Source organism: Homo sapiens, chromosome 6 (assembly GCF_000001405.40).
Source record: "Homo sapiens chromosome 6, GRCh38.p14 Primary Assembly".
Lineage (NCBI taxonomy): Eukaryota > Metazoa > Chordata > Mammalia > Primates > Hominidae > Homo > Homo sapiens.
In genome coordinates, this window is record NC_000006.12 from 81,432,632 (window position 1) to 81,576,810 (window position 144,179).

General features: G+C 35.6%; 1 long non-coding RNA gene across 9 annotated transcripts, besides 1 other annotated feature; it reads right to left on the reverse strand.

The window, feature by feature from the left end:
- Positions 1 to 12,610: 12,610 nt before the first annotated feature.
- On the reverse strand, positions 12,611 to 117,613 carry LOC105377871 (uncharacterized). Of its 9 annotated transcripts, none has more exons than XR_007059660.1 (6): positions 117,363 to 117,613; positions 110,670 to 110,766; positions 82,147 to 102,280; positions 81,098 to 81,198; positions 62,403 to 62,482; positions 56,847 to 59,050 (listed from the first exon to the last, which is right to left on the reverse strand). It is a non-coding gene; the product is annotated as an uncharacterized LOC105377871 (long non-coding RNA). The 9 variants fall into 9 exon arrangements; XR_007059663.1 differs by lacking the exons at positions 110,670 to 110,766; positions 117,363 to 117,613 and having other exon boundaries at positions 82,147 to 94,914; positions 101,943 to 102,013; positions 102,216 to 105,007; XR_007059658.1 differs by lacking the exons at positions 110,670 to 110,766; positions 117,363 to 117,613 and adding an exon at positions 12,611 to 13,429 and having other exon boundaries at positions 58,860 to 59,050; positions 82,147 to 105,007.
- Positions 18,734 to 19,933: an enhancer, noted in NCBI's record as "P300/CBP strongly-dependent group 1 enhancer chr6:82161082-82162281 (GRCh37/hg19 assembly coordinates)". NCBI's record gives its function as "activates an origin of replication core promoter dependent on BRD2, BRD4, P300/CBP, MED14 and CDK7 cofactors, with strong dependence on P300/CBP, by STARR-seq in HCT116 cells {active_cell/tissue: HCT116}" and the evidence as "EXISTENCE:reporter gene assay evidence [ECO:0000049][PMID:35650434]".
- Positions 117,614 to 144,179: the final 26,566 nt, after the last annotated feature.

Sequence of the window (144,179 nt, forward strand, 5' to 3'; positions counted from 1 at the left end):
ATGATTTGGCTCTCTGTTTGTCTGTTATTGGAGTATAAGAATGCTTGTGATTTTTGTACATTGATTTTGTATCCTGAGACTTTGCTGAAGTTGCTTATCAGCTTAAGGAGATTTTGGGGTGAGACAGTGGGGTTTTCTAAATATACAATCATGTCATGTGCAAACAGGGACAATTTGACTTCCTCTTTTCCTAATTGAATACCCTTTATTTCCTTCTCCTGCCTGATTGCCCTGGCCAGAACTTCCAACTCTATGTTGAATAGGAGTGGTGAGAGAGGGCATCTCTGTCTTGTGCCAGTTTTCAAAGGGAATACTTCCAGTTTTTGCCCATTCAGTATGATATTGGCTGTGGGTTTGTCATAGATAGCTCTTATTATTTTGAGATACATCCCATCAATACCTAATTTATTGAGAATTTTTAGCATGAAGCCTTGTTGAATTTTGTCAAAGGCCTTTTCTGCATCTATTGAGATAATCATGTGGTTTTTGTCTTTGGTTCTGTTTATATGCTGGATTACATTTATTGATTTGCGTATATTGAACCAGCCTTGCACCCCAGAGATGAAGCCCACTTGATCACGGTGGATAAGCTTTTTCATGTGCTGCTGGATTCGGTTTGCCAGTATTTTATTGAGGATTTTTGCATCAATGTTCATCAAGGATATTGGTCTAAAGTTATCTTTTCTGGTTGTGTCTCTGCCCGGCTTTGGTATCAGGATGATGGCCACCAAGATGGCCAAATAGGAACAGCTCCAGTCTACAGCTCCCAGCGTGAGCAACACAGAAGATGGGTGATTTCTGCATTTCCATCTGAGGTACCGGGTTCATCTCACTAGGGAGTGCCAGACAGTGGGCGCAGGACAGTCAGTGTAGCGCACCATGCGTGAGCCGAAGCAGGGCGAGGCATTGCCTCACTTGGGAAGTGCAAGGGGTCAGGGAGTTCCCTTTCCTAGTCAAAGAAAGGGGTGACAGAGGGCACCTGGAAAATCGGGTCACTCCCACCCTAATACTGCGCTTTTCCGATGGGCTTAAAAAACGGTGCACCAGGAGATTATATCCTGCACCTGGCTCGGAGGGTCCTATGCCCATGGAGTCTTGCTGATTGCTAGCACAGCACTCTGAGATCAAACTGCAAGGCGGCAACGAGGCTGGGGGAGGGGTGCCCGCCATTGCCCAGGCTTGCTTAAGTAAACAAAGCAGCCAGGAAGCTCGAACTGGATGGAGCCCACCACAGCTCAAGGAGGCCTGCCTGCCTCTGTAGGCTCCACCTCTGAGGGCAGGGCACAGACAAACAAAAAGACAGCAGTAACCTCTGCAGACTTAAGTGTCCCTGTCTGACAGCTTTGAAGAGAGCAGTGGTTCTCCCAGCATGCAGCTGGAGATCTGAGAACGGGCAGACTGCCTCCTCAAGTGGGTCCCTGACCCCTGACCCCCAAGCAGCCTAACTGGGAGGCATCCCCCAGTAGGGGCAGACTGACACCTCACACGCCCTGGCACTCCTCTGAGACAAAACTTCCAGAGGAACGATCAGACAGCAGCATTCACGGTTCACAAAAATCTGCTGTTCTGCAGCCACTGCGGCTGATACCCAGGCAAAAAGGGTCTGGAGTGGACCTCTTGCAAACTCCAACAGACCTGCAGCTAAGGGTCCTGTCTGTTAGAAGGAAAACTAACAAACAGAAAGGACATCCACACCAAAAACCCATCTGTACATCACCATCATCAAAGACCAAAAGTAGATAAAACCACAAAGATGGGGAAAAAACAGCAGAAAAACTGGCAACTCTAAAAAAGCAGAGTTCCTCTCCTGCTCCAAAGGAATGCTGTTCCTCACCAGCAATGGAACAAAGCTGGACGGAGAATGACTTTGACAAGTTGAGAGAAGAAGGCTTCAGACGATCAAACTACTCTGAGCTCCAGGAGGAAATTTAAACCAAGGCAAAGAAGTTAAAAACTTTGAAAAAAAATTTAAATGAATGTATAACTAGAATAATCAATACAGAGAAGTGCTTAAAGGAGCTGATGGAGCTGAAAGCCAAGGCTCGAGAACTACATGAAGAATGCAGAAGCCTCAGGAGCCAATGCAATCAACTGGAAGAAAGGGTACCAGTGATGGAAGATGAAATGAATGAAATGAAGTGAGAAGGGAAGTTTAGAGCAAAAAGAATAAAAAGAAATGAACAAAGCCTCCAAGAAATATGGGACTATGTGAAAAGACCAAATCTATGTCGGATTGTTGTACCTGAAAGTGACGGGGAGAATGGAACCAAGTTGGAAAACACTCTGCAGGATATTATCCAGGAGAACTTCCCCAATCTAGCAAGGCAGGCCAACATTCAGATTCAGGAAATACAGAGAACGCCACAAAGATACTCCTCGAGAAGAGCAACTCCAAGACACATAATTGTCAGATTCACCAAAGTTGAAATGAAGGAAAAAATGTTAAGGGCAGCCAGAGAGAAAGGTCGGGTTACCCACAAAGGGAAGCCCATCACACTAACAAGCAGGACTCTCGGCAGAAACTCTAAAAGCCAGAAGAGAGTGGGGGCCAATATTCAACATTCTTAAAGAAAAGAATTTTCAACCCAGAATTTCATATCCAGCCAAACTAAGCTTCATAAGTGAAGGAGAAATAAAATACTTTACACATAAGCAAATGCTGAGAGATTTTGTCACCACCAGGCCTGCCCTAAAAGAGCTCCTGAAGGAAGCACTAAACATGGAAAGGAACAACCAGTACCAGCCACTGCAAAATCATGCCAAACTGTAAAGACCACAGAGGCTAGGAAGAAACTGCATCAACTAACAAGCAAAATAACCAGTTAACATTATAATGACATGATAAAATTCACACATAACAATATTAACTTTAAATGTAAATGGACTAAATGCTCCAATTAAAAGACACAGACTGGCAAATTGGATAAAGAGTCAAGACCCATCAGTGTGCTGTATTCAGGAAACCCATCTCACGTGCAGAGACACACATAGGCTCAAAATAAAAGGATGGAGGAAGATCTACCAAGCAAATGGAAAACAAAAAAAGGCAGGGGTTGCAATCCTAGTCTCTGATAAAACAGACTTTAAACCAACAAAGATCAAAAGAAACAAAGAAGGCCATTACATAATGGTAAAGTGATCAATTCAACAAGAAGAGCTAACTATCCTAAATATATATGCACCCAATACAGGAGCACCCAGATTCATAAAGCAAGTCCTGAGTGACCTACAAAGAGACTTAGACTCCCACACAATAACAATGGGAGACTTTAACACCCCACAGTCAATATTAGACAGATCAACGAGACAGAAAGTTAACAAGGATACCCAGGAATTGAACTCAGCTCTGCACCAAGCGGACCTAATAGACATCTACAGAACTCTCCACCCCAAATCAACAGAATATACATTTTTTTTCAGCACCACACCACACCTATTCCAAAATTGACCACATAGTTGGAAGTAAAGCTCTCCTCAGCAAATGTAAAAGAACAGAAATTATAACAAACTGTCTCTCAGACCACAGTGCAATCAAACTAGAACTCAGGATTAAGAAACTCACTCAAAACTGCTCAACTACATGGAAACTGAACAACCTGCTCCTGAATGACTACTGGGTACATAACGAAATGAAGGCAGAAATAAAGATGTTCTTTGAAACCAACGAGACCAAAGACACAACATACCAGAGTCTCTGGGACACATTCAAAGCAGTGTGTAGAGGGAAATTTATAGCACTAAATGCCCACAAGAGAAAGCAGGAAAGATAAAAAATTGACACCCTAACATCACAATTAAAAGAACTAGAAAAGCAAGAGCAAACACATTCAAAAGCTGCTAGAAGGCAAGAAATAACTAAAATCAGAGCAGAACTGAAGGAAATAGAGACACAAAAAACCCTTCAAAAAATTAATGAATCCAGGAGCTGGTTTTTTGAAAGGATCACCAAAATTGATAGACTGCTAGCAAGACTAATCAAGAAGAAAAGAGAGAAGAATCAAATAGACGAAATAGAAAATGATAAAGGGGATATCACCACCGATCCCACAGAAATACAAACTACCATCAGAGAATACTACAAACACCTCTATGCAAATAAACTAGAAAATCTAGAAGAAATGGATAAATTCCTCGACACATACACCCTCCCAAGACTAAGCCAGGAAGAAGTTGAATCTCTGAATAGACCAATAACAGGCTCTGAAATTGTGGCAATAATCAATAGCTTACCAACCAAAAAGAGTCCAGGACCAGATGGATTCACAGCCGAATTCTACCAGAGGTACAAGGAGGAACTGGTACCATTGCTTTTGAAACTATTCCAATCAATAGAAAAAGAGGGAATCCTCCCTAACTCATTTTATGAGAAAATACTTTATAAATTGACTTAAAATTTGTTGAGATACTTTTTTTGTGTCCTAATATATGGTCTATCCTACAGAATCCCATGTGCTGATGAGGAAAAAATGTGTATTCTGTAGCTGTTGAATTAAATCTCCTGTAAATGTCTGTTATCTCCAACGGTCTAACATGCAGCTTATTTATTTATTTATTTATTTATTTATTTATTTATTTATGTATTTGTATAAATTTAAGGGGTACTAGTACAATGTGGTTACATGGATATATTGCACACTGGTGAAGTCTGGGTTCTTAGTGTGTCTATTATCTGAATAATGTACATTGTACCCATAAAGTAATTTATTATCACCAACCCCTCCCACCATTCCATCCCTCCTTGTCTCCAGTGTTTATTATTCTACACCCTATCTCCACTTGTACACATTATTTAGCTCCCAGTTACAGTTGAGAACATGTTGTATTTGACTTTTTGTTTTGAGTTCTTTCACTTAAGGTAATGGCTTCCAGTTATATACATGTTGCTGCAAAAGACATTTTCCCTTTATTATGGCTGAATATTATCCCATTGTGTATATATACCATATTTTCTTTAGCCAACCACCCATTAATCAACACTTATCTTTTCTATTGTAAGTGATTCCCTATCTTTTCTATTGTAAATAGTGCTGTGATAAACATACAAGTGAAGATATATTTTTGATATAATGATTTGTTTTCCTTTGGGTAGATACTCAATAATAGGATTGCTGGGTTGAATGGTAGTTCTGTCTGTAGTCCTTTGAGAAATCTCCATACTGTTTCCATACTGTTGTACAAAGTCACATTCCCCTAGTGTGTAAGTATTCCCTTTTCTCTGCATCCTTGCCAGCATATGTTAATTTTAACTTTTTAATAATAGTCATTCTGACTGGTATAAGATGGTATCTCTTTATGGTCTTAATTTGCATTTCTCTGATGATTAGTGATGTTGAGTGTTTTTTCATATGTTCACTGATGATTTGCATGTCTTCTCTTTAGAAAGTTTTATTCATATTATTTGACTTCCTTTTATTATTTGTTGGGGGTTATTTGCTGTTTTTTTGTGGTTGAGTTGTTTGAGTTCCTCATAAATTCTGGATATTAGTTTCTTGTCAGCTTTATAGTTCGAATATAATCTCTTCCATTCTGCAGTTTGTCTGTTCACTCTATTGATTATTTCTTTTGCCATGCAGAAGATTTTTAGTTTAAGTAACTCTATTTTTAGTTTGTATATTTTGGGGTTTTTTGCATGTGCTTTTGAAGTCTTAATTATGAATTCTTTGCTTAGGCCAATGTCCAGAAGAGTCTTCCCTAGATTTTCTTCTAGTATGTTTGTAATTTCAGATCTTACATTTAAGTCTTTTATCTATCTTGAATCGATTTATGTTTATAGTGACAGATAGGGGTTCTCTTTCATTCTTCTGCATATGGCATTCCAATTTTCCCAGCACTATATATTGAAAGGTATACCATTTTCCCAATGTATGTTTTTGTCATTTTTGTTAAAGATTAGTTGGAAGCAGATATGTCACTTTATTTCTGGATTCTCTATTCTGTTCCATTTGTCTAGGTGTCTATTTTTATACTTGTACCATGCTGTTTTGCCTGCTCCAGCCTTGTATTATAATTTGAAATCAGATAATGTTATGCCTCCAGCTCTGTTCTATTTGCTTAGGATTACTTCATTATCTGGACTTATTTGAGGTTCCATATGAATTTTAGAATTATTTTTTCTTCTGTGAAAAATGACACTGAGATACTGATAAGGATTGCATTGAATAAATTCAATGTTTCTTTATTAATTTTGTATCCAACTGATCTGTCTAATGCTGACAGTGTTAAAGTCCACAGCTATGATTGTATTGAAGTGTATCTCTCCTGTCACATTAATAATATTTTATTTATATATCTAGATGCTCTGGTGTCAGGTATATTTAGAACTGTTATATCCTCTTGCTGAAGTGATCACTTTATCATTATATATCATTATACATAAACGTTTTTGTCTCTTTTGCTGTTTTTGATTTAAAAGTCTCTTTTATCTGATATAAATATAGCTACTCCTGCTTTTTTCTTGTTCCATTTACATGGAATATCTGTTTCCATCCCTTTACTTTCAGTTTGTGTCTTTACGGATAAGATGAGCTTCTTATTCATACACAGTGTATAATTGGGTCATTTTTTAATCCTTTCTGTCAATCTATATTCTTTACATGGAAAATTTAATCAATTTATATTCAAGGTAATTATTGATGTGTGAGGGTTTATTTCTGTCATTTTATTAGTTAGCTTCTGGTTGTTTTGTATATTATTTGTTCCTTTCTTTCTTTTTGTTTTCCATTGTGAGTTGGTTGTTTCCTGTAGTGGTAATCTTTGAGTCTTTTATCTTTCTTTATGTGTTCATTCTACCAGTGGTTTTTATTTTTGTGTGTTTTAATGATGATAGACACTGTCCTTTCACTTTCAGGTATAGGATTGGCACATATTTTTAGGACTGGTTCAGTGATAATGAATTCCCTCAGCTGCTGCTTATCGGAAAAAGACTTTATTTATCTTTCATTTATGAAGGATAACGTTTCTGGGTATAGTATTCTTGGCTGACAGTTTTTTTTTTTCTTTCAGCATTTTGAAAATATAATTCCATTCTCTCTTGGTCTGTAAGGTTCTGCCTAGAAATCCACTGTTAGTCTGATAGGGGTTCCCTTATAAGTGACTAGATGCTTTTCTCTTGCTGTTTTTAGAATTTTTTTCCCTGTTTGTGACTTTTGATAGTTTTACTATAATGTGCCATGCAGAAGACCTTTTTATATTGCATTTATTTGGGAATCTATGAGCCTCCTGTATCTGGATGTCTAACTCTCTTGCTAGATTCAGGAAGTTTTTATCTATTATTTTGTTAAATAGAATTTCTAACTCTTTCATTTCTCATTGCCTTCTGGGACACTGCAAATGTGAATATTTGATAACTTTCTGGTTTCCTGTATGTCATCTAGGTTTTGCTCACTCTTTTTTAATCTTTATGTTCATCTGATTTAGTTATTTCAAAAGTCCTGTTGTCAAGTTCTGATATTCTTTTGTCTGCTTGATGTAGTCTATTGTTGAATCTTTTGAATGTATTTTGTATTTTATTCAATGAATACTTCAGTTCCAGAATTTCTGTTAGCTTCTCTTTATGATGTCTTTCTCTTTGGTAGTTTCTTATTTTTATCGTGAATTGTTTTTCTAATTTATTATATTATTAGTATTCTCTTCTATCTCACTGAGCTTCTTAAATATCAGTAATTTTTTTTTTCTGGATTTCAAACATTTCTTTTTAACTGGGCTCTGTGGCTGAAGATTATTGTATTTTTTTGTTAAGTGTCATATTTCCTTTCTTTTTCATCTTTCCTTTGCCCTTACATTAATATCTCCTTATCTGGGTTTAACAGTTGCTTCTTCTAATTTGTTGAATTTGCTTTCATAGGGAAAACATTTTCATGAAGATGTATCTAAGGTGTTGGTTGAGTAGGGCACTTTGGCTTTTATTCTGAGTACATGCAGTAGTATAGTCTGTATGATTTCTTCAGTTGTAAATAGTATCATTGGTGTCTTTGATTTCCTTGGTGGTTTAACATGATTGTTAGTGAAGGCTATGGTCAAACTTTGCTGAGGATTGTGACATCAGGTATGCTATTCTTTGGGTCTCATTGGTGGTAGTGGTCGGCTGAGTGAGCATTTCCTTAAGCCCCAGTGTAGGCAGACGCCCTGAAACTATTGCTACAGAATAAAAGATGAAATGCTCCTGATTATTGTAAATATAAAGTTGCATACCGGATTGTTTAAAGATAATGCCAGGTTGGACTGCCAGAATGAGCCAACAGCACGTGATGTGCTTCCCCCTGCAGAGAGCCTATGAATGGATGTGCAGTCAGGGAAGTTTCACATCACCAAGATTCCTATCCCAGAAAAGCAGATATTTATAGCTCTGGGAGTGGAATGCAACCTTTGTGGAGAGCCTATAAACGGACACATGGGGGGCGCCTGTCCATATGGATAAGATAGGGCTATAAACGTCCTCATCTTGTCACGGCTCTTCTAGACCTCTTTAGGGTTAAGGCATACTCCCTTCTGAGAATTTCTGGTCTAACCGGTTGTCTAGCTTCATGTCTTGTTTCTATGGATTGTTTGTAACCAGCTTTTGCTGCAACTGTTACTGCTGATTAATATCTTGCTAATTGTAGGTTATGGAAAGACTGTGTTTCTATTTTAAGGCTCTGTTAGAAATTACTGATGCCCACACTATATTGTAAATTCTTATCCCTGTATACTGTACTTCTGCATACAGATGTTATGTTAAAGAATTACTTCATCCCCTTGTGAGCATCTCACCTCATAATCAAATGACCCTAAATCCCTCACTAACCTACCCCCGCCCTCACTAAACTTAATAATAAATGCTGGTATATCCAGTGCATGGTTGGCACCATGGGACCAGAAGGCAGTGACCTCCCTGGACCCAGTTTTCACTATCTTGTGTGTGTCTATTATTTCTCGACTTGATGATCCACCTGAGAACAAAGAGAGAGCCCCGTTGCATTGCGGGCTGCTGGCCAGATCCCGCAATACCCCAGGGCAGCGTATACTTGTACCAGTGTTGGTGGGTCTAGGCAGAAAAATTATTAGGTCTCCAGGTGGCTTGCTCAGACATCAGGAATGGCAGTGGTGGGCCAGTGGGTAGGTAAATTCTTGAGCCCCTGGGCAGTAGGTGTGGCATGGTCACTAGCAGTAGTGTGGCAGGCCAGGTCTCACTAACTCAGGCCTCCATTACAACTGTCCCAGCACTTACTAAGTAGCTAGGTTAAACATTAAAAGCTGATTGAACCAGTGTCTTTATATAAAGGCTGGAATGTAACAAAAGACCATAGAAAGTTGTGCCTAGGCATTTCCTGGGCCTTAAAGCATGACAAAATAACAAAGGAGTTCTTAACAGGACTCATTTAGGATTAAACAAGTTTTATTAGGGGTCTGAAGAAACTCCCCAGGCCCCCACAAACAAGTTTATTGGAGATCTGAAGGAACTCCCCAAACCTCCATGATTTAGCAGGAGTCAAGATAAGGGTAATCACCCCAGCACCTGGATGCATTTAAATTAAGTAAACTTACTGAGGATCCAGAAGAAGGTCTTCAGGGCTCTGGCCTTAGTTATAGATTAAAAGAAGTTAATCACTTATGTCTTTAGACAAATGCACACTTACACATAGATGTATAACTTAGAAGGTATATGAGCTCTGGAGAACTTTGTAATTTTGAGTTGGTCTGGTGATAATTTCCAGGCCTTTTCCCTGTAACTGGTTACAGAAATAAAAACTGTCTTCCTTCCCAGTTCATCTGCATCTCATTATTGGGCCATAAGAAATAGCAGCCCGACCCTCAGTTTGGTCCGGGAACAGTAGCAGTGGTAGGATAATCCTCTGAGGCCCAAGCAGTCTGCTGTGGTGTTGTCAGTGGCTGCGATAGGCTGTGTGGGCCAGTCCCAATTCTGTGGGTGGCATGTGTGTGTGGGTGTCAGCTGTGGATACACACAGGTTGCATGAATCTGATTTCAGATCTTGGGATGAGTTCTCAGGTGCCAATCGTAGTGGACTTGGCTGGGCCATCCTCAGGGCCCTGGATAGCATGTTCTGCTATTGGGGGGTGCAGAGCCAGGCCAGGTAGACCTGCCTTCAGGATTCCAGGTGGTACCTGCAGTCAGGCACTAGCTGTGATAGGCAGGAGTGAAGTGATCCTCAGGCTTCTGGTGGAAGCAGCAGTGCCTGTGCTGTGGCCCTGCTGCTAGTGCTACTAGGGAGGGCAGGGTTTTCTTAAGTGGGAGCAGCCATGGGCAGGCAGCTATAGGGCCTGCACTTCACTTGCACCTCAGCCCCACAGAATCTTGAATTTTTTCCTCAGGGCATGTAAAAATACATGACTGTCCCTCTGTTGAGCGGGGTGGGGTCACTGCCAATGGCTCCTGCCTCAGCCCCGTTGCAGTAGCTGTGGGTGGAGAATGTTCATGGGGATCCAGGGATGTGGAGATTCAGGACAGGTTGGGACCCAGGGTAGGAGGCAGTTTGATGAAAGCTGGGCTCTTACAATGGTGCTGCGCTGCAGCTGCTCAAGACTCTGGGATTTGTGGGACTCAACCTGAGCTCCCTCTCTGGAGCAATGCCATTGCACTATCTTCAGGCAGCTGCCTATGATAGTCTTAGGGCCTACAAGGGTTGGGGGGATCTCCCCTGGCTAAAATCATGGGAATCTGCAGTGAGAATGTAGATCACTACCCTCTTCTTACATTAGGGATCCTTTCCAGGCTCTCAGCTGATCCTGGTCCAACAAGTTGCCTTACTTCCCTCTCCTTCCTTGTAGGCCTTATATCTTTAAGGTGCAGTTTCTTATGAAACAAAGAGTATTATGAGATTTCTCTAGGATAAAACATGAAGTGTTTGCTCTTTGCTGAGTTAATTGTAAAGGGGAATGCAGAATGCTGGTACCTACTGGATATACCATGTCTCTTTATGTATAAAAGATAAGGGAACAGCTGGACTAGTCTCTCTACCTCAATTTACTTCACAAAAATATGGTTTTCAGCTTTTGAGAAAGCCTATTTTCCTTTAGTACACATTGTCCTGTACAAATTTAAGAATAAGAAGATATTGCCATTTGTACCTTAGAATCAGTTATATCTACACACTGGCTTTAATATATTGAAAAATGTATTTTTTATATTGTGAGCATTCACAGTAAACAGCTGAAGTAAAGAGCTATGGTGACTTCAGAACATGTCGCCTTCTTAAACTTTGTGATTTGATCTTATGCCATCTTGGCAATATTTTCTGCATTATGTTGTTAATTTTTGTGACAATAGGCATATTTCACATTAACATATTTCACGTAAACTGGAATTGGATTAAATGATTAAAACACCATTAACACTGTCATCTACTGACTAGCCAGTTAGCAAGTTACCAGCAACACATTCAGAAGATTAGGTCTAGGAAATCAAATAGCTATTACTAGGCATAACAGAACCAAAGGCAAACATTCACATTTCTTTATATAACCAGGTCATAGGTTGTTTCTGTCAACTGAAATGTTTTTCCTGCTAAGCCCATGGCTATTGTCTTTGCTTCCAGGTCTCATCTTTGTTACCTCCCCTGTAGCACCTTCCTCAACCATACTAGCTAAGTTAGCCTCACATCCCTGTTATTCTCAATCATGGCACCTTTATTGCTTGTTTCTTTTATATTAGTATCACAAGTAGTAATACTAAATATATGTTTGTTTAGTTTTTGTTCATCTGTGTTTCCAACTTGCAAACTTTGTTAATGGAAAAACACTTTCAATTAACAGAGTAGATATCTAGCATGGTAGTATCTGCTTCATAATAGACAAACAATAAATATTTAATAAGTGAGTGGACAAATACATGTGTATATGTTCTTCAAAAAACCTGTAAGAATAGACAATAATCTCTATTTGTGGAGTTTTAATTCATTTTCATTTTTATCTTTATGGATTTCTGCATTTTTTTAGATTTTCTATATAAAAATATATTTATCATAATAAAATTTTCAGGCTTTAAAAATAGGAAAAGCAGATAAATAAAAATGAATACAATTAATAAATTAAAAATAAAATAAAATCAATAAAATATATAAATAAAATAAAAAATACATAAATAAAATTAATCTCCAAAAGAAAAAACAAAATTTAAAGAAATTATAGTATTTTGAAAGCAATTATTATATAGCAGTGATCATAAATTATATATTTCCTGACTAAAAGATTAAATCCATTATTAAGCTGAACCAAGTTTCATAGTAGAGTGATCCCTCTCTGTACATTTTCTGTATTGCCTTTTTTTGGCTCCTAGAAATAAGATAATTCTTCCCAAATAGTCCTTGATATCACTGAAAATTTGACAATTTATTATTAAAGCACAAAAGCTAATACTCTGCTGATGTTGTGTCAAGAAAATCAACACAATGAATAATTCCAGCTCTAAAATGGTATTATATCCTGCTAGTATGTGATAAGGCTAAAGACCTAGAAGAATCTAGGACAAATTGCAACTAAATCCCCACCCAACCACTTTCCTCCACCCATTTCCCATAAAACCTGCCCCAGGAACACTTGTCCATTTTTCTTCAAATCATTTGTCAGATTCCCCCAGTGAACTCCTGAGTATTTGAATACTCAAACATGAGAAAGATTAAGCAAATGTGGTTTTAATATTGGCTTGGCAAATCACATATGAAGAAAAATAGAAAGGGTCATTCTGAAAATTAATCACAGATTATTGGGTAGCAAACAGTACAATGCCACACTTAACTTTAGTTGAGCCAGACAGAGCACAAATATTTGACTTTTTAAATCGACAGTGATACAGAGTCTAGAGACATATGGAAGAAAAATTGCTCAGTTTTCGGTCCTCTTTTTTTTGCCTACTATTGCTGTCAGGGTAGACACTGGTGATTTATTTTAAGCTGAATTTCACTCAATCAGCAAGAAGCCATAAATTAATGTTAAGATAATACACATTATGCTGAGCAAATTACTTTCAAATCAATGAGATCAATGAGTATGTTGTAACTGATATGTCTTAATTATCAATATTTCTGTTCATGTCACTTTCAGTTTTCCATTACATACCACATATCCTATTTCAAACCAAATGCATCTTAAATCAAGCTAAAAATATTTAAACATTTTAGGATAGATGTTCTCCACTGACTTTTATTAATAAGTTACAGGCACTGAAAACCAAAAGAAGCAAGTCCATGTGTACTATGTCTACATGTTTGATATAGTTTATGGCAAAAACTAAATATTTTCTGATTAGGCCATTTTTTTTTATTTTCAAGTTTCTTTATATCCTAAGCCAGCTCTTCCAAGATGTGGAATATTTCCAAAGTTACTATAGGCATGCTCTTCTGTGAAAGTATTTCTTTCCTATAAAATGAGCCAATAGTGATTCTTCAGTCTTTCATGATGAAAGCAGCACTGAGAACCATTCTTTACAACCTGTCTCCTACAAGAGAAGAGAGAAAAGATAAGAGACAAAACTATTAGAGTCCTGTAAACCAAATATTCTTTTATGATGTGTTCTATTCAGCATCAGTTAAGCGAAACTCACACTGAAGACTACCAAGGGGAAAAGAAAGCATTCTTCTTGCCTGGAAATTAAGCTATCTTATGCCAGATATATGAGGAATGTATTCTCTACCAGGAGAAGAACAAACTCAGAAATTCACAAGTCATTATTGTTACCTAACTTTACAATGGATTTCAATTCTTCCTAAGAAGGATGTGTTCTTTGTATCCTCACATATTCAGTCAGATTTATTCCCACTGGGTCTGTAGTAGCCAAATCTTGCCTTTTGAACTTCTAAAATAGTTTCTTATAAGTATTTTTCAACTTCCTTAACTGCAGAATTTCCTTTTCAAATGCTAGAATGTTCCCATTTTAGGATTGCGTGCTACTCTATCTTCACTGATAGTAGTTCAAAATAAAAACTTGTTATTTGTCTAAAGTCTTTGACTAAAGAAGAAGAAATATCGAGAAAAGAGTATTTGCATCTGACATCACCAAATTACTAAAGGCCAACATTTGTATCTGTTAGATAACTCATTTATCTTTCACTTACATATTACTGTAAGCAAAATATATCAACACATGTTTGATCAGGAGATTGAGAAATATTTACTTTACTGGGATAAGTCAGGGTAAATACTCTTTGACTAAAATATTGGCTCAAAAACATGTATCTTGGAATAGTTCCAGATTTTGGAGAAAATTAATTTATCAGAGAATATCCATGCTTTCTCAGGTACAGATTTTCATTAGGAGGAATTTAATATATTCCAAGAGCTTTTGTCCCCTATTAAGAGTTACATGTTAGCATCAGGTTTCATGGGCCCTCCTCAACATACACAAAAAGGCAGTTAGTATCACTTAGTAGTTACCCAATGAGGTTAGAGCTGATTATTCTCTTCCTCAAAGAGGAGATTAAACTCTTTCATAGATAAAAAGCCACAATGACAAAAAAAAATCTATATATGAGCAATGTTACACAGTCTTAGAGCTCTTTACAACAGTAAGCTTTAATGCCAATCCCCTTCAAAAAAAAGGGAGTGGGTTAGATTTCTTACCTGCTCAGTTCACTTTGTTTAATGCTAAATTCCCACCATTTAATCCAAAATAATATAGTTGCAGTCCTTTTTATTTAGTGAAAAACCTTAAATGGTTCCCATTAGAAATTTATATATGTGTATGTATTAACACCTAAACTACAATTTTCCTGTATTGTTTCCAAACTACTTCCTTACTTGTGACATAATTCCTCCTGCTTCCTTTTGGTATGAATAAGAAGACACTGGTAGCAAGGCCCTAGGCCAGTGCCTCATGTTTCTGAATGGACTCAGCCCTGAGCATTGTGGGAGACATAATCTGACAGGGTACCAAATACCTTGGGAAAAGTTGTTAACTATGGACAGGGAACAAGGACTACTTAGGTTTCACACAGGCATCCAGTAAATCATTATTAAAACCCGCTGGTACAAAGAACTTAAAATTTTTAATTTATGTCCTAGTTTGACCTTATTAGTTTATAAATATTGGCATGTCACCTGTCTCCATTCTTCTGTTTTTTCATTTTTCAATTACAAAGACATGTGTTCTGCCTGCGCCCCGTAGACATTCGGCACACCTGGGCCCCTGTTGCAACCTCTGGGCTGTTGTTAACATATAAGGAGATCATGTTCCCAAAAGTATTAGGAAAATAATTAAGTGCTATACCAGTGCAAGTGGGATTTTTTCCCACAAGTCACTGTGCTAGGTGCTATGATAGATACAAGGAATTCACAACCTAGCAAGGAAGATAATGCAGGTATTGAGGGGGTGATACAAAATAATTAGCAGTACATGGGAACCAACCAGTCATAGAGTGCCAGGGAATACCACCTAAATATCAGTCCTAAATGTCATATCAAAACAATGTATTATAAAGCACAAAGAGAAAGATCTTGATTCTTATTATGTTCATACTGTTTGTGATCTACTCTTTCATAAGTTATATATTGTCACTTCTATATTATAATGGCTGAATTCAAGCTTGCAGACAAAGGGTAAAGAACTAGTCTTTCTAGCTAACACCTGCTAGTCAATGGTCCAATTCAGCAGTATTCCATCTCTGTTTGTATAGCAATGTCTATTTGTGTAGTTAATAAAATATTCAACTGCATTTTGACTTACTGTTTTATACAAGTGGTAAAATATATAAAAAGAAACTAAAATTAGGAAGCATTGGGCCAGGCATGGTGGCTCACGCCTGTAATCCCAGCACTTTGGGAGGCCGAAGCGGAAAGATCACGAGGTCAGGAGATTGAGACCATCCTGGCTAACATGGTGAAATCCCGTCTCTACTACAAATACAAAAAAATTAGTTGGGTGTGGTGGTGGGCACCTGTAGTCCCAGCTACTCAGGAGGCTGAGGCAGGAGAATGGTGTGAACCCCAGAGGCAGAGCTTTCAGTGAGCCGAGATCGCGCCACTGCACTCCAGCCTGGGTGACAGAGCGAGACTCCGTCTCAAAATAAATAAATAAATAAATAAAAATAAAAGAAGTATTGGTCTCACATTCAATAAAATTTATGAAAATACATTATCACATGTGCAAAAATTTTAAATTATAGTTTAGACATCTATAAAATAAACTGTCTTAGAAAATTAAGACAATAAACCAGATACTCAACTGTTAAATAAGAGAATAACATGCTTGGAAAATATTATCAAGATCATCATGTACTAATTAACTATATTATAAATTTTATTTATAATATACTTATAATAACCATATAGTTATTATAATATGAAACTATATTATAAATAGTAAAATTTATAATATAGTTGGCACATTGGGAATGAAACATTTAATCCTGTTTTTTGACTTCTAGTACCATTGATTTTTTAACATGTTTTCAATAATGCATTGTGTGTAAAAGTAGGAGAAAACTGATAGAAAAGTGTTGTGACAATTGGCAACAGAAATACATTTATAGATGGGAGGATAAAAGCTAAGTCTCAGAAAAGAACTAGAATTCGAACTTATGAAAATGAGGAGGACATTCTGGGTGGAGAGAGCTACTTAATCAAAAGTTTTAAGGTGGAAAAATACAGGGCATATATGAGGAACAGTCAGTCCCTGTTCCTGACAAGAGAAGGTGATGCTTTCTGGAACAAATCAAAAATAGAAAATTATAGTTAAGAAGTTAGAAATAGCTGCAAAATAGCAAATAAGATTTCAAAAACTCATCCTATCTTTTGTAACCATTCTTTTCGTTCCTGCCTACATATGTATCTTTTCCTGCAGCAAAAGACATTGACCGTCAAAACACATGCTCAGATGTTCACTTTCAGCTTAGAAATATGATACTTAATTTGAGCAGGAGAAATTTAGGGGACTCAAGTCCAAAACACTGGGACCAGCATCAAGTTACTCTGGGTATTAATGCATAAACACTTGCCATTTGTAAAATAAGTAAATTGTGAATCTTAATTTTGGCCTTCTGAACTGGCTCCTGCAAGTTGGGTCTCAATGGTAACATGAACCTGTCTTATTCCATGGTCAGAGTCACTTTTTTGATTACTTTCCTACTATAACCTGACTAGTGCTCCAAACCACTGGAACAGAGTTAGAATAGAGTTGTGTTTTTCCCTTTGTGCAGCTCAGCAATTTAGATCCTGTTACATGAATCACGGTTTTTATAGTACCAACTGCCTTTCTGTACCCAAGGATCTCTGACTATCACAGACTCTTAGATTCCCATAGCTTTTCTTTGCAAATTTGTTGACCCCCAGTTGTTCTCACTTGCTTGGTCATTGTGACCATTGCCTGGTCCTGAATCTACCATATTCTTTCTGTTCTGGCCTTTTTTCTGGGGACGATCACCGTTAATTCAGTCCAGTACTATGTCTTACTGCCCTAAACTGCTACAATTAATAGGGGTCATTTTCAGCCATGAACTAACAGATGATATATGTCTTCCTCCCTTTTTCTAACTTTTTGTATTTTAAAAAAATATAGTGAACACATTGTACCTTTTTTTTGAAGTTTCCTTGATAAACTACTAACCTCTTGCTATTTTTAGGAAAGACACTAAAATTACACTTACCCTTTAAAAAAAGGTTGTTGAGATGTGAACAAATGTATATCATTCAAACAAATGTATATCAATAAAAGAATCAGAAGCTGGGTTTTCAGATCACTGCCACTGGATGGCACATTGCTCTGTCAGTGACAGGACAGTTTCTGCACTTGTGTTTCCGGGGACAGTCCTTACTCAGAGTGCAGAGGTGGACATAATTGATTGCATGTGTTTTACAAGTACATGATCATACTGCAGGGAGGGAGGGTGAGTCAGTTGCTTGACCAAATTACTGAACCTACTCTAGCTGAAGGACAGAGAGTAGGCACTAAGAGCGCAGCAAAGAGAGTAAGACATACTGCCTCCTTCCACAAACATTCAAGAGTTGTGACTGGCAATCCTGGCTGAGGATCAAGGTTAGCTTGGAAGCTTTTAAAAGCAACAGATGCCCAGGCTATAACCCGAGAGTCTTGGAGTAAGGGTAGAAATTGTGACAATAAGTCAGAGTTGAGATTCATTGCTTTATGGTCAAATTGGGGAGTAAGCAAAGATTTATGTAATCAACATTCAAAGACAGGTTAATATGCACACCAGCCTGCAATGTTTGGTTTGAACAAAAACAAAACATGTGGGAGTTTAGGGAATTCTACTGTATAGATTGCCATTTGTTGTTCTTCATATCAGTTCAGAATTATCCAAACATTGTATAAATTAATAAATTCCAAAAAAATAAAATAAAATTTTAAAAACCTCAATTTTTTAAAATTACACATTTCAGAGCCCTACCATGGCCCCACTGCACCACAGTTTTCAAGAAAAGACCCTGGGAAACTGAATTTTCACAAGTGTCCCGAGGATTCTTATCATCAAGGAAGACTGGAAAACACTGATCTGGATACTGAAGATGCGGGACTTTGAATGGTCTGTTATATGGGGCTTGTGTGCAGGTGACAAGCACATCATGACCCATAAAATCGTGAGTGGCATACCTGAGCATGAAGTTCTTCCATCACTTGTACTGCAGTCACTCAGACCCCTCACACTCCGTCGACTATTCCAATCCCATTCCTACTTCAGGGACTTTGCACTTGCTCTTGCCTAGTCAGCAAACTCTTTTCCTAACTCTTCAAGTGATTAAATTCTATTCATCTTTTGCTACATTCTCAAAATAGTCTTCCCAGCTCTGCTCAGTTAAACCAGGTTTCCTGTTAAAGTCTCCTTGCGCTTTTTACTTTTCTTTATAATAATCATTGCTTTCGTGGTTATCATAATCTTGTGATAATGTTTTGGTATCTGTCTCCTGCACTAAACAGTAAGTTCCTTTGTGGTAGGGCATTATTCAGATGTTCACAACAGTATCCCCAGTTTATTGCCACAGCCAGTCTCATTAAAGACCTTATAAGAATGTGTTGAGTATATGAATAAACAAATGCGTACATCAACAAATGAATACATGAATGAATAAAAGTACTCAGTGGACGCATGTAAAGATAGAGCAAGGTAGCAGGGTGAGATTTACTGAAATGATGGAGACGAATATGTGCAGAGGTGAAAAGCCACTCATGGAGTGACAAAGATTGTGCTGGGCCCCAAAGCAAACAGCAAGGAGACTGGCACAGCAGAGAGGAGCAGAAACATGCCAGGTGGGCAGCAGTCTCTGCAGATACCCTGGAGAAGTGAGACAGAATATGTGTGCCTGAACAAGGAGCCAGCCAGCTTGAATTAAGCAGAGAGAACAATCAGGCTATGATGAAAGTGGAGGACACTTAGATAACGAGTGACTCATATCAGTTTTGATTTGACGTAAGCAGAAACTCAGAGATCCTGCAGGGTTCAGAGAGGGAGAGAGATGATCAAAACAGTGCTTACAGAGGATGACTCATACCCTTTGTGTAGAACTGAATGAAGGGACAGGACTAAGATATGTGAAACCAGCTAAGTGGCTATAGCCATCAAGTTGCAGTGCAATTGGGAATCAAAATGTGTGCTCTGTTTTATTTGGATACATCCTGCCTAGTGTCATGAGTTTGACGCACCGGGTAGAAACATGATAATAGTTGTAGACTAGAGGAAGAGCAGGGGTCTAATGAAAGAATCAGTTAGATTTGGACTGACTTTCATAGAGGAAGAGGGAAGTGAATTAATGAAGATATTAATTTGTACACCCAAAAGTCTGCATGTTGCGGAACTACATGAAGAATTACAAACTCAGAGAAGTCTGAGAGTGGGAGAAAATAATGAATTTTGTTCTTAGCATGAAGTCACAGTATGACATTTAAGGAAGCTTATCCTCTGTTCCATGAGAATTACAGGACATTAAAAGGGCTGAGAATAAGAAAACTTCAGTTACCCAATGACTACAACCTCTGAAACGTGAAGAGATACCCACAGCTATGGGGTGCCAGAGGGGATAGGAATGAATCTCCTAACTGGTCTCCCTACTCCTAATCTCCTGCCTTTCCATTTCATATTCATCTAGCAGGCAAAGTGCTCTTTTGTCATTCAGATATTAACTATGTCTGTCTCATGCCTAAAATCTTTAAGCAATTCCTTACAACATTTTGGATGAAGGGCCGGTAGATTCACTAGTACAAAAGGTCTTTGAGAATGTATCTCCTGTACTTCTCTTCTTCGTCTCTCTCGATGGGCAACTTGTACTTTTCACTCCAGTCACACCAGTAATTTTTTTATTTCCCTGAATGAGACATGTTCTTTTATGCCCTTCTACCTTTGTAAGTGGTGTTCCTTCTAGCTGTCCTATCTTTATCTGCCTTTTGTTGCCTGGTGACTTTTATACTGTCTTCAAAACTTCAATCATCATCCCCTCTACAAAGTCTTCCCTGGATTCCCTCTGCATCTGCCTTATGTGATCCAACAGCTTACTCTAGCCTGTCCCCAGCAGAGAACCCAAATTTGTGTGCTTGATTTTTTTTTCATTCTAACTAAAATATTATCTTCTTGTAGGCAAGGGTGGAATCTGGCACACTTCTATTTTCTATGCTTAGTACAATGCCTGACACATTGTGGAAACTGATATACTCTTTGAAGAAGGAAAGAAGGAAGGGAAAGAGAAAGGAACGGAAAGTAAAGAAGTTGAAAGGAAGAGAGCAAGAGATGAAGGAATGAAACAAGGTAGAGAGAATGGAAGGGATAGCTTCCTCTCCCTCCAAAAAACAGTTCTTCCAAAATACTGGGAAAAACGAAGGAGAGAGATAACAAACCCAAGCCAACTGGTATAACCCAAATTGAAGAAGATTTAGTGAATTAAATCAGTTGGGCATCTCACAAACAGCATAAAATATTTTTTGTAATTCCTCATCATTTCAATAATTACGTGTGGAGCCCTGCATTGATGCCAGGTATTGTGCTGGTGAAGGGAGGTGGTACAAAAAAGGACACATTGAGACACATTGAGACACATCGAGGACACATTGAGACAAACATTGCATCAATGCCTGACCAAGACACAATGCATTACAGAGGAGAGAGCAGCCAAACATACATTAGGAGTGCAGTTTATGGAAGTTTCCTAAAGGATGTGACTCAAAAATGAGTAGGAATGTGCTAGGTGTGAAAAGAGGGATAGATCATTCCAGAGAAAGAACCAAGTATCTTTGGGCAATAGCAGACAGTTTTGAATGACTGAACTCAACCAAATACTTTTTATTGTTATTTTTCATGGTTTGGCAGTAGAAAGAGATTAACAGATTAAGATTAATTTTACCTCCTTCCTCACATATCCTCAGACATGTCAGTTCTGCCACCTTCTCCACCTTTTGCAATGACACCTGCTGCCCTACTCTATGTTTTCCCCACATTGTGGTCATCCATTGGGTTGAGCAATTCTACCTCTTAATTATTCCTGATTCTCCTCACTGCAGTAAAGGCCTTGCACTTAATTATTCTTCTACCTCTTGAAGACAGTTCATAACTACTATGAACTTAATTACTTAATTACTCTGCTACCTCTAGAAGACAGTTCAATCTACTCCTATTGGAACATGTATGAGAAATGTGGCAGTAGTCTCACTATTCTTTAAACCAAGCTTGTCCAACCCACAGCCAGTGGGCTGCATGTGGCCCAGAATGCCTTTGAATGTGACCCAACACAAATTTGTAAACATTCTTCATTTTTTTCCCACAATGTCTTTTTGCAATCTTTTTTTTTTTTTTTTTTTTTTTGGCTTATCAGCTATCGTTAGTGTTAGTGTATTTTATGTGTGGCCCAAGACAATTGTTCTTCCAATGTGGGTGAGGGAAGCCAAAAGATTGGACACCACTGCTTTAAACCCTTCTTGTACACTGAACCTGAGGAGCATTCTGGTAAATGTTTTTTTCTGTTATGTTGTTACATAATTCATCATAATTTCTCATCGGTACTAAAGGACTCTTCTGATCATTCTAAAAAGAAAAATGCATGCCAATTTAACTGCTGGGACAACCTGGTCAGATGCTATTAATATTTTTCTACCTTTTACCATCTAAATGGGATGTTTGGAAAGGGAGAAAATAATGCTGTGGCACATCCCTAGAAATGTTACCTCTTATGACCCTGAGCTTCTCTTGGGCACACTGAGTCTTGGGCAGGTCAATGGTCAGAAACAGCCTCTGGCTGCTCATGTTGGAAGGCCCTAGAGACCATTTTGTGGGGGACTGCATGGACCTAACATTGGCTGAGCAACTAAAATGCACCAAGCTCTGTGCCCAATATCCTTATTATTATACTTATTCCCGTAGCAGATACAAACGGTTTTATCTCTTTAGAAAAGTGGCCCTCCAACTAGTCACATATTCTTACACCGTTCACATTTTTCATCTTGTCTCTCTCAGATTAGTCATATAATTATGAGCTGCTTATGTGGCAACACAAAATTGCCAATTGTTACTCCTACCTTAAAGTAGCATTTTAGTCTCTTCTTTTCAGAAGCCATTTATTCAGACATACTAACTTTGTGCTTGAGAATAATTGCTTTAGCAATCTAACTACTCCTGTTTACTTCTTTGCCCTTTTCTTTTATTATGGAAGATGTGTATGAAGAAAAAAAAGAAGTGGTAGATTACAACATTTCTATTTACTAGAGTGATTTTTTTCATCTGACAATTCCAGAAGCCTTTCTTTAATAACAATGAGGGTTTGACACACATGGTGCTGCAAGTTAAATGCTCACACATGGACATGCTTATTTCATTCTCATAACAACCTTGTAAGTTTGGTGCTGTTAATACCTTCATAACACAGATGAGAAAATCCAAGCTTCATATAGGCAAAGTGATTTGTCCCCAAATCACAAAATTAACCAATGAATGGTGTCAAGATTTGAACCTGGAAAGTCTGTCTCCAATCTTTGTAAGTAGCACATTGTACTGTCTTCCTCTCGTTACCATATATTTCCTATTCTGTTTCTCACTAAAACACTTACTACCTAGCACACAATGTGGCCACAAACAGCACAGGAGACTGCTACTAGGACAGAAAGACTTGAATTATTAAGTCATTCAGAGTCACTTGAAGTCACAGCCCAGCTATACAGCCTCCCTATTACCCACTGTGTAGAGATCATGCTCTGTAGCCAAAGCATAAGTAAATCTGCCTCATGGGGCCCTTTTGGTCCTTTGGCAACCAAATCCCCTTCTAGGTCCAAGAAAGGCAGGATGTACACATATCTCTGTCCCTCTTAGATTTGATGCTCTCTTTTCATTGCACACTCTGGACTAGCCCTGTTCATGACTGGGTTTTTAGGTGCTTTTTCCTGGCTTGATTAAAGCGTGCTTCTGGCTTAATTCCAGGGCTGCATTCTGAGATTCTGCTTTGCCCTCATATTTTACACTAGATCTGTAGCTTTTCTCATAGCAGCCATTGCAGCAGGGATTGTTCTGAATAACACTTCCAGATTAGGTCTGTAGCTCATTTGTCTGTAAGATTGGTTCCATTTCTAAACATCTGTAAGACCATAACAGACAATAATCTAAGCTGATATGGTTATATTTTGATATCATAGTGGAGCTAACCAAGAATTTTTATTATCCTACACTAATGCTATTTTATCCTTAATAATTTTTCAATATTAAAAGTTAAAAATAACATTTTAACACCTCAACTTCAGACAAATATGAGAATAGGTTCAAAAATATTAGATTGTAATAATACATGGTTTAGATTGCAGTAATACAAATTATAATTAGGGTAAAATTGGCTACTATTGGTACAACAAGCAACAAGATAATTTATTATGTATATGTAATATTAATAACCCAAATTCAAAATATTAGTTTTTCTGATCTGTACATTTGTCTAGTTTTTAACACCAAAACTTCCACATTCCACTCTCTAGGCAGTGAATTACAGGGTCGAATAGTTATTCCATCTCTACGAAAAATCCCCTAAACCTTAGGAAACTCAAAATTCCTAGCATGTTTCATTTGTTGGAGGAAGTTTTCATTCATAGATTGCTTTACTGTGGCAAGGCTCCATGAAGGAAAATACACTGTATTTCATAATTGGGAATGCAAGTTAACTCCATCCTCTCTAAGTGTTCACTGTATGAGTGTGGCCTTGTCTGCTCCCAGTGATTTAGGCTCCCATCCAGCCATCTATAGACAATGGATTCTAAATGAACTCCATTAATAACCAACCCTTAATAGTAGCTACCATCCTAATTATCAGTTAACACCTTAAAGGAATACCATAGGAGAACTCCTGTAAAGCTTGTTTACAACTCCTATGACTCCAAAAGAAGGAGCTGCCATTATCAAAAGCAGCAGAAAATCAAAGACTAATTCACCTACTTTATAAACTTGCCTGTGGCTTCCCTATCTGTGGAGCTCCATGTCATCTCCAGCATGAATGACTTACATTTCCAACCACCTGACTTTACATAAAGAAGCAGAGAATGGCATCAGACTTATGCCATCTGGTATTATTGTTCCTTTTTTTGTGAAGACTAAGAATAAAATTAAAATGTAGGGAGGAAAACAATAAAAATCGTAGTTGGGGGAAAATGAAAAACACATTTTGATGTTTATTCCACTGGTCTCACGAGGCTAACTTTGTAACAAACAAAGGGATGCAGTAGATTAAACACTAGCATTAAAATAAAGAAATAGAGAAAGGAATCAAGTATTTAGACATGGAAATATACAGATCTTCAACTTTAGTTTGTACAGCTGTTTGCTTTTAAAGCATAGAACTGTTCACTAAAATAAAGTTATGAACCAAAATTGCCTTAGAAACCCATGAAATTCTTCTTTTAAAATGGCTCCGTTTTCTTAGTCAAGGCTAAAATTATTCTGATCACAACTGTTTGTCTTGGATAATATTGGTTCAGTTGGATTATCTAATTATTTTTGCCATCTCACAGAATTTATTTTGTAATTTTATCACAATTTAGAAGAATTTTTTAATGCCCATAGTATTGCTTATAAAGATAAAGGTCAAGAACATTTTTACAATTGCTCAAAACAAAGATTATCTTTTCTTGGAAAGAGCTATGGATTCTAATCCTGGCAAATCTACAGAAAATTTCTGGTAATCCAAGAGGATCCTTTGACCTTTCCCTATCTTCCTAAAATGTTGTTAATAAACAAAGAAGACAGGTTGGCACTTGACCTTCCTATGGTCTGAATGTGTGTGTTCCCTCAAAATTCATATGTTGAAATCCTAATTCCCAAGGTGATGGAATTAGAAGGTGGGGCCTTTGGGGGTGATTAAATCATGAGGGCAGAGCCCTCAAGAGTGGGATTACTGCCCTTATAAAAGAGGCTCGAAGGAGCTTGTTCTCCTCTTTGGTCATGTGAGGATACAATGATAAGATGTCTTGTTTGAAGCAGAAAGTGAAGTCTCACCAAACACCAATTTTGCCTGTGCCTTGATCTTGGACTTCCCAGGCTCCAGAGCTATAAAAAATAAATGTCTGTTGTTTATAAGCCACCAAGTTTATGGTATTTTGTTATAACAGCTGAAATGGACTAAAACCTATGAAAGAACAAATAACACATTTAAAAGAATAAAACCTGAACAACACAGTACTCAATTAAGTTCCATGGGGTTTTGTAGAACCTGATAGAAATTTAAAGAGAGGGCTTCAGAAAGAAGGTAAAAATGACATTTCTCTGCACACTTCTAAACAATTATTTGTTTACTTATCATTTATTTATAATGAAGAAGAAGGATAATACCTTCTTCTCAACAGTTTTAGAGAACAAAATAAAACACCTTGTGAGGCTGGGTTGACAAAGTCTCAGATTAGGGCAAAAAAAAACAGTGTCAAAGTAGTTAATTGCATTCCTTGCTGATTTTAAAGAGAATCAGAGTGGTTTATGAAGGCCCTTTAGGAAGTGAAAGTAAAACTCTTCATTTGATTTAACACTGGTGTATATATATATGTGTGTGTGTGTACATATATATATATATAAAACTTTTGCAAAGATTGGCCCAAATCAAAAAGTTATTTGAAAACAAGGACTTAAAAAAAAAAAAGTGGAGGCCAGGCGTGGTGGCTCACGCCTGTAATCCTGGCACTTTGGGAGGCTGAGGCGGGAAGATCATGAGGTCAGGAGATCGAGACCATCCTGGCTAACACAGTGAAACCCCGTCTCTACTAAAAATACAAAAAATTAGCTGGGCGTGGTGGCGGGTGCCTGTAGTCCCAGCTACTCGGGAGGCTGAGGCAGGAGAATGGTGTGAACCCCGGAGGCGGAGCTTGCAGTAAGCAGAGATCACGCCACTGCACTCCAGCCTGGGAGACAGAGCGAGACTCCGTCTCAAAAAAAAAAAAAAAAGTGGAAAATATTATTGTTGTTTTTATCATTGACCACAGACCTCTGGGGGGTGGAACAGAAGAATATTCTGCATTAAAATCTTATTAGTGATTTATAAGGCTCATCCTTGTGAAGAAAGTACATACATCCAATCTACATTAGGGGCTCTTTAATTAGTAATAATTTTTGAATTTCCTTGCAAGTTTTTAAAAGGTTCAATTAGTTACTTGAAAAAAGACTAAATATAGCATTTCATGGATCTAGAACCTAAAATAAAGGGAGGTGGAAGGTAAGATACTCATTTTTATGATAATCCAAGAAGAAATGTATACTATCAACATAGTTTGTTAATAAAGATATCCTAAATGTATGAAACTATGGAAAAGAGGAAGGTCACAGGTTGAATATATATTTTGTTATTTGAAAAAAAAAAGTCAACAAATGCTATTCAAGCATGAGATTAGTTTGTGGATTACAGTTTGCAATTGAGTAATTAAGTAAATAAAATAAGGTATTGATAATTGTGAGTAAAATTAAACGATATCATATTGATAATAGTATTGAGATTAATACATTAAATTCTTCTCAATCTTGCTATAGCTAAAAAGCAAACATATTTTTCTATTAAAAGGAACATGACAACACTTTAAGTATTTTGCACAGCCTTAATGTGAGCAGAGGCCAAAGAAAACATAAATTGAGGGAATTGCCAACACCGAAGTTTCAAATCCTATTAAAAAGAAAACAATGGTGTTGAAAATTTCATGGCTTGAGACACAATGATGCATCCAATTGCTTTATTTCATAATGTGTAATTAAATTGGAATTACCAAGATATATTTTGGCTTCCAAATAATCTGATAAATACTAAAGACCTTGAAATGTCAATCATTTCAAGTAAAATTAGTTATGTAGAAGTTATTTCCAGAAAAAAGACAACATTCATGCGATTGTATTTCTTACACTCAACCTACTTCGGAAAAGCTGCCTTAAATGGCAACAGTCCCTTCAACCTGATTGCCTTTCACTTATAAAACAAAGCACATATGCAATCATTTGATTGTTTGGGCTTTTAAACTAGGCCTTGAGTCCTTTGGAATATGATAGCTTTATGGGAAATTCAGTTAAAGTAATTCCTTCAATCTCCAAACACTCACCAGATAAACCACATTCCCTCCCTTCACTTCCTTTCTGTGCAGCTCCACAAATTTTGTTCTGATGGCATTGAATGTTACAGATTTTAGCAGCTTGACAAGAAAGAATCATTTGTCATCTATTTTCTTCACTTTGTTCATCTACAACAATGATTATCAACCTTGGCTGATCATTAGAATCACCTGGGGAGCTTTTTAAAAAGTTTCCCTTTCTCAAAAGATTGTGATTTAAAAGGTCTGAATGTGAGCCCAAACCTCAGTGTGTTTTTTTTTTTAACTTTCCAGGTAATTTTAATGTATAAACAAAATTGAGAAATACTTGTTTACAAAGAGCTAGAATGTAAAGCTGAAGTAGGACTAGAAGTGTGGCTGGGAGTGGCTTCCTGACAACTAATCAGGAAACTGAGAGTCCCCTTGGCGAGCCAATCATGCTTGCCTGAACGTAATAGATTGTAAGATGGATCTCCAACTTGAATATGCACAGGAATCACTGGGCCATCTTATTAAAATATAGATTCTGATTCAGTGGGTCTGCACTGGGCCTGAGATTCTTTATCACAAACTATTTCTAAAATTTCATTTCAAAAGTTTTTGGGGAACAGGTGGTTTTTGGTTACATAGATAAGTTCATTAGTGGTGATATCTGAGATTTAGGTGCACATGTCACCTGAGCAGTGTACACTGTAACCAATGTGTACCCTTTTATCTCTCATCCCCTCATTCCACCCTGCCCTGCAAGTCCCCAAAGTCCATTATATCATTCTTATGATTTGCATCCTCATTAACTGAGCTCCCATTTATAAGTAAGAGTATACAGTATTTGGTTTTTAATTCCTAAGTTACTTCACTTAGAATAATAGTCTTCAACTCCATGCACGGTGTTGCAAATGCTGTGATTTCATTCCTTTTTATGGTTGAGTAGTATTCCATGGTATACATATATTATATATATATCACAAATTCCTTATTCACTCATCGGTTGATAGGCATTTAGGTTGATTCTATAATTTTTTAATTGTGAACTGTGCTGCTACAAACATGAGTGTGCAAGTGTCTTTCTTGTATAACTTTTTTTCCTTTAGGTAGTTACCCAGTAGTGGGATTGCTGATCAAATGGTAGTTCTTTTAGTTCTTTAAGGAATCTCCACACTGTTATCCATAGTGGTTATACTAGTTTACATTCCCACCAGCTGTATAAAAGTGTTTCCGTTTCACTACATCCATGCCAATATCTTTTTTAAAAGAATTTTTTAATTGTGGCCATTCTTGTAGGAATAAGCTGGTATTGCATTGTGGCTTTAATTTGCATTTCCCTGATAATTAGTGATGTTAGGCATTTTTTTTCATACGTTTGTTGGCCATTTGTACATCTTTTAAGAGCTGTCTATTCACATCCTTTGCCCACTTTTTGATGGAATTATTTGTTTTCTTTTTTGCTGATTTGTTTGAGTTCCTTGTAGATTCTGGATATTAGTCCTTTTTCAGATGCATACTTTGTGAATATTTACTCCCAATCTGTGGGTTGTCTGTTTACTTTGATGATTATTTCTTTTGCTGTGCTTAAGCTTTTTAGTTTCATTAGGTCCATCTCTTCATCATTGTTTTTGTTGCATTTGCTTCTAGTTTCTTGGTTACGAATTATTTGCCTAAGATAATGATTAGAAGAGGTTTTCCAATGTTATCTTCTACAGTTTGGATGGTTTCAGGTCATAGATTTAAGTCTTTGATCCACCTTGAGTTGATTTTTGTACAAGGTGAGAGATGCAAATCCAGTTTCATTCTTCTACATGTAGCTTGTCAATTATTAAAACACCATTTGTTGAATAGGGTGTCCTTTCCTCACTTTATATTTTTGTATGCTTTGTGAAAGATCAGTTGGCTATAAGTATTTGGCTCTATATATGGTTTCTCTATTCTGTTCCATTGGATTACATGCTTATTTTTATTTCAGTACCATGCTGTTTTGGTAACTATAGCCTTGTAGTATAGTTTGAAGTCATGTAATGTGATGCCTCCATATTTGTTCTTTTTGCTTAGTATTGCTTTGGCTATGTAGGCTCTATTTTGGTTCTGTATGAATTTTTTTATTTTTTTTCTGTTTTTGCGAAGAATGATGATGGTATTTTGGTGAGGACTGCATTGAATCTGTATATTGCTTTTGGCAGTATGGTCATTTTCACAATATTGATTCTACCCATCCATGAACATGGGATGGGATACAGCAAAAGTGGTGCTAAGAGGAAAGTTCATAGCTTTAAATGCCTACATCAAAAAGTCTGAAAGAGCACAAATAGACATCTTAGGTCACACCTCAAGGAACTGGAGAAACAAGAACAAACCAAACCCAAACCCAGCAGAAAAGAAGAAATAACAAAGATCAGAGCAGAACTAAATGAAATGGAAACAAACAAAAAAAAAGATAAATGAAACAAAAAGTGCGTTGTTTGAAAAGATAAAGAAGATTGATAGACCATTAGTGAGATTAACCAAGAAAAGAAGAGAGAAGATCCAAATAAACTCAATTAAAAATGAAACAAGAGATATTATAACCAATACCACAGAAATACAAAAGATCATTCAAGGCTACTATGAACATCTTTATACACACAAACTAGAAAATCTAGAGGAGTTGGATAAATTTTTGGTAATATATAACCTTATAGATTAAATCAGGAAAAATTGGAAACTCTTTACTGGCTAATAACAAGTAGCAAGATTGAAATAATAATAAAAAAATTGCCAACAAAAAAAGTCCAGGACCAGATGGATTCACAGCTGAATTCTATCAGACATTTAAAGAAGAATTGGTATACTTCCTACTGAAATTATTCCAAAAGATAGAGAAAGGAAATCCTCTCTAAATCATTCTATGAAGCCAGTATCACCCTAATACCAAAACCAGGAAAGGACATAACAAAAAAAGAAAACTACAGACCAATATCCCTGATGACCATAGATACAAAAATCCTCAACAAAGTACTAGCTAACCAAATCCAACAGCATATCCAAAAGATAATACATCATTATCAAGTGAGTTTCATACCAGGAATATAGGGATGGTTTAACATACACAAATTAATAAATGTGATACATCATATAAACAGAATTAAAAACAAAAATTGCATGATCATCTCAACAGATGCAGAAAAAGCATTTCATAAAATCCAGCACCCATTTACGATAACCCTCAGAAAAATTGGCATAGAAGGGACATACCTCAAAGTAATAAAAGCCATCTAAGACAAACCCAGAGCCAACATCAAACTGAACTGGAAAAAGGTGAAAGCATTCCCCCTGATAATTGGAACAAGCCAAGGATGTCCACTTTCACCACTTCTATTCAACACAGTACTAGAAGTCCTAGCCAGAGCAATCAGAGAGAAGCAAAAAATACAGGGCATGCAAATCAGAAAGGAGAAAGTTAAACTGTTGCTTCTAGCCAATATGATCATATACCTAGAAAACCCTAAAGACTCATCCAGGAAGCTCCCAGATCTGATAAATGAATTCAGTAAAGTTTCAGCATACAAAATAGTGTACACAAATTAGTAGCACTGTTATATACCAACAATGACCGAGCTGAGAATCAAATTAAGAATTCAATCCCTTTTACAAAAGCTACAAAAAAATAAAATAAAATACTTAGGAATATATTTAGCCAAGGAGGTGAAAAATCTCTGCAAGTAAAACTATAAAACACTGGTGAAAGAAATCATAGAGTCCATATTCCTTACTGGCTTCCAAGGAATGCTGTAGCTATTTTCTACAGACCATACTTTCAGTAGCAAATACATAAATATGGTCTCATGATTAAAATGTGGTCAGGTTTCTTTCAAAAGTTATATAAAAGGTAATACTGATATAGAGGTATTCAACACACAGTCATTTATAATAGTGAAAACCTAGAAATATTCTAAATGCCTAACAACAGAGCTAATTTGAAGGGATAATATTTGATATAACAGTATATTTTCAGAGTTTTAAATTTCATGGAAAAATCACTAAAATATACAAAGAAAAACTATGTTATGAAATTATACACAAACTATACAGGAATACCCCAATTACATTAAGATGGATAAAAATAGACTAAATGTGATGCAGAATGTTTACTGTGATTATGACAGATTTTGTGATTTTGAGCAAATTTAATTTCTTTATAGATTTTTGTATTTTTTATTTTATATATTTAATACTTTTGCCTTTATAATAAGATAAAATTTACTAAGCAAAATAATGTGTTGTATCTGATCACATATGCCTTTCTAATATTTGTGTCAGGGCACACTACAAGATTTAATCCCCATTAGTTTAAACTTGAAATTCCTTAGTTTATCAAAAAAAATTTTAATAAAGATTTATATGTGTATTTCCCACATCTTATGATGAATTTCATGTCCTCATTGCTCCTTATGTATATGCAGAGTAGTACCTTCTTTAATTTGTCCAAAAAGCAACATAGCTCTGTCTCTCTCTCTATATATATATATATATGTATACATATGTATATATAAAATACATATCACACACATATGTATATATAAAATCATGTATAATGATGAAGCTGTACTTATCCTAGAGATGCAGGTTGGTTTAGTATTTTTAAAAACATAATAAAATGATGTGATTCTCCATGAGATAGGGTCTAACAAGTCAAATTCCCTAACACCATGACAAATTACTTGTAATTTTTAAGTAAAAGCCTTCACTCCTCCCCTCCACTAATCCGTGTTAAAATCGCCTCAAAATCCTTCTCCTTATCCACTAAGGATTCATTCAATAAAATAGAACACATGTTCCCTAGGAAATTAAACTTATAGAGAATAAACTGACAACGTCCACTTTGAGTCTTAAATCCATGTGAAAGTTGTACGCAAAAATATGTGAATGGATGAGTTGTCAGCTGGCTCATTAGAAAACGGATCTTTCTAAAGACATTTGGAATGGAACGAAGGATTTATCCTCTCAAGAGTGTGCTACCAGGTGTGGTAAAGATCTATCCAAGGCAAAGAACAACTTTAATTAAGATAAATCCTTTCTAGAGCAGAAAACACTAGGGATCTCCCTGTTGGGATACCAAAAACTTCAACCAAACTTGTTTTTTTGTGTGTATTTGTCTGGAGAACTGCTTAGCTCAATCATACTCAGTCTTTTGACACCACCAAAGAATTTTAGTCTGATGCTTTTACTCTGATGCCCACAAGTACTCCATCCAATGCTGTGACAAACTAATACTCAATCCTGACTACGTATAAAAATTACCTGCTGAACTTTAAAAAAATATTTGATGTTTGGCACTATTTAGAAAAACTGAATTAAGTCTCTGAACATGGATTCAGGACATAGTCATTTTTATAAATAGTGGCCAGAGAATTCAAACCTGTAGCGAGGGTTGAATTTCACTGTAATAACCCACCAACTTGGCTCACCATTGCCTTGAACAAATTCGAGCACCTTAAGGTACTGACATTTTAATAATGATCAAAAATTTAAGCCAAGTTAATAGGATTTCAGGCACCAGTTATAGCCCAAAGAGAAAGAAGGGGAATAGAAGGAAGGGTAAAACATAATTTTGAAAAAAGTAGTAACTCCTGCCTATAAACATAGGCAAAATACATGGTCCTCTTCTTATCTATTTATAATGGTGATTCTCTCTTATTTTAGAGTTCTAGAACTGTAAAATCCATTTGGTCCAAACTCAATAAGTATATGACTTTCTATTCTATCTGAATTTTTCAGACAGACTGGGACTATGCTATGCTGACCAGAAAGTCTAAGACTACAGTTAGAGGGGTATATGTTTGTGACATACATTGTCCCAAATTTCCAAGAAAAAGTATCAAGTTGACAGCATAAGCATTTTAATCCTGTCAGGTATTTTCCCCTGTTCTGTCAAATCTAACCCAGATGCCCTACAACCTTCAATTTTCCACCCACAGACAATCATCTTTTTAGCTTGCCCTCTGGTGGCCACTATTTCCTTCCCAAAGCTACACTTTTTTTTCCCCTCCATTCAACTTCATTTCACTAGAGGATTTACCAATAAAATTCAAGATTTCCAGTTAAATTTGATTTTCAGATAAAGAACAAATAATTTTGGACATACTTTCATTTAAACATTATTTATTGCTTATCTGATATTCAAATTTAATATGGGCATCTTGTTTTGTTTTTGTTTTTGTTTTGTGTTGTGCTGCTGAATCTGGCAATCATATAGCAAATATATGCTGAAATGCAGTGAAACATTTGAAAAATTTGCTTGGCATTGGAACTATGGCAGTATTATCAGACCTCAAATTAAATTTACAATCAAACCAAGAAAAGAAGACTCCCAATTTTTAAATTTTTAATTATGAGGGAAAAATGGATAATCAAGCAATCTTGATGAAAATCTCTCTTAGCATTTAGAAGATCAATTAAAGAAAAAAATGGATTTGCAAACATTATTATCAATATGACTTTTTTATTCAATGTTCTTGTAAATTACTTTTTCGTTCAGTAAAAATTTTGTGGATTAAATGCAAAAGTTACAGGTTAATCAGTGATATTTACTTTTAAAGTTAAAATACAGGGAAAAGAAGACTATAAAAATGACATTTTATTTTACATCACCTTGTTGTCTACATGGACATAGAATTTTCAGAAGTTTTATCTGTAGTCATTTTGAGCCCACAGGTTTTAATTATTTTATTAAATAACTTACCTAATAATTAGGAGTTTAGGCCGTTAGCTTTTTTCAGTTTTACTATTTTTTTCTATAATTTCAGGTCTGTCTTTTAGTGAGAGATAGGAATTCCTAATAAGATGTTAAGTTACATGATGGTGTAAAGTTGTCATTCACTTCCTCCATCTCCAGCCCCCATAGTACTGGAAACCTCCTGCCTACCCAAGAAGTACTATAGTGGATTGCATAGAAGGTGTGGGACTTTTAAAAATGGTAAAGAGAAATTTCAACATTTCTTTATAATTAGATAAAAAGTGAGAGACATCATGCTAAGATTAGTCAGTCTTGGGCACCCAGTGAGCTAGGCAAAGACACACTTGTCATCTAAAACCAAAACCCCTAGAAGACAAGCATGTATAGTAAGATAGTTGTACAAAAATATTTATAGCAATGCTGTAACTGGAGAATAAACAGAACAAACCAAAACTGCAAATGCTAATAATCATTATCAGTATGATATATAAATAATTGTCATATAGTCATATACTGAAATACTATAAAACAATTAAAATGTACCACTGTGGCAAAGAGTGATAAGCAAGGAGGATATGCATGTGTAGTGGAAAGCAGTATATGAAAAATATCTGTACCTTCCTCAACTTTGCCATAAATCTAAAACTGCTCTAAATCATAAAGTGTATTAAACAGAAATAAATAGTAATAAATGAATGTTTATACACATAATAACACAGGCATAATATTGACTAAAGATAAGCAAGACACATAGCATAAGATATTGTTCACCTTCACAAATAATTTAGTAAAACTACATGGAGACAAGGAATGAAAAATACAAAATCCAGATGGCAACTACTTCTTAGGAAAAAAAAACAAACAACAAGACGTAACTGTAGAAGGAAACACATCAAGTTTTAATTTAGTGGTAATAGTCTCTTTATTAATGTGGGTATTGGTGGTCACTCTATCATGATTTTTCATACCATCCATATACTTTAAAAATACTTTTATTATCACATCAATGTACATTTTAAAAAAGAATAAGCAAACTTCCTCATCTCAGATTATTTTTTGCTATTTGAACATATATATATAAAACATATATAATATATATATGTTATATATAACATAACATATATTATATATAACATATATTATATTTAATATATATATTATATATGTTATATTATATATGTTATATTATATATGTTATATTATATATGTTCTATATATTATGTATGTTCTATATATTATATATGTTATATATATAACATATTATAATTTATTATATATGTTCTATATATGATATATCATATATAATATATATGATATATAATATATAATATATGATATATAATATATGATATATAATATATAATATATGATATATAATATATATAATATATATGATATATAATATATATGATATATAATATATCATATATGCTATATAAATATATATAACATAACATATATGTTACATATAATATAACATATCATATATGTTACATATAATATAACATATCATATATGTTACATATAATATAACATATCATATATGTTACATATAATATAACATATCATATATGTTACATATAATATATATCATATATGTTACATATAATATATATCATATATGTTACATATAATATATATCATATATGTTACATATAATATAACATATCATATATGTTACATATAATATAACATATCATGTGTTACATGTAATATATATCATATATGTTACATATAATATATATCATATATGTTACATATAATATATATCATATATGTTACATATAATATATATCATATATGTTACATATACTATATATCATATATGTTACATATAATATATATCATATATGTTACATATAATATATATCATATATGTTACATATAATATATATCATATATATAAAATTTCAAGTTGGGTTATTTAAGTTTATTTTAGGAAATATGTTTAAATCACAGATTCTATAGCTCTATTTAGACTGTTTTCAATCACAACTTGAAAAATCCCAAAAATATATATTAAAATGTCAAGGATAAGTTAAAATTGTGTGAAAGACTGAAAAATAAATCTGCGGTTCTGCAGACACTGCTGCTGATACACAGACAAACAGGGTCTGGAGTGGACCTCTAGCAAATTCCAACAGACCTGCAGCTAAGGGTCCTGTCTGTTAGAAGAAAAACTAACAAACAGAAAGGACATCCACACCAAAAACCCATCTGTACATCACCATCATCAAAGACCAAAAGTAGATAAAACCACAAAGATGGGGAAAAATCAGAGCAGAAAAACTGGCAACTCTAAAAAGCAGAGTGCCTCTCCACCTCCAAAGGAAAGCAGTTCCTCACCAGCAATGGAACAAAGCTGGACAGAGAATGACTTTGACGAGTTGAGAGAAGAAGGCTTCAGATGATCTAACTACTCCGAGCTACAGGAGGAAATTCAAACCAAAGGCAAAGAAGTTGAAAACTGAAAAAAATTTAGACGAATGTATAACTAGAATAACGAATACAGAGAAGTGCTTAAAGGAGCTGATGGAGCTGAAAGCCAAGGCTTGAGAACCACGTGAAGAATGCAGAAGCCTCAGGAGCCGATGCGATCAACTGGAAGAAAGGGTAAAAGTGATGGAAGATGAAATGAATGAAATGAAGCGAGAAGGGAAGTTTAGAGAAAAAAGAATAAAAAGAAACGAACAAAGCCTCCAAGAAATATGGCACTATGTGAAAAGACCAAATCTGCCTCTGATTGGTGTACCTGAAAGTGATGGGGAGAATGGAACCAAGTTGCAAAACACTCTGTACGATATTATCCAGGAGAACTTTCCCAATCTAGCAAGGCAGGCCAACATTCAGATTCAGGAAATACAGAGAATGCCACAAAGATACTCCTCGAGAAGAGCAACTCCAAGCCACATAATTGTCAGATTCACCAAAGCTGAAATGAAGGAAAAAATGTTAAGGGCAGCCAGAGAGAAAGGTCGGGTTACCCACAAAGGGAAGCCCATCAGACTAACAGCGGATCCCTCGGCAGAAACTCTACAGGCAAGAAGAGAGTGGGGGCCAATATTCAACATTCTTGAAGTAAAGAATTTTCAACCCAGAATTTCATATCCAGCCAAACTAAGCTTCATAAGTGAAGGAGAAATAAAATACTTTACAGACAAGCAAATGCTGAGAGATTTTGTCACCACCAGGCCTGTCCTAAAAGACCTCCTGAAGGAAGCACTAAACATGGAAAGGCACAACCAGTACCAGCTGCTGCAAAATCATGCCAAAATGTAAAGACCATCGAGATTACGAAGAAACTGCATCAACTAATGAGCAAAATAACCAGCTAACATCATAATGACAGGATCAAATTCACACATAACAATATTAACTTTAAATGTAAATGGACTAAAGGCTCCAATCAAAACACACAGACTGGCAAATTGGATAAAGAGTCAAGACCCATCAGTGTGCTGTATTCAGGAAACCCACCTCACGTGCAGTGACACACATAGGCTCAAAATAAAGGGATGGAGGAAGATCTACCAAGCAAATGGAAAACAAAAAAAGGCAGGGGTTGCAATCCTAGTCTCTGATAAAACAGACTTTAAACCAACAAAGATCAAAAGAGACTAAGAAGGCCATTACATAATGGTAAAGGGATCAATTCAACAAGAAGAGCTAACTATCCTAAATATATATGCACCCAATACAGGAGCACTCAGATTCATAAAGCAAATCCTGAGTGACCTAAAAGAGACTTAGACTCCTACGCAATAATAATGGGAGACTTTAACACCCCACTGTCAACATTAGACAGATCCACGAGACAGAAAGTTAACAAGGATACCCAGGAATTGAACTCAGCTCTGCACCAAGTGGACCTAATAGACATCTACAGAACTCTCCACCCCAAATCAACAGAATATACATTTTTTTCAGCACCACACCACACCTATTCCAAAATTGACCACATAGTTGGAAGTAAAGCTCTCCTCAGCAAATGTAAAAGAACAGAAATTAGAACAAACTGTCTGTCAGACCACAGTGCAATCAAACTAGAACTCAGGATTAAGAAACTCACTCAAAACTGCTCAACTACATGGAAACTGAACAACCTGCTCCTGAGTGACCACTGGCTACATAACGAAATGAAGGCAGAAATAAAGATGTTCTTTGAAACCAACGAGAACAAAGACACCACATACCGGAATCTCTGGGACACATTCAAAGCACTGTGTAGAGGGAAATTTATAGCACTAAATGCCCACAAGAGAAAGCAGGAAAGATAAAAAATTGACACCCTAACATCACAATTAAAAGAACTAGAAAAGCAAGAGCAAACACATTCAAAAGCTAGCAGAAGGCAAGAAATAACTAAAATCAGAGCAGAACTGAAGGAAATAGAGACACAAAAAACCCTTCAAAAAATTAATGAATCCAGGAGCTGGTTTTTTGAAAGGATCAACAAAATTGATAGACTGCTAGCAAGACTAATCAAGAAGAAAAGAGAGAAGAATCAAATAGACGAAATAGAAAATGATAAAGGGGATATCACCACTGATCCCACAGAAATACAAACTACCATCAGAGAATACTACAAACACCTCTACACAAATAAACTAGAAAATCTAGAAGAAATGGATAAATTCCTCGACACATACACTCTCCCAAGACTAAACCAGGAAGAAGTTGAATCTCTGAATAGACCAATAACAGGAGCTGAAATTGTGGCAATAATCAATAGCTTACCAACCAAAAAGAGTCCAGGACCAGATGGATTCATAGCCGAATTCTACCAGAGGTACAAGGAGGAGCTGGTACCATTCCTTCTGAAACTTTTCCAATCAATAGAAAAAGAGGGAATCCTCCCTAACTCATTTTATGAGGCCAGCATCATCCTGATACCAAAGCCGGGCAGAGACACAACCAAAAAAGAGAATTTTAGACCAATATCCTTGATGAACATTGATGCAAAAATCCTCAATAAAATACTGGCAAACCGAATCCAGCAGCACATCAAAAAGCTTATCCACCATGATCAAGTGGGCTTCATCCCTGGGATGCAAGGCTGGTTCAATACACGAAAATCAATAAACGTAATCGAGCATATAAACAGAAACAAAGACAAAAACCACAGGATTATCTCAACAGATGCAGAAAAGTCCTTTGACAAAATTCAACAACCCTTCATGCTAAAAACTCTCAATAAATTAGGTATTGATGGGATGTATCTCAAAATAATAAGAGCTATCTATGACAAACCCACAGCCAATATCATACTGAATGGGCAAAAACTGGAAGCATTCCCTTTGAAAACTGGCACAAGACAGGGATGCCCGCTCTCACCACTCCTATTCAACATAGTGTTGGAAGTTCTGGCCAGGGCAATTAGGCAGGAGAAGGAAATAAAGGGTATTCAATTAGGAAAAGAGGAAGTCAAATTGTCCCTGTTTGCAGATGACATGATTGTATATCTAGAAAACCTAGATATACAATTGTCTCAGCCTAAAATCTCCTTAAGCTGATAAGCAACTTCAGCAAAGTCTCAGGATACAAAATCAATGTACAAAAATCACAAGCATTCTTATACTCCAATAACAGACAAACAGAGAGCCAAATCATGAGTGAACTCCCATTCACAATTGCTTCACAGAGAATAAAATACCTAGGAATCCTACTTACAAGGGACGTGAAAGACCTCTTCAAGGAGAACTACAAACCACTGCTCAAGGAAATAAAAGAGGATACAAACAAATGGAAGAACATTCCATGCTCATGGGTAGGAAGAATCAATATCGTGAAAATGGCCATACTGCCCAAGGTAATTTCTAGATTCAATGCCATCCCCATCAAGCTACCAATGACTTTCTTCACAGAATTGGAAAAAACTATAAAGTTCATATGGAACCAAAAAAGAGCCTGCATCACCAAGTCAATCCTAAGCCAAAAGAACAAAGCTGGAGGCATCATGCTACCTGACTTCAAACTATTACTACAAGGCTACAGTAACCAAAACAGCATGGTACTGGTACCAAAACAGAGATATAGATCAATGGAACAGAACACAGCCCTCAGAAATAATGCCGCATGTCTACAACTATCTGATCTTTGACAAACCTGAGAAAAACAAGCAATGAGGAAAGGATTCCCTATTTAATACATGGTGCTGGGAAAACTGGCTAGCCATATGTAGAAAGCTGTAACTGGATCCCTTCCTTACACCTTATACAAAAATTAATTCAAGATGGATTAAAGACTTAAACTTTAGACCTAAAACCATAAAAACCCTAGAAGAAAACCTAGGCATTACCATTCAGGACATAGGCATGGGCAAGGACTTCATGTCTAAAACACCAAAAGCAATGGCAACAAAAGCCAAAATTGACAAATGGGATCTAATTAAACTAAAGAGCTTCTTCACAGCAAAAGAAACTACCATCAGAGTGAACAGACAACCTACAAAATGGGAGAAAATTTTCGCAACCTACTCATCTGACAAAAGGCTAATATCCACAATCTAGAATGAACTCAAACAAATTTTCAAGAGAAAAACAAACAACCCCATCAAAAAGTTGGCAAAGTATATGAACAGACATTTCTCAAAAGAAGACATTTATGCAGCCAAAAGACATGAAAAAATGCTCATCATCACTGGCCATCAGAGAAATGCAAATCAAAACCACAATGAGATACCATCTCACACCAGTTAGAATGGCAATCATTAAAAAGTCAGGAAACAACAGGTGCTGGAGAGGATGTGGAGAAATAGGAACACTTTTACACTGTTGGTGGGACTGTAAACTAGTTCAACCATTGTGGAAGTCAGTGTGGCGATTCCTCAGGGATCTAGAACTAGAAATACCATTTGACCCAGCCATCCCATTACTGGGTATATACCCAAAGGATTATAAATCATGCTGCTATAAAGACACATGCACACATGTTTATTGCGGCACTATTCACAATAGCAAAGACTTGGAACCAACCCAAATGTCCAACAATGATAGACTGGATTAAGTAAATGTGGCACATATACACCATGGAATACTATGCAGCCATAAAAAATGATGAGTTCATGTCCTTTGTAGGGAAATGGATGAAATTGGAAATCATCATTCTCAGCAAACTATCGCGAGGACAAAAAACCAAACACCGCACGTTCTCACTCATAGATGGGAATTGAACAATGAGAACACATGGACACAGGAAGGGGACCATCACACTCTGGGGACTGTTGTGGGGTGGGGGGTTGGGGGAGGGATAGTATTAGGAGATATACTTAATGCTACATGACGAGTTAATGGGTGCAGCACACTAACATGGCACATGTATACATATGTAACTAACCGGTACATTGTGCACATGTACCCTAAAACTTAAAGTACAATAATACTTAAAAAAAAAAAAAAGAATGATTGGATGGTAGCTAGAAGAGCCATAGGGTTTAAGGGGGAATTTTTTTCTTAACCTATGAGAGAAACTTGATCATTTTCCCAGGCTGAGCATAAGTAAGCAGTTAGAAGAGAGGCGTTGAGTTGAAGAAGGGATGGCTGATAAAGTCTCTAAAAGATAATGAATTAGTCTAGAACAAACTATAAAAAGGAGGGGATGGTAGGGATAGGTTTGTAGAAAGTGAGGTAGGAAGCTTAGAGGGAGAGTAGCAAGCAAGGTGGACCACTGAAAATAAAAGTTGAGAATTGTAAAGCTTTGCCAGAGTTGATGAAAGAAATAATAAAGAGATATGCCAAATAAAAATAGAAAGATTAAGAAGTGATTTTGATGACCCAAGTTATTATAATGAATTACAATAACACCATTCTCAAAATTGTAGTATTTTTGCCCAGAAGTTTAGTAAAAGAGAGGAAAAAATTTTAGCAATGGTCCAGGGTTATATAATGATGAGAATATCTATGAGGGAAGGTATCTGAAGGTCAGATTATCAATCATTTTATATATATATAAAATATATATAACTGCACTATACTATAACTGTACTGTACTGTATATATACAGTATATATACCACATACAGTACTGTACTGTATATATATACACATATATACAGCATATATACACACATAAACTGTATATATATATACAGTATACATATATACAATACAGTATTCAGGAAAAAAGTCATTAAGAAAGTCTTTAAGAAAGGAAAAAAAGAGTTTCATTGAATAAAAAAATTTAAGGATATATATGAAGTCAAAGACCAGGCATAGTGGAGTAAGCTACTGAAAGAATAATATGGCATCAGACATCATGCTCAGAGAATAAGACATTTTTGCATTCAGTGATAGAACAACTTGAGCTTATTACAAAGTTTGTAGAGTGGCCTGTGGAGTGGATGGCTGAAGTCAATTGGCAGGTAAATTCACTGGCATTAATGAAGGCAAAGAATTGTGAAGCAAATGTTACTCACTGATAGTTGGAGTAGTTCTTTAGGGTTCTCCCAAATGGAGACAAGAGAGCAGGACATTGTGCCCCGCATTAACTAGTCATTAGATATGGGCCACCCACAGAGAGGTAACATAACCTCATGAAAGCAGATCTTATAGCCAAAGAAAATTCCTAGAAGTTCATTAATCTGGGAGCAATCAGCTTAGCAAATGAATGCTTTAGTGTGAAACTAGGGTATACCAGTGCACTCAGTACATCACGCCCCTTAAGCCACTCAGATTCACTTCCTTCATATACTTAGATGACCACACCTGAGGGCAGCCTCTCCAAGCTTCTTCCTGGTTTGTGTTTCTGGAGGAATTTAAAAGAGGATGGTTAGTGGAATGCACCATAAATCTTGTCACTGCAGGTAGACTCTGGCTATAGCTGATACTCATTATCTTCTTCTTTTACTACCCATTCCAGATAACCCTCACACTTGGCTAGCATTTTTGTGAGTCCAGGCATCTTACCTGGTAGGGTAAACCAGACCCTCATCTCTAAAAAATCTATGTCCTCATATCATCATGCTGTTCTTAGGCTGCCCATTTACCATAAAAGTTGGCCAGGAAGAGATTTGGTAGTGAATCACTGGTCATGATGGGTACATCTGATTATCCGGGCCAGGGCCAGTTACCCTTGCCAAAGAGATGACTACTCTTCTAGCCTGCTTGTCTTTTAAAGCCTGAAGTATTGAGGTCATAACCATAGCTATAAATTTAATGGGACTCTTACTTTATCCTTTGGTTGGAGCATTACTCTATGAGAATCAAGACATCTAGATCACAGAAGTACAAGTTTCCTAAAGGGATCATTAGAAATTGTGGAAAGCGGGGCTTGGTTCCCGGTTTCTTACACTCATGTATTTTACCAACTGGGCACATAGCACCATGACTAATAATGGCCATGACATAGGATGTATACTGCTTCCTGGAGAAGAGTACCTTATGATCTCAAGGTATTATCTTTACATTGTCACAGAAGTTACGCCTTTAAAAAAACTGTTTCATCTTTCCAGCATGCCAACAGCTTTTAGAAAATGTGACATGTGATAAGACCAGATGAACCTATGGTCATGCACTCACTTTCACACCTTCTTTGCTGTAAAGCAAGTCTGTCTGAGGTGATATTATAAATATACCTAGTTGGTAGTTCAAACACTACATAAGCCCTTATATAGTGGTGCTGACTGAGTTCCCAAAAACAGGAAAGGAAAATCCATACCTATCACGTGTTGATTCCAGATAAACTAAATTTCTTCCCCTTCCAGAATGATTTCATCAAGGGATAGTAGCACAACCGGGGACTCAGCATTGGTCTGTATTTCTAGCAGTTTGGATGTTCGGCATCATGGTAGCTAAATCAGTCTTGGTTGATGTTATGGATTGAATGTATACTCTCCAAAATTTATCTTGAAACTTAATCCCCAATGCCACAGTATTAAGAGGTGGGGCTTTTGAAGGTAATTGAGCCATGAGGGCTTTGCCTTCATGAATAAAATTTGTAACCTTATAAAAAGGCAAGATGTAGCTAGCTAGTCACTTTTTGCCTTCTGCCTCCACCAGGTGGTTACACAGCATTCAAGGTGGCCATCTTTAGAAGCAGACAACAAGCCCTTACCAGACATTAAACCTGACAGGACCTTGACTTTGAACTTCCCACTACTAAAACTATGAAGAATAAATTCATATTCTTTATAAATTACCCAGTCAGAGGTATTTTAGTATAGCAGCACAGACAAAAACAGATGAATTGGACATAATTGGGCATATGAACAGCCCCTATGCCTGCCACCACAGCTAATGTGTCCAAGAGCTCATGGAGTCAGCACTGAGTTGAACAAAGATTATTTTGGCTGGGCATCATCAGATAGCTGAGTCATTCTGTCTCCTTGGTTGCTTCATGCCTCTTTTTTTTCAGGGAATGCTCTCTTCTTGGCATGTGATACAAAGATAGTCATACTTCATGCAGGTCCCCATAACTCCATCCTGTTTGTCTTAGTGATTTTGGACTATTATAACAAAATACTATAAACTAGGTGGCTTATAAACAATGTATTTCTCAAAGTTCTGAAGGCTGAGACATTCAAGATGAAGGATTCAGAAGATTTGGTGTATGGTGAGGACATGCTTCTTGGTCCATAGGCAGCAACCTTCTTGCTATATAATCACCTGGTGGAGGAGTTAGGGAGTTCTCAAGGGTCTCTTTTATATGGGCACTAACCCCATTCATGAGGGCTCCATCTTTATGACATAATCACCCACCAAAGGCACTATCTCCTAATACCATTAGATTGGGGGAAAGGATTTCAGCATTTGAATTTGTGGGGGATACAAACAGTCTATAGCACTATTTTAAACTATAACTTTATTGTTATTCAGATATGGTGAGACCAACATATCAATGAATGATTACCACTGAAAACATGTTGTATTCACAAATTTCAACAGAAGGGGCCATGCCATGCCATGGGAGGCTACAAAAGGAAGTACTGGGGTTAGTCAGGTGGTAGAAGGAGGAGAGAAACTGGCAAGAGCTTTTATTGTGCTTTCCTTGTGAAGGAACATGTGAGACAGTATAAGCAGGTATAGAATAGTCTGTTTTGAATAATTTCAGTGGGCTCAGGGATGTAGGAGCTGTCCCTTTTTGTTTGATAGATGGCCCTGGAATAATTAGGGCAAAGGAATAGTGGCCCAGAGTGTAGGAGTATAAGATCTTGATAAAAGAGCTGACTGAATTATGGATTCTGAATTAGTTGATTTTCATTTGAAAGGTGCACTCTCAGGTGAGTTTTTGCTATCTCTTGGAATTAGCTAAGCGTAAGAGGGGCAGTCCCTCCTGGGTCAGCATGCCCCCAAGATGTTGAAACATCTTGTCAAAACAAAATGTGAGTCTTTGTCAAAACATCTTCATCAAAATAAAAAATATGAATAATAAAACATGATAAATACACATCCATATGCCTCTTCCCCATACCTCCTGGTCCATGATTTTCCAAACTTTATCCTTCCAGGACCCTAGAAAAAACAGCCAAGCTATTTACCACTGCCAATGAATGGACATATATTTTTACTTCAAGCCACTTCTCTCCACAGAGAGTGGATGACCAGGTCAAAACACAGGGCGTAAATTCTCATAGGGTTCTCTTTGTTAAGATTCATACTTGCCGCCACTTGCTCTTCTGATTAACTTGATGCCATCAATATAATGAATATCTGTGAAATGTCCAGACGACTCAGACCTTTTCCAACTATCTCATGACAAAGAGTAGGAGAGTTAACATCTCCCTGGAGCAAAAGCATAAATGCACATTCTTATCTGTCCTACATTAATTCAAATGGCTTCTGTTCTTTTTTCTTGCTGTGAAAAGAATAGATTCACTAGATCAATCTACCTAAGGCTGTACTGATCTACTTTAGAAGACATATCACATCTAATACAGCAGCTGCAATGAAATTTAAAATTTGCCTGTGTGTAGCCCATGTCCATGTCACTGATATTTACCAGGATCTATCTATTTCTTAAGGACCAGACTAATGAATTAAATAAACATATGGAGACAGCATCCCTGAATCTATTGACATTCTTAAGGGTGGTACTCTTCTCTGAACTTTGTTTTAATGTATTATCTTGGCTGGGGTAGGAAAAGGAGGTGGAAAGTGGGAGTGGAGTCAGTTGCAGAGCTTCCATTTGGCTTTCCTACTATCTTAGTTCTCACCACTCAGAAAAACAGTGCAGATGTTCTGCCAACTACTAAATGTGCTCATTCTAATTGTATAATGAGGGGCTCAGGAAATAACTACCAGATAGATTTGTGGACCCAGCGAGCTGAACCTGGGCCAGGATTCTAATTTTTAACCTAATACACATGTGTCTTCTTCTCTAACAGAGGTGTTTGGCGGTTATTTTGGATCCCAGGTTATCAACCTTAACCTAAGCCCTGTGTCCAACAGTCTTCAAAATATCTGCATCTTCCTCTTACTTGTGTGAATGGCCATAGGTTTCTGAAGGGGGGATTATTACATATACCTGCCATGGTATTACAAGATACCTACTCACGAGGATACAGCCTTTCCTCAATCAGCAATTCAGAATGTAAAAATATTGTGAGATCTGTAAGTTAAACAAGGGATCACAATGCTTTAATGAGGGGACCTTCCAATAAATCTGTGAGTTTTTTTTTTTGTTGTATGAATCTTATGAATTGAGCAGAACTCATTGGCTGTCCATTTATCTTGCTCCTAGGAATACCATGTTTTATATATCCATAGCTCTCTGTAGGCCAGTTCCCCTGGGCTTCCCTTTTGACTTTGCTACCAGTTATAATCACTGCATCTCTATTACTTTTGATGCTTAAATTTCCTGTCACCTGACCTTTCTTATTCTGGAGCCCATCATCCCCACTGCTATCAGAAACCTCCTTAGTGTAACATCATCCCCTATGTTACTCCTGTCCTATAAAAAAACATGCATTGCTGAGTTACTCAGACATACTGATGCCCCCTCATTAGAGCATCTCTTAACAGTTTACAGGTAGTTTATTCCAGATTCCCCAACAGTGTGCAGGGGTTTTCAAGCCTTACATGGTGCACCTCCACCAGCATGCTCACCTCTCTCAACCTCTTGATTCCTTCTTTTACTGCCTGCTATAGATAAGTTCCAGTGGCTCCAGTTTATTTATTGAGGACTGTCATTTTGTTCAAGCTTCCAAGAATGGTGCCATGTTATCACTGCTTCCTAAGGTCTTCAATAGGGTAATAAATCTTGTATTATGAGATAGTGCTCCCATATTGATAAACTCTCTCTTATCTAATATTATGCTCCACCTTCCCACCTTGATTCAGCACCCTCAGAATCAAATCACTCCCTGGTGCATGTTGGCTGGTCCTACATCTCTTCCATTTAGTCTCAGCATTTCTTGGGCAGGGCAGTGTTGTGACTTTATACTAGTTATTTTTCTGATGGCCATAAGGGGAAGTGGGGATAGATCTTGAAAGCCTGTGCATTATCTTGTGAGGTAGAAGCCTCTGCATTGCCTTAGAGCAGTGGAGGAATACTAAGCTATAACAGAAAAGAGTAGGCTGTTTCTACTGGCCTGTGTCCAAGGGAATCTGGAGATTCAAGATTTTCAAGTACATTGACTCAGATGTCTCATCACACATCTGAAGCTAAAATACCTTTGCAATCTAGACCCTGAGCATAGTAGTTTTGCCAGGGTTAAGGACCCAACATTCTTTGGAGCTTTTCTGCCTTTATAAGTAGGTCATGTGCCTAATCCCCAGCTATTCTTTGCCCTGTACCTGCTAGAAATAAAACTTTCTTTATATGCTTCCTAAGAGACCCTCCACTTTCTCCTATCACCTTAAATTAGTGATTAATCAACTTCGGCCTTTCATTGCTTTTTTTCCCCCCAGTAGTACCCAGCAAGGACCAGGAGATTACCTACTCCTTATACTATTACTTTATTCAAACTTCTTCAAATTTTCTAATTTCAAAAAAATACTCTTTTATAATATGTATTTAAATAGATACTTAACTTCGACAATAATATTAAAACTAATGTGGTTTTCACTCTTCCTCCTTATAAATAACTCTGATGAGCTCAATTGCACATCTTCCTTTTTTCCCATCTACTTATTTGAGTTAAACTCAAAGAGAAATTCTGTGGCACAGTGGTTTATCAGTCTTGAAAGCATTTGGTATATATTGTCAAATATGTTCCAGAAATGTTAGACCAGTTTACACTCCCACTAGCAATGAATAAGAGCAACTGTGTCCCTAGATATTTCAACTTTAGTAATATTCATTGTAAGTTTTGCTAATATGGTAAGACAAAAAGATATTTTCTATTTTATTTTAAATATTTTGAGTTGAGTTTTAAATATATTAACTAACAGCTTTTTTTTGCAATTTGCCCATCTAGATAAATTTTTTGAAAAGGTCAACAATAATGTTCAGAAGAACAAGTAAAGACCTCTGGTGCAGTGTTTCGCAAACTGTTCTCTGAATATTCCTATGCTTTGATACTGAGAAAATTAGGAGTTGGAGGAAGGGAGTCATTTTGGGGAAGCAGCCATGCTGTGGAGAATGGAAAGATAGCTAGCACTATTGGCGCGTGCACACACACACACACACACACACACATTTGAAACACCTTGTTTCAAAAAGAGTATATTTATTTCTGCTTTACATAGCTGTGTTCTCCTTGAGATTTTATTTGAAGTAAAGGGTCAAATAAAGCAACTTCGAAAACCATTAATTACTGTCCAACCCTACAATGTTTTAGATGAGGAGGAAACTGAATCTCAGAAAAGCTCAGGGTCTCAGGCAGCCAAGTGAAGATCAGCACCCAGGCTGGTACCATCAAAGGAGGTGCTCATCTCCACTCTGCTGTTTCAAGACATCTTTTTTTTTTTTTTTGAGTACTCAGCCAGAAAATAGTTCAAGTTTATTCCAGTGTGAAAAGTTCAAGAAACTTCCCCTTAACACCAATTACTTCCCTTGAGGGAGGGATACAACTCCTTCAATAAACCCCTGGCCATCTCCAGCAGTTGGCATTCATGTTCTGAGCTCTCCAGATGCAAAGCAGTTTATCATACAGATTTCTATATAAACACACTATTTTAAATAGAAGATCAAAGGTTAAATGTACTGTTTCAGCTTTCTAGGTATTTTATACTGAGATTCACATTTTCCCTAGCTCTCCCATGTATTAGATTGATAATGTTTTCTAAACAGTGGTTAGTACATATTTACCAAATCATAATTTATTGATTCACCGTGAATTTGAAAAACATCGTCTTAGTTGTTCAGTCCCTGGACATTACCAAGAATGAAAATACATTTCTGTTTCAAGTTTTACATATTATAGCAATTGTTTTCAGTTCATTTACTTTTGCCCTAGAGCAGTTTTGGGAGAGTACAGTTTTAAACATCAAAAACAGAGTAACTAGAAATACTTAACCTGAAATTTAAACTTTAGGACAACCAAAAAGGTTTGCACTCTAAAAATAACCTTAATTATTTCTAGTTTTTCAACTTCTTCTATTATTAACTATTTATCTTCTTAGTCAATATTTTATATTCTATAATTTATACCTACCATTTATTGTGTAGCTTCTGTGTGCTAAGAAACTTATCTTCATCACTTTATTTAATTCTCACAGTAACAAATATTTAGGTAGGTTAGTGACTGTTATTACTTCCATTTAACTGATAAAGAAATGGAGCTTTTAAGAGGTTAAGTTTCAAATTAGGCTTTAAATCACAGTTTATCTGTTTCTAGAGTTCAAGATTTTATCCAGTATATTTATGCTTACCATAATATAAAACAAAATTTTACTGTCATTTGGATAGTTCTTTGGTTGAGCATTAATTTCTAAGTCCTGTCCAAGAACTCTAAGTTAAAATTTAAGACATTTAAATTTAAAATTTAAATATATAAATTACATAAATTTTATTAGATAGTAAGATATGCTTTCAACTCATGGCTGAATCTTTCAAGTCTCAGAATACTGAATACATTATATTACAGATTCAAGTAGTCATTTGTCACAAGTCTCTTCAATAATCAGGAATTTCCTTGTGCATTTAAGTAAAAATGAAGAATCATAATAGTTTCATTTATAAAATTCTAAGCTTCTTGAAGGCAGAACTTTATCTAGCCAATATTATACATATTTATTTCTAAAATGTGGGCCTTCATCTTTGAATTCAGAAAGATCAAGGACAAGTTTGCTAGATTTGTCTCTTTTCAGAAACTATATTCTAACTTTGCTCATTTATAGATCTGGAATTAATCTAGTAAATCTTTATTAGTATATGCATTATATTAGTGCTAAAAATAATTCTGAATAATTATTATGTGATGAAGATTCATTTGGGCCCAATATGTTTTGGGCCCAATATGTTTTGATTATATTTTAGGCTTAACAAGGGGAAGTGAAGGGTGTTGACAAGATTGCTACCATCACTCGTAGAGAATAGCATTTATCTAGACTTTAGTTTCACATGTTATATCTGATAACACTAGGACATAAAATAGTGAAGTATTCTATTTGCACTACATTTTCACATGATTGGGAAAGAATTTGAACTCATCTTCCAATATATCCTACTAACAAAATTTTTTTGAGATGATGAATAGATTTGTTCTTATAACCAGTGTGGAAAGTTAACTCTATGGGGCTAAACAAATTCTCTTAACGTCAACACACAACACAGGACAGGAGACAAAAAGTAATGTGAGATTATATTTTAGTATGCCATTAAAAATTTTGTTAGCCCCACTGTTGTGTTAAATACTCTTTTCAGTATTGGTTTGCATCTGCTTGTTTCTATCCAGCTATTGACTAGCATGGTTTATGCTGAACTGATGCATTAGTTTAAATGTTTTGAGAGATGGATCTAATTGACACAGCTCACTTTTTGATGCCACGGTTATAACTCTCCACCAAGCGTGACTTGTGCTGACATCATAGCAAGTGGGCAAAAGAGTTACTGACAGTTCCATGAAGAATGGAGGCCCATGAACTTCTCCTGTGGCTACCAGAACAGTCCTGAATCCAGCTATCTTACGGCTTAGTGTCTGCTTCTTTTTAGACGTTTTTCAGATTTCACTTTAAATTTACAGTAAATCTCAGATTTTATTATTTGAGCTAGTTTGAGTAGCTTCTGTTCTTCATAAACAAAGAGCATGTTCCAGAACAGGGTGTAACACTCTTGTCAGAAATTTTGACTTCCACTTTTTTAATCTTAAAATATGTAGTGTAACTAATAGACATTTTTATAGCCTTAAAAAATTATTGTTTTGGAGAAAGTTAGAAATTAAAATATGGCCCACTTTCATGAAAACAGGCAGTAACATCAGCATACAGAAAATGAACAAATGAGCGTACCAATTAGAATTAGGAAATAGAAAAAAAAGAAGAAGAAAGAGAATAAAGGAGAACAACTTTTGCCTTTGTTTTGTTTTCCCAGAGATTTAAGTGTTTGGCAGGAAAGTTGCTTTAAATTTAAATATGATAGTAGGTCGTCGCAAAAGTAATTGTGGTTTTTATTGCCATTCAAAGTTAATGCTGTTAACTTTTTTGCCATTACTTTTAATGGCAAAAAAATGCAATTACTTTTGCACCAACATAATACTATATGGTAGCTGAGTATCTTTGTAGCTAGACTGTTGTGATTTAAATTATAGCTTGCTAAATTTAGCTGGATGACTTAGGAACAACTGTTTGGAAAAACCCAGGAACAACTGTACCTCTCTGTGACTTAATTTCTTATCCCTTAAATCAGTAGACTAATAAAGTTTTAACTAATAATCTTAGGTTCTATAAAAATAGATTAAAATCCTTTTGTGTATTCCTAGTAATTAGACAAATATTTGACATTTATTATATCCTTCTATTGGACAAAGAGAGGATGATAAACCTAAATAACTTTGTGATCTGGCTAGGATATTGGAGGACAAGAAGACTGAAGCTTCTTGCTCAGTTGCCCAAGACAGTATGGATGCTTCACATCAGACTGTGGGAAACACAGTAGTCCCAGACTATAACACAGGTGTTATTCTTCCATCAGAAAAATCTTACAGTGTGAAACTCTTTATCTCTTTATTATCTTTCCAACGAGGAACAGCTACTAAAGTGTTCAATACGCTCTGGGATTGAATAGCACCTTGGCAAAAAGTATGTGCAATGATTCATGATAGGTAGTAATTTGATCTTGGTACCAAGATCTCCTTATGGTTGGTGCTACAAATCTATAATCAAAAATTGTCTACTCCCTTACCCTGGCTTGATGGCTTATAGGGTTCTAAGCTCTGAATCCTTGCCTGTGGAACTACCTCACCATCTTTATGGGTAAATAAGTGACTCATGGTTCTTTCTTCGCTGCCTAGTTTCAATCTTATTACTTTGATAATGTAAGGGAGGTACGTGGTGTACTCCAAATCAAGACTGGTTTGAAACATCCTGAGTTTGCTGTCTATATTTCAGCTATTCCTCTGTCAGATTAGCTTTGTTGCCTAACCTTTTGGTAAGATTTGGTCCTGGGCTCTTGGATCCTGCCACCCAGAGTCTTGGCATTATTGTACCCAACACTTGCCTCTTTGAGAACAGCAGAATAGGTGGATATCATGACAGGAATAAAAACTACTATATGCAGAGTGAATACAATGTTTCAGAAGTATACTAGACACTTCAAATGTGTGTGTGTGTGTGTGTGTGTGTGTGTGTTTAATCCTTATGAAAAACTAGATTAGGATTATTAGCCCATCTTACAAATAAAAAACCTGAGACTCAGAAATTACATATAACTTACCAGAAACAAAACCACATAATCAGCACACAGTGAAATTTCTGGCCCCTCCTCATTACTGAACAGAGCAGAATCACATCTGTGACAGCATGGTTAGTAATTAGATGCTGCCTTCATCTTTGGCTTGCTTTCTTTCACTTCTTTGTGGGGAGAACTGCTTATGTGATTTATTTGTTTGTTGTTGTTTCTAAATACATCTCAGCTATTAAAATTAATCAGAGTTTCCTGGAATCAGCCACTCACTGTGACCCATGTTATACACAGACACACACACACACACACACACACACACAGATATATTATATATTAATAATTATATATTTATATATATATATATTAATTTCTTGACTTTCAGTTTAACCTGGAGATGAACAGTATAATGGTCAATACACAGTTTTTGCAGCTGGGCAAAAGTAGATTTAAGTTCTGGCACCAGCACCAACTGGTGTGTAACTTGGGTCTAATTACTTAATGTCTGATATGGTTAGTCTTTGTGTTCCCTAAAATCTCATCTTGAATTATAATCCTCATAATCCCCAGGTGTCAAGGGAGAGACCAGGTGGAGTTAATTGAATCATAGGGCCGGTCCCCAGCTCCCCATGCTGTTCTGGTGATAGTGAGTTCTTATGAGATCTGATGGTTTTACAAGGGGCTCTTCCCCCTTCGCTCTGCATTTCTCCTTTCTGCCACCTGTGAAGAAGTTGTCTTATTTCCCCTTCACCTTCTGCCATGATCATAAGTTTCCTGAGGCCTCCCCCCAGCCGTGGTAAACTGTGAGTCAATTAAAGCTCCTTCCTTTATAAGTTACCCAGTCTTGGGCAATTCTTTATAGCAGTGTGAAAACAGACTAATACAATATCTCAATCTGAGACTGTAAATGGAAAGCTCTTAACAGGACTTGTGAATCAATGAAGAGTAAGTGTTCAGTAAACACTTAGTTGTGTTACTATTTCATAATGATCCATTATTATCATGTTCTTCAAATACACCTGCCCAATTCTGTGTTCTGAAATGGGGTCAAGCAGAATGTAGGGCAAATAAAAGTTAAGTAAGTAACATAAAAACCCAAGACTTGAAACAACAGTTCTTTCTTTTCTTTCTGGTCCTAAGAATCCTGTTCTTAACTGCCTTTCAAGAGAAGAAAATACATAGGAATGAAAGGTTTAAAGCTTGAAAAGGTGGGAAACATGGTTGCACTCTAACTCTTCCATGAAAATTCAATTGATCTATTATAGCAAGTAGTCACTTTGTAACTAGGGAAGAGATCATGGTTAATGGGCTTTTAATACAGAGGTTATATGAAACCAGATTAATGAACGACGGGTGACCCAGAATTTACCAATAAAATGCAGAAACTTCTGTCCTGAATCACTGATTCAGGCCTGGCTATATTGTCATAATATTTCATACCATAATAATTTTAACCGTAGTACTGTGGACACTTCGTACATATAATTTTCAGGCAAACATCGGTCCTAAAAATTCTTTTTAAATATTGAGTGTATATTTTCTCAATGGCTAACTGCCAAACTCAGAATAAGCTTCTCAAATTGCTTTAGCCTTATATTTGGTAATCTATAAAATGAATCCCTTTCTTATATTGACTTCCTATAGCTCTACCAGTGAGCATTGCATATAAAAAATGATTAACAATTTTAAGTGTCAATCAGTTGACCTGTGTTCCCATTGTCCTAGTGTTCTATCAGCTGAAGCAGATAGTGTGGTGTCTCTGGCTTCCATTTTTTCATCCAAAAAACAAAAATCTTAATGATATCTGTTGTATGGTTTTACAGTTAACAAACAGCTCTCCCATACATTGCATCATTTCATATAACAGCCTCTTTCTCACCTACCTCCTTTGGTTGCTGTGGATATAATAATAGTTAATCGGTATGAAAAGCTTTTGAAATGTTAAAGAGACAAGTCAAATGCATGTAATAATAGTGGTTTCACAACATAATTAGAAAATACTACAGAGAGAATCCATGTTATCAGTGTTTAATCAGACAATGTTCTTAAACCATTAACACAAACCTCCACTGGAAATTTTAGCTAGGGAGAAATTAATTTGTACTGCTGAATTCATCAGCAAGCAAGCCAGCCAGCTTTCTGTAAGCCAAAGGCAGAGCAGCCAATGGTGGAAAGCCTTGTCAGCTCCATGCCCAGTGCAGCCTCTGATTGGCTTATTCTGAACAAGGACAGTTTGTAGCTGTTACGCCAAGGAACACACACAATGCAGAAATGCTTTTCCTTTTACACTTCCCACTGGTGTAGTAAATAGTAACTTTTGCCAACCATTCATAAAACTCTTTGCCACACACATCTAACATGTTTATTTTGAGATATACTAAAAAATATGTAATCTTTACAACGGTTCAATGTTTTTCAAATCTCGTTTTTCTCTCTAAGCTTATGATTTAAAGGCATTTACATAGTTAAAAAGACATTTGAAAAGCAAAAAATTATGAGCAGTTTCTTTAAAATATGGCATAAAAATAAAATTTGAAAAGTCCTTGACTCAGGAAAGCAGCAATCTATTTTTGCTTTAACTTGAAAACCTGTAAATCTAAAAAAAAAAAATTAAAAAAAAACCACGGTGAAACAGTCTTAAGTTGTCAATGCCATTTTTGACAGGGATTTAATGAGTTACTGGCATACTTTCTATTTATTGTCCGTTTTAATATCTTTTTAAATTAATAAATGCAAATCATTATAATGAAGAAATCTATAGACAAGAATATGAACTAATTTTTCTCTATTTTGAAAATGTATGACTATACAATTAAAATTTAATAATATATGATATAATAATTTTTAAAATATAATTTAGCATTTTACCTAATTAGACAACAGAATCGCACTGTTGAAAACTTAAAAACTATGTCGTCAACTCATAAGAACTCTCAATAGAACGCCTCAGTTGGTGAAAAGGAATTTGTTGAAAAATTTTTAAATGTTTGTTAAAGTCCCTTTGGGACTTTTAATGTAAATGTAATATACAGCTATAGCAGTAAAAATGTGTGAGAAAAGTATTCTCTGTAGATCAAAGCAGGTAAATCCAGCCCTCTGTTTTGCCTCCCCTTCTCCAGCAGGACCAGGCAACATAGGTTTCCATTTCTGAAAGCTTACATATAATGAATGCTAACAGCAGTCAGTTATCTTCATGTGTAGAGACACAGGATCTATTCTACATTTGTAGGAGAAACAGATACATTTAATTCTCAGCATTATGCTAACCTGTATAAAATAAGGGTGCTCTTACAAATGTATAACAGATTTAAGCATTATAAAACTCTTCATTTATTTATTTGTGGCCGAAAATGTTTTGTATTTTTTCTTTCTTAATTTTCAACAGATAAAATAAGAGACTGTTTAAAAGTCTAACAACACAGGTGGGTATAAACGATTGATTTTCTGTTACAGGGAGAATAGTGTGTTTGGAAATGTACTAAGATGAACTCATAGAAAGTAATAAAAGCTGATTTTAACTGCTTAATTGCTATATTCCAAAATGGGGAAGACACAAAGAACATGGATCTTTATTTATAAATTCATGATTCCTTAGGAAAACTTAAACGTTCTCCTCTTATTTCATACACATTTTTCAAGTATTTCAACCAGTACTATAACTTCAACCAACATCTTGCACTCCATTCAAACTATTTTACTCATTTCAAGACTTATCAAACTCTTCCTGTTAGATGTCTCATGATATCTAAAACTCATTATCAATCCATTAAAATCCTCTCACCTCCATAAATGCAACCTCCTCTTACCCAAACCAGAAATCTTGGAGTTAATCCAAACTTTTATCTTTCCATTTCTTGGTATGACCAGTAAAGCCATGTTGATTTAGTATGGTGGTTCCTCAAACAACTAAAAATAGAATTACCACATTATCTAACAATGCCAACTTCTGGGTATACCTTGAAAGAAACTGAAGTCAGTATGTTGAAAAGATATCTGCACTCTGATGTTTATTGCAGCATTATTCACAATAGCCAAGATATGGAAATAAACTAAGTGTCCATCAATAGATAAATGGATTTCTTGAATGTGGTATATATACACAATGAAATACTATTCGTCTTTACAATGAATGCAATTCTATTATTACAAACAACATAGATGAGTCTAGAGGACATAATGCTGCGTGAAATGAACCAGGCACAGAAAGACAAATATCACATAATATCATGTATGTGGAATCTAACACAGCCAAACTCATAGAAGTAGAGAGTAGAATGGTGATTACCAGAGGCTGGGAAAGTGGGGTGGTGTGAGCAGGGAAAGGGGAAATGTTTGCAAAAGGGTACAAAATTTCAGTTAGGAGAAATAAGTTCTGGTGATCTTTAGCACAGCTAGGTAAATATAGTTAATAATCATGTATTGTATATTTCCAAATTGCTAAAAGGGTGGATTTTAAATGTTCTCACCCCCAAGTGATGATAAGTAGGTGAGATGATGAATATGTTAATTAGAACTGATTTGCTCATTCCACAATTTTTATGTGTAGTAAAACATCATGTTGTATCCCATAAATATATACAATTATTTTAAAATATTTGTCAGTATTAAATTAAAATCAAAATTTAAAAAAAGCTTATCGATTTTAGAGATTTAAAACTCAGAAAAAAATGCTTGGCTTTAGACAGAAAGGGGTCATCTCTCTAAAACAGGAGGAGAAAAGGAAGAAATGCAGAGCATAGATTCAGGATAAAAACGAGAAGCTGAAGAAATATCTATCAGATGGCTTCGCTATTCCTTGTGAAATCTTGTGCTCAGTGTGGGGATTGAGGTAAGGGAAGAGAGAGTTTGAAGAAAAGTTTGAAGCTGCTGCTGCGGGAATGGGAGAGGAAGCTGAGCAGGGAATATTAGAAATTTTGCCTCTTGTTACTGTTACCTCATTGAGACTGAGACCATGAATTTTAAAGAGCCAATCTGGGACATTATGTAATTCTAGTAGTACTTTTCAAGGTTAGATTTGGGCAAGAGGAAGATACTCGAGTTTATCTAGAATTGTGATTTTTCCAGGTAGGTGTCACAAAAGGTAAGTGGGGCAAGAATGCTGAAATTAATAATAATAGGAATAGAATAGAGTTTCAGCCCTCAAGGAAGGCACTGGGATGTTGTTGTTGTTGTTGTTGTTGTTTGAGGGAATAAATGAGAAATGGCACAGATGGGGCTTTGAGAGTTAGCATACTAGCTACTGTCCAGTCTTCAACATACATTATTTCATCCATGAGCCACAACAAACCTATATTGTAGACACTAAAATTATTTCTACTTTACAAATTAAAAGTGGAAGACCTCAGAGAAGAGGAGTTATGTATCTATCGTCATACAACTAGGACTCAGTGGATTTAAGACTCAACCAAGATCAAAAGTAAGGTCTAACAGACCCAAAGCCCATTTACTAAACTTATGCTTCAATGAAAGTAATGAGTAACAAGATCCTTCCCCTTTAAAATTCTATCTTCAGAAAATGTACAATTAACTTGAAGATACAAAGCAGAATTAGAATTACTAAAATTCATAGATCAAGATTGAGGACATTATTAATTCCAAATGGGATTCTGTCAAACAATAATATTTGGAAGCTGTGTAAAACTTTAGAGGATCCAAAGAACTTTCATAAATTTTATCTCAATAATCAAAACAATTGTATGAACTAGATATTTTGTCATTTCTATTTTATGGGTTCCAAGAGTTAAGGGATTTATATAACTTACTAACCAGAGTTTTGCCTTTTGGTTTTTGTTTGTAGAAGCCCCTAGAAAACTCAAAATGATAATAAATATGTTCTTAGCTAACTTTTGCTTCATACATGAGTTTAATACAGTGAAAAGGTAGAGTAAACCTTAATACTTTTTTTTACTGTTTTGTTTTTGAGACTGTCATGAGAACATATTTAGCATTAGAATTAATTTATTTTGAACTCTTGGAGAGAAAGTCTGCTTACTTCATATAAATCAGATGGGGTTTACACTGCAAAATAGTCCAAAATCTCTCATGTGGAGATTTGGCTACTTTTCATTCTTTTCTCTGTAGAGGTCACAACTTAAAATTCTTGCAGATTGTCTTCATTCTGAAAGCATGTGACAGAAGCTTGCCCAGTCCCCTCAGACTTTGGACTCTTCTGTTGTCTTTTGCCTGAGCAAATAGAAAAATACATAAGTAAGTAAATAGTGAAAAATAAATTTAAAAGTGCTGGTCTATGCAAAAAAAAGTATAGAGCATAAAATAGACTATGAAAGAAAGATCTAGAAAGAAAAACAAGAGAGCTGCCCAAGTGACCAGCATGTTTGACTTTCTTCTATATACTTTGGCTTAATTTACTACCTCTTTTCTTCCTTTCCCCTAGAAGGTCTTCTCTTGTCCTACTCTGTACCTCCTAGAGGAACATATCTGGCTTCACTAAACCAATAGGCCTAGGCAGATTATTGTAATTCTCTGTACCATTCCTTAGTAGTGACACTTGTGATTTATGTTACTCTCTCAGTGCCACTGAAATGGTTTAAACAGGTATCTAAAAGAGGTCTGATTTTTATAATTCAATTTATAAGACCAATACTATCTAAGAAAACCCCAATAATAGTATGTTATTCTGAAATAGAAATGTGTTGAGCTTTGGAAAAAAGCAAAGATAAAACATCTGAAAAAAATTGTGATAAATAGTTCATTTCTTTGTGTTGTTACCCAAAAGAGAAACAGAAATTATGTCAAATGAGAAAAATAGGAGCTTGACAAATAATAAAGACAAAAATCTACAGTGTTAAAAATCTATTATTAAGCATGCTGACTCCTGGATTGCATCTACATAATTTGAGGGTAAAAGTGTGGTATTTATTTAAATAATAAAGGCTGTTTGTTTCTACATATTCTATGACTTTATTTAATAGTGTTTGATGAGAAGGACAAGAAGAAAATTAGCAGTAGTAGTAACAGTAGGAGTAAGAGGGAAAGGAGACAATGGAAAGAAGCAGGGGAAAAGCATTACATAATTTTCATTTTTCTCAGTGATTTGTTTATTCGTTTACAGTCATGTGCCACTTAACAATGGGGATACATTATGAAAAATGTGTCATTAGGTGATTTCATCATTATACAAACATCAGGGTATACTTACACAAACCTAGATGATATAGCCTACTACACACCTAGACTATATGGTATAGCCTATTGCTCTTGTGGAACATGTTACTGTACTGAACACTGTAGGCAGTTTTAACACAATAGTAGGTATTCGTGCATCTAAACATATCCAGCCATATAAAATGTACAGTAAAAGTATAGTATTATTTTATGGGACCGCCATCTTTTATGCAGTCCATTGTTGCCTGAAATGTCATCATGAAGTGCATGACTGTATTTAATTAATTATATATTTATTTATTTTTTTTTGAATGGGGGTATTGATTCCCAGAGGGAGGAAAACACATTCTGACTTACATACACATGGTTGGAAAAAAAGAGTTAAATGACATCACTACAATGTATATCTGTCAACCGGCAATCGAAATCATCTCCATGATTGAAGGTACATTTTTAGTGACCACATAATCACATGTAGGCTATCTATCCAACGGTAGCTCTCAGTGGTTTTGATAATGCAAACAGGCTGTGTTTTCTGCTAAAGATAAGTGTGTTTTTCTTTTACAGACAGATGTTAAAATCTGTATCATTAAAGTTTATTTCTATTTCGATGAAAGATTCTTCATAACAAAGCTATTTTTATCTCACTATAGAAATTGGTGCTCTGGTGATCAACTTACAGAAGATACTCTGAGGGACAAATCAATACAATCAAGTATTTAGAATATCTAAATTCATGTATTTTGTTCCTAAGTGACTGGCCTTTGTACTATGCAAGTTCAAGGAAGAAGACAAGAAGAACGAATACTTGCTGTTTCATAGTTTAGAAATTGATTTGAAATTGATTTTCAAAATCCCTTTCCATTTAAACCATCCCAATTGACTCTGACAAAAATCCCACTAAAATTATCACTTGTTCTTCAAAGGGCATAATGTTTATCTACCAGCTCAATGATCCAGGAACCCTTCAAGGAGCAAAGGAATAGGAAATGAATATTGAGTCAGAATACCGCTTTTTCTTCTACTTTATTCAAACAACTAAATTTTTGAAACAAGTTCTTCCAGGACACGTGAGGATCCTTTAATCAATAATTATATATTATATCAGTCTCAGTACTAGACAAATAAAAAAAATTCTACACTTAAGAAACTCTTGTTTTGGTAGAACATGAGCAGATTTATTAGTATAACCAAAGAATAGAACAGGAAGGCAGAGAAAATAACAGAAAACCCCTGAGGGATGTAGGCTTTGAGCTAAGTCTTAATAGTAACTTTTCACTGGGATATAATAGCGGATAAATAAAGTCATTCAAATCACAGAGATGAGAGCAGAGAAAAATCTTTTAAAAGACGTTTAGCAGTCTAGTAATTTTATTGGGTCAGAGTACAAATTGTTGAAAGGCGACTGTGAAAGATCATCTGGAAAGGGGAAAGAAAGACCTTCTATGAAATGTCAAGTAGCTTAGATTCCAACCTATGGGCAATGGAGATGCCACCAGATTGGCCCTTAAGAGCCTTCAACAATCATGTGATAGGTAGACCAAAGGCAAACAAGGATGGAGACAGAAAAAAAAAAAAAAAAAAAGGAAATTTCAGATCATGACTAAAGATGGAGACCAAAAAGAAGCAGTGTGTTTGGAAAGTAGGGGACAAATCTGAAATATACTAAATAAGCAGAAGTATTAGGATTTCATTATTGATTGGTTTGGTGTGGGTGGGTGGCAACATTAAAGAATCTAGAATGATTCCAAGATTTCTAACCTAAGCCACTAGTTAGAGGATAATTTTAACCACTAGGAAGGAAGAATAAAAATAATGAGTACATTTGTAAAGAAGGTAGGAAATTAAGATGATTAGACTTAGGATATTTCAAGCTTGAGGTGCCAATAGGATCAAAGTATAAATGCCCAAAAAGCATTCATACATGAGTTGGAAGTAAGAAGAAGGACTCGGGACACAGAGATTATAGAGTTACATGCAGGAGGATGGTTATTTAATGTAAAGTTTTATTTTATATGGAGTCCAGGAAGAGAATGTAGAAAATGATATAATGATAGAATTTTTGAGAAATAATAAAGTATTTTAGTCAACAAGAAAAGATCAATTCAATCAAAAACATGGAAAGAAAGATCTAGGCCTTACAGAAGGGAGAGGTTTGGCTCTAGATGGAAGGATTTTCATTGACTAGAACAAGATTTTCATCTTAACCTGAAACACAAGAAAGATGATTACAGATGATTATAGACATAGTGATGTAACATTGAAGGAGGAAGGATGGTCTGTTTTTTTTTTCATTTATTGAAAGGGGTCAGATATTTTTCTGAAAGTTGTAAAATATGCATTGAAAGATTAGGTTGTTAATGTTGCAAATAGTTGAAATAATTCCTGTAGAGAGAATGAGAAAGCTTACCAATGAGGTGAAGTAACTCACTCCATGGAAGTAGAAGTTCAGCTTATGTTCAGAAAATATGTGGTTGTGTGACTTTCTTCCTAAAGGGAAAAGCAGATGGTTACTTTGATGCAGAAAATGATTATAAGGAAGTTAAAGATCCTGTCAAGAAACCATTGAAGTACTGGTTCATGAAGTCTAAGCTGGTTTGGAAAAGACATGTGAGAGTATAACTGAATAAAAATAAAAAACGTGATCAATGGTCTTGATGTCTTGCTGAGGCCACAAAGCAAGTTTTAAGAAAAGAAGGAGATTGGAAGATAGGTTAAAACTATGTGTTTAGAAAAAAAAAAGGTAAAAACAAAAAACAAACAAACAAAAAAACTATGTGTTTAGGCCGGGTGCGGTGGCTCATGCCTGTAATGCCAGCACTTTGGGAGGCCAAGGCAGGTGAATCACGAGGTCAGGAGTTCGATACCAGCCTGGCCAACATAGTGAAACCCCATCGCTACTAAAAATACAAAAATTAGCTGGGCATGGTGGGGCGCACCTGTAGTCCCAGCTACTCAGGAGGCTGAGGCAGGAGAATCGCTTGAACCTGGAGGTGGAGGTTGTGGTGAGCCGAGATCATGCCAGTGCACTCCAGCCTGGGCAACAGAGTGAGATACTGTCTCAAAAAACAAAACAACAACAACAACAACAATAACAACAACAAAAAAAAAACAAAACCAAAAACTACTATGTATTTAGAAGTGTGTTAGATTTGTTTTGTTTAGAAGTAAATAGTAAAATTATTTTAAAGTTTAAAATATCTGTGAATCTTCAACTGGCTCACTATCTTCTTTCAATCCCAGTTTCTGCCATTTTTCTAGATAATTTTACTATTTATATGGACAACCACCCATACATATCTATCTTCAATTTTTTTGACTTTTCTCTCTTCATTAAGATTCATTTCCTTTAATAACCCTAATCTCACATGAAATTAAGATGTGTATTAATAATTGAAATACAAGATAGGCCTATTAAAATGGTCACATTTTGGGGATACTTTCTCAACTCAGCTTCTGTCTTGTGAGAATCCCAAGCAACATGAAGAGTCTATGTTTAGATGCTTCAAGTGACAATTAGCATTACTTCTCAGTTATCAGAGTTGGCCATCTTGTATGTCCAGCCCAGTCAATTCTTCAGATGATTGCAGATCTGGTTGACATCTGCCTGCAACCTCATGAGACTTTAAGAAAGAACCACCCATCTCAGCCCAGGCAACCCACGTAAGCATGAGACAAATTAGTTGTTATTTTAATATATTACATTTTATGGTGGTTCATTATGCAGCCACTGGAACAATCTATGTCATGTTCAATTTCTGCTTTTACTGAATAAATTTTTAGTAATTAATGTCAAGATTCTACTATAGTGAATGGTTTCTACTATAATAAATGGTCTTCTGTACAATTCTTTATAGAAAGATTTAAACTTCAAGCAGTATTTCTCTAAACACCATAATTCTTAATTCCTAAAATGAATATAAAATTAGCCAGGAGAAAAATGTGAAGAAAACTGCTGGTTATTTAGAATCAATGCTTTAAAAAATCTTTAAAATTATTCATATCATTAGGTTATAATAAATTGGGAAGGGTCTTTTAGTATTTGCCTAGCATAACATATTGTTCCTTTGGAAATGGAATATTTAATTAGTGTGAATCTCACTGTATTATTGCCCCAGACATAGGAGGTAACCATGCTAACATCAAATATTCATATTTAAATTCACTTGTCAGCACTACAATTATTAGTTTCAAAGAAGTTAGATTTATATGACAATACTTAAGTCTCCTTTCAACTCTAATTTTTTCTAATTCAAATGAAATCTTAAATCCTCAACAACAAAAATGATGACAATGACTATGTTTTCATTATTAGAAAACAACTATTCATAAAAGTACATTTTTCATTTAAAGGAAAGATAAACTAGCACTTGATGTATGAATGTTAAGTTGGTCTGTAACAGATTTTCTACAAAAATTAAGAATAATATTTGGGTTAATTAATATTAATGTTGAAATCATTGGTACCCGTGAGAAAAATGACACTTGAAACTCATTGCTGGAATGTGTTGATAGCTCACTAATGACTAGAGATTTGCTAGAAAGCCCAAAATTCACAAGAACAAGATCAAACATCTCAGGTTCTTACTTCAAAAAATAGTTCTGAGAAATTGCATCCACAGGCCTGTTAGCTGTGCTACATCAAATGTGTCCTCACATTAGTACCATAATCTGTTAACATTATGAAAGTGATAGAGAATTAGATTAATTAAAATTTCCCATTTTCTCAATAAAAAATAGATTTTATCTTTTTTTCTTTAAATATCAATGGACTGAGTACCTAAGAGAACTTTTATTTGATTTTAGTGGCAGGTTTCTTTTTTTTATAAATATTTCACATAACGGCTATTTCACATTTGTGAAGAAATAGCTGAAGTGTAGGTACACAAAATTACTCACAAAATGTGAATTCCAGAACTGTAATTATTATTATCCTAAACGATGTGCATTCAAAGTAAAATTTAGGTCATTGTAGCTATGCCACTTCTGCATGCAGTTCGGATAAAACTCTTATATATTTGAAGACTTCACAGTACTGACTAAGCTGGAAAACTTTGCCATAAATCTAGGAAAGCTCTACAGGCACATATTACCCCTCATGCAAAAAAAAACTCTTCCTAAAAGTACAAAATAAAAAACCCACATATAAGCAACTGGAAAGTATAAATAAACTATATACATATGTATTGCAGAGAAAAAATATTTAAATATATGAAGTAATACACAACACACAAGGAAGACACTAGGTAAATATGTCCACAGCCAGATTAAAAATACAACTTCAGAGTACAGAACAAGTAAAAAATAAAAAAGTAGAAACTCACAAGTAAAAACATAAATCAGAACGGCCAAAAATAGCATGACTAGAATAAGGATTTTATGAGAAAACTGAAAATCGAAAGAAAATAAATCATTTCAGAAATAAAGACACACCTAGGAAGAACACACAAGTTACTAGAAAAGTAAAGGAAAGAAAAATAAGACAGTGGAGACTAAGATACTAAAAAACACATACACTTTAAAAACTCAAAAAATGATAAATATAGAGGCCATGCAAAACAATAGCCAATATAGTTCTTCTTATAGAGATCATTCACCTCTTTGGTTAGATGTATTCCTAGATATTTCATTTTTTTATGGCTAGTTTAAAGAATTGTGTTCTTAATTTGGCTCAATTATATTGGTATATAGAAATGCTATTGATTTTCATACTTTTTTTTATCCTGAAACTTTATTGAAGTCATTTAACAGTTATAGGAGAATTCTATTGTAGACTTTATGGTATAGAATCATATAATCAGTAAAGAGAGATATTTTGCCAACTTCTTTTCCAATTTGGATGATTTTTATTTCTTTGTTTTGCCTAATTGCTCTAGCTAGGAATTCTAGTACTATGTTGAAAAAGAGTGGTGAGAGTGGACATTCTTATCTTGTTTGAGTTATCAAGGAGAATAGTTCCAGCTTTTGTCTGTTCAGTATGATGTTGGCTGTGGTTTAATATACATCCCTTTTATTATGTTGAGATATGTTTCTTCAATTCCTAGTCTGGTGAGGGTTTTTAATCATGAAATGGTGTCGAATTTTATCAAAAGCTTTTTCTGTGTTTATTTGGAGATGATCTTTTTTTGTTTTTAATTCTGTTTATATGGCAAATAACATTTATTGATTTGTGTATGTTGAACCATCCTTGCACTGTATGATCAACGCACCATTGGTCATGGTGAATTAACTTTTTGATGTGCTGCTGGACTTGGTTTTCTAGTATTTCCTTGAGGATTTTTGTGCCTATATTCATCAAGGATATTGGCCTGAAATTTTCTTTTTTCATTGTTTCTCTGCTATATTTTGGTATCAGAATAATGCTGGCTTTGTAGAATGAGTTAGAGAGATGTCCCTCCTCCTCAATTTTTTGGAATAGTTTCAGCAGAATTGGTACCAGTTCTTCCTTGTACATCTGGTATAATTCAGCTGTGAATCCAGGTGGTCCAGGATATATTTTGGTTGGTAGTTTTTTCCTTGTTTTTTGGTTTTTGTTTTGAGACAGAATCTTGTTATGTTGCTGAGGCTGGTCTCAAACTGCTGGGCTTAAGTGATCCCCCTGCCTCTGCCTCTCAAACTGCTAGGATTACAGGCGTGAGCCACCACACACAGCCTGGTGGGTAGGATTTTTATTACTGATTCCATTTCAGAACTCGTTATTGGTCTATTCAGGGTTTTACTTCCTTCCTGATTCAATCTTGGGAAGTTCTGTGTTTCTAGGAATTTATCCATTTCCTCTAGATTTTCTAATTTGTGTGCCTGAAAGTGTTCATAATAGTCTCTGAGGATCTTTTATATTTCTGTAAGATTCGTTGTAATATCATCTTTGTCTTTTCTGATTGTGCTCATTTGGTTCTTGTTTTTATCTTTGTTAACCTAACTGGTGGTCTATCAATTTTGCTTATTCTTTTGAAGAACAAACTTTTTGTTTCATTGATCTTTTGCATGAATTTTTGCACTCAGTTATGTTCAATTCTTCTCTAATTTTAGATATTACTTTTCTTTTGCTAGCTTTGGAGTTGGTTGGTTCTTTTTATTCTAGTTCCTCTAGGTGCAGTGTGAGACTGTTAATTTGAGATCTTCTTAACTTTTTGATACTGCTGAAAGAAATCAAAGATGACATAAGTAAATGGAAAAATAATCTATATTCATAGATTGGAAGAATCAATATCCTTAAAATGGCCATACTGCCCAAAGTAATTTACAAATTCAATGCCATTCTTATCAAGCTAGAAATGTCATTTTTTACAGAAGTCAGAAAAACTATTCTAAAATTCACTGGGAACCAAAACAGAGCCAAAAAGCCAAAGCAATCTTAAGAAAAAGAACAAAGCTTGAATTATCACATTACCTGACTTTTAAATATAGTACAGATCTATTGTAAGCAAAACAGCATGGTATTGGTACAAAAACAGACACATAGACTAATAGAACAGAATAGAGAACCCAGAAATAAAACCATACACCTACAACCATCAGATCTTCAACAAACTTGACAAACACACTATGGAGAAAGGAATCCCTATTCAATAAATGGTGCTGGGATAACTGGCTATCCATATACAGAAGAATGAAACTGGACCTCTCTTGATATGGTTTGGCTGTGTCCCCACCCAAATCTCATTTTGAATTGTAGTTCCAATAATCCTCAAATGTCATGGGAGGGACCAGGTGGAGATAATTGAATCATGGGGGCAGTTTCCCCTATCCTGTTCTTGTGTTCATAAGTTCTCACGAAATCTGATGGTTTTATGAGGGGCTTCCCCCTTCGCTCAGCTCTCATTCTTCTTCTTCCTGCTGCCATGTGAAGAACATGTTGGCTTCCCCTTCCACCATAATTGTAAGCTCATCCATGCTGAACTGTGAGTCAATTAAACCACTTTCCTTTATAAATTACCCAGTCTCAGGTACGGCTTCATTAGCAGCATGGGAACAGACTAATACAGTATATTGGTACCAGTAGAGTGGGGAATTGCTGTAAGAATACCTGAAAATGTGGAAGCAACTTTGGAACTGGGTAACAGGCAGACGTTGGAACAGTTTGGAGGGCTCAGAAGAAGACAAGAAGATATGGGAAAGTTTGGAACCTCCTAGAGACTGTTGAATGGCTTTGACCAAAATGCTAATAGTGATATGGACCGTGAAGTCCAGGCTGAGGTGGTCTCAGACAGAGATGGGCAACTTTTTGGGAAATGGAGTAAAGGTCTCTCTTGCTATGCAAAGAGACTGGTGGCATTTTGCCCCTACCCTAGAGATCTGTGGAATGTTGAACTTGAAAGAGATGATTTAGGGTATGTGGTGGAAAAAATTTCTACATGGCAAAGCATTCAAGAAGAAGCGCAGCATAAAAGTTTGGAAAATTTACAGCCTGATAATGCAATAGAAAAGAAAAACCCATTTTCTGAGGAGAAGTTCAAGCTAGCTGCAGAAATTAACATAAATAATGAGAAGCCAAATGTTAATCACCAAGACAATGGAGAAAATGTCTCCAGGGCATGTCAGAGACCTTCATGGCAGCCCCTGCCATCACAAGTCCAGAGGCCTAGGAAGGAAAAACGGTTTTATGGGCCATATCCAGGGACCACCTGCTCTATGCAGCCTCAGGACATGCTGCCCTGTGTCCCAGCTGCTTCAGCTTCAGCCTTGGCTAAAAGGAGCCAAAGTACAGTTCAGGCCATTCCTTCAGAGTATGCAGACCCTAAGCCTTGGTGGCTTATACATGGTTTTGGGTCTGCAGGTGCACAGAAGTCAAAAATTCAGGTTTGGGAACCTCTGCCTAGGTTTTAGAGGATGTATAGAAATGCCTGGATGTCCAGGCAGAAGTTTGCTACAGGAGCAGGGCCCTCAGGAAGAACCTCTGCTAGGACAGTGTGAAAGGGAAATATGGGGTTGGAGCTCCCACACAGAGTCCCCCTGGGGCACTACCTAGTGGAGCTGTGAGAAGAGGGCTACCATCCTCCAGATGCCAGACCGGTAGCTCCACAAACAGCTTGCACTGGGCACCTGGAAAAGCCACAGACACTCAACTCCAGCCTGTGAAAGCAATCATGAGGGGGCTGTACCCTGCGAAGCCACAGGAGTGGAGCTTCCCAATGTCATGGGAGCCCACCTCTTGCATCAGCATGTCCTGGATTTGAGACATAGAGTCAAAGGAGATCATTTTGGAACTTTAATGTTTAATGACGACTCTATTTGATTTTGGACTTGCATGGGGCCTGTATCCCCTTTGTTTTTGCCAATTTCTCCCATTTGGAACAGGTGTATTTACTCAATACTTGTATCTCCATTGTATCTAGGAAGTAACAGGCTTGTTTTGATTTTACAGGCTCATAGATGGAAGGGACTTGCCTTGTTTCAGATGAGACTTTGGACTTGGACTTTTGAGTTAATGCTGAAAAGCGTTAAGACCTTGGGGACTGTTGGAAGGTCACGATTGTGTTTTGAATTGTGAAGACATGAGATGTGGGAGTGGTCATGGGTGGAATTATATGGTTTGGCTTGACTGTGTCCCCACCCAAATCTCATCTTGAATTGTAGTTCCCATAATCCCCACATGGCATGGGAGGGACAAGGTGGAGATAATTGAATCGTGGGGGCAGTTTCCTGCAACAAGTTTCATGATAGTAAGTAAGTTCTCATGAGATGTGATTGTTTTATAAGGTACTTCCCCCTTTACTTGGCTTTCATTCTTCTCTCTGCTGCCATGTGAAGAAAGACATGTTGGCTTCCCCTTCCACCATGATTATAAGTGTTCTGAGGCTTCCTCAGCCATGCTGAACTGTGAGTCAATTAAACCTCTTTTCTTTATAAACTACCCAGTCTCAGGTATGACTTTACTAGAAGAATGAGAATGGACTAATACACCTCTCTATCACCATATACAAAAATTAACTCAAGATGGATTAAAGACTTAAATGTAAGACATCAAACTATAAAAATTCTAGAAGTAATCTGAGGAAGTATCCTTCTTAATATTAGCCTTGGAAAAATAATTTATTGCTAAGTCTTACAGAGTAATTGCAATAAAACAAAAATTGACAAGTGGTAACTAATTAATTTCTGCACAGCAAGAGAAGTATCAAGGAAATAAATGAACAACCTATAGAATGGCAGAAAATATTCACAAACTATGCATCTGACAAAGGTCTAATATTTAGTATCTGTAAGGAACTTGAACATATCAAGAAGCAAAAAGCAAAGAATCTCATTAAAAAGTGAGTAAGAGACATGAACGAACACTTCTCAAAAGAAGACATATGGCTGGGTGCAGTGGCTCACATCTGTAATCCCAGCACTTTGGGAGGCCAAGGCAGGTGGATCACCAGAGGTCGGGAGTTTGAGATCAGCCTGACCAACATGGAGTAACCCCGTCTCTACTAAAAATACAAAAAAAAAAAAAAAAAAAAAAAAAAATTAGCCAGGGATGGTGGCGCATGCCTGTAGTCCTAGCTAGTTGAGAGGCTGAGGCAGGAGAATCGCTTGAACCCAGGAGATGGAGGTTGCAGTGAGCCGAGATTGCGCCACTGCACTCCAGCCTGGGCAACAAGAGCAAAACTCCATCTAAAAAACAACAACAACAAAAAAAGAAGACATACAACCTGCCCATAAACACACACACAAAAATGCTCATTATCGCTAATCATCAGAGAAATGCAAATCAAAATCACAATAAGATACCATCTCATACCAGTCAGAATGGCTTTCATTAAGAAGTCAAAACATAATACATGCTGGCAAGTCTGCAAAGAAAAGGGGACAATTATACACTGTGGGTGGCAACGTAGATTAGTTCAGCCACAATGGAGAGCAGTTTGGAGATTTCTCATAGAACCAAGAGTTGAATTACCATTTGACCCAGCAATCCCATTGCTAGGTATATATCCAAAGGAAAATAAATCATTCTACCAAAAGGACACATGTATGTTCACTGCAGCACTATTCAGAAAAGCAAAACCATGGAATTAACCTAGGTTCCCATCAATTATGAATTGGATAAAAAAAATGTGGTACATATACACCAGGGAATACTATGTAGCCATAAAAATAATAAAATTATACCTTTTGCAGCAACATGGAAGCAGGTGGAGGCCAATTATTTTAAGTGAATTAACATAGGAAAAGGAAAAAAATACATATTCTCACTTATAAGTGGGTGCTAAACATTGGGTACATGGACAAAAAGATGGGATCAATAGACACTGCGGACTTATATTGGGGGAGAGAGAGGAGAGGGGAGCTGAAAAACTACCTATTGGGTACTACGCTCACTATCTGGGTTATGGGTTTGGTCATGTCCCAAACCTCAGCATCATGCAACATACTCATGTAACAAACATGCACATGTATGCCCTGATTCTAAAATAAAATTTGAAAAAGAAAATGAAATTTCCAGTGAGTGTGTAAGGGGGAATACTAAAAATGAAAAGTCAAACCAATGGAGTAGAACAAATATTAAAATCCATAATTCATAAAACTTTAATTTAAAAAATGCATATTTAATAGAAACATTATTTATAAAAGGTGGGTGGGAGAAGAAATCAATCTTACTTATTGAAAAGGAATATATTACATATGAGGACAAAAACTCAGAATGATCAATAGTCAAACTAACAGATTTGCAGTGGGAGGGCCAGGATCCTTTTGCATCCAGTCTTTAGAAGGATTAAAGATTAGACAGATATTACACCTTTCAACAGCAACATTCTATATCTGAGGAAAATTTAACAACGTATTTCCCTAAGAGAAAAATTCCTCAAGAAACCAAGGTATTACAGAAGAATTGACATGAGGTGTAGTGGTGAGCATTAAGCACATGTGTGTAAAACTGATAATAAGGGTAAAGGTTATTTTTAAAAATCTATAAATGTCATATGTTCTTATTATTTAGATATAATGCAATTAACAATGTAGAATAAGCTCACTGATTACCTTAAATATTGTAGTTGGGAGTAAAGGATGTCACTTTGAATTAAACACCATGGGAGAATGAGAGAATGGAAAAGAAAAGGTGATCAACTAAACTCATTATAGCTTATAGAAGAGAACCATAAGATGATATCTAATTTGTTTAATTAAAGAGATTAATTTTGAAAGTAAATATTTTAACAAAAATAGAAGCCCTGCTAAATAACAGATGACATATCATAAAGAGCAAAAGACCACATTATAAAAGTAAACACACACATATATATGAATTAATAAATGTACCTATAAAATATATATACATATATACAGCACAAAAATATGACATTAAACATTAGAAGTAATATCAATAAATGTAAATAGACTTAATCCATCCGGTAAAACATGGAGATTATCAGATTGGCTAAAAAGCAAAATCCAAATTTATGATGTATACAAAAGTTATTTCTAAAAGAGGCACAGAAAGGTTAAAAATAAATAGATTGGTCAAAGTATGCTAGAAAAATAACTTTTAATGCATCTCTCTCAATCCAAGACAAACCAGAGAAACAAGATTACACTATCCCAAAATGGTCTGATCAGTAAGGTAAATGTTCTAACATGTATCAAATTCTGAGCCTCAACAAATAAAATGCACCATATTTATAAGTGTCCATATATTAGGTAATACACACACAGAGACAAAATCTGAATAATACTATATATAATATAAAAGGTATACTTTGACCAAAATAAGATAAATTAAAATTAACTTTTAAAATAAAAAGCAAAAAATAATAATAATCAAAGGCCCTTTTGCCTGGAGATTAAGAACTCTTAAACTGTCCAACACTTGGATCACTGGAGAAACACATAACAAAAATTCACAATTTATAAAAAATAAAGTAACAAAAATATGATATCAGAATTTAAGAAACAAGTTTAAAGCAGTGTCCATAGACACACATACAGCATTAAATAATTTTTCAGTAAAATGAAAATGAAATAACTATATTTTCTACTCAAACTGAAAGAACACAGAAGGAAAGAATGTTTGACATGAAAACAGAAATTAATAAGCTGAAAAACAAGAATGCAATTCATCCAAAAGCTGCTTAATTTAAAAAAATTAACCAAAGCAACAAATGCTAGATATCTTAAGAAAACAAAAATGGGGAGCACAAACATATGAAATACTAAATAACATGTGAAATACTAAATGACAATGGAATAGGTACTAAAAGAAAAGACTACTTTTTACACTTCTATGAAAACAAACTTGAATATCTAGATGAAATATACAACTCTCTTATTTTATTTTATTTTATTTTATTATTATTATACTTTAAGTTTTAGGGTACATGTGCACAACATGCAGGTTTGTTACACATGTATACATGTGCCATGTTGGTGTGCTGCACCCATTAACTCGTCATTTAGCATTAGGTATATCTCCTAATGCTATTCCTCCCCCCTACCCCAACCCCACAACAGTCCCCGGAGTGTGATGTTCCCCTTCCTGGGTCCATGTGTTCTCATTGTTCAATTCCCACCTATGAGTGAGAACATGCAGTGTTTGGTTTTTTGTCCTTGCGATAGTTTGCTGAGAATGATGGTTTCCAGTTTCATCCATGTCCCTACAAAGGACATGAACTCATCACTTTTTATGGCTGCATAGTATTCCATGGTGTATATGTGCCACGTTTTCTTAATCCAGTCTATCGTTGTTGGACATTTGGGTTGGTTCCAAGTCTTTGCTACTGTGAATAGTGTCGCTATAAACACATGTGTGCATGTGTCTTTATAGCAGCATGATTTATAATCCTTTGGGTATATACCCAGTAATGGGATGGCTGGGTCAAATGGTATTTCTAGTTCTAGATCCCTGAGGAATCGCCACACTCACTTCCACAATGGTTGAACTAGTTTACAGTTTCACCAACAGTGTAAAAGTGTTCCTATTTCTCCACATCCTCTCCAGTACCTGTTGTTTCCTGACTTTTTAATGATCGCCATTCTAACTGGTGTGAGATGCTATCTCATTGTGGTTTTGATTTGCATTTCTCTGATGGCCAGTGATGATGAGCATTTTCTCATGTGTTTTTTTGGCTGCATAAATGTCTTCTTTTGAGAAGTGTCTGTTCACATCCTTCACCCACTTGTTGATGGGGTTGTTTGTTTTTTTTCTTGTAAATTTGTTTGAGTTTGTTGTAGATTCTGGATATTAGCCCTTTGTCAGATGAGTAGGTTGCGAAAATTTTCTCCCATTTTGTAGGTTGCCTGTTCACTCTGATGGTAGTTTCTTTTGCTGTGCAGAAGCTCTTTAGTTTAATTAGATCCCATTTGTCAACTGTGGCTTTTGTTGCCATTGCTTTTGGTGTTTTAGACATGAAGTCCTTGCCCATGCCTATGTCCTGAATGGTATTGCCTAGGTTTTCTTCTAGGGTTTTTATGGTTTTAGGTCTAACATGTAAGTCTTTAATCCATCTTGAATTAATTTTTGTATAAGGTGTAAGGAAGGGATCCAGTTTCAGCTTTCTACATATGGCTAGCCAGTTTTCCCGGCACCATTTATTAAATAGGGAATCCTATCCCCATTTCTTGTTTTTGTCAGGTTTGTCAAAGATCAGATGGTTGTAGACATGCGGCATTATTTCTGAGGGTTCTGTTCTGTTCCATTGATCTATATCTCTGTTTTGGTACCAGTATCATGCTGTTTTGGTTACTGTAGCCTTGTAGTATAGTTTGAAGTCAGGTAGCGTGATGCCTCCAGCTTTGATCTTTTGGCTTAGGATTGACTTGGCGATGTGGGCTCTATTTTGGTTCCATATGAACTTTAAAGTCGTTTTTTCCAATTCTGTGAAGAAAGTCATTGGTAGCTTGATGGGGATGGCATTGAATCTGTAAATTACCTTGGGCAGTATGGCGATTTTCATGATATTGATTCTTCCTACCCATGAGCATGGAATGTTCTTCCATTTGTTTGTATCCTCTTTTATTTCATTGAGCAGTGGTTTGTAGTTCTCCTTGAAGAGGTCCTTCACATCCCTTGTAAGTTGGATTCCTAGGTATTTTATTCTCTTTGAAGCAATTGTGTGTGGTAGTTCACTCATGATTTGGCTCTCTGTTTGCCTGTTATTGGTGTATAAGAATGCTTGTGATTTTGTATCCTGAGACTTTGCTGAAGTTGCTTATCAGCTTAAGGAGATTTTGGGCTGAGACAATGGGGTTTTCTAGATATACAATCATGTCATCTGCAAACAGCGACAATTTGATCTCCACTTTTCCTAATTGAATACCCTTTACTTCCTTCTCCTGCCAGATTGCCCTGGCCAGAACTTCCAACACTATGTTGAATAGGAGTGGTGAGAGAGGGCATCCCTGTCTTGTGCCAGTTTTCAAAGGGAATGCTTCCAGTTTTTGCCCATTCAGTATGATATTGGCTGTGGGTTTGTCATAGATAGCTCTTATTATTTTGAGATACATCCCATCAATACCTAATTTATTGAGAGTTTTTAGCATGAAGGGTTGTTGAATTTTGTCAAAGGCCTTTTCTGCATCTATTGAGATAATCATGTGGTTTTTGTCTTTGGTTCTGTTTCTATGCTGGATTACATTTATTGATTTGCATATGTTGAACCAGCCTTGCATCCCAGGTATGAAGCTGACTTGGTCATAGTGGATACGCTTTTTGATGTGCTGCTGGATTCGGTTTGCCAGTATTTTATTGAGGATTTTTGCATCAGTGTTCATCAAGGATATTGGTCTAAAATTCTCTTTTTTGGCTGTGTCTCTGCCAGGCTTTGGTATCAGGATGACGCTTGCCTCATAAAATGAGTTCGGGAGGATTCCCTCTTTTTCTATTGATTGGAATAGTTTCAGAAGGAATGGTACCAGCTCCTCCTTGTACCTCTGGTAGAATTCAGCTGTGAATCCATCTGGTCCTGGACTTTTTTTGGTTGGTAAGCTATTGATTATTGCCACAATTTCAAAGCCTGTTATTGGTCTATTCAGAGATTCAACTTCTTCCTGGTTTAGTCTTGGGAGGGTTTATGTGTCAAGGAATTTATCTATTTCTTCTAGATTTTCTAGTTTATTTGCGTAGAGGTGTTTGTAGTATTCTCTGATGGTAGTTTATATTTCTGTGGGATCAGAGGTGATATCCCCTTTATCATTTTTTATTGCATCTATTTGATTCTTCTCTCTTCTCTTCTTTATTAGTCTTGCTAGTGGTCTATGAATTTTGTTGATGTTTTCAAAAAAACAGCTCCTGGATTAGTTAATTTTTTGAAGGGTTTTTTGTGTCTCTATTTCCTTCAGTTCTGCTCTGATTTTAGTTATTTCTTGCCTTCTGCTAGCTTTTGAATGTGTTTGCTCTTGCTTTTCTAGTTCTTTTAATTGTGATGTTAGGGTGTCAATTTTGGATCTTTCCTGCTTTCTCTTGTGGGCATTTAGTGCTATAAATTTCCCTCTACACAGTGCTTTGAATGTGTCCCAGAGATTCTGGTATGTTGTGTCTTTAAAAGTATTCTTCTAAAACATATCATCGTGATTTCAAAGTGCAGAAAATAAAGGCTTACTTCCAATTTCTTTTATGAAATAAACATAAGGTTAACAAACATTGCACAGAAAAACTACAGACTGTTTACTGTGAATATTGATGTATAATTTAAATAAAATATTAACAAATAGGAACCAATACTGCATTTTAAAAGTACATCCTTACTAAGCCAGTGAAGTTAAATTTATGGTGAATGTTGGGTTAAAGAATGGTAAATCCGAGGCTTTATGACAGTGCTTCTGCACAGCAAAAGAAACTATCACAGTGAGTTTAAATATTATGAAATTCTTTAATATAATTAATCACATCAACATATATAAAGAGAAAAATATGATCTCATTAGAGACAATCTTTTAGCAAAAGGCATTTGACACATCAATACTATTTCATTTTTTTAAATAAAACTGCTAAATTAAACAGCTTTTCTAGAAACTGAAATAAGATCTATATATATTTCAGCTTTAAAGCTAGAATCTTATTTTTTACAGCTTTATTGAGGTATAATTGATCTACACATAATTGCTTAGTGAATACAATTTTATTATTTTGAACATATGAATACACCTATGACACCATCATGACAATCGCAGTAATAAACTTATCCATCATCTCCTTATGTCTCTGTGTGTGTGTATATGTGTGTGTGTTTATGTGTTAAGAACACCTAATATAAGATCTAGCCTCTTAATGAATATTGTTAACTACAGTCACTGTGTTGTACAGCAGATCATTAGAACTTATTCATCTTATATAACTGTAACTTTATACTCATTGAACAAAACCTCCTAATTTCCCCCACCCCATCCCCTGGCAGCCACCATTCTATTTTTCTATTTTCTGCTTATATAAGTTTGATTATTTTAAATACCTCATATAAGTGAAATCATGCAGTATTTTTTCATCTGTACCTGACTTATTTCACTTAGTATGATGTCTTCTAGTTCCACCCATGTTTTCATAAATGACAACATTTCCCTTTTTTAATGCTGAATATGTTTCCATTATTTATATATACCATATTTTCTTTATTCATCTGTTGGTGAACACTTAGATTAATTCTATATCTTGGCTATTGTGAATAACACCACAATGACCATGGGAGTCCAGAAATATTTTTGAAATTCTTATTTCAATCCTTTTAGATATATACTCAGAAGTGGGATTGCTAAATCATATGATATTTGTTTTTAACTTTTTGAGAAAGATCCATACTGTTCTTCATAATCACTGTACTAGTTTACATTTTTACCAACAGTGTACCAAGGTTCTCTTTTCTCTCTATTTTCCCCAACATTTCTTACCTTTCATGTGTTTAATAATAGCCATTTTAACAGGTGTGAGGTCGCAGAACATTGTTTTAGTTTGCATTTCTCTGATGTTTAGTGATGCTGAGATTTTTTCCATATACCTGTTGGGCATTTCTATGTCTTCTTTGGAGAACTGTCTATTAAGGTCCTTTGCTCATTTTTAAATTGAGCCATTTGGTTTTTTGCTACTGCGTTGCAGGAGTCTCCATGCATTTTTGTTATTAACATCTTACCAGATATATGGTTTGCAAGTATTTTCTCCCATCCTGCAGGTTGCCTCGTCACTCTGTTGTTTCCTTTGTTGTGCAGAAGCTTGCTAGTTTGATGTAATCCTGCTTCCCTATTTTTGCTTTTGTTGCTTATGTTATTGGTGTCATATGCATGAAATCATTGCCTAGACCAATGTCATTTAAGCATTTTCCCTAGGAGTATTACAAGTTCTAGCCTTACCTTTAAGTACTTAATCCATTATGAGTTTATTTTTGTTTATAGTGTAAGCTAGGGGTCCAATTTTATTCTTTTGTAGGTGGATGTGCAGTTTTTCCAATACCATTTGTTAAACAGGCAATCCTTTCCCCGTTGTGTGTTTTTGGCACCCGAGTTGAAAATCAGTTGACCATATACGCTTGGGTTTATTTCTGGACTTTCTATTCTGTTCCATTGGTTTACATGAGGAGACTTCAAAAAGACTGTAGAAAACTAGAATTAAAAGATAAAAGTAAAAAAATAAACTTTATTTCCCAACATAAGCTCCATCAAATTAAAGACATTTTTTTGTAAGCAATGACCAGTAATTCAGTCCATCCCTAAAGAATTAAGGGTCCTTGGAATTTAACCGTGTCAATGCAGTCTTTTTCACATTATTAACGTGGAATAAATGGGTGTGCTTTAAGGATATTTTAAGATTCAGAAACAAAAAGTTAGAAGGATCCAACCAAGGACTATAAGGTGGGTGTGTAGTTATTTTCAACAAAATTCCAACAAAATTGCCGTTGTTTGATGAGAGGAATAAGCAGGAGCATTGCAATGGTGGAGAAGGACTCTCTGGTGAACCTTTCCCAGGCATTTTTCTGCTACAGCTTTGGCTAACTTTCTTAAAATATTCTCATAATAAACAGATGTTATTGTACTTTGGCCACCAGAAAGTCAACACGTAAAATGCTTTGAGCCTCCCAGTGAAGTATTCCATGAACTTTGCTCTCAACCATTCCACTTTTGCTTTGATTGGACCACTTCCACCTCTTGATAGCCATGGATTTGATTGTGCTTTGTCTTTATGATCATACTAGTAAAGATGTATTTCAGTTTCTGTTACAACCTTTGAAGAAATGCTTCAGGACCTTGATCCCATTTGTTTAAAATTTCCATAGAAAGCTTTGCTCTTCTCTACAGCTGATCTGGGTTCAACAGTTTTGGCATCCATTGAATGGAAAGTTTGCTCAACTTTATTTTTTTAGTCAGACTGTGTAATCTGACTAATTGAGATGTCTATTGTGTTGACTATTGTTTCTGCTATCATTATTAGTCCTCTCCAATTAGGGCACCGACAAGTACATTTTTTACTTGATAACTGATGTGGATGGTCTGCCACTGCAGGCTTCATCTTCAACATCATGTTGTCCTTTCTGAAAAGGAGGACTTTGTAAACTGTTGATTTCTTTGAGGCACTGACTTCATAAACTTTTCATAAAGCCTAGGATTTACCATTCTTCAACCCAACATTCACCATAAATTTGAATTTTAGCAAAATTTATGTTGCTCCAACAAGGGCTCTTATTTAAACATGTTATAACAAGTTAGTGGAAGTTTATTTTAGTGCAAAAAAAATTGAAATCCATGCATACCTTTTTCATAATACAAATTTTCCATGAATTTTTGAAGTCCCCTTGTAACTCAGTCTTTATGCCAGTAATGAGGAGACCCTAGAGTCAGTCACATAAAAGTCAGAAACGACAAAAATGTCTTCTGTTCTTACTATTATTTTGCTATTTGATTGTATTGAGATCTACTTGACAAAGTGGTTAGTCATAAACGAAAAAGCAATTAAAAGTGTAAGAAGTAAAAAGAGGGAAATACCACCTCCATTTGTCTATGGCATGATTAAATATCTAAAACAATTAAAAGCACCAATAAAAAATGGCTGCAAGATTAGAAAGATACAAAATTAATATACAGAAATTAATAGCCTTCATAGATGAAAAGAGGAATTAGAACATATCACAGAAAATCCCTTTTGTTTATTTCAAATGAAAATAAAATAGACAAGCAAAAATTTAATAAACTATATAAAAACTATATCAGGAAAAATATAAAATATTACAAAGGACAAAATAGTATACTTTATAAATGGAAAGACATACTATGCTCTTGAATAGAAAGACTTGATTTTTTTAAATGCCATTTGCTTTACCTGGGATACAATTATGAATGTAATGTAATGTGATCAAGGAAAAAAAAATGCCATCAATGTTTTTCTGTGATTAGACATATTGATTACAAAGCTTATATGAAGAAATGAACCAGCAGTTGTAGTCACAAAACCCTTAAAATAAAAAGAGCAATACATATGGGAGGTGAGAAGAAATGTTAGCCATAATAAATATGTAAACATATTGTAAAGCTGCTAAAAAATATAGTGTGGTATTTGCACATGAAGAAAGACACAGATCAATGGAACAAAGCAGAGGATCAACATACTATATATACATATAGCATGTATATATACACACACTATATATATACACACACACGTTCTATATATATATACACACACACTATATATAGAGATTTAATAAAAGTTGTAAAAATTGGGTAGTCATATAAAAATAGACTCATTATTTAAACCAAAACTAGAATAAATTCCAAATCAATCAGAACTCTAAATTCAAATTTGGAATAATACAAGTATTAGAAGAAAATATGAGCAAATTACTTTATAATCTTCAAATACTCTGCCTAATGGAAAATAGGGAAATTTTGCTAGCTATAATTCAAAATCCAGTGTCAGTACAAGAAATGATTGATAACATAGCAAAACACAAAAGCAATGTAAAAATACAAATAAAAAATTGAAAAAATATGTGTAACATATCAAAAAGGCTAATATCTAGTACCTGAAGAACTTTTAAAAATGGAAATTAAAGTACCAATAACCCATTAGAAAAGCGGAGAAATTATATAAAATATGATCAATATGCAACGTATAAAAATGATCCTTAAACATATGAAACAAGACTACCTTTATTTAAAATTATAGAAAAACAAACCAAACTGTACTGAAATACCATTTTTAATTACCTGATTGTTAAAAAGCTGAGGCTGACAGGATGTTCCACATGGACAGTTCTAAGAAAACAAACACCCTCATTCATGGTTACAGAAATGCGAAATGATGAATCCTATGAAGAAGAATTTGGAAATATTTACCAAATTGCCTATGTGTTATTCTGTGACTTGAGGATCTTTCTTCTAGATTCTGGCAAATATGCAAATTATCCTTTAAGCAAGGTTGTTAATTGTGACATTAATTAAAGATATATTAATAGGGAATTACACTGTTGTGCCTCCACTCAAAGCAGTGCTGTGCAGCTATAAAGAGGAATAAAGGTGATTTGTGTGTCTAGAAAAATATAGATAAATAGATGATAGATAAAGATAGATAGCTCTAGGATATACATTAAGTAAAATAAATTACAAAATATTATTTCTAGAATGATACCATGTATGTAAGAGAGGGGAATTGTGTGTGTATATGTATTTCATTCAATTTTCAAAATAGAAACCATGTAAATGTGAAACCAAACCTAATAAAATTTTGCCCATGCAGAGAGTCGGGGCAAAGGGTCAATGGAACAGGAATACTATCAGGACTTTTGTGAATTTTTTTCTACTTTGACTTGGAACTATGTAAATATTTTATATAATTTAAAATTTTACTTTTTGTTTTGTTTTGTTTTTTATTTTTTATTTTTATTTTTTATTTTATTATTATTATACTTTAAGTTTTAGGTACATGTGCACAATGTGCAGGTTAGTTACATATGTATACACGTGCCATGCTGGTGTGCTGCACCCATTAACTCGTCATTTAGCATTAGGTATATCTCCTAAAGCTATCCCTCCCAAATGAAACGTCTAAAATTATAAAACATACTGAAATAACAGCTGTCACTTCCAGTGATTTTTCAGTTTATATACCTGACAGCATAACTATCTGCTTAAGTTTTCTGCACCCTCTGTTGTGATCATGTGTAAATTTTTTATGTGTACCTGTAAAACTTTTCTAATATATATTAGCAATTAAAGACTTTAAAAAAGAAAAGTAGGCCGGGTACGGAGGCTCACACCTGTAATTTCAGCACTTTGGGAGGCAGGGGCAGGTGGATCACGTGAAGTCAGGAGTTCGACAGCAGCCTGGCCAACATGGTGAAACCCCATCTGTACTAAAAATACAAAAAAATAAACTGAGTATGGTGGCACGCTCCTGTAGTCCCAGCTACTCAGGAGGCTGAGGCAGGAGAATCCGTTGAACCCAGGAGGCGGAGGTTGCAGTGAGCTGAGATCAGGCCACTGCACTCCAGCCTGGGTGACAGAGTGAGACTCTGTATCATAAAATTAATTAATTAAATAGGAAAATTATACATATTCACATAATGAGTCTCCCTGCTCCTAACTTCTCTCTCTTCCTTCATGAAAACCCTATGTGAAATTTATCTTACTCCAACACTATTTGATCATGTCACTCAAGGACAAACAGAAGGCTTCAGTGTGTTACACAGATTTAAAAAAAAAACAAAAACAAACAAAAAAAACCACTCCACAAGTTGTGTTTCATGGGTCTCTTCTGACCGCTCCTTATCTTCTAAGCTTTCCTCCTTGCTATTATCCCACTGGTTTCCATTCTGTCCATCATTTCTCACCACAAATTCCATTTTGTATCCAGCACAACTTCCCAGTTCTGCCCTTCCCACCTCTATTTCATCATAGGTTCTTGGTTTGTTAGGCCCTCCTGACTTCTTCCCCACCTATGTGTCTTACTTTAATAAAAAAATTCTTAATCCTATACAATTTCTTCATCCAGCGCTGTCATTATCCCCCTATTTCTTTTTAAAATTAATTCATTACTCAATATCCCCTACAACCCATCAACAAAATTTTTTGCTTAATTAGTACTAACTGTAATCTCTCTTTACATCAATATATAGTACTTATCCTTTTAGAGTAGAATCCCCACCAGTGCAGAGATTTGTTTCTGGTGTGTTCCTAAATAGCATCGAGTTTATTATGGTTGAAGATGTTTATACCTAAGTCCCAGAAGTTCTGCTCTGGTGAGATAACAGCCACATCCAGGCATTAATTGGCCAAGGGAATTTGGCTAACTCAACTCTCTGACTGTTCTGGAAAAGATTTCATAATATTCATAAATTCATCTGTGCATCAAAATTGCTATTAAAGCAAATTATATAATTAATAAAAAATGTATTTGCACATGACTAGGAACACAATGACCTAGAAAATAAGAATGACGTGAATATGTTAAAGAAGGTCGCTTAGTTTGTGCCAAACCAATATGATTGGAATCCAATGGTGACGTAAGTTAGAAGTGGCATGTCAGCCTGACAACAATTTCCTGGCCAGGGTAAGTTTGCATCACGCTTTCAGCAGACGCTTCTAATAATATGCTTTCAGAAATAGGCATCTCACTTTTTAAATGTCTCCCCAAACACATATGCTTTGACACTCTGGATCAAACACACTTTTGAAAGCTTTTTCTAACAAAATGTTACCCTTATAGTGATACCTAAAATCTGACATGCTGTTACTAATAATTTTTATAGCTTCTTGCATAATACTGTAAACTTTGCACAATAGTTATACTGTTCCAGGGGGAAACAAACGTTTTTTCTCAAAAGACTATTTTCAATTAAAGACAGAATTGAGGAGAACACAAAATTAAATAGTTCATAAAACAAGATGACTCTTTTTGTGGCATAAACACCATGCTCAAGCATTGAAGTGAAGAATATAAAGAATGTGAAAGGAAGAAGAAAAGTCAAAAGAAAAACGAAAAGAGGTATATTTTGAAGTTTGATTTCTATAGCTTTAAAAGTTTAAAGAAATAATTTCCAGATTTAGAGTTTTATATAAAAGTATTTACTAGATTAATATGAAAAGTAACTTTGGTGATCTCTTGGCTCTACCTAGCACAGCAGATAATCTAGAAATAGAGGAGGAGTTTTATAGTGAGACCAAAACGTTCATACCTGACTCACATCACCCTGACTCCAATCTTAACCATACCCCCACTTCTACCCCCACTCCTACACACACACACACACAAACACACACACATTCACTGTAGTCCACTAAGAACACAGGACTAGAAGGGTGGAAGAAGATGGATGGGACTTATAGAGAAGGAAAAGGAGAATGGAGTGGGGTTGGGAACAATTATAAGAAAGCTATTAAAATCAAGTACAACTTTGGAATTTTAGGACTGAAATAAGGCTTTAATTTTTAAAAATAGATAACATTATATAATCTAATCCAGATATCATTCACCACCAACTGAGAAGGGGGGTTTAACATACAGACATCTGATGGGGGCCAGATATTAAAAAACAAATAAAACTTACATGTCTATCACAATTAGTTATATATACTGTTGGATTTACACGTTTCAAATGAACTTTACATTTGAAAATTCAGCATTTTCATTTTATCTAGAACAATTTAGCTTAAGCAAAGAAAATAATTATCCTAAAATCAGCAGGAATAAACTATTTCTATAAGTACCATATAAAATCTTATGCCTAGAAATTGCATGCTAAAATTTTAAGGAGACTTCCTTCTCTTCCAGTCATTAGGAAAACTGGGGACCCTGTTCTTTTTCAAAGTGAAAATTAAATATGTTCTTCTGACACTTTTAGCTTGAATATTAAAACTTGGACAGAATTAGTCATTGCTAATAATCAACAATATATTCAACTGCCACCAATTAGGGACTCTTCGAACAACAACATGTCATTGAACAATAACAACAAAAATGAATCTTAGGAGAAAAGAATAAACACAAGTACAGTATCACATTGTAAGTTTCAATAAACATTTGCCAAGAGCCTTGAATTAAAATAGAACCCGTCAGTTTATTATACATAACTTCAAACTGAAGAGCTTTTAACACAGACATCTGTTAGCTAGTTGCTGATGGACCTTAGACATGTGCATATGTATGTAAGCAAATATACACATAGCTCATTTAGACTTCCCTCATGCACCATTCCAAAAGGAAACTCTAAGTTTCATATCTTACTCGTATGTACTGCCATTTCTCTCAATAATCGTTTGCTAGCTTGTCTTTGAAAAATGCCTTATGTCAATTTTATTTTAAGTAAAGGAATAGTTAATCATAGAACATAAAAAAGTAAACTGAAGCATATTTAAAGTAACACTTTAAATTCTAAGATGTATATGAAACCTATTAAATAAAGAATAAAAAATGAAAATGAAAAACATCTCCTGAAAGCAAAATAAAAGTAATGGTATGCACTTATGGCTTAACTTAGGCCAGAGGATCCTTTTAGGATATAAAGTCACCATCTTAGATGGCAAAATCCATTCTGTTAGGGTAGGGTTCCCTTACCAGGGTGAGGGAGGCGACCACATCAGTGTTTTACCAAAATAAATGCCTTGTAAAACAGAATCTCAGGTGTTAAAAGGGGAAGGAGATTATTATTTTTATAAAGCTTCCAGTATATTCTGCTATATATGCTTTAGCCTACAGAACCCACATTTGAAAATCGCCATCTTGATTTACCCTATTGCTAAAGATACATGTTTAATTCAACTGAATACATATTTGGGAGCACTTATGAGGCATGTGATTCTTCTGAAATTTTCAGCTCAAGGTAGCACTCACTCTCATTTATTTTCTCTTGCCCCTCCACTCTGTGATTAAGTGCCCCTCTTCTCTCCTCTTAAAGCCTCTGGTGCACCCCTCTTAACGGAACAGTCATCTCACCTTTTAGTCTGTAATTATTTATTTGAGTGTCAATATTATTTACATATTTAGAGCCTAAAAGAATGTCTAATACAAAGAAGATACAAACATAATGTTTGATGGGCGGATGAGTTAATGTGTTCACTAATTCAGTAAATACTTCTGGAGTGCCAATTACGTGTCAGACACTATACTAAATGCTGGTAATGCTGTATCTTAGACACACACACACACACACAAACACACACACAGAGAGAGAGAGAGAGCAAGTAAGTGAATGAGGAAGCAGAAAGGAAGGAGAGATGGGGAGTTAAATGAGGCTGAGTAAGAAACTAATTTTCTTCTCAAGCGCATGTAGTTTAATAGGAAACTCACCATTTCTTATTCCATCAGTCAGCCAGTCTATCAGTCAACAAATATTTATTGGAATCTACTTTGTGTCAGGTACAACTGGAGATGCACACCACAGTAAACAAGAAGCTCCGGGTACCTACCTTAGTGATCCTAAGATCTAGGGCAGTAGGCAGAAAAATGAACAAATTACCAAGATGTATTATAATATTTGGTAAGTGAATAAGTGCTTTGAAGGAAATGAAGAGGATAGAGGCCAAAGAGCAGCTGATACAGGCATTACTTTATACAGGATATACGGGGACAGGCTGTCTGCAATGTTACATTTAAAAGACCTCGAGGTTCACCAAAAAACTACCACTCATGTATGGGATGTTGATAGTGAGGGAGGTTTGTATGTGTGGGAACTAAGGGTGTAGGGACTAGGGTCTTTTACTTTCTGACATTTTGGCTGTAAGCTAGAACTACTCTAAAAAATAAAATATATTAAAAATACATACACACATATAAATTCAGAAATAAAAAAACCCTGAGGGAATACCACAATTTAAATACTTTGATATCCTTATAACATTTACTATATTTGCAAAATTTGGTAACAGAAATTCTTATGAAGAGTTTATAACAGACACACTCTATCATTCTCTACAAAACCACGTTATACCACCTATAAATTTTACTGCAAAACCCAAGTCCATTCAGCTGCCAAATGATGCCTCAAATTCCACTATAAAGCCACCAAATCAAACAGAAGACATGGAAGATTAAACATTTCTCTTTAATAATGACTTTTCTATTCACTCCACCCTAACCCCATCTGCTTTCCAGCTGTTCAGCCCCTCGCAAATCCCATTTTTAGAACCTATTCGTTCATTTTCTTTAAAGAAACCTAAATTCCCTTATTATTTATTAATACATAAGTAATTTTATACCTAAATACATCTCGTAGCCTCAACTACAATTTACCACATTCAAAAAGTTACCCACATTATATTATTTATAACAAATTCCTTCTGAAATCACTGCTGTCTTCTACCCTAAATTTGTTTCCAGGATCCACATTTGCAATCAATACTCTTAATACTAGCATATACTTGCCAAAATCTCTGGTCTTTTTCATAGACTCCACCCATTCATATTATCAATTCCCCCTGTTAAAGAATCAGTCTCTCATATGATGTCAATTTTCAGGACTATAAAGAAAAGGGAGGAAATGCAAATAAACATTGATTTTTATTTATTCCTTTTTAAATTCTTACTCTCTCCAGATGTGTGATTTCCTCATAATGCCAACCCTTTTAAGTCTTCATCTACCACCTTTATACCAAGGTGCCCCAAATTAATGATCTCTAGTCCCGCCCCTCTCACTATGTTGTCAACTGCCTACCAGTCCCTGACACCTGATTTTCAGCCAACACTGGAAACTCCAGAAGTTTGGAATGATCCTTCTTATGCTGACACTGCAATGAGTTCTTCTGACTGTCCTAGCTTCATCTCACCACTCTTCCAGTCACACAAGTTCAAAGCTTTGAAGTAATCTTTCTTCTTCCCTCTCACTCACTTGCTTGCCAGGTCCTGAAAATATTTTATTCTGTAGCATGTCACTCAATATTCCCTTTCTTTTTATTTCCACAGTTGAGCTAATGGCTCACATCTGGATCTTTGCAATAGGAAGCCTAACTAGTTTCCTAACTCCACATCCATTCCTCCTAAGCTGTTACCAACCATCATCATATTAGGCTTCCTAGAACATAAAACCAAGTACAGGATGCCCTATGGAAATATTTTAAAATTCTGTGGTAGGGCATTCAAGGTCTTTCATTCTAAAAATCAAATCTATATTTCCAGTACTGAGCAACTGCAGTGCTATTCACTTGTCAGCCTACCCACTCTTCCCAACACATTGCTTTCCTTGCCCTTTTTGTTTTCAACACAATATTCTTTTTTTTAATTTTATTATTATTATACTTTAAGTTTTAGGGTACATGTGCACAATGTGCAGGTTTGTTACATATGTATACATGTGCCATGTTGGTGTGCTGCACCCATTAACTCGTCATTTAGCATTAGGTATATCTCCTAATGCTATCCCTCCCCCCTCCCCCAACCCCACAACAGTCCCCAGAGTGTGATGTTCCCCTTCCTGGGTCCATGTGTTCTCATTGTTCAATTCCCACCTATGAGTGAGAACATGCGGTGTTTGGTTTTTTGTCCTTGGAAATAGTTTGCTGAGAATGATGGTTTCCATTTTCATCCATGTCCCTACAAAGGACATGAACTCATCATTGTTTATGTCTGCATAGTATTCCATGGTGTATATGTGCCACATTTTCTTAATCCAGTCTATCGTTGTTGGACATTTGGGTTGGTTCCAAGTCTTTGCTATTGTGAATAGTGCCACAATAAACATATGTGTGCATGTGTCTTTATAGCAGCATGATTTATAATCCTTTGGGAATATACCCAGTAATGGGATGGCTGGGTCAAATGGTATTTCTAGTTCTAGATCCCTGAGGAATTGCCACACTGACTTCCACAATGGTTGAACTAGTTTACAGTTCCACCAACAGTGTAAAACTGTTCCTATTTCTCCACATCCTCTCCTGCACCTGTTGTTTCCTGACTTTTTAATGATTGCCCTTCTAACTGGTATGAGATGGTATCTCATTGTGGTTCTAATTAAACTAAAGAGCTTCTGCACAGCAAAAAAAACTACCATCAGAGTGAACAGGCAACCTACAAAATGGGGAAAATTTTCGCAACCTACTCATCTGACAAAGGGCTAATATCCAGAATCTACAATGAACTCAAACAAATTTACAAGAAAAAAACAAACAACCCCATCAACAAGTGGGCGAAGGACACGAACAGACACTTCTCAAAAGAAGACATTTATGCAGCCAAAAAACACATCAAAAAATGCTCATCATCACTGGCCATCAGAGAAATGCAAATTAGACATAATATTCTGTACGACTGAAAATGTCTTTTACTTGACAGCTCTTCCTCCACTTGATAAAATTTTAATAATTTTATAAAATTATGTGAGATGTTTTCTGATATGTGGATTTTTCCATGTTACAATTTCTCCACCATGGATTACATCACTGCTTTGGTTATATACATGTTTTAATTCTATAAAACAATTAGGGCTATCTCAAACTCTCAAAATGCTACTTCCTCTGCCATAAAACATGATATTCTCACTCCAGAAATTCAGTAAAATTACAAACTTCTTAAATACTTTTTATAGACAATTTTTAGTTATCTATATCTCTACCCCAAAATTCAACTCCCTGTCCCCAAATTAAAACTATACATTGGGATGAGATATGTGTCTTTATTTATGTATGAACTCTTTATTTATACACTGACTCATTCATTCATTCACCTTTGCATACAACATTAATCATAAATCCATAAAGAATTTAACATTGCTTGTGGAGTTAGAGTATGATGATTAAAATAATATTAAAATAAATAATAAAATATGATAAAATTTTAAAAAGTAAGATTATTAGAAGTTCTGATTGGGAGAAATGAAAGAAATACATACTATTAAATACCATACATTTCCCAATTATTGGCCACAAATAAGTTATTTGAAATCTCTTACATGGTTTATCATAATGCTTTATATCTAGAAAGGGATTAATGAATGTTTTTAAATTGCTAACTGAATCATTATTCTTCCTATTTTTTTTTTGAGAGATAAGTCAAAACTCTTCAGAAACGTGTTTTGGTTTTAGCAAACCAACTTATTTATTTTTAAGTATCAATATTAATGGCATATAAACAAACAATGTTCTGGCACATATTTTGAGAAGATGAAAAAACAGAATGGACAAGCTTAAAGTAACCTGATATGACACAATAATAAATATATTTACGGTCTTTGCAGTCATTTCTTGGTGCATAGCTTTTAAAACCCTTGAAATCTCTAAAGTTATAAGTGTATTTTTGTGTCCTAGTGAGATTACTAGCATGGCTGTGGGTTCCTGGATATGGGGGCATCCTGGATATTATCCAGGATGGGGGCTGGTTGCCAGGGGAACCAGCCTGTGATTAAAGAATTGAAATTTTGAGCCCCAGCCCCCAACATCCAGGGAGGAAAGAGGGGCTGAAGGTAAAGCTAATAACCAATGGCCAATTATGTAATTAATTATATGTACATAATGAATCCTCTATAAAATCCTCAAAGGACAGTGTTTGGAGAGCTTCTGGGTTGCTGAACACATCTACGTCCCAGTAGCATGGCACATTCCATCTCCATGGGGACAGAAGTTCCTGCACTTGGGACCCTTCCAAACCTCACTGTCTGTACCTCTTCATCTAGCTGCTCATTGGTATCCTTTAACATATCCATTGAAATAAATAGGCAGTAGTAAGCAAAGCATTTCCTTGATTTCCATAAGCCATTAGATCAAATGATGGAAGCTGAGGAGAGGGTTATGGGAAGCCCAATATGTAGCCAATTGATCAGATGTATTGGAGATGGAGACTTGGACTTATGATTAAATCTGAAGTAGGGTACAGTCTTGTAGGACTGAGGCCTTCATCTGTGGAATTTGACTCTCGCTCTAGGTAGATCATGCCAGGACTGAATTTAATTATAGCCCAACAGGCTAGTGTTGGAGAATTGGTCAATGTGGGGAAAAAAACACACAAACATACACATCTGGGGTCACAGAAATGTTCTGTGTTGAGTTTGAGCAGTAAAGAACAAAATTGTCTTTTTCTAATATATACCTGACATATAAGAACATCTGTATTTATACTAATGTGTACATTTATTCACTCTTCAATAAACCCTCATTCAGGTCCCATTCTATGAAAAGTACATGCTGTCATTTTTTTTAGAGATACAGGAAGATAGTATTTACTTTAAAAAAATCATCATCATCATCATTCAGAATAAAAGATAAAATAAAATGAATAAGTTGTTATTGCCTTAGTCAAAGATTCCAGAAATGACTCATCTATGTCTCTCATTTTATCAAGAACTTTTTAAAAAGGAATCTCTTATACCTCCCATATTTAAAATCAATATTATTACTTGTCCCTCCAAACCTCTCCAACTGTGTTCCCATTCATAGAAACAATTCTTCATACAATTTCTTTGTCTCCACTTTCTTACTTCACATTCACTCTCCCACCATGACCTTGCTGCTGTTCCAATTAGTTCAATGAAATTGAACTGCACTGACTGGGATCACCAAATACTTCTTGTTTCCATGTCCAACAGGCACAATTTTTAAAAATAAAGCAACGAACATCATTTAATATCATGAGCTATTCTGTACTTCTTTAAACGGGTTTATCTCTTTGTCCACTCATAACTCTCCTTTTCCAGTTTCAGATCTTTGACTTGGACTTAAAATGTAGTTCACTAAAACCTAAGACTTGAAACTGTAAAAAGACTAGAAGAAAACAGAGGGAAAGCTTTGTATCATCAGTCTCAGTGGTGATTTTTTGGATGTAGCTCCCAAATCACAGGCAACAATAGCAAAAATAGAGAAGTGAGATTACATCAAACTAAAAAGCTTCTGCCCAGCAAAGAAATATTTGACAGAATGAAGAGAAAACCTATAGAATGAAAAAAAATTGCAAACCATACATCTGCTAAGGGATTAATATTCAAAACACATAAGGAATGAAACAACTCAATAGAAAAAAATAACCCAATTAAAAAATAATGGGCAAAGGATCTGAATACATTTCTCCAAAGATGACATACAAATGGCCAACAAGCATATGAAAAAAATACTCAACTTCACCAATTATCAGAAAAATTCAAATTAAAGCCATAATGAGATATTACCTTCCACTTGTTAGAATGTCTAGTCTCAGAAAAATGAAAGATAACAAGTGTTGATGAGAATGCAAGAAAAGCGAATCCTTGTACAGTGTGGATGGGAATGTAAATTAGTACAGCTATTATGGAAAACACAATGGAGGTCCCACAAAAAATTAAAAATAGAACTACCGTATTATCCAGCAATCTCACTACTGGGTATATATCCAAAGGAAATGAAGTCAACATGTCAAAGAAATATCTACACTCCCATGTTCACTGCAGCACTATTCACAATAGCCAAAATATAAAATCAACCAAGGTGTCCAGTAGTGGATAAATGGAAGATGTGGCGTAACAGTGGAATACTATTCTGCCTTAAGATAAAGGAAATCCTGGCATTGGAGACAACATGAATGAACCTGAAGGATACTATGTTAAGCAAAATAAGCCAGGCTCAGAGAAACAAATGCCATATGATCTCATTTATATGTGGAATCTAAGTAAGTCAAACTCATAGAAACAGAGTAGAATGTTTCTTACCAAGGACTGTCGGTGAGTGGTAATTGGGAAGATGTTGGTCAAAAGATACAAAATTTCAGTGAGACAGAGGAATAAGTTCAATAGATCTATTGAACATCATGGTTTCTGTAGTTAATAACAATGTATTGTATATTCGAAAATTGCTAAGAGTAGACTTTAATGTTTTCATCACACACAAAAAATTGTAAGGGTATGAAGTAATGCATATATTAATTAGCTTGTTTTAGCCATTCCACAATGCATAAAATATTTTAAAACACAACATCATACACAATAAATGTATAGAATTTTGTCAATTTAAAAAATAAATAGGCCAAGCACAGTGGCTCACGCCTGTAATCCCAGCACTCTGGGATGCCGACGTGGGTGGATCACCTGAGGTCAAGAGTTCGAGACTAGCCTGGCTAACATGGTGAAACCCCGTTTCTACTAAAAATACAAAAAAATTAGCCAGGCGTGGTGTCACGTGCCTGTAATCCAAGCTACTTGGGAGGCTGAGGCAGAGAATCGCTTGAACCCGGGAGGCAAAGGTTGCAGTGAGCAGAGATCGTGCCATTGCACTCCAGCCTGGGCGACAGGAGTGAAACTCTGTCTCAGAATAAGAATAATAATAATAATAATTACAATAAAAATGTAGGCATTCTATAGTGCTTAGTCTTTGATCCTCTCCTTTTCTCACTCTACACTTTTTCTCTATGTAATATCATTCAATTATATGGCTTGCACATAAAATACTAACTACTCAAATAGATATTTCCAGTCTGAACCTCTCAAATAAGCTAAAGCCTTATATGTCATAGTGGCCACAAATGTCTCCTAATGTCTAAAATGTATCTTAAATTTAATACATAAAAAAGTGGACTTGGATCTTCACTCCAAAACCTGTTCATCCCAGATCTTCAGTAAATTGCACCTGCACCACCATCTACTCAATGGTTCAACCCATATTCCTGGTAGACATATTTCATTCCTTTCTCTCCTTCTTCTCATGCCTCATATTTAATCAATCAGCAAAACTCCACAAATTATACTTCTAAGATATATTTCACAACCGTTCTTGTGTACTTCTCTACTAAACTGTCCAAGTCCAAACCTTTATCATTGAGTGGACTCTCATTATCTTCACTTCCTAAATGTGCTCTTTGCTGTTTTTCTCCCCTTACTTCCTTTCAGTTCATTTTTCACACAACAGTTCTATTGGCAAAATAAGTAAATTTGATCTCTCTTTCTCACTCCCTCTCTCTCTTTCTCTCTACCTCTCTCTCACTCTCTGCCTCTCTCCCTTTTCCTCTCCCTCTCCCTCCCTCTGATTTAAAATTGTTGACCAGCATGCAAACTCCTATCTTGTCCTTCAATGCCTACATCATCTGACCTCCTGGCCTACCTATTTTCTCTATTCCAATCATACTGGCCTCCTTTCAGTTCCTGAAAGATTCCTAGATCTTCCATGCTTGAAATATTTCACTTATCCTATTCTTTCCACCCAGAATTCTCTTTACTTACATCTTTGCATGGCTGAGTGTTTTTTTTTTTTTCTTTAAGTGTCAGTTTGTGTTACATGAAAGAAGTATTCACTGATACTGGCAGCAGCTCTTTTTTTCAGAGAATTTGATGTTTTTATTATTGGTTTAATTCTTTAGCTATGTCTTCTCTTTGTAATCTATATGCCCTATGTGGGAAGCCACACTATCTGTCTTACGCACTTCTGTAAGAATTACCTAGAACAATGTCTGGTAGCTGGTTAGCAAAATAAATATTTTTAAACAAATATATTGTTTTAAAAATGACTGAATTAACCAATTACATACTACTATAAAGAATTTAAATTGATTTTCTAGATTTGGAGCCAGTTGTATATTAAGCTCTGATGAAAGTCAATATTTCTTAATACTAAATGATTAAAGCAAAGAATGGGTAGAATTAGTACCTAAATCAATGAGAACTAAATAAAGAGAAGCTAACCACATACATTTGTAATACCTGACGCTTCAGCCTATGAGATAGATTGTGTTTTACTTATGTGGTCTCCTTCTCTCTAGATTAAAATTCAAATGTAAATGCAAAATTTTATGGGCCATTTGCTTTCACAGTAAACTTGGATATCATTTGGTATACTTCAATTTTTTTAAACTGTGAATACCTGAGAAGATTTAGGCTTTCATGGAAGTATAATCTGGAAATCTCTGTATTCATTGTTTCTTAAAAGATCTTAGCACAATTAAACAGGCTAAATGATGAAGACATTTAATGACAAATTTCATATTTTTTGTCCTTATGCTTTGTCATCCAGCTGAAAGCCCCTTAAGCCAAAACAATGAATCATTTATGACAACCTTGCAAGGGGCCAAACACAACTCAACATAGACTCAGGTGTCTTTCTTCAGTCTGACATGCAATGTTACCACTTTTTAGCATGAAGTGGGAAACCTGAAAGACAGCAAAGCAGAAAAGAATAAATAAGTAATTAAGCTTTTTCTATCCAATGGAAAACAATTTAGAAGTTTGGCATTACTTTTTATATTTTTTGTAAATTCCTATTTCAGTAAACAAACATCAGTATAAATACTAAATAAGGCCACAATTAATTGATTCTTGAACCAACTGTATCAGCAGTCTCTATATTTAACATAAAAAATCAAATGCCAACTATACTATCATATTCAAATATATGTTAATAAACAGCATTAATAAATGCTCTAAAATGAGTTCAAAAATAAAGATAAAGCATATTTGCTAAGAAGTTGACTTCTAATGAAAAATACTAAACATTGTCAAGCATTTTATATTAAAAATCCGTCTAATTATCTCCCTTTTGTTGCTTGGGAAGGAGCGAAATTTCCTCAGAAATTAAGAACTTAGACACTACTCTTTACTTAATACCTATGACTTTTTGCAATGTAACCTTCTCATATAGTGAAGAGACTTCTGAGTGAGCTACATCCAAATTCAAACATGAGTCTGGAATCTTCCTGATTATATATATAGCTTCATAATCTCTCTATAAATCCGCTGATTTTTCTTATCCTTAAAATTGGGAAGACATCTTCCTCATCAAAATATTGAGATGACTATTTTAAATAAGATACTATATGTAAAGCTCTGAGCACTTGGATGTGCTCAATAAATATTACTTCATATGATCTTAGAGAAAAGTAAAGAGATTAAATTTTGTCAAATTTCTGCTAATGTTTCATAAACGTTCTCCCAGATGGTAGGTAAACCTTGTATCTGCCCTGTAGAGCTGATGATACTATAATTATCTCCACAGGTTTGTACTCAGAATTTGGTGCTCGGGGAAATTACTTGCACACTGCACATCTAGTACATTGGGATATAAAGGGTTTCAATTCAAATCTTAGAAATATTAAAAGCCATTTTTTTCTGTCCCTTTGGTTGACTCATAAGGGGAAATTTTCCAAGATGTGAGGGCCATCAGGACTACTTTAGTGGGAAAAGATCAAATTGATTAGACCCACTTGGTCAAACCCAAGAAATGGGACAGAAGAGTATTTAAAAGAAACTCAGAGTCACCCAAGAGGACAACCTTTCAGTAAAGTGACTCACTGGGACACCCATAGTTCAAATGTGTCTACATGTCCCCTCCTTTCCCATTCCCAGGACTTGGTATCAGCAAGTTCCCAGGAAGCAGAAGACTTTGTAGAGAAGTCTAGCCAAATAAGATATATCAAGATCTAAACAGAAATTGTTAAGTTTATCACTATTGTTTTTAATAAGCTATTTGCTCTTTCCTGTTTTTTCACTTCAAATGTTGGAGTAATGGTGGTAAAAGATTGTAAAAGCAATAGATAGACTACAAAATAAACTGTCTCAGTTATTTCCTCTAAATCTATCTCCAAAAGCCCACCTTTTATTAATAGGTAGCAGAGTATGAAACCAAGGCCATACCAATCCCAGGAAGCAGCTGCCTATTAAAAATGAAGCCCACTGAAACCACCCAGTTGCAACAACTAGAACAGAGTTTAGACAACCTATTATAATCAACCTATTTCTTATTCATGGCTCAAGAACTATAATTGCATAAGGACCTTACTGTACTCTGCACTCGATGGATGCTCAAAAAGTAGTTTCGGCCAAAACTAATTGATTTGACTAGGAGAATGAATGTGAAAATACTAAAATCTCTTCTCCTAAAACTAAAATAACATTTCTCAAAAACACCATTGTACATTCCAGAGGATATCTGTTCTAAACATTAAATGCAACTATCTGCTCTTAGCATTAAAATTTAGCTCAGGAATATCTTATAAAACATTTGAGAATAGTATAATTTTGCCTTTCAAAAATTTTTTTCCAATCAATATTTGGCTAGTTTTGAAAAATCTGGCAATCATATATTATTTAGTAATGATGATGACTGTCCCACTTTCTTTCTGCCCTTGAAAACAAATCTGGAGAATATTCCTATTCAAAACAATTTTTTTTCTAAAAACATCTGGCTATTTAAGTTTTATCTCCCTTCCTAATAAGGTTCAAAATTGGTATCACTCATGATCATCTGGTTATCATATTCATGGAATAAATTAATAATTATCCTAAATATGAGATATCTAGTGGGACAGTAGAATAAAATACTTAAAATATAAACCGAGTCAGAAAATCTAGAACATACAGTCAATGTGCATGTGATGATTGCTGATAATTCTTTGGGCTTTTATTTATTTTTTTTTGGAAGACTTCATTACCTGCTGTTTGAATAAAGTATTCAGAAGGATAACAGGTATTGCTGTTGTTGTTGTTGTTGTTGTTGTTGTCATCGTTGTTCTTTTACAAAAGTTTCCTAGTAGTTGATATGCTATCTAGCAGATGACAAAAGTCCTGCCCTATGGTGACAGAGCAAAGAATAAAAAATACCGGGCCTTCAGGACAATAGAAGGTGGGCATTTTCATGACAGATAGTGTTCTTAGAGAGTATAGAATTACTGGAGTAATGAGAATAGGACTGAAAGCCTTTTCTATAAATGATTGAGCATCCTCAGTGTCCTATGGATTCACAATGTCCTAGGAAAGAACTCATTTCATGGGGGAAACCAGTCATTTAGCACAGAGGGAAGCACAGTGGAGGGACACACAGGAGAACCTAGGGGGATAGAAGGAAAGAGGCATAAGATAACATCAAGGCTTGTAACCAGGATGTGCGAGCAGAGACCTCTTGGCACCCAGGGAATTGTGAGTGAGTTTGGGAATGCACAATTGTGAGACTCCAAGTTGGACTTTGTGATGTAGTAGGATGGTGGAATATGTTTGCATCTTGAATAGATTGTTGCTATTTTTTAGTTGTAACCACATTTTCTCCTAATGATAGGGTCCAGGTAAGTAGGAATAATTAGTTTGTTTCTGTGAGTAAATTTTCCAGTTATTTTGATAACAATTTGAGTGAACAAAACAGTGTGAGAAGAAAAGCAAGACATAAAGCATCCCAGGGTCTAATTTCTAAGGGTATCCCAGTGAAAATGTTATTTCAAATTAGATAATTTTAGAGATAGCAGGTAGAATTTATCTATTCACTTAGACTCTCATGTATGCACTAAGTACTACATATCTTCTGTAGGAATGTCTTGGAACCAGGGCAGATTATATGTACTAAATAAACACATGAGGGTGTACGATCAAGAAGCTTACAGAAGGACAGAAAAGACATAATCTCATTGAGATGGATGCAAATAGAAGATGCTACAATGACACGTAATTACCAAGTGACTTGCAATTGTTTCAGACTGGGGAGGGGACCAGTCAGATAAGGATGACAGAAGACAAAGATGACATATCCCCTAAAGTAATATTTGAAACAACGGATGATAGCCACCCCAATGATAACATTCCAGTTCGCCTTCAAATTAGATAATGAATACCTCAAAGATCTCATTAATGTAATTATATAGTATGTAGTAAACATCATGGTGAGCGATGGCATAGCAAAGTTGGAGGGGAGCAGGAATCATACAACCGTGAAAGTAACTAGACCAGACTCTAGCCCAACAGACATTGTACCCACCTCTAAATACAGTGCTAACTCAAGGGCTTTTTCATCTAATTCAAGTACTACAATCATAAACTCCTCCAAATAATTTGTGTACTGAAAGAATTCTACATTCTGCTGTTTCATGGACTTTGAAGAGCCATGTTCTCAATTTCAGGTATTCTCTGTGCCCTGTATAATTGTTTTTCTAGGAGACAGTTAACAGAACTCAGATAAAAACTGTATAGCAGTACTTCTTCTCTTTAGACCATCTGTCTCTTTAGTCACTGATTAATGGCTCTACACTTGGAAATTTTCGGCCTCTTTGGAAAAATAGCAAATTACATAAATCTAAAATATGTTAGTAGGTAGGAGACTTATGCTCTGCTTCCTTCACTTTGGCATCTTTGGGTCACACATCAAGACACTATAAAGTTTAAGGAAATGGAAATTTTGGTTTAAAATGTGTCCCTTCTCTCCCCAGTCTCATTTCTGTTTTCTTCAAGCCACTCTCCCACAATCACATTCACACTCATTTTGTGTCAATAACTTGAAAATCATACCATCAATCTATACACACACACACACACACACACACACACACATTTTTCATTTTTTTTTTCTACAACATATTTCAATGGATTAGGTTCTGGTACCAAACAAATAAGATATGGTCCTTGCTTCCCCAGAAGTTCTAATATGAACTTGACAGTAGCAACACACATCAACATAAAGTCATTTAGACAGCTGTACAAATACTGATAAATAATGTATATCCATTTTTTTAAATTAGTAAATATGGGTTATGTGGGTGAAAATTAAAAAATGAACTGCAAAATCTTCAGACCATTAGAGCTTATTAAATAAAATATATAGGAGACTATTGGTTTGGACTGAACTCCTGCACTAGACCCAACAGACCAAAACAAAATGGAGTCACTCATGCTATAAAGTTCCATGTCACTAAGCCAAAAGTAAGTTATCTGACCTGCCGAGAAATCAGGAGAGTGAGAGATAATAGCCAAATTCCCAAACAAGCCAGTCTTAGCCAACATGATAAGGAAGTGCTCTCTAACACTTACAAGGAAATTAACTTTAAACAACCAATCTGATTTTTGTTCTCTGTTTCTGCTTTCCTCAGCTCCTTGTCTACAAAACTAACCTGTTTAGCTCAGTTCATTGGAACACTCATTCTACCTTGTAAGATGAGGTGCTGCCCAATTTTAGAATCACAAATAAAAGCCAGTTGAGAGTTTCACTTTCAAATATGTTATAACTTTGTCTTTTAACAACCTGAAAGAGGTTTTAAGTCCATCGAGGTCTGCAGCTTCATTGTACAAAAGGGAAAACCACAAGCATAGTGTGTATAGGCGAAGGAAATCATAACATCACATTCCATTGATGGAGTAAGGCTTTTTGTAGGGGTTCAGATTTCCTGAATGCTCTGAACAGAAGAGATTGAGTTTTCTGTTTGAAATTTAGAAATCCTTCACTTGTACCTACAAGTAATCCCTTTTCTCAGAATCAGATGCCTTATGTAAATCTTTCATTGCCATCTCAAACAAGCCTGGCAGCCTTTTACCAAAGACAGAAAGCAGGCTCTGGAATTTATTTCAAGGTTTCCTTATGGTCAGACTAATGTTGCTAGGTTTCAGAAAAGATTCCTAGGAAAGATTCAGAAAAGATTCAACCCTAGGCTAAGGGTTGAAGCTGCACAGCATCTCTGCTTCCAAACATTAGTGTTTTCCTTCTTTTTTGAATGGTCAATAAGCCAGTTCCACATTATTAAAGTGAAAGATCATGAAAGACAATTTTTTAAGAAGTCCAATTCAATTTAACTGGGTGCAAAGGACCCTCAGTATTCTATTTTATTTCAAATTTTATGTATATGTAAACAAGTAGTATTAAAAAATGAATTCTTTTTTTACTCAAAGGTAAATTGCATTATTAAAACATAAGCCCTAATTTCCAAATATTGTGATAATAAGAATTTGAAAAAAAACATGTAACAGGAAAATTTTGAAGCAGGCTTGGCTTCATTTTGGAAACTCTAAATGTTACCAGTTTATTCCCAAGGGTAGTCATCAGCATTGATATTGACAAAGCTTTTCTTAAAATAGCCAATGAGGAGTTCTACATACAAGGTGTACTCAATAAGCTTGCTCATCAATTTACTGACTCACTAATAGATTTGCCACTGCTTTGTGTCATCAATTTAAAACATCCTTATCTGAAAATAATTTATGGAAATCCATGGTCCTTGAAAATGAAAAAGCATACTGTTTTGTTTTCAGATTTCATCATCCTGTTTTCTCTTTATTCATAAATATTTAAATGACAAATTAGGCTACCAAAATTATCACACCTACACTGCAGTCTCCTTTAACCCTCCTCACACAAAATGTTCCTTCCTTATTTATCTTTTCTGTTTGGGCATAAATAAAAAGCCTTGTAATTTGAATGTTTAATCTATAGAAGATTTCATTCCTTGTCAAAGAGTCTAGGTTGATCATATTCTTCCACTAATAGTATCATCCTATCTAAGTAGCTCATAAAAAATTAAGAATCACATGTAATTATTTTTATTCAGTTCCCTAAAACATATAAAACCTATACCTGATTTTTACATTTGATGAAGAAACTAAATGTTTATTTATTGAAGCTACGTGGTTTGTTTACTACAAGAGGTTTAAAGTCACAGTAGAAAAAAAACACAGTATAAATAAAGTAACAGGAATAAAATTGAAAATAAAACTTGAATAAGAAGCAAAAGAAGAGAAGATTCCCAGTCAGCTAAAATGAACACATTGTTGTATTTGTTTCTGATTTCCTGACATTTAAGGTAAACTCATATTTGCGCTTCAAGACATAGGTCAAATGACACCTGCTTTGTGAAGTTTCTCCTGAGCCCTTAAGGATCAGCAGTTCTTTCTTCTCCAGAACCCTAGTAGGATGTGAATACTTACCTCATTTGTCGCAATACTTTGCTTATAAATCCATCTTTGCTCACAGAAGCAATTCCTCAAGGCATCAAAATCAGGGACCTCTGCCTTTCCTTAGTTCCTGTTGTTACATGAGTATTTAGCACCCTCCAGTAGCCCATTTTTCCCCTCTGAAACTTTTTCAACTTATTTATTATCATTTGAGTTCTGACATATCACCAGTGAGTTCGTTCTTTCAGTCTGAAGACTCGCACTGCCTTTTTTTATTAAAACAAAATGTTTAATATTAAATAATTTCTACATCTTAACTTTTCCTCATACTCTTTTTCTAAAACTGCTAGAGAGATATCAAAGTCCCTGAGATGATGTTCAATAATTCATCAGTTCAATAACTCATATTTTCCAGTTTTTGTTCTATGCTTTGTGTGTTTATCAACTTTGTTTTTCAGAATACAGCATTAGTTTGGTATGTAGATTTTCTAGTTATTTCTTTCTTACATTTTCAGAAAATATGTTTGAGTTCCAAAAATACTTACTTGGTTTTCATAGCAGTCTGATTTTCCTTTATTTTTCTCTTCTAATGTATGTAGTGTGCACTCAAATCTTTCTGAGAATGTAATTAGAATATTTTTTAAGTTTTCTTATGTTCATTGAATTACTTCTGTTTCCTTTAGTCATTTGTTCTATTTCATTAGCTTGTTTCTTTGCATTTAGTTTGTCGATTTTCTTAAATTCTCTGATGATCTATAGTTGGTAATTCACAATTAAGAAGAAAGGTCTTGATGGATGAATTAAGGTAGCTGTCATACCTTTCTATGTAGGTCTGGATCTATTTTTCCAAAACGTCCTTCCATGAAATGAACAGGCTGTTTTCCTTTTTGTGTAATGTTAAAGAAAAAAAATATTCAATGATACTTGTTAAAGCACAGTAAAAAAGACTTCATTTAGGATCATTGCAGTAGCTACAGGAATGACTACAACTAAGTCTTAACAATAGGCTAGGGAGATTGAACTCAACTCCGAATACAGCAGGGGCAAGTGAGAATCTGTAGCCAAGAAGCAGATGAGGTAGTCAGAGGATGGAAAATTACTAAGCAGAAACATCAGGGGTAAGGGGAATTCTGGCTAAACCAACCTAACAGGATCTTGCTAAAAACAGACCAGAAAGATCAGAAATCACCTGGGGGATAAGGGAGGATAAGTAATATGATCAGCTACCAAGGGTGATCAGACACTGAGATTGGGGATTGTTGCTAAACTGACTTAGTTAAAACAGTATTTTACAAGGAAGTGCACAGATGGGCCTAGAAGAATGTTCAGAAGACGTGACTAAAATTTGGCCAAGCAAAGAATCCATGTCAGCAAGTAAGTGAGGACATACTAACTGGTTGGCATCATATTAGGATGTGTGGACAGGAGGTAAGCAGGTAGGCTGCCCATATGACAAAATAACAAGAATATTATTCTGGGAATGAAGCACTTTAGCATATTTTTCTCCCAGTCTGAGAATTTTTATTCATCTGTTCTCATGTTGCTGATAAAGACATATCCAAGATGGGAATTTATGAAGAAAATCAGGTTTAATGGACTCACAGTTCCATGTGGCTGGGGAGGCCTCAGACAAGAAAATAATGAGAGCCAAGTGAAAAGGGGTTTCCCTTATAAAACCATCAGCTCTCATGAGACTTAGTCACTACCATAAAAACAGTATGGGAAAAACTGCCCCAATGATTAAATTATCTCCCACTGGGTTCCTCCCACAACACATGGGAATTATGGGAGCTACAATACAAGATGAGATTTTGATGGAGACACAGCCAAACCATATCATTCTACCCCTGGCCCCTCCCAAATCTCATGTCCTCACATTTCAAAATCAATCATGCCTTTCCAAGAGTCCCCCAAAGTCTTAACTCATTTCAGCATTAACTCAAAAGTCCACAGTCCAAAGTCTCATCTGAGACAAGGCAAGTTTCTTCCACCTATAAGCCTGTAAAATCAAAAGCAAGTTAGTTACTTGCTGGATACAATGGGGGTACAGGCATTGGGTAAATACACCCAGTCCAAATAGGAGAAATTGGCCAAAACAAAGGGGCTACAGGCCCCGTGCAAGTCTGAAATTGAGTGGAGCAGCCAAATCTTAAAGCTCCAAAATGATCTCCTTTGACTTCATGTCTCACATCCAGGACATGCTAATGCAAGAGGTGAGTTCCCATGGTCTTGGGCAGCTCTGCCCCTGTGGCTTTGCAGGGTACAGTCTCCCTCCAAGCTGCTTTAATGGGCTGGCATTGAGTGTCTGCAGCTTTCTAGGCACAAAGTGCAAGCTGTCAGTGGATCTACAGCTCTGGAGTCTGGAGGACAGTGGCCCTATTCTCACAGCTCCACTAGGCAATGCTCCAGTGGGGACTCTGTGTGGGGCTCCAACCACACATTTCCCTTCCTCACTGCCCTAGCAGAGGTTCTCCATGAGGGCCCCAACCCTAGAGCAAACTTCTGCCTCAACACCCATGAATTTACATACATCTTTTGGAATCCAGGCAGTGGTTCCCAAACCTCAATTCTTGACTTCTGTGTACCCACAGACTCAAAACCATGTGTAAGCTTCCAAAGCTTGGGGCTTGAACCCTCTGGTGCAACAGCCCGAGCTGTACCTTGGCCCCTTTTAGTCATGGCTAGAGTGGCTGGGACACAGGGCACCAAGTCCCTAGGCTGCACTGAGCAGGGGGACCCTGGACCTGGCCCAAGAAACCATTTTTCCTTCCTATGCCTCTGGGCCTATGATAAGAGTGGCTGCTGCCAAGGTCTCTGACACACCCTGGAGACATTTTCTCCATTGATTCAGAGATTAATATTTGACTTGTTACTTATGCAAATTTCTGCACCTGCTTGAATTTCTCCTCCGAAAATGGGTTTCTGTTTTCTATTGCATTATCAGGCTACAAATTTTCCAAACTTTTATGCTCTGTTTCCCTTTCAAAACTGAATGCTTTTAACAGCACCTCTCAGGTCACCTCTCGAATACTTTGCTGTTTAGAAATTTCCTCCAAAGATACCCTAAATCATCTCTCTCAAGTTCAAAATTCCACATATCTCTAGGGCAGGGGCAAAATGCCACCAGTCTCTTTTCTAAAACATAGCAAGGATCATCTTTACTCCACTTTCCAACAAGTTCCTCATCTCCATCTGAGACTACCTCAGCCTGGATTTCATTGTCCATATCATTATCAGCATTTTGGTCAAAACCATTCAACAAGTCTCTAGGAAGTTCCAAACTTTCCTACATTTTCCTGTCTTCATCTGTTCCATCTGTTCCATCTTCGTCTGTTCCTGTCTCCAAACTGTTCCAACCTCTTCCTGTTACCCACTTCCAAGTCACTTCCACATTTTTGGGAATCTTTACAGCGGCACCCCATTCTACTGGTACCAATTTACTAAATTAGTCTATTCTCATGCTGCTGATAAAAACATACTTGAGACTTGGTAATTTATAAAGAAAAAGAGGTTTAATGGACTCACAGTGCCATGTGACTGGGGTGGCCTCAGAATCATGGAGGAAGGCAAACGGCATGTTTTTCATGGTGGCAGACAAGAGAAGAACGAGAACCAAGCAAAATGGATTTTCCCTTATAAAACCATCAGATCTTGTGAGACTTATTCACTACCACGAGAACAGTATAGGGGAAACCACCCTCATGATTCAATTATCTCTCACCAGGTCCCTCTCACAACATGTGGGAATTATGGGAGCTACAATTCAAGATGAGATTTGGATGGAGACACAGCCAAACCATATCAAAAGGTTTTCTTTTAAATTTCTTCTGTATGGTTGTAGAGCTTTCATGCATTCAGAAGTGAGCTCTGCTTCTGTCTCAGGTGACAAATGTCATACTGAACATGCTACCCCATCCTACACTCTACTTAGTTCCTTTCAAAAGAAGTTATCTGGCTTAATCTAGGGAATAAATGCCACTGATGTCACTTACTCTGTGCGGAGTTTCCAGAGGGTCACATTGGTCCTGTTAGCCTGCAGACAGACTTTTAAATAACTATCCTGACTGCTGTTTCACAACCCCTTTCCCAGAGGCCTGCTAACTAAACCTAAAACTTTCCTAACATATGTAAGGCATCTCCTTTGACTATGTAGGACTTCCAGTTGTGTCTTCTAATCTTGATTATCTGTCAATAAAATTATGTTCTCCAGAAATCATTCATAATTTCAGTTTCAATTGTACTGACAGCATCACATCCTATTTGTAATGCAGTTATGGATCTTCTTTTTCTTTATAAAACAACTCTCTGTCATTTCAATAGAAAGGTCAAAGAAAAACCCCCTTGCTAAGATCATCTTTGAACTATCAGCTCTGTGTATTTGGATTCTCAGTTGGAGTTTAGACGTATTTCTTTGCTTTAATTGTGGACCTACAAAATAAGTATTGTTATCTACTGTACACTTAAATGTTTATGTAACTAATTTACCATTCTTTGCAGTGTTTCATATGCCTAATTATTAATCTTTAGAAAGATTCTACTCTTATTGAGAAAATTACAAAGGTGATTCTCATAGAAATTATCTTTTGAGCTGTGGCACTTTTGAAAACCTGAAAATCAGTTAAATTCAGGCTCAGGGCTGAATCTGGCACCTAAGTCACAGGTTTCAATAGAGCTAGGAATATTAAAATGATAAAAATGCCCTTGATGCTTACCTTTTAACAACAACATTAATGACAGCAAAAGGTAGGCTCCTTAAGTGATTTTTTAAATCTTCCAATCCATTTTGAAGACACATCTAATGTCCAAGTAAAATCTAAATAATTGAGATCACTGATAAGGTTTGGCTCTGTGTCCCCACCCAAATTTCATCTGGAATTGTAATCCCCACATGTCATGGGAGGGACCTGGTGGGAGGTGATTGAATCATGGAGGCAGTTGCCCACTTGCTGTTCTCATGATAGTGAGGGAGTTCTCATGAGATCTGGTTGTTTGATAAATGTCTCTTGCCTGCTGCCAGGTAAGACATGCCTTGCTTCCCCTTCACCTTCTGCCACAATTGTAACTTTCCTGAGGCCTCCCAGCCAGGCAGAACTATGAGACAATCAAACTTATTTTCTTTATAAATTACCCAGTCTCAGATAGTGTCCTTATATTAGTCCAGTGTGAGACTGGAATAACACAATCATTTTTATAATATATTGTATAATACATAACCTAATTATAATTACTTAACAATATGTATTATGTTTACATACCAATTTGCCTGAATAAAAATCAAAAGTAATTCTCAATTTTGTTCTCTGTTCTGTTACCATCTTTGAGAAAAATTATCTGTCTAAAAAAATTATCTATTTTTCCTCTAAAGTTACTGGCCATATGTTCATTTAATCTCACAATTAGAGGCAGTCTTCTATTACTTTGCAGTCAATGAGAATGATAGGCACTGACCTTCTCAGATTGCTCTGAAATCTCAAGAAGTGCACTTTGAAAAGACAGTAGCTCTAGCGTCTCTCTCATCAGTTGAGTTCAATATTTTTTAGTAATTCAAAATATAGTAATTCAAAATTTCTTTAATGTTCATCTATCCTGAGTCAGAATAAAACATGGATGGTTTTCTTTGTTTCCTAGAGAAATCTATTTCACTAACTTTTTTTTTTAATAGGGCAAAGTAATATGTGATTCGAAATTTTCTCAGATGTTTTTTCTGTTTCTAACACACATTAAACCTCCTTTTACATGCCTCATAATATACTTTAAATCTTATCTTAGGACAAATAACTGTGACATTAAATCTAATCCTCCACAATCAACTGGTTAAAACAAATTTCAGTGTGGGTAATTAATCAATTTTAGTTGTCCAAATGAAAAAGGCAATATATATCAGATCAGATAGTATAAACATTTTATTTCACAAGAAATTCATTTTACTGAATGGATTAAATCAAACTGCAAGTGAATGCAGTGCCCAGTACTGCAATAAAAGTGTTTGCATATGAAATATGGAAGGAAGAGCTTAGGTGGATTGACGTGGGCTAAGATACACACAGCATCAACACTGACGTAGGGACACTTTCTTTACCAGCTAGTTTTCAGTTTTGTGCATTTGGGAACCTGATTTTGTTTTATCTTCTAGAGTACTCAAGCTAAAGATGATTAGTTCACATTAATCAAATTGAAAGAGTTGTGAAAAAAAACCCCTACATGGCAACACAATTATTTACTCAGAAAATATATTATTGCAAAGTAGATCCCAGTACCAAGTGGTTAGCATGTTCTCTTCCCAAAGGGGAGCTAAAAGTTCAAAAGGCTGTTACATGAGTATAGATTTAGATTACAGAAATAGTATGACATTGGTAATATCTTACAAGGATATAATAGGTATTGAATAAATGTTTGCCGAAATAACAAATTAATTAAATTACAAATCAATGATAACATCAAATTAATCACTTGATAAAGTCATTATAATGATAGGATTGTCCTTCCTAAGGGAATTGGATCATTGTATTTATTTATTTACTTATTTATTTATACGATTTCTTCTCCTATTAATCTGCGAGATCCTTGAGAGCAAAGACTTTGTCTTATTTATTTCTGTATCACCAGTGCCCAGTAAAATGCTGGCAGCATTAGATTCTCAGTAATTTTTTAAAAATTAAACTGAAATGAAGTATTTATATTAGCTAAACAAAGCAGCCTCTTTCATTTAAGAGGTTTAGGAAAATTTCTGTCTCCAGGGGACATGGGATTCTAAAGATATTGTTTACTTGGGAAAAAGCCTAGAGATGCTAACTTCATACATCTTCCCCTGTTCTATGATATGTGTTATCATAACACAAACTAACATCTGAGTCTTATGCACTCATATTGTCTGGTGGATCTGGCTAGGTTCTCTACAGTTACACAAGTCATGTTTTCCTGCTTCTTTAAAATTCTGACTCTTTCTTACCTGTTCTTGCTTTGTTGCTACTGGAAATGTGACAATGACATTGCATCTCTGCAGACTGTCATCCAGCCACTGGATATACTTACTATCTGTCTCAACTCTACTCTTTTCCTAGAATTTCTTTCAAACTTGGGGACCAGAACACAACATTTGCTCAACCAGCACCAACTTGACTTTTCAGTAAAAAAGTGGTTCAATGAGTTCCTTAGCAGCTCTCTGCTATCCCAGTTTATGGCATCTTCATGGCACTTGGCAATAATATTAGCAGTAAAAATAGCTAACATTCATTGAGCATTTGTCCCTCCATTACAGTATGTGCCGAAGTTTATTCTCTCCTGTCTTTTAATATACCTAGCTCTCCAGAAACCTCCATATAAAAAAAAACTCAATCAATATTTGCTGAATCATTCATTAAATTAATAAATAAATTGAACAAATAATAAATCCATGAATTAAAAATAGTGCCTGTTCTTGGCTGAGCCTTTCACTTGGACAAACCTGCCTTTCTTCTTTATCTCCCTTTTCCCTTAGTTCTGGGAAACCAACTTCCTGGCTTTTTTCCCCCTAGAATTCAGACAGACTATCTCCTGTCTGTTCTGACACATTTAATGCACTAATAGATTTCTTACAGTAGGCATCCCAATTGAGGAAAACACCTATTTTTACTGATAATACTTTAAAACTATATTTTGAGGTAATCTTATTTAAAAATGGGCAAATTATCTGAAGAGAGATTTCTCAAAAGAAAACGAATGGCCAACAAGCATATTAAAAAAAATGCTCAACATCACTAATCATAAGGTATATGCAAAACAAAACTAGAGTGAGATATCATCTCACCCCAGTTAAAATAGTTATTATCAAAAAGATAAAAAATAACATGCTCATGTGGACATGGAGTAAGGGGAACTGCTATACACTTTTGGTGGGAATGAAAATTAGTATAGCCACTATGAACACAGTAAGGAGGTTCTTCAAAAAACTAAAAATAAATCTACCATATGTTCCAGCAGTCCCACTGCTGGCTATATATCCAAAAGAATAGTAGTCAGTGTATTGAAAAGACACCTGCAATCCCATGTTTATTTGAGCAAAATTCATAATAGCCAATGTATAGGCTCAACGTAAGTGTCCATCAACAGATGAATGGATAAAGAAAATAGATATTTTTTAAACATAAAAAAGAAGGAAATTGGCTGGGTGTGGTGGCTCATGCCTGTAACCCTAACACTTTGGGAGGCCAAGGAGGGTGGATTGCCTAAGCTCAGGAGTTTGAGACCAGCCTGGGCAACATGGTGAAACTCCGTCTTTACTAAAAATACAAAAAATTAGCTGGGCATGGTGGCACACGCCTGTAGTCCCAGCTACTTGGGAGGCTGAGGCAGGAGAATTGCTTGAGCCTGGGAGGAGAAGGTTGTAGTGAGCTGAGATTGAGCCACTGCACTTTAGGCTGGCCTACAGAGCGAGACTCCATCTCCAAAAAAAAAAAAAAAGAAGGAAATCCTATCATTTGCAGAAACATGGATGGCACTGGAGGACATTTTGTTAAGTGAAATAAGCCAGGCAGATAGACAAATATTGCATATTCTCACTCATATGTAGGAGCTAAAAAAGTTGATCTTATGTAGGTAGAGAGTATAATGATGGTTACTAGAGGTTGGGAAAGAGAGCAGGGAGGGGGTTGAAGAGAGGTTAGTTAATGGATACAAAAACACAGTTAGAAGGAATAAGTTCTAATGTTCCATAGCATAGTAAGCCAACTATAGCTAACAGTAATTTATTGTATATTTAAAATAGCTAGAAGAGAAGAATGTTCCTAACACAAAGAAACTATAAATGTTTGACATGACGGATATACTGATGACCCTGTTTTAATCCATTACCAGTGTATACATTTATCAAAATATCACATGATGTACCCCACAAATCTGTACAGTTCTTACATATCAAAAATACTGAAAAAGCACATTGTAAATAAATAATTAATAAATGGACAATTTTTAAAAAAAGATTTGCCTTTGGCATGACAACTCAAACAAGCTGAATAAGCTATTAAATTACAATTACTGTTGTTTTTAACCCATCAGAGAGCTGAGAAAGTGAAGAATCCTAGTTGAACTACATTCCAGAAAGTGACAAGCCCTTCTTAGAGAAGAAGAGACACATGCTTGCTCTCATTTCTCATGGTATGAAAGGAGAGGAAATCTGCTATTGAAGGAGAAAAGAAATCAGTCAAAACCTTATTGAACTTCTAATGTCCATGGGCTGGCCTGCAGACAGATTACAATTTTAAGAAGACCCTATCAAAGAGCAAGTTGGTACTCACCCAATAACTCTTTCCCGCAGGTCTCCACAAGTAATACCCTAAAGGCTGCCAGCAGAGCTGAGAGAGATCCTTCCCAGGTACCTGAGATATCCTAAAACTTAAGGCAGGCAACTTCAGAAGGCTGGAGGTAAGAGGAGCTGAGAGAAATCTCTCCGAGGCATTTCAAGCTTCACAGGGTACAATGCAGCTAACCTCCTAATGTTAAAGGCAGAGTGAGAGGGCACAGAGAGACTGCCTATGATGCAAAAAGTAGTATCCAAAAAAATTGCAGTGGAACTATAGACTAGAGACAGAATTCCCATGGTTGAGAAAGCTGGTGACTTTGCTGGAAAACACAAAGATATCTCTGGAATCATGGCAGTATAGAGATGTTGGAATGATCAGAGAGGGACTATAGAAAACTTAGAATAAAATACTTGGTAACCTAGTGGAAAATATGGGCCACATGTGTAATAAATAGGAAATTTTAGTGGAGAAATGTATACTCTGAAAAAGAACTAAAACAGAATGATAGAAATGTAAAATAGGTTACCAAAAATGAAGAATTAAGTAAATAGGCTTAACAACTGGGCAGAAAGGAAAAGATCAGTTCACCTGAAGCCAGGACAACAGGAAAATAAACAAATTGGAATATAAAGGGGAAAAAAGAGCAGAGCATTTAGTATCTGCAGGTCAATAGAACACAATTAGCATTCATGCAATAGTAGTTTCAGGAAGAAAGAGAGGAAGTAAGTATTTGAAAAAAACGTTGAATGAGAACTTTACAAAATTTAAGAAAATTATCATCCCACGGATATTAGAAAATCCAAAAAAAAAAAAAAAACCAAAGCAGAATAAATACAAAGAAAAATCGAAAAATCACAGCTAGGCACTTCATATATGAAATACCAAAACCAAAGATTAAGAATAGATTTTTTTTTTTTTGAGACAGGGTCTCATTCTGTCGCTCAGCTAGAGTGGTGCAATCACAGGTCACTGCAGCCTGAAACTCCCAGGCTCAGGTGACCCACCAGCCTCAGCCTCTGAGTAAGTGGGACTTCAGTCGTGCACCACCATGCCCAGCTAATTTTTGTATTTTTAGTAGAGATGGGGTTTCACCATGTTAGCCAGGCTGGTCTCCAACTCAAGCAATCCACCTGCCTCAGCCTCCCAAAGTCCTGGATTACAGGCATGAGCCAACTTTCCAGGCCAATAAAGAACAGATTTAAAAACAGTCTGAGAAAAAAAGATACATTACATAATAACAGCAAAAATATTGAGGATGACTCACTTCTCACCAGAGGAAAAAAGAATAAAAAAAGCCAGAAAAAAAAAGAATTCTGCCCTTAAAGTATTGAAAAAACCATTAATCTAATATTTTTTTCAGCAGAAATATCTTTAGTAAAAGAACCCAGGATCTGCAGGAAGGAATAATAAACATTAGAAACAGAAAATATTTGGGTAAAATATAGAATATCTTTAAAATATAGAATATCTGTATATATACCTGTGTATCTTAAAAACTTTTCACTGTTAAAAAAAGAGAATAACATATTTGGGGCTTATAACATTATGTATATGTAAAATATAACATAATTAGAGCACAGAAGTGAGATTATACTGCTGTAAGATTCATGAATACTTATATAAATATGAAGATCATGATAAATCAAAGACATACTACTCTGCGTTTTAGAGTACCCCTAAGCACACACACAGTCATGCACAAAGAGGAATAGATAAAAAGTAATAGAGGAGATAAAATGAAATAGTAAATTGAAAAAATGGAAAGTATTTAATTCAACCAAAACAAGTCAAGAAAGGAGAAACAAATTTAAAATTGGATAAGTGAAAAACAAATGGCAGTATTTTATATTTGAATGCAACAATATATTAATTACATTAAACGCAAGAGAGCTAACCACAACAATTATTAGAGATTGTCAGACTGGATAAAAAGAATAAGGCCCAATAAATCCTCTTTACAAGAAACACAAAAGTTAATGGTCAAATGTAAAGGTTTAGAAAAGGACATACATGCAACAAGTAAGCATAATAAATTTGATGCAGCTTTATTGTCATCAGGTGAAGAAGACTTTGAGAGAAAGAAGATAAATGAAGATAAAGAGGAATATTAAAAAATGATAAAAGTATCAACTCATCAAGAAGACATAATAATCCTAAATGCATGTGCACATAACAGAAGATTTGAACAGTTCTAGCCATCTACTTGAACAAATTAAAACTTAAGAATTACACTCAATACATATTATTTTCAAGTGCACATGGAACATTGATAAGAAATCATATGGTTGGCCATGAAATAAGCCACGTATAAAAAGATTAAAATTATATAAAGTGTATTCTTCAGCCACACAAGCATTAAATTAGAAATAAATAATACCTATGCAAAGTGTCATGGGGCTGTAGTCCCAGTTATTCAGGAAGCTGAAACAGAAGGATCACTTGAGCCCAGGAGTTTGAGTCCAGCCTGGGCAACATAGCAAGACCCTGTCTATAAATAAATAAATAAATAAATATTATCTGGATATGGAAAATCTCCAAAATATTTGAAACTTAGGCGACATACATTTAATAACTATGATCAAAAAAACATAAGAAAATTAGAAAATTATTTGAACTAAAAGAATAATGATTCGAACCGAAAAAATGTAAACACAACACATATAAATGTGTGGAATATAGTAAAAATAGTATTTGGAGGACAATTTATAGCTTTAAAATGTGAAGTCAGTGAAATAAGGTTTCATTTAAGAATCTAGAGAAAAATATTAAATTTAACCTAAATAAGTAAAAAAAGGAAATAAAATGAGTAACTGACGATGAAAAACATACAAATAATAACCAAACTATTAAGTTTAGTTACCATATTTAAGGGACTACATTTCCAAAGTATTTTGAAAGTCATATTTAACATGTAAAAATATGCCAGTCATAGAAATTTAAGTGGAATATATATTATGGTTTTATGTTATTATTAAAAATTGTCTAAATGTGCAAATATAAAAAATGAAAAACATTCAAATAACAGAAAATTAACAAAACCAAAGGTTTCTTTTTTTGAAAAGATTAACAAATTGATTAATCTCTAGACTTAACAAGAAAAAACAGAAATAACACAAACTGTCTCAGGAAAACAAGAATTATCACTAAAGACCCTAGTAGATATATTTGACATCTTAGTATCACTTGACATCTTAGATAAAATGTACTAAATCTTTTGAAGACATAAATTATCAGCCCTACCTCAAAAGGAATTTTTTTTAAAAAGGATGGAAATCTATGTTTGCTAAACAGATGAAATTTGTGATTAAAAACTTTTCCACAGTAAACACTCAAGGCCCAGAAGTCTTCACTGGCAAATGTTACCACATATTTAAGAAAGAGACAATACAAGTCCTATATAAACTCTTTCAGAGTAAAAGAAGAGGAAGAAATACTTGCCAACTTATTTTAGGACCTTAGTATTTTCCTGATACCAAAAGCAGGTATCACTAGAAGAAGAAAAACTCTAGACTAATATTAAGCATAAACATAGATCCAAAATTCTTAACAAAATAACATATCATATTCAGCAACAAACAAAAAGAATACACTTTACAATCAAGTGAATTGATCATATTTCATATCATATCCCAAGAATGCTAGATTGGTATAATATTCAAAAGTTAATCAGCATCATTTATCACTTATACAAAATAAAACATATTTTTTTCTTTCTTATTGTAAATTAACAATATATAATTGTATAGATTTATGGGTTCTGTGAAGAGAGGTTGCATGGAAAAAAATTTATGAGGTACAAAATGTTACAATTTATAAATACAATGTGAAATAATTAAATCAAGCTAGTTAACATATTCGTTACCTCAAATCCTCAACATTCTTTTGTGGCAAGAACATTTGAAACTTACTTAGCAAATTTGAAATGTACAATACTCTAGTCTATATTCATTATGTGTACAATAGAACTCATAAAAAGAGAAAACATATTCTTCCTGTTTGAAATTTTATACCCTTCAACCGTCACTTCTCCACCTCCCCCATCCTCTGGCTTCTGTTGCCACCATTCTACCCTCTGCTTCTATAAGTAAGTTTATTGCTTTAGGCTCCACATAAAAGTAGGAGCATGTGGTATTTGTTTTTCTAGGCCTGACTTATTTCACTTAGCCTAATGTTCTCCAGTTCCATTGGTGTTTTCACAAATGTCACAAATAGTCGTTTGCTATTGGTTCTCTAGTTATTATTAGCTGTGATGTTAGGTTGTTAACTTGAGATCTAACTTATAGATGTGGGCATTTAGTGCTACAAATTTCCCTGTTAACACTGCTGTAACTGTGTCCCAGAAATTCTGGTACATTGCATCTTTTTTCTCATTAGTTTCAAAGGGCATCTTGAATTCTGCCTTAATTTCATTATTTACCCAAAAGTCATTCAGAAGCAGATTATACAAGTTCCACATAATTGTATGATTTTAAGCCAATTTCTTAGTCTTGATTTCAAATTTGACTGTGATGTAGTTCAAGAGACTGTTTGTTATAATTTCAGTTATTTTACAGTTGCTGAGGGGTGTTTTCATCCCAATTATGTGATCGATTTTAGAGAAAGTACCATGTGGTGATGAGAAGAATGTATATTCTGTTCTTCTGGGGTAGAGAGTTCTGTAGATATCTATCAGGTCCATTTGATCCAGTGATGAGTTAAGATAGTGAATATCTTTGCTAATTTTCTGTCTTGATGATCTGTCTAACATTGTCAGTGCAGTGTGAAAGTTCCCACTACTATTGTGTGGGAATGTAAGTCTCTTTGAAGGTCTCTAAGAACTTGCTTTATGAATCTAGGTGCTCCTGTGTTTGGTACATATATATTTAGGGTAGTTAGTTCTTCTTGTCGAATTGAACCCTTTATAATTATGTGATTCCCTTCCATTTTCCATTGTGAATGTTATGCCATGCAACCAGCCTGATAATATGAATCATAACAGCTCAGGTGAGTTCATATATAACCTTATCTCATGCATGTCATCTCACTTCATCTCCTTTCCTGCCCTGGCTCAGATCTTCAACAATGCTGCAGTAACCACCTACTGCAGCTCATTCCTTCAGTTTCTAGCCTCTGAGTTCTCTGGTCCATTTTTCAAATTGCTACTATTCGACCCTGTAAATCACACCCTGGTCTTGTCTCTGACTTATTAAAATAAATTCAATGATTTTCTACTTCCCATAAAGTACTAAAAGTATGACTTCTAACACATATTTCAAGAAAATTACAACATAATGCAAGCCAAGCATTCATGGAAAAGAATGCTAAGATAAAAGTTAAAAAGATTAGATAGGTAGATAGATATGTAAATAAAATAGATGTGAAGGTATTTCTATACAATTTTAAGAGATATTATTTCTTGTTTTGTAAGGAGGAGTAGGATGTTTAGCAAGAAAGTGATATGATGCAATATGAATTTTAGGGGCATTGTTCAGGCTACCTTCTTTGCCTTTTTGTGATCTTTGTTGGTTTAAAAGCTGTTTTGTCAGAAACTAGGATTGCAGCCCCTGCTTTTTTTCTGCTTTCTATTTGCTTGGTAAATTTTCCTCCATCTCTTTATTTTGAACCTGTGTGTGTCACTGCATGTGAGACGAATCTCTTGAAGACAGCATAACAATGACTTTTGGTTCCTTATCCAACTTGCCACTCTGTGTCTTTTAATTGGGACATTTAGTCCATTTACATTAAAAGTTAGTATTGATTTGTGGATTTGATCCTGTCATCATGGTAGCTGGTTATTTTGCAGACTTGTTTATGTGGCTGCTTTATAGTGTCACTGGTCTGTGTACTTCAGTGTGTTTTCGTAGTGGCTGGTAATGGTGTTTCCTTTCTATATTTAGTGCTTCCTTCAGGAACTCTTATAAGACAGGTCTGATGGTAACAATTCCCTCAGCATTTGCTTGTCTGAGAATGATCCTGTTTCTTCTTCTCTTATAAAGATTAGTTTTGCCAGATATGAAATTCTGGGTTGGAATTTCTTCCCTTTAAGAATGTTGAGCTCGGTACAGTGGCTCACGCCTGTAATCCCAGCACTTTGGGAAGCCAAGGGGGGCGGATCACCTGAGGTCAGTAGTTCAAGACCAGCCTGACCAACATGGAGAAACCCTGTCTCTACTAAAAATACAAAATTAGCCGAGTGTGGTAGCACATGCCTGTATTCCAAGCTACTCGGGAGGCTGAAGCAGGAGAATCACTTGAACCCGGGAGGCGGAGCTTGTGGTGAGCTGAGATTGCATGTGATTGCACTCCAGCCTGGGCAACAAGAGTGAAACTCCATCACAAAAAAAAAAAAAAAAAAAAAAAAAAAAGAATGTTGAACATTGGTCCCCAATCCCTTCTGGCTTGCAGAGTTTCAGCTGAGAGGTTCACTGTTAGTCTGATGGGCTTTCTTTCGTAGGTGACCTGGCCTTTCTCTCTAGCTGCCTTTAACATTTTTTTCCTTGATTTTGACCTTGGAGAACGTGATGATTATATGTCTTGTGGATGATGTTCTCATGGAGTATCTTACTGGGGTTCTCTAGATTTCACCCCTTCTGTTTCTCTCTTTGAGAGCCATACACCTAAGCTGCTTCTAGGTGGCCATCTTGGCCACTCCCACTCTGATTATTTTCATAGATGCAGGAAACGTATATGGCAAAGTTTAACACTTACCTTTGACAAAAACTTTTTGCAATCTCAGAAGAGAAAGAAACTTCTTCAATCTGATTTGGGTTCCATATAAAAAGTCAACAGACTCATACTCAGTAGTGAAATATTAAATCTTTTTCCCCTAAAATTGGGACTGGGAAAGATTCTCCATTCTTGGCTGTGTGCAATGGCTCATGCCTGTAATCCCAACACTTTGGGAGGCCGAGGCTGGTGGATCACAAGGTCAGGAGATCGAGATCATCTTGGCCAACATGGTGAAACCCCGTCTCTACTAAAAATACAAAAAATTAGCCAGGTGTGGTGGCGTGTGCCTGCAGTCTCAGCTACTCAGGAGGCTGAGGCAGGCAAATCACTTGAAGCCAGGAGGCAGAGGTTGCAGTGAGCCAAAATCATGCCACTGAACTCCAGCGTGGGTGACAGAGTGAAACTCCATCTAAAAAAAAAAAAAAAAAAGATGCTCCATTCTTGTCCAAGTTCATGAAAAAGAAATAATAAAAGGCAGAATTATGAGACAGGAAGAAATTAAATTTTATTATTCACTGACAACATGATTATGTATGTAGAAAACGCTATGTAATCTAAAATAGGACTAGAACTAAGTGAATTGTACTTTTATATAGTAACAACAGACAACTGTAAAATACAATTTTTAAATACTATTTACTATAGTACCAAACCCCTCAAATTTCTAATAATAAATCTAACAAAATATATGCAAGCCTTCTACTTTAAACACTTTAAAATAATACTGAAAGAAATTAAAGAATATCTAAATAAAGAGATAATAGGTCAATGGAACAGAATAATGACAAAGCTAGACCCACATATTTATGCTCAATTGATTTTCAACCAAGGTAGCAAATAAATCAACAGGAAAATAGATGTCTTTTTAATGAATGGTGCTGGAACAACTGAATATCTATGAAAAAAGAAAGTGAATCTCAACCCCTAAATCATTTCAAACACAACAATAAAAAATGGATCATAATGGCAGCTGACTTACAATTAGGGCAAACCAGGGAAATCCAACTATTTAATTAAAACAAAACAAGACTTCCACTTCTGACCAACATGAAATAAGGACAAGATTTATGCTCCTAACTAAATCAACAACAACAATAACAACAACAGACAAAATACATGAAACAACAGTTTTGAAGTCACCGAATATTGGCAAAGAACAGTGATTCCTGAGAGAAGGGAAACAAAACAGGCCCTATGGTTGGCCCAGCTTACTGCCTTGAGAGTTTCCAGGGGCTGCACAGAATGGAGGAGCTCCTTCATAAACAGATAGCAGACTCCCTGAGTTGAGAAAACCAAGGAAGTAGAGTCCAACAGACAGAGTACGGGAATGTAGGAATGGTAGGAATGTATGTGACAAAAGTTATCAAACATCTACCCTGACTTGTTTTTTCCCTCTCTGTTTCCTCCATAAGGGTTATTGACCAAATCTTGGGTTATTTATTACTCTTCTTTGAAATCCTAGTAGGATTCAAAATTGGTTGGTTGAAAATGGTTAGGTAATTTAGTATAAATCATTTTTAGGGTGGTAAATGACTTAAATGTGCATTGATTAGCACAAATACATGTAATAGTTAAGCTTCAAGGGATGAGCCTTGTTCACGTTACAGTACAGACCCTTCTCTGTGTCCTGACTTCAACCATAGAGTAAGCAAAGTTACATGGTATTAACAGCTGCTTTGGTTCACCCTCAAACTGACTAAATTTTAGCAATGGATAAAATAATTTTTGCTAACAAATATGTAGAAGGTTTACACAGCCCTTTACAACTTGGGCTAGAAACTTCAGAAGGAATATGATAAACGCCCACCCAATCTTTCCAGGATACATGTAGATTAAACAATGTCACATCTGTTTGTAAGTTAAAAAGCTTACTCTATGGCTTTTACATTTTATCTTCATGTTTCCTACTCTTATAAATAATATACATGTGACTACAGCTAACTTGTAACATAATTGAGATTATTATATTCATACAACCATATATCTTTTATAAAACAAACAACATATTGTTACATATATCCCTCTAGATCATATGTGGAAAACATTCACTGTATGTTATAAGAAATTAGTGCTTTTTATCAAACATTAGTGACGTGTAGAAATCATGACTTCAGCTATACAAAGTGCATTGTGATCCAGAGGGCTTTTTTTATGATCCCATGTAGAAGAGAGATCATTACATCCATGCTTCTCAAACACATTCTATTGTTTTTAAATAAATGGTTAAGGGATTTGCAACTAAAGAAATTGGGAAACAAACCAAAACTAGAAGACGAGGTGAAGCGCTACAGATAAGAGAAAGAATTTAGCAAGAACAGGTCAGAGGGTAGCTACAAGAATACAAAGAGCCAGTGGGAAGGGAGGCTTAGGGAGCAGAAATTGGGGCAAAGTGTTAAGAAGAGACCACCGTGTTGTACTGGGGTCCAAAAGACAATGTGGAGGCTTTACCCTCAGTGACAAGGTAGTCTAAAGATTTCTCCTGTTTAAACTATAAATATTTCTCTGAAACTTGTACATATCTTCTATGGACAAAGTAGGACTTCCAGAAGCCCTTTTGTGCTAAAGCCTAGAATAACTAAGAGGGTTTTGGCTCATGTAATTCATTTGCATCTTCACAAAATGAATGTGTACTCATTTGAGTCCTTCGAACTTTAAAACAGCCATATTCTTCTTGTTGTTTATATATTTTCCTTAGGCATTTTTTTTCCACGAAATAGACAAGTTTTATCCATATGAAAATTGTCTGATGCAGATAATGCCTCTCTTGATAAGGATCACAGCAAGTCTCTTCCTTAGCATCTAGCATGCACTGCCACACAATTTGATGATGTGCAGAAGGGAAAACTGGCCTGGAGCCTGTGAATCACCCTGGTTTTTCAGGAAAAAAAAATCACCAGAAGTAATTTCATCTCTACCTTCTTAAAGTCTTATCTTCACTTGAGATAACATTAAGTCAATCGGCATTTCACATTGATCCTGATCTTCTTAGCCATAGTGAATATTGTTTAAAATTTCATTTATAACTATTCCCTGTCATTGGCTGTACAGATAACATTTGACATTTTGAATAATTTGTCCTTTGTCCTTCTGAATTATTCCTAAGTCAAATAATTTTTCACTTCTGATGAGCTCATTTTATGTTTTTATCATAATCATAATGCCTCTGCATGAAACTCTCCCAGCTTCTGTATCTGTTGATCATATTGCACTTAATAATGGTCAGCATCTCAAAATGACAGGCAAACATGACAAAATTGTAGTAATCTAGGGAATATAAGATGACAAGAATGAAAATGCTCGTATCTCACTCCTCATGCCCACTGTTAGGGCAGGCAGTGTTGAGTCACTTTTTCTGGACCATACATTAAAAAATGCTGTATACATTAAGCAAAAAATTGTAGATAATGGCTTTCTCTCTATCCCTTCTGCTAGATTGTGAGTCACTCAAAGGCAGCACCCATGTTTAGTGTTTTCAGTATGTCTCATCATAACTGTTACATAATAATAATTCCTAGGATATGTTTTTTTTAAACTCAACGGAACAAGTTGATAAAAAATCTGTTATTTCAAAGAGAAAACATAATTTCCTTAGAACTACATTCCTACATCTGAGACTGAATAGCAGAATCATCTAGGAAAGTTTGCTTAAACTCACATATCTTACCTTTTCCACACTGAATATGTATTATTTAAGAAAGTTTCCAGAAGATACTCTGGAAACTGTGTCTCCATCTTAGAACCACAGCAATAAAAAAAATTGAGATTGCTTTCTTTGTTATTTTTACTATGTTATAAACACAAAGGCAATGAAGAGTTAAATATATATATATATATATATATACGTACTTATATACATACCACACAAACGTATATATTTATACGTAGATTCACATATAAGTTTGTGTGTGTACCTAAATATATATAGATGATATAGATATAGGAGACATAAGTCATGGTGGAACACTTGATCTGGCCTTACATTCAAGATATATAAATGTGAAAGGAAATAATTAAGCAATATTAAAATTTTCAGATATGAGCAAAAATGATTTGACTATAGTAGAAAGAACAAAAAGAAGAAGCAAACATTTTTGAAAGCATTACATGAGTTACTGTGCCAATAATAAAGTATTTGTCTGGTGTTCTTATAAATGTAAACACTTCTATGTGTTGCCAAGCAATATTTTTTAAGTGAATATAAGACAGTTAATTCACTACATTTCTCAAGAAAAGTTTTCTGGTATAAAGACATGTTGTTATATCATTAAAACATTTTAATAATCACAGATTATAACTGAGGCTCAATTTCTATTTTCAGTTTAAATTCTGCAGTCTTAAAGATGGTCTTAAGTACAACAAAAACAAATGAAAGAATTAGGGCTCCCCAAAATATTTTTAGAGTATCAAGAAAAATATAAACCACAGCTCTCAGAAAGGTAAACTGAATAAGAGAATAAGTGATTTATACTCTCCCAGTATCACTCTTTATAAAAAATATGTTAGACAACTATAGTAACATCCTCAACATCAAATAAATGTGGGTATCTGATTAAAATCCCCTCCCTTGTATCAACTCTATTATCAATCTACTGGGGCTTATAACACATTACCCAAAATTTAGCAGCTTAAAAATAATAGACATTTGTTGTCTCACAGTTTTAGCAGATCAGTTTCAGGCATAGTGTAGCTAGATGGCTGTGCCTTACAGTTTCTCATGGGCTGCAGTCACAGCTGAATTTGGTGGAAGGGGGATTAGTGAGGACCCACTTTCAAGCTCACTTACATGATTGTTGAGGGCCTGTGGATTTTTCCACAGGACTCTTCTTGATTTGCATCTGGATTCCCCTAAGCTATAAGTGATTCAAGAGAGAATGAAAAAACCTAAGCGCCCCAAAGAGGAAAGCTGCAATCTTTTATAACCCAATCTAGGAGGTGACATCTCATCACTTCTTCCGTACTCTATTTACTGAAAGGGAGTCACTAAGTCAAGACCACACTAATTGCCTGGGGATTACCCAGAGCATTATAGACGGTGAAACATTAGGTGTCATCTCAGAGTCTGTCTACTACATCAGTCTTAAAAAGAACATTGCAAGTAATTTTTTTATTATCACTAATGCACAACTCTGACGATTCCAGCAATTAAACTAGATAGGGCTGTAAAAAGAATAATCAAAATCTCCATCAAAGATGCTGCAAATTAGGTCCATAATTTGCATAATCTCTCACCATTTGGCAAGTTTCTAATGCTGTCCCAGAAACTTAATGTTGTCCCTTCATTGCCTCCTCAAAATTCCATTGAGAAAGAACATGGCTTCTCCACCCAAAATATTACATGCCCCCATGGAATTATGGGATTGGTCTAGCAGGCTCCAAGGTGTGCTAGAAGAATTATAGCTCAGTAGTCAGAAGAATTATACTTTGTTTTCAGGCCTGATAATAAATTTTCCGGGTATCAGTTTGCTCCATGTGTGAATCTAATGCTTTAGTGTTCCTTATGCCTTGCTAGTAGTCAATAAACAACAAATGGAAGGAAAATTGAGCAATATTACTTTCATGAATTATGTACCATTGTTTTTCTGCATACATAAAGGTAAATCTAAAAATCTTATTTGGGTTGCTTAACTTTCTAACACAACTAAAATCTCAAAGGTGTTCTGACATCAAGCCCAGATTTAAACATCAAGAAACTATGTTTTATTTGTCCATGAAAGGAAGTTTCCCATTTCTGTAGAGGAGCTTCTTTACCCTTTTTAAACATTGTAATTAAGCCCTGATTAGGGGTGTGGGGGTATATAATCATTTTTTAAAATTTTAGGATAATTTTGGATTTGCATAAAGGTTGCAAAGATAGTACAGTTTCCATACACATTTTAACTAATTTTCTCTTAAGTTAACATTTTACATAACTGTAGTACATTTGTACTACATGCAACATGTACAATTTTGCATGTTGAATATTTCCCATGAATACTTTCTTTTTGTTTAGTGTTTTGGGGCCTCTAGTTCTAGTAGGTAACCAATAAATTAAGCAAAACGAATTAAATATCCCTTTTTTCATGCTTTGGTTATATGCCTTTAAGAGGAAAGTGTTTAGGGGCCTAAATTTTCTACTTAATTGACTTATAAGCATAAGGGGTGGAAATGAAGAACAAAGAGAAAAATAAACTACTGTCAAAATTGTATTAAATGACATGAGTAACTTATCCTCAAGTCAGTGAGTGATGGTTTTGATAATGCTGTGTGTTAGAAGGCAAACAAAAACTAAAAAATTTGCATTTTTGCACAAATTTTGCTTTATTGAAGGATTGGAAAATGTCTCACATCTACATTTTTATAGCAAAGAACACATAAAATTATTCTTATTTTTAATGACAGTTGTTTAAAGAGTACAAAGCTAAATGTTACAAAGTATTTCCTTTGGTTCTAATGTGACCATACCCTGGATTTTAAGTTTTCTAAATAGAATGCATTAATCCTAGCCACAATGCTGAAGATGATCTTTTTAAAATGTTAAGAGTTGCAAAGTAGTTGTTTGCTCAACAGAGCATCCTCTTCCCTAAAAGTTTAAAATAAGAACATTCCTATACATTCCCTTCATTATTTAAGAAGTTCGGGTGTGCTTCTCTAGGAAATGATTTGTGTTACAGAGTTTTGAGACTGGCAGAAAAATCTCCCTAAAAAGAAGTTCTACAGCTGTGAAATGTTCTCCCCCTGACACAGTTTCAGTCTGGAGGCATTTAGAGTAAGAAGTAAGAGTCTTCACTTTTATTGGCTGTGTGTGGGTTGTTTGGTTTCTTGGCAGGCATGTTTTGCATGTTGAATATTTCCCATGAATACTTTCTTTTTGTTTAGTGTTTTGGGGCCTCTAGTTCTAGTAGGTAACCAATAAATTAAGCAAAACGAATTAAATATCCCTTTTTTCATGCTTTGGTTATATGCCTTTAAGAGGAAAGTGTTTAGGGGCCTAAATTTTCTACTTAATTGACTAAATTTTAGATTTATTTTTTGCTTGTTAAAAATCCTCAATGAGTTTGTAATTTCCTTTGAGGGTAGGGATTATCTTGTGTTTATTTATTTCCACAGGGCTGCATACAGTGTTCAGCATAAAACAAGGCTTCAAATTAGAAAGAAGTATAACTCTTCAGGCTTTAAATTAGAAAGAAGTATAACTCTTCGCAATTTACTTATTCCTGAAAATTGTATAAAATGTTTGCTAACAAATTAATACTGTAAAATTAAATCAAGCAATGGTTGAAATATTTGGTGACCAAAAGATACGCTAATATCTTAGAAATATTATTTTATACAATGCCTATGTTAAGTGCAAGCGGTTCTTATTTATTTCTATAGTGGTTTTCTGCATATCACTTCTCTACTAATCTCCTCACATTAACTTTTAAGAAAAGCCTAATAGATTCTCTACTCTTTCTTCTCCTTCTATTTTCCATTGTGAGTGTTATGCCATGCAACCAACCTGATAATATGAATCATAACAGCTCAGGTGAGTTCATATATAACCTTATCTCATGCATGTCATCTCACTTCATCTCCTTTCATGCCCTGGCTCAGGTCTTCAACAATACTGCAGTAACCACCTACTGCAGCTCATTCCTTCAGTTTCTAGCCTCCAAGTTAGAAACTTCTTGGTTCATTTTTCAAAGTGCTACTATTCATCCCTGTAAATCACACCCTGGTCTTGTCTCTGACTTATTAAAATAAATTCAACGATTTTCTACTTCCCATAAAGTAAAGTACTAAAAACATGACTTCTAACACACATTTCAAGAAAATTACAACATAATGCAAGCCAAGCATTCATGGAAAAGAATGCTAAGATAAAAGTTAAAAAGATTAGATAGGTAGATAGATATGTAAATAAAATAGATGTGAAGGCATTTCTGTATAATTTTAAGAGATGTTGTTTCTTGTTTTGTAAGGAGGAGTAGGATGTTTAGCAAGAAAGTGATATGATGCAATTTGAATTTTAGGGGCATTGCTCAGGCTACCATGTACATAAAGGGAGGAAAAAAAGGCACTGGAGGAGACATTGGATAGGAGCATATCTCAGTTAAGTTCAGGTAAGAGATGATAAGAGGGTGGAGAGAAGGAGATCGAATCAGCAGCAGAATCAAAGTTACCTAATGACTGATTAGAGAAGTAGAGAGAGGAAGCCAAAAAAAAAAAAAACAAAAAAAAAAACAGAAAAGGACTCTGAGGTTACTAGTTTAGATGACAAAGGTATGGTTTTTACCAGTAACAAAAATGTGAGATATTAGTGGAAGAACAGATTTGGTGGAGTTGGAAATACTGGGTGATTAGTGATGGGGCATGGTAGGAAGAGCAAACTGAGCTTAGTTTTGTATTTGTTGGGGTTGACAGTCCGGTAAAACACTCAGAGAAGGTATTTAATGTGGAAGTATTTAGGCAATATCCTGTGTGTGCTTTTTAAAAATCGTTGTGTAGAGCCCAGTAGATTTTCTTTAGTTCTCAGTGTATATTTCTTAAATGAATGAACAACTATGAATGAGGGAATAAATAAGTGAAGGATTGCACTGAGATAGGCAAAGAGCAGAGAGGGGTTTTTTAATTTAATTTTATTTATTTATTTATTTATTTTTACATCTATTTCATTCTCTAGATGGCTCAGGAGCACCTCAGGGACAGCAAGGCCCTATGACAGCTCCTTAGCAGTATACCCTGTATTATAACTGTTATCAAGTAGCCATAAGCCTCATTTCATTTATTTGAGACATGCAAAGGGCTAGCAAAAATGAGATTTTCACTGATGAACTTCAGTTGTCAATATATGTACAAGATCATGCTAAGAGAGGCAAAAAAAGGATTCTTTGTAAGCTGCCCCTGATGTTCCATGAGCTTAGAAATCTGCCCTTACTTTGCATCTTCTTCACTTCTTCCCAGTCTTTTAAAATTTCATTTACTTTCTTTGGCTATTATTTTGTCCTTCTCTCTTTGCTTTCCTGTTTATTAACTTTACTTAGTCTTCTTCTGATTCTTCTCATAAATATCACTCATCATATTTTAGAGATTGAGAAAACTTGTAGTAAGATTAGCTGGTCTTCGTGGAAAGATTCAAAAGCAGTTTAATTCCATCAAAATGGAGAAAAAGGGATTTTAAATTTGGCATAGAGTTACAAGGCATGCAACTTAAATGTGTGTAACATAACTACCATGGAATCTAAGTTTTTTTTAAGTTTTAAAAAATTTCAATAGTGATGGCTTTAATTATCTTGTGGTGGGAACTAGGAATTTTGGTCTTTAAAGAGTCTGCTTCAAAAAGATGTATAATATTTCAGATTCATACTCAAGCCTGAAAGAAGAAACAGAATGTTTCTAATAGGCTAAATGTTCCAACAACTGATAATAGATGAAGTCATTGTCTTTGATTTTGGCTTGGGAAATAAGTATTATGTCTTGAAACTGGTGTCTATATTACTAAAATTGATAAATATTTGAAGAACTTAGGAGGAAAATCACTTGGTACATAACCCGCACTCAGTAAATATTTGTTAAATTAATAAATTCAGCCTCAGAGTACAAGAGTGAATAAATGCTAGCTCTGCCTGACTAAATGATCATAAATTCAGTTAAAGCGGATTCAGAATTAGTATGATTCTTTTTTTCTGAGGTAGTACAGTAAGGTGGAAAAGAACACAGACTTTGGAGAAGAAAAGCCTTTGATTCAAATTACACCTCCAGTTCTTATTAGCTGTGTGACGATAAACTGTTTAATTTCCCCAAACCTCAGTTTTTTTCTTTCAGGAAAAAGAGACCTTTTAATATCCAGAATCTACAATGAACTCCAACAAATTTACAAGAAAAAAACAAACAACCCCATCAAAAAGTGGGCAAAGGATATGAATAGACACTTCTCAAAAGAAGACATTTATGCAGCCAAAAGACACATGAAAAATGCTCATCATCACTGGCCATCAGAGAAATGCACATCAAAATCACAATGAGATACCATCTCACACCACTTAGAATGGCGATCATTAAAAAGTCAGGAAACAACAGGTGCTGGAGAGGATGTGGAAAAATAGGAACACTTTTACACTGTTGGTGGGACAGTAAACTAGTTCAACCATTGTGGAAGTCAGTGTGGCGATTCCTCGGGGATCTAGAACTAGAAATACCATTTGACCCAGCCATCCCATTACTGGGTATATACACAAAGGATTATAAATCATGCTGCTATAAAAACACATGCACACATATGTTTATTGCGGCACTATTCACAATAGCAAAGACTTGGAACCAACCCAAACGTCCAACAATGATACACTGGATTAAGAAAATGTGGCACATACACACCATGGAATACTATGCAGCCATAAAAAAGGATGCATTCATGTCTTTTGTAGGGACATGGATGAAGCTGGAAACCATCATTCTCAGCAAACTATCACAAGGACAAAAAACCAAACACCGCACATTCTCACTCATAGGTGGGAATTGAACAATGAGAACACTTGGACACAGGAAGGGGAACATCACACACCGGGGCCTGTTGTGGGGTGGGGGGAGGGGGGAGGGATAGCATTTGGAGATATACCTAATATTAAATCATGAGTTAATGGGTGCAGCACACCAACAAGGCACATGTATACATATGTAACTAATCTGCACGTTGTGCACATGTACCCTAAAACTTAAAGTATAATAAAAAAAGAAAAGAAAAGAAAAGAAAAGGAGACTGCAGCACCTATGTCTTTGGGTGAGGGTCAAATATGATAGTGAATTAAATCATTTACACAGTAATGGTCATGTAGTACATGATAACTATTGCTATCATCCTAAGCAAAAATGTAAATTTATCACAGTATCTCACTTCTCTTAAACAATAACAACAGAATAAATTCAAATTTTCTCTTGACAAAGAATGGAGGATACTGTATGCTATTGCCTTTTCAATTGTTAACAAATCAAAAGTGGTTTGCTTTACACATACTGACTTTCAAGGCTTTTTCTAGGGTACTTGGGGTTAGCATCACATACCTGAATTACTCAGGGGAATTTAAGTCAAATAAGAAGATCCTTACTCAGAGACAGCGCAGGTCTACTGATTTCTAGGACCTAGACTGAAGAAAAGTGTCATGTTGAATGAATTTTATGGATGCTATTGATGAGCATGGACAGCTAGAAAGTCCTTGAAGAGGGTAGGCAGCATGAGTCATCACTCTCAGAGTGACCTTTTCTGCAAAGGTGGACAACAGGTGTGGGATTCATGCAAATAATAGAAAAGGGTGACTCACTGCTTTTTAATTTAGACTACATTAGCGGGTAGGAAGGTTCCAATTCAGAAAAGAGACAAAGCCTCTATTATTTCTTTGGCAGCTCTTTTTGTTTGTTTTTGAGCCTGCTTATCTCCCAAATTAGATAAAGTAACAGAAATAGAGGGAAGGTTCATAGAGAGGCTTAGATAAGAGAAATGCCTGTGAAAATTCTGTCTGAAATAGGGCAAAAAGCTTCCCTGACTGAGTGTGATTCACCCTGTTATAAATTGGACAGAAGAAGAAACAGGACATATAATAGCTACTTTCTTTTTATTTCAAAAAGACATAGATACATTATTTTTCTTTTTCATCTTATAGTCCACTAATGCTGGAGGTATTTTTTAATATTTGGAATTTTTCTATCACCTAGCGAATCTACTAAGACTCAATCTCTTCCTAAGCAAGTAAGACTTGAGACATTGTATTTTCCCTTTCAATTTGTTACCTTAATTTTGGTAAATAATTGTAAAGACTACAATAGTTAAAATGAGAAGGAATTTAAATGGTAACAGATAATGGCGAGCAATGAAGTGGCACAGTGATGTCTAGAAAGATTGCATTATTGTGGGAATAACAGAATGAAACTATACAGCACTGCTATGTGACAGCTCAAGTCCAGCGCAGGCTAACAGCAGTAACTAAACATCATAGGAACACTTTATCCTTCACTAAAAGTATTTAGTGCTTTTAATCAGCTCAAATAAAAGAGTCTCATCACTCCTTGAAAATACATGACAAGAAGGAGCTCTTAGTTTTTGTAACTGTATATTTTATGGAGAAGATGCAAACACTTTAGAGTTTCCCCCAAGTGTGAAAGTGTTGTCTTTTTAAATAGGCAATTAAAAAAAGGAAGCCTGGCTTAGTTATGACTATGTAGTTCTCTCTGATTTGTATTTTCTACCAGCAACTTTGTAGTCAGCTGCAATTACAATTTGAAATTGTTTGCTCTTATCGTCATCATTTGACCCTTCTTTCTGAACTCAGTCCAGCACTTTTCTTATCGATGTATGAGATACCATAAATTAGAGTTCTAGGAGCCCTTCATTGACTTGTTTGGAGAGGCTGTTTAAGGGGATTGAGTCTAGTGTGAGTTTCTGGCACCAGCAACTTGGTATGTTATGACTCAGTGCACAGAAATCATAAAAGACTGCTTCTCTCCCACTGGTCTTAAAAGGAGCTCAAAGTCCATGTTAGAAATAGTCATGCTTCTGAAAAATAAAGAGATTATCAAAATGCAGTAAAAACATAAAGACTTACAAATAAAAGTTGGTCTCAAATTTTTAGAATATAGAATTTTCTTATTGTATGAGTAACTACTGCAGTACAGTTTCCCTCAAACTACACACCACATAGATATGTTTCCAGAAGTTTTCTGAGAATAGAATCCAACAGAGAAGTTTATCCCAAAGCAAAGCTATCAGTTCATATATTGTTCCAGTTTCCATGCTATATTCACTAAATATCCATCTCTAAGGCAATACTTTGCTCCTTGCTGGTAGGATACTAGGAGACCTGAATAGATGAGTAGAAACAAGTTGTTTATAATGATATATTATATGTTGAATACAGCTATGTGCAAATAATTTTAATTTGTAAAAGTTACTATTTTGGGAATTAATAACTGTAGTTTATGGATTCTAAGTATGATAAATTATACTAATAGTCCTGGTAAATTTTTGTGGTAGGTTTTAATTCCCAGATAAAAGAGGATATTGAATAGAGTGAAACCTACCCTGGTAAATCCAGAAATAAGTCAACAAAATAAATAAAAAGAAGATTAGAATTAGAATATAAACAACTCTATCTTTCTTATATCCTCCAATCTTTATTGGCTTTAATAGTTCACAGATGAAAGGTTTGTGTTAAAATATACCACGCAAGCCTCAAATAAAGTTCGTTAACATCTAAAATTGTCATCCAGTAAGTCAAAATCAATAAAGCCCAAAAAATCAACGCTCCAAAAAGATGCCAAAATAAATGGTTTGATATAGGTACAACATAAGAGCTTCTTCCAGGTGATCTCTGGGGAGAAAAAGAAACAAAATTGGCAGCCTAGAGTTGCCAATTAGCAGGTTGGTTATATGAGAAATTGTGTCAGAATGTAAAATTTCCAGTGATTTATCAAAGATCCAGGAACACTCTTCCTCTTAGAATCATTAATTAATTGTGCACGTGTTTGTGTATTTGGTATTGTTGAGCAACTGTGTTTTGTCGTTATTTGAAAACTACAATCTCGTCTATAATTAGGAATTCCCACAGTTCTTTAAACATCTGTTCTGCAGAAATTGCACTCTAATGTTTTCTAGTAATGTTTTTAGTTTCCCAAAAAGGATTATCATTCAAATAAAAATGGACCCAGTTCTAAAATTTAAAAATTAAAATATATGCTATTATTTTAATCTTTAAGCATGTCTATATTTTACTGCTGTCATTATTATTATCTAGAAATAGTTTTTATTTGTTTGCTTGCATTGTTTTTGTTTTTGTTTGAGATGGAGTCTCACTCTGTCACCCAGGCTGAAGTGCAGTGGTATGATTTTAGCTCACTGCAACCTGTGCGGCCCGGGTTCAAGCAATTCTCCTGTCTCAGCCTCCCAAGTAGCTGGGATTACAGGTGCCTGCCATTGTGCCTGGCTAATTTTTGTATTTTCAGTAGAGACAGGGTTTCACCATGTTGGACAGGCTGGTCGTGAACTCCTGACCTCGTGATCCACCTGCTTCAGTCTCCTGAAGTGCTGGGATTACAGGCGTGAGCCACTGCACCCAGCCTAGAAATAGTTAATACAATATTAAATAAGACTGAAATATGGGAGACAATACTCTTTGAAGAGAATAAGAGCTATTTCTAAACCTGGTCTTTTTATCTTTTTTTTAATAGGAAATTAAATGCCCTTGATCTAGCATGATTATTATATTTTTCCTTATTTACACTTATAACTAAGAGAATTGAAACATTTTGCCAAATTCAGAGTGCAAGTGACCATGAGCCATTTTCCCAGTTTCCTATCAGTATTTGTGGAAACTGATGACAATTAAACCTAATAAAATTTAAATTATTATTGTTGTTATGTAATTGAACTTTTCATTTTAAGATAATTGTAGATTCACTTCTGGTTGTAAGCAATAAAATAGAGAGGTTCCCTGTAAACTTTATACAATTTTCCCCAATGGAAAAAAAAAAAACACAGAAGTGTAGTATATCTCAAGCAGAATATAGATGTCAGTGCAATCGATTGATTTATTCAGATTTCCCCAGTTTAACTTGTTCTTGCTTGCATATGTGTGTGTGTGTATTCAGTTCTGTGCAATTCTATCACATGTGTAGATTTGTGTATTTAATACCACAGTCAGGATACAGAACAGCTCCATTAGCATAGGGATTCCTCATTGTGCCCTTTCATTACCACATTCACCTTCGGGCCCCTCACCATGCTTCACCCTCTTTAATTTTGTCATTTCAAGAATGTAATGCAAATGGAATCATGCCTTATGTATGATAATGGCTTTGTCTACCTGCAATAATTCTCTTGAGACTCATCCAAGTTGAATGTACCAATATAATTTTAAAATGTGGAGTCTATTAAGTAATATTGGAAGACAAATGTGATCATAATCTTAATACATTTTTAGGATCACTAACTAAGTTTTTTCTTCTTTGAATGGTCCAGTTTAGTGTTTCTCAGTCACCTAGGAGGCTTGTTAAACTAAAGCACAGCTTGCTGAGCCCACCCATAGTGTTTCTGATGAAGTAGTCTGGAGGCCCTGAGAACTGATCCACTTATCTAAAAACATCACAGTGAGGATGATGCTACTGACCTCACTTTTAATAGCGCTGCTTAAAATTAATAATTAGGAGCTCATTATCATTCTAATTTGAAATATTGTTCTAAAATAATTCATTCTCACTCTCTTATTACCAGGAGTGGTGGATCTAGGAAAAACGGTGACACATTCCACAGGATTCTCAAGAATCCTCCATTGTGCCTGGGAGGAAAACAGTCTCTAAATCAGATACTGAATAAGAAAATAGAAAACAGGCAGTTTACAAAAGAGGAAATATTAATTGTCAATAAGTGCATGAAAAATGTTTCTCAGTAGCAATTAGGGATATGCAAATTAAAGTAATGAGCTTGTAACTTAGCCTATTGGCAGATATTTCAAACTTTGGTAACACGACACATTGGTAAAAGAATAGAGAAGCATGTAGCTGTAATAGTTAATAGGCACAGCTCCTTGAATCGGCAGTTTTTCCTAACTATTAATATTAAATGTGCCTTATGGCTTAACTACTGTAATTTCAGATCTCTACCCTATAAAAAGAAACAAATACACGCCCAAGGGCAGATTATAAAGGGATTTGTTGCAGCTTTTTGAAAAATTAAACCTACCTAAATGTCCATCAATAAAAATAAAACTAATTAATAGCATTTAGCAGTTTCTAGAAAACAAAATACTTCTCCATGTATTAGAGTGAAATATTTAAAATATGTTGGAAAAAAATCTTGTCAAAACAATACAAATACTATATTATTTATTATAGCATTCATAGGATACAAATAATAGCAAACAGATATTAAGCACTTACTACATGTTTGGCACTATATTAAGTGAATTACATACATTATTTTATTCCTTGCAACAGCTATGTAAGTTGAGTATCATAAATAATAACTAACATTACTGAATACTCATTATGTATGCTACGGATTGTTCAAAGTCATTTAATAATAATGATAACTAATACTTACTGAATGCTTACTGAGTCCCAAGCAATGTTGTAAACACACCATAAACCCTAGGAAGTGAGTATTATTTACTATTTATCTCACAAAATCTGAGCAGGTACTTAACAATGGACCTTGGGAAGCAAAGGAACCAAGGTAAAGCCAAGAGGCTGAGAATGTTAGCAACAGCAATTTGACAGGCTTTTCTCTAAAGCACTGTCATTAATGGACCCCGCTTCGATAACATGGAGAATTTGTCTCCCCTCTCAAAGACCAAATAGCCACACCAGAAACTCTGGCTCAGGATCAGGCAGGGAAAGACGTCTCCCATATCAGCTCTGCCCATAGTGGCAGAATCTCAAGATTCAGACATATTCACTGCAGACCCATCTGCATGTACTGGTTGGTCTCAAAGATGGAGGAAGTTGGAGGGAAGGGACAGGAACACAGTTATAAGCCAGGAAGTTCACTCCAACTCTTGTCTCCTTTCCCATGTGAAGCACCTGGTAGAGGCAAATAATGAGTGGGAGCTATTGATTCAACTAACATTTTAAAGCATTTTTTTGTGTGCCCAGGCTGCACCTGGCACTTTAATAATTCTCACTTGTATAATGTGTATGCTTTATAAAGGTCTTTTACATAGACTTGTCTCTTTTTTAATCCTCAAAACAAGCACAAGAATCCACGTGGTACAGATAGTGTTTTCCCTAATTTTTATAGATGAGGAAACACTCAAGCAGACAAATGCCTTGCCCAAAAGCAGCACGGAAAGTAAGCGTAGAACTAGAACTCTGACCCAGGACTTTTTAATCCCCAGCCAGTCCTCTTCCAATTGAGACTATGATGTGAGTATTCAGCACTAACTTGGGTAAAAGACACTAAGGGTAGCTTATTCCATTGAAAAAGAGGAATTTAATGTCCAAGGAGGTGAGTAATAGGGTCCAGATGAAAGATTTTACTAGCTATAGAATGAAAATGATAACAGAGAGGGGATTTATTCAGAAGGAAGCACCAAATTTATTGATGAGATTTATCTAATAAATGACAGTGAAGAACAAAATAGACTTTGTTCGTCTAATTTAGGAAAGAATCACTCCATGTGGAATAAACAGATCAATTTTCTGTGATGATTTGAAAATATTCTACATTTGTAACAATATATGAACATGGCATCAAGATACCATTTGCTTAGAGATGAAAATCAGTGGTGAACAAAAAGGCTTATTTTTATTTTTATTTTATTTTGTTTTATCTTATCTTTCTTATCTGCTTTTAGTTTAGTTTAGTTTAGTTTAGTTTGAGATGGGTTCTCACTCTGTCACCCAGGCTAGAGCCTTGACCTTCCTGACTCAAGTGATCCTCTCACCTCAGCTTCACAGAGTAGCTGTGACCATAGACACACACCACCATGCCTGGGTAATTTTTTTACTTTTGTAGATAGGGAGTCCTACTACATTTTGCAGGCTGGACTAGAATTTCTGCACTCAAGTAATCCTCCTGCCTCAGGCTCCTAAAGTGCTGGGATTATAGGTATGAGCCACTGCACCCCAACATATAGGCTTAATGTTAATGTTCTTGGAGAAAGTTGCACCATAGGATTAGTAAAGTATTAGCTTTCTTGTAGATACCCTCATTTGCATCATTTGTCATGTAAGGGTTGAATCGGAATTACAGAGCAAATATAGAAATTATCCAGTCAAGGCTGTAGTCTCCTCCTAGGCCAAGTTAATTCCTCATTAGAAAATATTCCTAGGCCTTTCCTCCTGAGGGTCAGGCACAGAAATAACAAGAGTAAGAAATCGGCTAAGTATCTTTTGCTAAAAAGAAAATAATTATTTCCCCTTATTTCTCTGATTTTTTCAGGCAATTGCATTATGTTACATCTAAACATGTCTGATTCATAATGAAGAGATTATTTTAGCAAAATAGGATATTGTCACTGTCTTGTTGCTGTGAGATGAAGGACAGTATTTTGTCTCCACAGCTATCAAATCTAAATATTGAGACTTTAAAATTCAACATGTTTTTCACTGAATTCATCCTGCAGATGTCAGCTAGCTGAATGATCATTATGATTCTCTGTGATAAATGTTGGATTGATTTAATTATATTAGCTCATTCTATCATTATGGAAAAAATCTTTTTTTGTTTATATGGTCTAAAGATTATTTCATACCTTCAAGATCTGGAAAGGGGAAAAAGCAAGTTGAAGAACAAAGAATGTTTCACATTTTCTGGTGTGAGCTCCATGTCTAGCTCCATGTCTAGCTCACAACAATAACATATTCATGCAGGACTCGTGTAATTTTAAAAGGATGATGAAATAAATGCTTCATTCAGACAATGAGAAATAGTGCTTTTTACTCACAATGTTGGTTAAAAGTTAATTTTTGTGAAGTCACTTAGTGGTCTTAGTTTCTAAGGCAAATTTTTGTTTGCACCTATTACTCAGTAGTTTATTTGTGTAGGAGATTTTCATCACTTTTCAAAAATTTGCCTTAAAAAATTGAAAATATTAACAGCTCTTAAGTGTATTGGAAGTTTTAGCTTTCAGCAGTATTACATATGATCTTTCCAGAAGATAAGAATATACTACCAAAAATTTAAAGACAACCTCTTACAAATTTTCTTCTAATGCTCTTTGTAGGTGAAGATATTAAAAAACTGTTTTAAAGATATTGTAACTAAGTTACTTATGAGATATAACCCCTTTTCCACAGCCACCTACCAAACTCTCCAAGTAGACTAAATCTTGGCTTTGGGTTCTAAAACCATTTCTTTATTTTCCCCCTTTCTATAGTCTAATAAATGTGATTGGAAGGGTTGTATAAATGTGCATTTGTTAAGAGGCACAGAGGAAAAAGAGAAAGAAGACTCTCAGACTGTACTTCTTGGTCTTTTTGATGAGCTCAGTGTCCTCCAACATCACCTCTGAATGTTGGGGATCCTAAGTGCCTGTTCTGGTCTTTTGTTCTTCTTAAACCTTTTGGGTAATCTTGTCTTTACCTAAATCTCAATTATCACACGTAGACCTGGCATTCTCAAATCTATACCTACAGCTCAGATCCTTTCTGTGAGCTCCAGGTTTCTACCTCCAACTGCATAGTGAACATCTCCAAGCACATGTCTCCCAGGCACCACAAACTTAGAAGTTACAAAAGTGGATTCATTTCCCTCAACCTCAAACCTATTCCACATCCTGTTAACCCAGTGGTTTTCAACCAGAGATGATTTTGCCCCAAGAGACATTTGGCAATCTGTTGAGACATTTGTGATCATCATGTTTGGTGTTAGAGGGGCACTACTGGCATACGATGGGAGATCCTAACATGCTGCTACACATTCTACAATTTACAGGACACTCCTTCCCACAAACACAACAAAGAATTTGCTGGGGCAAAATGTCAGTAGGGCTAAGTTTGAGGAGAGATTAATTTTCAAAATGGTTAACATGATGGTTAATTGATAGTTACTAGTTTAATATCTCAGAGAAGAAAGATACCACCATCCATCCTTGAAGTTATCCCTATTTTCTTTCTCTCTCTCACTTCCCTCTTCTAGATGGTCACCAATCCCATGGATTCTAGACACAATCGACCCCTAAATTGCCACCCGTTCTACCATGACTTTAGTTCATACTGTCTCCTAGACTACATCATCCCTCTTATTAAATCTCTCTTTAATATCCCTCCACATCAGGCTTCTTACTGCTGCTTGAAAGATCTTGCCAAAATACAAATCTATTCATGTTACTCTTATGTAAAAACCATCAATCGCTTCTGCTGCCTATGGATAACATTCAGACTGATGATATAGTTCTTGTCCAGCCCCTTTATACCTGTTTAGTTCCTTATCTACAAACTCCCCAATCTCAGCTTCCGGTTCCCCAAACCCTCCATACACGCTAAGTTACCTGAAGATCTAGAGGAATTCTTGCTATCCTTCAGCTTGTGTGTCTTTGTATATCAGCCATCTCTTTATTCTTTTTTTTTCTGGTTAGTTTATACCTGTTATTCAAGCCACAGGTCATCTATAACTTTGTCTTCTTTTCCTAACAAACCCAGATCTGCAAAGAATACCTATATTCATCAAGATTCATGGTTGAAAATAGCAGAATAAGATTCTGGATAACTTGAATAGAAAATGAATTTATTTAAAAGTTTTCAGTGGCTATATTGAGTTGAATCATTTCTCCCAAAACATGTCAACCCTGGACTTGTGAATGAGACCTTATTTGGAAATAGGGTTGCTGCAAGAGTAAATCAAGTTATGATAAGATCATACTTGGTTAAGGTAGGCCCTAAGTCACATATGACTAGTGTCCTTATAAGAAGGAAATTTGGATACAGATACACAAATGGACAGGGAAGAATGTCATGCTATGTTTTTGTAAAAATAGGCAGAAATTAGAGTGATGCACCTGCAAGCCAAGGAACTTTAAGGATTGCCAGCAAGTGCCAGAAGCCAAGGAGAGAGGCATGAAACTGATTCTTCTTCTGAGCCTCCAGAAGGAACCAACCCTGACAACACCTTGATTTTGGAATTCCAGCTTCCTGAACTGTGAGAAAGTAAATTTCTCTGATTTTAGCCACCCAATGTATGGATGTTTGCTATGGTAGCCCTAGGAAACTACTACAGTAGCCCGTATAATCAATACAAAGGATTAAAATATGTGCTGTGGCTACTGAGTCAAAGCACAGTTAAAACCCTGCCCTGAAAACAATTTGCTTAGAAAGTTGTCTCTTGACACTCGACAGCCCTGTCAGCATTCTATGGACACTCTTTGTATAACTGGACTCCTTTACTTATCAACATTTACTGCTCACCACTAGATCCTCAGCTCAGCCTCAGACACCATCAACCCTTTCAACTCCCCATGTGACTCTGTCTCACTCTCTCTAGTTTGATGATAGCAGTGCTCCTAGCAGGCCCAGCTACATAATTTGAGGGCCCCAGTGCAAACTGAAAACATTGGGCTCCTTGTCCAAAAATTATTAATAGTTTTAATATTTAACCATTAAATTAGGAGCATTAAACCAACTGTTGAACTCTTCTAAGCATGGGTCACACAGCCATGATGCTAGCCCTGGCTTTTAGTCGTGCTCCATGACATACTGATGCTTGGCACTGACAAAGTTCACAGAAGTATTGTCCACTGCTTTCCATCTTTATAATGGACAACAGGGCCCTCCCTCCCACTTATTTTTCATTCCTTTAAAATAAAGTGATCTGATGTTTGGTAACCAAATGACAAATGTTTTAGGGCAGAGCTTATAAATATTTCATAGCACTGCATTGCAATTGACCACTTTCATATCTATCTTCTCTGCTAAACTGTTAGAAGACAAATGCTGAATTGAACAAGTAATGTTCTTTTCTTGTGGCCAACACTTTAAATCAGAGATGACTCACATAAATGATATACGGAATTTTCATTTCCTTGATAGTTTTCTCCTTATGTGGATAATTTTATTCTAATCATAGGAAATATGGATAGGAAATTTTGATGCTTTGTGCTTATTTCAGTTCTACTAACTTGACACGGAGAGAATTTTCTTTCTCTGTGTCTTTTTTTTTTCTTTTGAGACAGAGTGAAGTGGCATGATATTGGCTCACTGAAACCTCCACCTCCCGGGTTCAAGTGATTTTCCTGCCTCAGCCTCCTGTGTAACTGGGATTACAGGCACACACCACCACCCCAGGCTAATTTTTGTATTTTTAGTAGAGATGGGGTTTCATCATGTTGGCCAGGCCGGTCTCAAACTCCTGACCTCAAGAGATCTGCACCACTGCGCCTCTCAAAGTGCTGGGATTACAGTTGTGAGCCACCATGCCTGGCCAAGAGCATTTTCTAATTATCATATATATTGAAAAGTCAGTACCTTTATTAAGATGAAAACAATTGTCCAGGCTCTAACTTTTAAAATATCAACCTTGTTAAGGCAAATCAATTTCCATGTATCTCATTTCTTTCCTACCAACTAGTAAAGGACCATCTTTTCTGAAAGCCCCAGAATGGCTTGATATGCTCATCCAGTTTTGTTGCAACTTTACTAGGCAGTCCAGCCTCTGGAAAGATTGGATCTCAAAACAGAATGAACTTTCCACGTTCTCTTTTGAAAGATAAACATGCACTCTATAAACTTCATCGGACTAAACAACAGAAACATCTGTTTAGACTCATGTGCAGCTTTTTGGCTGAGTTCAGCAACAGGGAGGCTTAGGAAGTGTGTTCATTAGCTGTATTCTGCAGCACCCAAACATCATTGCTGGTCACAATTATGCACTGGAGAGATTACCAAGCATGGGAATAACCAAACTAGACAGCTATCCATAAACAATCTCTGGTAATGCTATTACACTGTCCTTACATCCCATGGTTTTGTCTTCCATGAGAAATAACTTTAGGACATAAATAAGCATGAAATAGAAAAGATTGCAGAACTAGATATGGTCGTTAGATCATTCAAATGAATATAAATACAGAGTTCTAGAAAAAAGCCTAGAAGAGCATCCCAAGGCTGTTTACTCACCATTATCTCTAGTCAATCCTTCTTACCAGATTAAAAGTACAAAATATTATTCTCTGCTAGTTACAAGTAACATCTGAACAGCTATCCTTAGAACTCTACTCCCATGTGTTTCCTGACTCAATAGTGAGTGATTTTTCATACTAGCTCTACGAGGTAAGTTTTATTATCATTTGATGAAAGAGGGAACTAAAGCTTGGAGAGTTAGTGACTTTTCAAGCTCAGAAAGTTAAAAAATAAGAAGATCCAACTGAAAACTGAGATCTCTTCAATCTATGCCCATTTCTTGTTGATACTGTTATTTTTTTACTGTGCCCAATAAACTCAGCTTTTAAATTTCAAGTATATCAGGCATTCTATATCTGATCTGTTTAAATGATCTATAATTAAGTAGGAATTAAATTACCAGATATTTTCTAGCATTAAAGCTAGAAAACAGCAGGTTTTGAGGAAGTAGATATAGAAAAGGCCCCCTGGAATAGAATGTACTAGGAGTGGGTAAAGAAGACCAATTAACAAGGAGGTCTGAGACAGCTGAAGAAAATCCATCTATTTTATATTTTTTAACCAGGTTCAGTTGACTTTATGTTGGAAATGTTAAATGTGACAGAAGTAAATGATAAAGTTGAAGAAAATTTACTCAACTTTATACATATCTTCATGAAGGCAAGATTCTGCTTGATTTTCCAAAAGTTTTTTATGAGATATATATGTGTGTGTATGTGTGTGTGTGTATGTGTGTACGTATGTATCTATACAGCACATTCCAACCAATAGCCCTATTGCATCTCTTAGTAAGAATGCTTTTAATATTATATATTTATATATAAGATTATTGATGTGTGTGTGTCCATTAAGTTTCATAAATCCATAAAAAACCTGTTTGGCTTTCATTTCACATTAAACATTTGAAAACAAAAACGATCATTCAAAAATCTGAATTCACTAGTTTTCTACATGAACCATGGCTGTGTCACTCAGATTCAAATTAAAGTAAAGCTGATTGAATGTATATTTTAAAAACTGAATCATTAGGTTGTTTTACTTCAAATAAAAAAATGCATATTGTTTAAGCAAATGTTTTACGCACTTTATTTTCCAGAAATGTTACTTTTATATTGAATGACATAGGATGTGCCCTGGAAAGCTTAGCATCGGAGATCCACTCCCTAATTCAGCAAAAAAAAAAAAAAAAAAAAAATCAAATTCTAAAATTAAGAGTCCTCCTATGTTGCTTTGAGCCAAAACTTTCATCAAAGTTCATTTATAGAATAGTACAATTGGCTTTTAAAGATATTGTTAAGATTTAAAAGTTAATACACGTTTATTGAAAAAATTTTAAAAGTATAGAAAAGTACCCATTGCCCATAATCCCAGTATTCATAATCATTTTTTCTTTTTTAGAGACAGTGTCTCGCACTGTTGCCCAGGCTGCAGTGCAGTGACACTATCTCTGCTCACTGCAACCTCTGCCTCCCGAGTTCAAGCGATTCTCCTGCCTCAGCCTCCTGAGTAGCTGGGACTAGAGGTGCACACCACCGCACCTGAATAATTTTTGTATTTTTAGTAGAGACGGGGTTTCACCATGTTGGCCAGGCTGGTCTCGAACTCCTAACCTCAGGTGATCCGCCCACTTCCACCTCCCAAAGTCTTGGGATTACAGGCATGAGCCACTGCGCCCGGCCTCATAATCATTCTTAATGTATATGAACAATCATACAGCCTTTTACACAGTGATAGAAGGAATAACACTGGCATGATAGTAAATGGTATAGTACCATTTAAAAATTTAATGAATTCCATATAAAAATGATTTCATTATGGAAAACTTGGTAAATACAGAAAAACAGAAGAAAAACATCACTCAATCATTCATACGCATGGTTTTTATAAAGGTATTATTTTATATTAGTGCATTTTATGCCATTTCACTGTCCATGTTGCTGATAATACTGCAGGCACTGATTTTTAGGAAAATACAGAGACAAGAGAGGAAGGAGGTAATATAAAGAGAGGCTTGATGACAGTTAATATCTACCATGGATGGTTTGTTGATCTTTTCCAATATAAAATATAGCCCACAAAAACTCAGATCTTTCAATAAGAGCTTTAAAGGTACAGAAAAACATCAGAAATTCCTTGGCATTTAAATGGCTTTATGTACAGTTTTGCTTTTTCGATAGAAGTAAAAGATTCTATCCCAACTTCCAAACTTTGTAAGTAGTTTAGTTATTGTTAGCAAGAACAAGTAGAGAATGATAAATATTATGGTTTTAAGTGGTCCTCATCTATACTGTGGGACGAACAATGAGAAATATTCTTCCTGATATTATCAAAGGAGCAGATGCAGAAATAGTTGAAGCAAAAATAGTTGAAGGAAACATTAAGAGACAAATTCTACTCTGGGCTTCAAATTCACCTGAAAATACATGATCCAACTGGATCCCTGGGACTGGGATCCATAAATCCTTAAACAATCCATAAGTCCTTTATACCACAGTCTTTCTTTTTTTGAGATTTTCATTTCAGTTTATCTTCCATTTGGCCAAATTTAAGTCTTTTCTTTATAGAAACACACATTAGTGTAACATTTTCTGAATCCTTGTACATCCAAGAATATTTTTCCCAAAGGAAAGAAAATTAGCTAAGTATAATTCTTGTGTCACTAACCTCTCCTTTCAAAATTCTGTGAAGAAATCTCCACTTTTTACTAGCATTTTGTTTTATAAAAAACAACAAAATTTTTATTGTTTTTTAAATAATTTGTTAAGCCTGCTGTGGCAGACATGCTAAATTGATATTCAAAACCTACTACAGCTTTCTTTAGTGCAACTTTTAGTACTGCAAAGGCTAGAAAATCTACAAATTATATTTTCCCAACACTTTTGCATCTAGGGATCTGGATGTGAGTTATAATTCACCAATTAGATGTACTTACATAATATTTAGATGGTGGAAGTAAGGAGGAGGTCATTTTACTTCTGTTTTGGCTGTTGCTATGAGCAAACACATTCACAGAAAAATATGCTGGGTTTTTATGAAGCAGAATTCCAGGATTCAGTGGCCAGCTGTATGAGTGTTTAGTAGCAGTTGTGGGAGCTTTCTGATCCCTGTATTGCAGCTACAGAAATGTTTACAAGTTTAGAAGCCTTCAAGTGGTAACCAGCTGATTCTCCCCCTTCCTGATTATGACACCACTACTAGCTCCTTTTCTTGGCCAGTTAGTAGTGTTGTTTAGGAAGTTTTTATTTAGAAGGCTAGCAGAAAGCCTACTCTTCCAGACCTTCCAAAGATAATCCTGAATTCAATCCTTTTCTGGTTTAACATAGTTGCAATGCTTTTTTGTTTCTTGCAACTGAATCCTGACTGATATGCTTCTCAGATGTTTGTAGAAGTTGGTTTTGTTGTTGTTATTACTAATTTTGTACAATCTGAGAATAGTGGACTTCATTATCTTATGGTTTTAGATAGGGTCTCGTTAATACTAATATCTCAGCTGAACCAACCTCACAATGCATGATCACAAGTGTTATAATTTTTCACAGATTTCCTATCTCCCAAGTACTTCCAGAATTCTTCAGTGTGTTTATGTGCTTGAATGAAGCATTGTTTGTCTGGATTAGCAGAGGCAATAATTCTCAGCCCTAGGACTCATTTGTGTCACAGAGATGTCACTCTGAGCTAGAACTCCATTTATAGTACTCAAGGCATTCCAGTTGCCATTTCCTAGGTGCTGAGGAAAATTAACAAAATAAATACATAAACTATTTTTGCCTTGATGACTTTGACCTAAAATGTGTTGATCTTACAATGCTGCAAATCTACTGCAACACAATGCCGTGATTTGAAATCTCACTATATCGTAACAATACAGCTAGGACTCAACCATGCCTTGTTACTAGAAATCCATGTTCTAATTCTTACAAAGTAGATTATGCTAAAACAGAGAGGGATGTGTTTGAGCAGAAGTGTTAGAAAATTCTATGATATGTCTCTTACAACTCACTGCTAGGTGCACACACAACTCCTGGTTGACTAGCTTGGATGATTTCTGGTAATGACCTCCACAGGAAACTGGGAAGTATCCTCCAATGTTATAGAGTGAGGTTAATCATGCAAAATATCCATTGGCCACTACTATATCTGCTTTCTTCCAACAGTCATCTGAACATGATTATAGAAAGGATTCCTGTACCTCTTTATCTTCACAAACCCTAGAAGTACTTTAACTTCCATACAAATATA